The sequence below is a fragment of the Trichomycterus rosablanca genome, chromosome 20, assembly GCF_030014385.1.
Source record: "Trichomycterus rosablanca isolate fTriRos1 chromosome 20, fTriRos1.hap1, whole genome shotgun sequence".
NCBI lineage: Eukaryota > Metazoa > Chordata > Actinopteri > Siluriformes > Trichomycteridae > Trichomycterus > Trichomycterus rosablanca.
Window position 1 is genome coordinate 2580001 of NC_086007.1, and position 130000 is coordinate 2710000.

The window sequence follows — 130000 nt, forward strand, 5'->3', positions numbered from 1 at the left end:
CCCTGTTGGGCAGGCTTCCTCACCCCAGCATTTCACTTTCAATTTTTAAAAAGAATTATTTTGACTTTTATTAAGACGAGAAAAAGGGAAGGGATGTTTTTTTATCTACAATAGACCCTTGAGTTACGAACCGTTTACCATACAAACATTTTGGGTTACGAACGATGTTTTTCAACTTAACGTATGAACAAATTAGTATAAAATAGTGTTTTTTTCCTGTGTTTTCTTTATGTTTTGTAAAATTCAATATTAAAATGTCCCTAGAGAAGGTGCAGAGGAAGCGCAGTGGTGAGAAAATGAACAAATCTATTACTATTCATTGTGTTGTATAATTACTCCTGCCAGTAGGTGTCACTGTGTATCAGACAGAGGAGACAGTGAGTGAGAGAGAAGAAGGAATTTGGCTCAGTAAAGTATTCTTTCTTTAGTGCAATTACACCTACAAAATACAACACTACTGAAATAAAGAAGGAAATAATAGAGAAATATGAGAGTTATTGTTATTTCTGGTAGATACATTTTATATAAAAAGAATGAAATGTATTATGGTGTATGATACAGCACACGTACTGTACTGACATGTGATGTGTATTGATGTACTGTACAGTACTACTGTGTATTGTTGTTTATTATTGTTTATTACAGTAATGTCTATTCTATAATTTAAGATTAAGGAAAAATATACGTGTGTTTATAACAAAAAAGAGCATTTAAGACATTAGAGAGGTTAGGGGTAAGGGGGGGTTTGGGAGGTCTGGCATGGATTAATTCTGTTTACATTATTTCTTATGGGAAAAACAGGTTTAACAAACGAACATTTTGACTTAAGAACAGCCCATCAGAACCAATTACATTCGTAAGTCAGGGGTCTACTGTACGAGGGTTCTTCAAAAAGTTGTCACACTTTTTTAAACTCCATCAACAAACTCCATCACTTTTCTACATCGTCACCTTCTGATGCATTCCAGCGTCGTACCAACGTTTTAATGCCATCAGCAAAAATGTGTTTGGTTGAGCATGTAGCCACTGATGCAGCGCTGCTTTCACATCATCATCACATGAAATTCTTCTTCCACCTAAAGCTTCTCTGAGCGTCCAAAAAGGTGGAAATCAGATGGAGCTAAATCCGGACCATAAGCGTCTCTCGGTCTCTCAGATACGAGCGATTACTACTCCTACTACACCCTCACCGCTTATAACCGAAATATATCCTAAACATACTTGTACACCGTCCTGCGAAGTGTATATCGTGCACTACACATGCTTTGGATGTTCTTCAGGCGATTTAAATAATATGTTGGCATATTACTGCCCCCTGTTGGGCAGGCGTCCTCGTCTCAGCGTTTCACTTTCAAGTTTAAAAAAAACACAGCACTTTTATTAAGACGAGGAAAAGGGAAGGATGTTTTTTGCTCTACGTCCGTATTCATGTCTGGACAGAGATTTAATTCTGCAGAATAAATGAAGCATCTCTGGCTGCAGGCTGGAGTTCCAGATAAACTCGGTGCAACTATTTCTGTTTCTCAATCAACGTGAACATACTCTGGTGCTATTTCTGTCGCTAGCACATCATGTGTGTGTGTGTGTGTGTGTGTGTGTGTGTATCATACCAGTATTTTATTCTGGCACATCACAGTAGGTGTTAAATGGGAGTTTTACTGTTTTCTGAAACTGCTGTGGTGATGAATTTCAATTATCTTAAAAGCATTTTGTGTTAGATCTGGTTACCTGATCGCATTTCCCTTTCTTCTACTGCTGCAGACCTTCCACTAGTGACCGAAAAGGGTCATAACCCTGGCACACGTGCATTACCAACCTCTTCTATTCACCTACACCAGGCAGGTTTACATGGAGATGTGTATCGCGCACGCACCGATCTCTGTGCATTGCCATCGATCAGCCAGCAGAGGTCGTAACTGCAGCACTTATGCGGAATCCCTTCCAGCATTCCCACCCGAGCGCCGTCACAATCTTTTATCTGTTTATGAGTAGTAATGCATAAACTGAGGCTGTAATGACATTTCAAGGCTTTTCCTGGTAATAAAGTCGTATTTATCAACGTTTTATATTAAACCGAGGGCCCAGCACTGAACGCCACACTGGCAAAGTTCTTATTAAAGGTCTTATTTTATTTTCACATGCGGCGAAAGCCATTTAAACTCCACCTCACCTCTCGTAATAGCTTTAACCTCCAGCTCGCCTCGCTGATGGTTTCACAACCTCAGCGCAGGAACCCGAAGCCTCAAGCTGAAGAAGCTATTCGCTTAAGATCGATGGATCCGGATCAAATCCCCACATGCTGTTACAGGTGCTCTACATGGATGAATAGCTCACGTCTTTTTGAAGTCTATTAGTATGGTACAGACTGTCCACAAAACAAATCAACAAATCAGCTTAATAGAAATCATGGAGATGCGCAGACCTGGAGAGGAACAGCCAACCATCCTAAAGGCACTGAAACTACCTCAGAGCTCAGTTCAGTTCAGAATACAGAGGTGAAACTACACACACCCTGTCTAGGTCAGGCCATTTCTCTAAACATAGTCAGCTATTCTAACAATACTGACTGTACTGTCTAAGCAATTGAGGGTTAAGGGCCTTGCTTAAGGGCCCAACAGTGGCAACCTGGCAGAGATGGGGCTTGAACCAATGACCTTTTGATTACTAGTCCTGTACCCTAACCGCTAGGCTACAACACATCTTCTTGTTTGTTGACTGACTTGCAGAGGCATTGTTTATACACACACACACACATCAGGGGTTTATTTAATTAATTTTCATATTATACCACTGCTCTAGCATGGTCAGGGTCCTGGTGGGTCCGGAATCACTGAGCACAATGTAGCAACACCGATCTATCCTGAAACCTCGGGCATCCCTCCCTCTCTGTCAAAATTCTGTAAATCTTTCTTCACGTGTCGTTGATTCGTAAAGTACAGAGCGTAAAACCGACGGAGGCGTAAAATCGAATGGCTCGGCTTTGATTCAGGATCCGTGATTTCACACCATCGCAATAAACAGCTGCAGAATTAAAGGTGATATTACTGCAGGATCTACACCGTGATTCATGTTTTCATCAGGCTGTACAAATTCCAGTTGTCTTGTATCTAACGTCTTTTGTAAAGTGAATACAATATGCAGTGTGGTTCAGCAGAAGAGAAAAATAATGGTCTCTGCCGTTAAACGACGTCGGAACGGCTGTAATTACGGGCTTCCAGCCGGGACGAACCCCGTCGCTCCCAAGTCATAATTAAAACTCCGAGGCTCGTACGAGCAGAAACATTCTGGTGCTTTTGACTGGCTGTCATCTTTCTCTCTCTCTCGCTCTTCTGCAAACCCACGTCGTTATTGAGTATTTTAATAAACCGAGCCGCGGGACTCGAAAGTCATTTTCCACTGTTGTTCAAAAAACGAGAAAATTCGCAGCATGAATCTGAGCCGACATAAAACTATATGAGCTCGAGGATGTAAACACCTCGTTAAACAAGTATATAATATAAGTTATATGCTTCTAAATTTGTGGAGACGGTGAGGTCCATGAAGACAAGGGTTGATACATTTGGAAGGAACTCTCGTGGCCTGCATAGAGCTGCTCAACAGTCCGTGCTCACTGTTGACTTTTTATTATGAGCCATTTGTTTTCATTAGAAAAAGATATACTGTACAGATACAGTTGTATGTAAATGAGAAGCCAATCCATGTATAACTGTTTTCAGGTAGTGGGAGTAAATTAAAGTACCTGGAGGAAAGATCTGTAGTCAGTGACAGCCCAACTTTGCCGGGGTTGAAGATCACAGATCCTGCTGAAGGAAGCGATCCATTCACGCCGCCGTAATATCGTATGTGTTTGGAGCCGCTCTACACACAGGTCACTGTCACAGCGCCGTCATCCATCAATCTCACTTTAATTTGATCATTCAGAGAGTCGCTAACACGCATGAGGAGCTCTGAAACCCCCCCGGGATTAACCCCGCTCAGAAAGCGGCGGAGAGGTGAGGCCGATAACACGACTGAAAGTGACCAAGACGGGCAGCAGATTGCCTTCCACTCACACAAAGTCACCCTGACGCCTGCCAAACAGCCAGCACAATAACACGCCGATGGATAAACAGAAATTGAAAATTGAGAGATAGAAGTGGGATAAACTCGGACAGAATAAGAGGAGGAGAGAGGAAGGAGGAAAGAATGAAAACCCTATGAAAAGCCGAAATGTCACAAGTATAAAGAGTGAAACTGACGTCGGATGATACGCTGCGAATGGGTCACACCAGGAAGCTTAGAGATCTAAGAGATTCTGCCAGATATGCCACATTCAACTCCTGTTAATGTAAAGTGGGAACTTTTAGGAGCAATAACAGCTCGGCCATAAAGCCACACAAGTTTACTGAGCACAGTATTGAGTCTGGTGATGGAATAATTTGGGGATACCAATCAGATACCAATCAATCATGGTTTGAATGGAGAATTGATGCTAAATGCTCATCACAAGTAGGGCCATGATAGACAAGGCCCCTAACCCTCAATTGCTTAGAGTGTCTAATAAATGCCGTAAATGTAAATCTCAAACTGGATTCATGAACATAACGAGTTCAGCGCACTTCAGTCGCCTTCTCAAGCATGGTAGCTTAGTTAGGTTAAGGGACTGGAACCATGATCAGAAGGTCGCAGGTTCAAGCCCCACCTCTGTCAAGTTGCCACTGCTGGGCTCCTAAACAAGGCCCTCGAGCCTCAACGGGACAATTGAAAGTCGCTTTGGATGAACAAAGTGAGGCATCAGATATGAATCCAGTGGATCTTTGCAGATATAAAAGCTATTTTAATTTGCATAGCCCTTGGTGCCATTGTGCATACTTATCCTAATTATAGGGCAGTGCTATCTTTGTTAGGTTAAGGGACTGGAAAAAAGATCAGAAGGTCACTGGTTCAAGCCACACCTCTGCCGAGTTGCCACTGTTGGGCTCCTAAACAAGGCCCTCAACCCTCAACTGGACAATTCTTCAACAAGTCGCGCTGGATGAAAGTGTCTAATAAATCCATAAATGTAAAAAAAAAAACTGGATTCATGAACACAGTGAGTTCAGAGCACTTTAGTCGCCTTCCCAGGCGTCAGATATGAATCCAGTCGATCATCTCAGATATGAGAGGATGGAAAATGCAACTATATTAATTCACGTAGCTTAGTTAGGTTAAGGGACTAGAAAAGATAAAAGATCAGAAGGTTGCTGGTTCAAGCCCCATCTCTGCGAAGTTGCCATCGTTGGGTTCCTAAACAAGGCCTTCAACCCTCAACTGGACAACTGGAAGTCGCTTTGGATGAAAGTGTCTAGTAAATGCCAGGTTAAGGTACTAGAATAGTGATCACAAGGTTGCTGGTTCAAGCCCCATCTCTGCCAAGTTGCCACTGTTGGGCTCCTAAACAAGGCCCTCAATACTCAACTGCTCAGACTGTACACGGTCACAACTAGACAATGGGAAGGTGCTCTGGATAAAAGTGCCTTATAATTGCCATGCCGCCAGGTTCGAATCTCTGCTCTGCTACCGGTCAGCTTGGCACACTCTAGCAGGCACAGTTGGCTGACCCCTGCAGAAGACAAAATTGGCTTTCAGTCTGCTGGGTGGGAAAGACCGGACTAAAGGTGTGACTCCTGTCCAGAAAGTGGAGGAGCGCAGAGATCAGGGTACGCGAAGCCAACCTCACGCGCAAATCCACCGAAGTATGGGAGAATAAGAAGGCACTGGTGGGCTGTGCAAACGTCGGAGGGAGTGTGTCAGGCTCCTTGGATGCCGTCGGGGTCCCCAGCAGCGGATTGGCCACGCTAAATTGGGAGGAAAGGGGGTAAAATGCATAAAAAATACTAAAATAAATAAATAAATAAATAAACAAACTTATTGTGACCATCAAGCTCAGGTGTTTTAAACACCCCCATTATTAAGAGGTGTTTAAAATCATTCATATCCAAGCTTGCAGGAACAGTTCGGGTACTGACCTGTACGGAGTCCTAATCCCAACCCCAAAAAAACTAATCTGGGATTAACTGAAACGTTGATTTTGATCATAATTGCTTTTTTGATTGAATGGGCACAAATTCCCCCAGACACACTTTGAAATCGGGTGTCAAGCAACCTAAGTCAGATCTCTACATATTTTTTATAATGTAGTTATGGGCACAAATTCCCCCAGACACACTCTAAACTCTATATTAATACCCATCTTTTTGGAATGGGGTGTCGGACCAGCTAGGTCAGACCTCTACATCATTTTTATAATGTAGTTAGTTATATAATGTAGTTAATTTGTCGTATGTCAGCCCTTGATCTGCGTTTCTATTGGACGGTTAAATAATTATATCGTTATATATTCGATGGATTGATGGAATAGCGGGAGACCTGGGATTGCAGGAGGACACGAAGCTCTTTAAAGTTGCCCTTTTGTCACAGATGTAAAGAGCAAAAGATAACGCCGACCCCGAGCCCTTTTCCACTCAGCTGAGAGAGAGAGGACACGAGAGAGAGAGGACGCGAGAGAGAAAGGACGCGAGAGAGATCGAAACAGAGGTAGAGAGAGAGAGAGAGAGGAAGCACTGTGCACTATAAATTTGCCCTTTCGTCACAGATTTAAAGAGCACAGATAAAACCGAGCCTTCGTTATATACAACTCGGTGACTCGGAGAACGGACGGGAGGAATGGGCAGAGAGAGGCACGAAGCTCTACCAATTTGCCGCAAATTTAAAGAGCACAGATAACACGGGGCCATCGTTATATACAATGTCCCTGACATTTATTATCCTGCTCGTATAAATCACCGTTCATTTTTTTTCTTTTCCACGTTCACTTTCCTATAGCAGGGAGGAGTTTGCTGCTCTCTGGTTAAAAAATTACGATTATTTAAGATTAATCGATGAACTATTATCCAGTAAACTGTTTAATCGATGTTGTTTGGCTTTGTGATTCACCATTTTTGCCTTTTCGCAGCCGTTTTTACACCCTGCATCTCAAGTAAAGCACCTACATCAGCAGGCTGCATCAGGTCCAATCTGCATGATTATCTACAGCTTTAGTAAGATGAATACTAATTCCGAGCATTGGTCTACCTGCCAGTAATAAATAGCATTGAATTCGAAACACAGAGCCGAGACTGCTAGTGTGGATATCACACATTAGTCTCGTTATAATCAATACCATTTATTACTGTCAGACAGATCAACATAACTTGCGCTCCTGTTGTGCCCGGGATAAGCATTCAACTTACTAAAGCTGTAGATAATCACGCAAACTGCACCTGATTTAACAAGTCGGGGGCGACAGCAGCAAGAAAAGACTCCCTAAAACACAAGAAAAAACACTAGATAGGAACCAGACCCAACAGGAACCTCCTCTTCGGATGAACTAGAGGACTCCTGCACCCGCTCCCACTGGTGCCTGTTACACTGAATTCTGCACTTGCTTGGTGCTCTACTTAAAACTCAGGGTTTAAAAATGGTCAAAAAAAGGCAAGACTCACTAAGAGAGATTTCCTAAATTTCTAAGTATATAATATGTTTTTTGCCAAAATGAAAGGGAAAGTCTACATGACAGTAGTGAGACCTGCTTTGTTTTTTTGGATTGGAGGTGGTGGCACTGACTCAAAGACTGTAAAGGGAGCTGGCGGTGGATGCTAAGATTTTTATTTGGAATGACGAGGATGGACACGATTAGGAGCGGGTTTATTAGGGACGAGGGATGGGGCTGGTAGGACTTTTTGGAGACAAATGAGGAATTAGGAATGGGTGTGTCCACATACTTTTGTCCATAAAATGTCTTTTTAAAACAGTCCAAACTACGTGCTACAATCACGATACTTAATACTGTGTATAATCAGTATGCTATGCATTGTGTCACTACTACACTAGATTTTGGTCATGGCATCCTGTTAGAGGTGTTTTACTGCCTTGCGCACAATGATTCCAGAGAAACCAGACCCACTGCAAAGCTGACCAGAACAGATAGCATGGTTTGGTGTGGATGCATCACTGTGCAGATGCAGAGGTTTGAATCTGATTAAATAAAACAACACTGGTGCTGGTAAGTGAACCATTAAAAACGTTGAACCTGGCAACGTGGAGCTGAGACTGCCAGTACGAATATCACACAATAGGTTCCCAAAGACCTTCCGCAAAATGGAAGGATATGATTTTTAACACCTGTATTTTAAAGACAGGTAAACACTCTTAGTGAACAAGGTTGCCAGGTATGCACAAAAACAGATAGCACAGTGCTATCTGTGCAGATGCAGAGGTTTGAATCTGATTAAATAAAGCAACACTGGTGCTGGTAAGTGAACCATTAAAAACATTGAACCTGGCAACCCGATTCATGAAGCCAGCGATCGGAGGTTTACTAAAGGTCAGATAAAAACGAGGGGACGGCGATTCGGGCGACGCGGGGTGAAAAGTGGCGGCAGCGTGAACGTAGGGTTGCACAACATTTCAAACTCTTGCACCATCTGATTTATGCAGATTTATGCAAATGTTCAGTTTATACATGAATGTGCACTTAAGCCCGTGTGTGTGTGCGTGTGTGTTTGTGCGTGTGTGTGTGTGTGTGTGGCAGTAATGGGTTATTTAAATGCAGCCTACCCGACTGCGTGGCAGCAGAAGAATGAGGCAGGGCTTCAGGCCTTGGCAGGAGGACCTCTGTATTTAGAGCGCTGTACAGAAGTGAATCTGTAATAGGAAAATGTCTGGAGGTGCCGGATGATTAAAGGAAGGGACGCGGCGCTGACGGTAACGCGGACGGACAGAACGGGAGCATAAAGACAGGCGTGCAGGATGCGTGGATGTCACGCTGCACTGAAAAGGCTGCGTATAGAAACTCTGAACATATGTGAGCTGGCTGATAGCTCTGATAGCTTAAAGATCTACTCAACAATCTGATGAAAATGCGCTATACATCGATCATCCATAACATTAAAACCACCTCCTTGTTTCTACACTCACTGTCCATTTTATCAGCTCCACTTACCATATAGAAGCACTTTGTAGTTATACAATTACTGACTGTAGTCCATCTGTTTCTCTACATACCTTTTTAACCTGCTTTTACTCTGTTCTTCAATGGTCAGGACCCCCACAGGACCCCCACAGAGCAGGTATTATTTAGGTGGTGGATCATTCTCAGCACTGCAGTGACACTGACATGGTGGTGGTGTGTTAGTGTGTGTTGTGCTGGTATGAGTGGATCATTCACAGCAGTTTTTAAACACCGTGTCCACTCACTGTCCACTCTATTAGACACTCCTACCTAGTTGGTCCACCTTGTAGATGTAAAGTCAGAGACGATCGCTCATCTATTGCTGCTGTTTGAGTCGGTCATCTTCTAGACCTTCATCAGTGGTCACAGGACGCTGCCCACGGGGCGCTGTTGGCTGGATATATTTTTGGTTGGTGGACTATTCTCAGTCCAGCACTGACAGTGAGGTGTTTAAAAACTCCAGCAGCGCTGCTGTGTCTGATCCACTCATACCAGCACAACACACACTAACACACCACCACCATGTCAGTGTCACTGCAGTGCTGAGAATGATCCACCACCTAAATAATACCTGCTCTGTGGTGGTCCTGTGGTGGTCCTGTGGGGGTCTGCTAAAAAAGTTGGGACAGTGGGAGCCTAGTGGGTAGAGGTTGAGAGTTTGAATCCCAGCTCGACCACGCAGTCACTGTTGGACCCTTGAACAAGGCTCTTAACCCTCTCTGCTCCAGGGGCTGACCCTGCGCTCTGACCCCAGCTTCCAAACAAGCTGGGATATGCAAAGACAGAATTTCATTGTACTGTACATGTGTAGATGTAAATATGACAAATAAAGACATTCTATTCTATTCAATGTGTGTGTGTGTGTCTGTGTGTACGACTCAAAAGTTAACCGTTAGTTTTAGGAAATAGAATAAAATAAACATATTAATTAGCATCGTTTATGGAACAGTTGACGATTACCTGGGAATCCTTAATATCCCTAATAGTGAATCCATGTTTCATCTTTTTTTAATTTCAGCAACACGTCGTTTCCTTCTGCCGTTTCTCATCGTCTCCTGGCTGTTTTTGTGAAGTGCCATCCAAAACCTGTCGCCCTCTGGGGCTTAATTAGACATCAGGATGCATTCTTTCCACTTTTTAATTGGTTTACGGCTCTCTTTCACACACACACACACACACACACACACACACACACACACACACACACACACACACACACACATGGTATACGCTAACTGCCATGCTTTGCACCTATAATAACCCAGTTTATGAAACCTGCCATGAATGAAACATCTGGGTCCTTCAAAGCACTTGTTTTAAGGAAGCACCATCATCCTGGAATATGTGGACATTATGTGGACACCAGCTGCTAGGGTGGGCTGAGGGACGCTGTGTAAGGACCCTGATTGGCTGATAGAGGCGCCTGTGCAGAATGTATGGGTGAAAAGAAGGGATCCACTAGCACTGTGCACGTGTCGGAGGAGGCGTGAGCAGCAATATACCCTCCTCTAATGCAATCAGGGATCCCCCAGCAGCGGAAGACAAACTGACCATGCTAACATGGAACAGTGGTTTCGTGCCAAGGTTGGGTGGGGGAGTGACCAATTACACAAGCGCACCACCACGGACACCCGGGTTTGAACCTCTTCGTGCTTTCAGGCATCTATACAGACATGTGATGAGGGGAAGGGGGTATGACCAAAGCCCTGTGATAGATTGGCGCCTTGTCCAGGGTGCCCGTGGTGGTGTGCTTGTGTAATAGACCACTGTTCCATGTACAAACTACTCGTTTATATGGGCACCAGACAAAGGATTGGTGTTAAGACCATTCATGCCCTGCAACTCAACAGCTTAACAAACTCTCAGCACATGATGTTTTAATCTTTTAGGGTATAAATATGTGGGTCTTTTTAAAAAGGACACAAATCTGGTGATCGAAAACTCACGATAATAAAGCAGACGGATCTCATGGGTGGAACGTGTTGGCTCCTCAGCGAGCGTGTTGCATTATTATAGTACAACCAGCATCAGAAAGCATGAAGCATGAACTGTGAATAATTTTTGATTATTCTGTTTTATGATCTTATGGGCTGCAGCTCGTGGCATCAAGGCCTGTCCAACCAACGTAATGTGCTGAAATAAATGTGAACTATGGAGGATCTGGATTTGCTTATTTGGAGAATGTAATAAAACACAAGTGTAATATTTTTTCCACAAAACCATTTTGGAGAAACCAGAGCAAACTGGGACATTCACATTATCGTGCTTGTAGAAAATTTTTACCAGATCAACATTTTTTTACTGATACAGTATTACTGGAGTCTCTCTCCTCCTACACGATACAGAAAATAATAAAATAGTGAAGCGCTGGCATTAAGCAGCTCGTCTGATTTTAGTTTGTTTGTTTATTAGGATTTTAACGTCATGTTTTACACTTTGGTTACATTCATGACAGGAACGGTAGTTACTCATTACACAAGATTCATCAGTTCACAAGTTTATATCAAACACAGTCATGGACAATTTTGCATCTCCAATTCACCACACTTGCACGTCTTTGGACTGTGGGAGGAAACCGGAGCACCCGGAGTAAACCCACGCGGACACGGGGAGAACATGCAAACTCCACACAGAAAGGACCCGGACCGCCCCACCTGGGGATCGAACCCAGGACCTTCCTGCTGTGAGGCGACAGTGCTACCCACTGAGCCACCGTGCCACTCTCTGATTTTAGTAAACAGCCAACGGTGACTGTTTCTCCTTAAGTCATTTGGTCCCTAATTTATAGCAAATAACCAAAATAATTAACAATTTGGAATGAAATTTAAATACGGGTATACATACTGTGCAGTAGTGGTGTGCGATACTGCAAAATTTGGTATCGATCCGATACCAAGTAAATACATACTGATATCGATACCGATACCAATACTGTTTAATAATTAAGGTAGATGCATCATCAAATTGCTAAATCTGAATGAATTTTCATGACCTTTATGTGTATTACTGTAATACATACATTCATTGTAAGTAGCTGCTCTCAGTAGGGATGTAAATGAATCCAGATGTTTAAAGCGGTTCGATTTCTTGTTTCTGGTGCTTTACTTTACTTGGTCACAACGTTACCATCAAGGTGTATCGCCACCAAGCAGCTAACTCATAGTTGTGTTTGCTGGGTGAATACATTTGTATATTTTTAATAGTGACCGAATATATGTGTCCTTGTTCATTTAAAATAAAAATCGATGCTATTCTGTTTACATTTATAAGCACAAAGTCAAAAGAAAAGAGCTCTCATTCACCAAAACACACAGAATAAGAGCCTCACTAAGCATGCTCCGATTCATGTGCGTAGGGTGCGTCCATACTTTACGTAAGTATAGTTTACACTATTATTTCCATAAAATCGCCCCTATTTCTGTATCTGCAAAGTATTCAGAAACTTACAATCTTCCAATGACTACCAACGTACTGATGTCTGTTAGGATTTTAACAACGTGACGGTACCACAACAAAACACAGCAGAGCAGGAGGGGAGGAGCAAGGTGAGTATGTATAAGCGCAGTCTTGGGGCAACAGTTTGGGGATGTCCCCTTTCTCTTTTAGCACAAAGTGAGCTCTATGAAGATGTGGTTTGGTTTGACTAGTTGTATACAATGAAGCTCCAGTTGCTTTACACAGAGCCCTGGTCTCCACCCAACTCAACACTTCTGGGATGAATTCGATTTGGATTGTGAGTCAGGCCGTGTCTTCTCTTAGAACATCAATGCCTGCATGACCTCACCAACTATACTGACTGAACGGGGACAAATTCCAACAGACACACTCCAACATATTGCAGAAAGAAAGGCTGCTCAGAAGACTGGAAGAGTGGATGATATTAAAACTACAAAGGAAAGGGGGAGCAATTCAAAGGCTCAGGGTTTTGGAATGGGACGTTCAGCAAGCTCATGATCAGGTGTCCCAAAACTTTTGACTTATTGTGTATATGTATATCGACTTGATAAAATTATCCAAAGAGCTTTGGGGGGTGGTAGACAGAACCTCTTCCTTTAAAAAGTAAAGCACAAGTTAGTATCTGTAGGTCATTTTCTCCATGTTCATTTCATTTCCATCAACCACTTCACCATGGTCAGGGTCACGATGAATTACTATTATTAGTATTTTTAATACTGCGGCATGTGGCTTGGTGGGTAGCACTGTCGCCTCACAGCAAGAAGGTCCTAGGTTCGATCCTCTAGCAAGGCGGTCCGGGTCCTTTCTGTGTGGAGTTTGCATGTTCTCCCCGTGTCTGCGTGGGTTACTATCATTAGTATTATTAATAGGGCAGCACGGTGGCTCGGTGGGTAGCACTGTCGCCTCACAGCCAGAAGGTCCTGGGTTCGATCACCAGGCGGGTCGGTCCGGGTCCTTTCTGTGTGGAGTTTGCATGTTCTCCCCGTGTCTGTGTTGGTTTCCTGCGGGAGCTCCGTTTTCCTCCCACAGTCAGGTGAATTGGAGACACTGAATTGCCCTATAGGTGAATGGGTGTGTGTGTGTGTGTGTGTGTGTGCCCTGCGTTAGACTGGGTGCTTCTGTGTGTGCCTTGCGCCCATTGAAAAGCTGGGATAGGCTCCAGCACGCACAACCCAAGAAACGATCAGTCTTTGTAAAGTCATGGCAGTTCTGAGAGTTTCCTGTGTTATGAGAAATAATATAGTATAAAATAATTGATGTACATTTTGATTGTATAAGTTTGTTTATGGTTCTTTTCCAGGGTGACAGAATGAAACCGTAAGGGTGCTATGATTAAAATCAGAACATCGATGCCCACTCCACTCGCTCACTGTCTCACATGCCATGTGGGTCTGGACGCTTCAGAACTGAATCAAACGCAGCACGTTGCAAAACACACAAATCATCTAAAGGTTTGGGACAGGCTACCAGGACAAGTGTACAATCTGGAAAGCAACCCCGTTTCTGAGCTGAGGGGTAACTCGTACCCTGTTCATCCTAAATCCAGGCAGAAGGGTGAGCAGAGGGGTTCGTGTCCTACCTTTTCTGGAGAGGACGGTGGCTGCTGACAGTGCCAGTGCCGCACACATCAGACGCGCTGCGAACCTCGAGGTCTTCATCACGGTCCTTAATAAAGATCCAAACTCTGCGTAAAGGTCCCGGATTTCTGCTCCGCCACCGTCCCTTCGTCAGGGTGGTCCGAGTGGAACGTTAGAACCGATCTGGAGTCCGACAGACAGCTGGAGGAAGTGCTGGAAGCGCACAGATCTGATGGTCTGATGGTCTGATCGCGTCTCCGTGCGTGAGTGCGCGCTGCGCTTACCGAAACACGCCGGGAGTCAGAGCCCGGACTGTGACGTCACAGTGAGGGTGGAAACGGTGCGTTCGCTTTTAGGATCACAGACAACACACACACACACACACACACACACACACACACACACCTCCTTGTCTTTAGTACTATTAGATATTAGATCTATTGGACACGCCCTGCCTAATTTATTCGGATGGGTGCTACGTGCCCTCCGCCTTCATTTTTATTTATCGTTTTTATACTGTAGCAGTATGAAAGAAAGGTGGTAAAAACAGAAAAAAATTAGGCATAACATTATGACCTCCTTCCTAATATTGTGTTGGTCCCCCTGTTGATGCCAAAACAGCCCTGATCCGTCGAGGCATGGACTCCACTAGACCCCTGAAGGTCTGCTGTGGTATCTGGCACCAAGACCCCTTCCTGTAAGTTGTAAGGTGGGACCTCCATGGATCGGACTTGTTTGTCCAGCACATCCCACAGATGCTCGATTGGATTGAGAACTGGGGAATTCAGATGACACCAAAGTCAACAACTCAAACTGGTTGTTGTGCTCCTCAACCCATTCCTGAACAGACAGACAGACAGACAGACAGACAGACAGACAGACAGATAGATAGACAGGGATAGATAGACAGACAGGCAGATAGATAGATAGATAGATAGATAGATAGATAGATAGATAGATAGATAGATAGATAGATAGATAGATAGATAGACAGACACACATACAGATAGATAGATAGACAGACAGACAGACAGACAGGAATAGACAGACACACAGACAGATACTTAATTGATCGCGAAGGAATTTAAAGAATAGCAGGAGTTTCCTGACTGGGAATCGAACCCGGGCTGCAGCGATGAGAGTGCCAAATCCCAGCCACTAGACCAGCTGGGAGAACTACTGGTAGGATGGCGGTACATGCAGCCCATTCACCAATAATATAATCTATCTTTGTGGCATGGTCTCCTCATTCCTCATAATTACAACATACCAGTGCTGGGATCCTTTCTGTGCCCATGTACATAGGACTAGTCTGACTGCATCCATGAACATGTACATGAAACAAACTAAACCCTAAACTATCACCACATGCTGAGCGCAAATCAGTGCCACCAAAAAGCATAACAGTGAATGAAAAGCAGCTGGAACACAGTTGAAACTTAAAGCACAGAGGCTGCAGCTCATAAAAGAAGAAGTTTAAGCTCAGCTGAAGTTTGCTGCAGATCCAGTAATCCAGTTTCCTTCCACCTTTCAAAAGCATTCAGTCAGGTGGATTGGCTAGAATGAAATTTACCCTCGGTGCGAGTGAGTGAGTAAATATGAGTGAGTGAGTGTGTGTTGTGGAAAAACAAAAGTCCCAGACACAACCAGTGTTAATATAGTTTTAAAAACAACCAGCAGGACATGAGTCAGAGTCAGAGTCAGAGAGGTTTTATTGTCATTTCAGCTACATACAAGTACATATTGAAACGAAACAGCGTTCCTCTAGGATCACGGTGTAACACGGTACAAAAAGTGCAAGACAATACAAAACAGTGCAAATACAACAATAATACAAAAAATCCTATAATAAATAACTACAAAAGATATTCCTTATTATCCCTAATCTAAACAAGTAATTAGAACACAGGACTAAAGACAAGTGTTAGTACATGATGGTGAATAGATGGTACAATGGTTCCTGAGGTAGTGACATGTTGTACATTAGCAGCGTAAAATTGGCAATGCAGATAAGGTGCCTAAAAAGTAAATATGGTGCAAAATACAAGTAAGGTGCAGAAATTATTGTGCATTTCCAGGAGGTGTGCAAAAATGCAAGTAACATAGTCAAAAATGCAAGTAACAGTCAATACAGTTCAGTGTGTGGCAGCAGAAAATGTCCGGAGGAAATTGTTACAGTACTGAGTTTAGGAGTCTGATTGCTTGTGGGATAAAACTGTTACACAGTCTGGTTGTGTTAGTCCGGATGCTGCGGTATCGTCTCCCAGACGGGAGCAGAGTAAAAAGTCCATGTGATGGATGGGTTGGATCGTCCACAATGCTGAGAGCTTTGCGGATGCAGCGGGTGTTAAAAATGTCCGTGAGAGATGGAAGAGCGACCCCGATGATCTTTTCAGCTGTCCTCACTACTCGCTGGAGAGTCTTACGGTCCGACGCAGTACAATTTCCGAACCAGACAGTGATGCAGCCGCTCAGGATGCTCTCGATTGTTCCTCTGTAGAACGTGGTGAGAATGGGGGGTGGCAGATGAGCTTTCCTCAGTCTTCTCAAAAAGTAGAGACGCTGCTGGGCTTTCTTGGTGATGGAACTGGTGTTAAGGGTCCAGGTGAGATTCTCCTCCAGATGAACACCGAGAAATTTGGTGCTCTTGACGATCTCAACAGATGAGCCGTCGATGTGCAGTGGGGAGTGGTCCCTTAGTGTCTTTCTAAAGTCAATGACCATCTCTTTGGTTTTATCCACATTCAGAGACAGGTTGTTGACTTGGCACCAGTCCGTTAGATGTTGTACCTCCTCTCTGTACGCTGACTCATCGTTGTTGCTGATGAGTCCCACCACAGTTGTGTCGTCTGCAAACTTAACGATGGAATTCGTGCTGTGCATCGCTGTACAGTCGTGCGTAAGCAGAGTAAACAGCAGTGGACTGAGCACACAGCCTTGGGGAGCGCCGGTGCTCAGTGTGGTGGTGCTGGAGGTGGTCTTACCGATCCGGACGGACTGAGGTCTCTCAGTCAAGAAGTCCAGGATCCAGTTGCAGAGAGAGGTGTTCAGGCCCAGCGTGCTCAGCTTTCCAATTAGATGCTGAGGAATGATGGTGTTGAATGCTGAGCTAAAGTCTATAAACAGCATCCTGACGTAAGTGTTCTTTCTGTCCAGGTGTGTAGAAGCCAGGTGAAGTGTAGTGGATATGGCGTCGTCCGTTGAGCGGTTAGGACGGTACGCAAACTGCAGTGGGTCCATGGTGGGAGGCAGTAGTGTCTTAATATGCCTCATGACTAGTTTCTCGAAGCACTTCGTGATGATAGGCGTGAGTGCTACGGGACGATAGTCATTGAAGCATGACACAGATGACTTCTTTGGCACGGGTACGATGGTGGTCGTCTTGAGGCACGTTGGAACGATGGCGCTGCTCAGGGAGATGTTGAAGATGTCAGTGAATACATCTGCCAGCTGGTCTGCACATCCTTTGAGCACTCGGCCAGGAATGTTGTCTGGTCCAGAAGCCTTCCGTGGGTTGACTCTGTGCAGAGTTCTCCTCACGTCCGCTGTGGAGAGACGAAGCACCTGGTCGTCACAAGGTGGGATCGTCTTCCTCGCCAACATGTTGTTCTGCGCCTCGAACCGAGCGTAGAAGTCATTCAGCGCATCTGGAAGGGAGGCATCACTGTCACAGACGGGTGGAGTCGTCCTGTAGTTGGTGATGGCCTGGATGCCCTGCCACAAGCGCCGTGTGTCACCGCTGTTCTGGAAGTGGCTGTGGATGTTCTGGCCGTGTGCGCGCTTTGCTTCTCGGATCGCCCGGGACAGTCTGGCTCTCGCTGTTCTCAGAGCCGGCTGGTCACCTGCTTTAAAAGCGGAGTCTCGGGCCCTCAGCAGTGCACGCACCTCTGGAGTCATCCACGGCTTCTGGTTGGGTCTGGAAGTGATGGTTCTAGTGGTAGTGACGTCCTCAATGCATTTGCTGATGTAGCAGGTCACTGAAGTCGTGTACTCCTCTAGATCAGTGTAATCGCCGTATGTTGCAGCCTCCCTAAACATGTCCCAGTCAGTGCACTCAAAACAGTCCTGAAGAGCAGAGATGGATCCTTCTGGCCAGGTTTTCACCTGTTTCTGTACAGGTCTGGAGCGCCTGATGAGTGCTCTGTATGCTGGAATTAGCATTACAGAGATGTGGTCTGAGTATCCGAGGTGGGGGCGGGGCTCCGCCCGGTACGCACCGGCAATGTTCGTGTAAACATTATCCAGCGTGTTCGCTCCTCTCGTAGCAAAGTCCACATGCCGATGGAATTTAGGGAGAACAGACTTGAGATTTGCATGATTAAAATCCCCAGCGATAATAAACAGTCCGTCTGGATGAATGGTCTGTAGTTCGCTGATGGCTCTGTAGAGTTCGCTTAATGCTTCCTTCGCGTTCGCGCTGGGTGGGAGATACACCGCGACAACAAGCACGCTGGTGAATTCCCGTGGTAAATAAAAAGGTCTGCATCTAACAATAGCAAATTCCACCATCGGAGAACAGTACGCCACAACAAGCACAGAGTCCTTGCACCATTCGGTGTTAATGTAAACACAAACGCCTCCTCCTCGTGTTTTACCGGACTGAGCTGCATTTCTATCGGCGCGATACGATGCTAGCCCGTCTAGCTGAATGGCACTGTCTGGAATGTTGTCGCTAAGCCATGTTTCAGTGAAAATTAAAACACAACAGTCTCTGTACTCACATTGGGTAGTTCGCTGAAGTCTGATACAGTCCAGTTTATTCTCCAGAGAGCATGCATTTGCGAGGAATAACGATGGTAGAGCCGGCCGGCTTGGGTTAGCTTTTAGCCTAGCACGGACCCCGGCTCGCTTTCCACGCTTCTGCTTCCTCGAGCACCGCTTGCGGCGCCCCCTCCCCCGGTCACCTGCTTCAGGTAACTCCGAGGACTGCAGGCCTGGTTCGCGAAGTAGGCAGAGTTCATGCAGAGTACGCCGCAGATCATCTTGGAGGTTGGTTTCTGATTGTTTTCTCAATTGTAGCAGTGTATGGCGGTTGTAAACTGAGTCAAAAGTGGTTTCCATACGTTTATAAACAAAACTGTCCTAAACAAAACTTACAAACTTTTCTGCAAAACAACAAAAAACACCGTTTTTCGACCCCAGAGCGGCCGCTGCGTGTTAACGCGCCGCCATCTTGGTCAACAATATGATGTTCAACAGTGAGATTTAAATGTTCGTGTTATTTTATAATGAATATATGAATGAGTTTTTAATAACTTAGACAGGAACACAGTGCAGAAATAATCACTTTATTCATCACATTTTTACTCTACAATCTGATATTCCTGTATTTAAATGGACGATGCTCTTTTTATACCATGAAGAATGTGGTACACTATAGTCTCGGGGGAAGGAAGAGGGGTTAAGATTGATTGTTTGTTTATTAGGATTTTAACGTCATGTTTTACACTTTGGTTACATTCATGACAGGAACGGTAGTTACTCATTACACAAGATTCATCAGTTCACAAGGTTATATCCAACACAGTCATGGACAATTTAGTATCTTCACTTCACTTCACTTCACTTGCACATCTTTGGACTGTGGGAGGAAACCGGAGCTCCCGGAGGAATCCCATGCAGACATGGAGAGAACATGCAAACTCCACACAGAACGGACCCAGACTGCCCCACCTGGGGATCGAACCCAGGACCTTCTTGTTGTGAGGCGACAGTGCTACCCACCGAGCCACCGTGCCGCCCAGAGGTTAGGGTACTAGACTAAACCGTGAAGTGCTCCCACTCTTATACTGCCCCATTAAACATTTAAGTGGAACATTTAAGGAACTGGATTAATAATCGAAAGGTCGCTGGTTCAATCCCCACCACTGCCAGGTTGCCTCTGTTGGGCCCTTGAGCAAGGCCCTTAACCCTCAGTTGCTTAGACAATATACTATCACAGTACTGTAAGTAAATGTAAATGATTTTTCAATAACCTTAACAAAAAGGAATGAGGTTGAAGAAGTAAAACATCAGGCTTTTAAGTACAGACCAAAGGTGCCTGTACAAATTACTGCCTACTATTATTATTTTAGCTTATTAAAATCTCACAAGCTGTTTTAACTCTACTGAAACTGAGATTTGTACCTGCTTCTCTCTTTTTATTTATTCATTTTTTTTGAAAAAAAAAAAAAGTTTCCACTAAAATTTCAGTTGTGGCTAAGTGGGTTAAAATAATAGACTATGGATTAGAAGGCTAAAGGTTGAAGCCCCACCAAAGACAAAGATGTAGTTGGGCCCTTGAGCAAGGCCCCTTGCATTGTAAGACAGTTTGAATAACAGCCTCGTCGTCCAGGTGGAGCACCAGTAAAACACTCTAGCACACCAGAGCTGGGATTTCGAATACATCGTATCCGGCTGGGCTGGGCGGCTATATGAAGAACATTTGGCTGTTGTTCATACAGGGTGGGGAGCCAGATAGGGACCTCATAACTGGTGCAATTACGACCTCTGCTGGCTGATTGATGGCGTCTGCACAGAGTGGAGGAATAATGCTGATCAGGGTGTGGCTCTCTGTGCACAACTCATGCAGGCGAAAAGATGCAGTTGACTACTGCACACGTGTTGGAGGGGGCATGTGTCAGTTCGCTCTCCTCAATCAGAACGAGGGTCAGCACCAGTAGAGAGGAAGCATAACACAACTGGGTAAAAAATTGGACGTGCTAAAGATCGGGAGAATTATTACTTTTATTATTATAATTTTACTTTAGTCTATATTTGCTGCTGTTGTTTGCACTACATCTTTGATCATTCTTCATCTTTAGGTTTGTTTTTGTACTATTTCAGTACTGATTGTGTTTTGCGTTTTATTCAACTAAACACTTAATAAACAAAAATGAGACCAAATCAGCAGTGACGATCAGGTGCCTTTAATTCTGTATGTTCTAGACTTTGTCTCCCTCTGTTGGTAGAAAAGTATTACAGCAACAACAATAAGATTTGCATACAAACGTTTCAACAGCAATTAATGTTTTATTATTATTTTATTTCCAGGTAATAAGTGTCCTCTTAGAAAGATTAGAATGCTTTTAACATACGTGTTAATAATTGTTTGCATGTTAATAATGATAACATATTTATAAGTAAAGTAATGACAGTTGCAAATATGTTAAACCAGGGGTGTCAAACTCATTTTCACCAAGGGCCACATCTGCATTATGGTAGCCCTTGAAGGGCTGATTGTAACGTATATTGCTGTGATTGCAGTCTGCCTTTCGCATCTTGGACTATTTGTTGTTTTTCTTGGAGGCTAAATTCTGTTTGGTGTAAAAATGGCAAATTTATACTGTATATTTATAATGTAAATCTACATATATATATTGTTCTCCTTTACCACAGACACAGCCTCATAACACAAGAGACGCACCGGTTTCTGTTCTTGAAGCACAAACTTATGTTTACTTTCCCATCTTTCTGCTTTAATTATTTGTAAATATTTCTCAACATCACTTGTTGGAAAACCGCCTCAGTTAAACGCTGATGTGGAAACACTGCCATCTAGTGGTGGGATGCCAGTAGATCACTTTGCGGGTCACAAAATCGGCATAGATTGTGGGAGATGCAGTTTATGTACGATTTTACAGTGTATTTTAAGACAATCATATGTCTATTAAGCTCTCGCTTTGAGTTTGACACGTGTGTTAAATTGTTCTTACAGTGAAATTCTGAATGTATCCTAAACATCTTGCATTTTACAAGCCTAACATCTAATTCTGGAAGTTCTTGCCATATCTTTTCCCAAGCAGAGAAACCGAGCTTCTGCTTCAGTCACTGTAGCCAGGTACAGAGTTTGATCTCAGAGCTGAAAGCTACAAAGAGAACATGTCAGGAACTCACAGATCAAACACTGAAATCTTAAAACTAACCTCACTGTATCAGGATGTCTGCAGTACAGAATAAAATATACACAGAAATGACACAGTCTTCTGACTGTACATTCGTCCCACTGTTCATCAGAAAAGGGTTGCAAAGACATTCTAATCTTCTAGGACACCACCGAACCACGATGAGAGCCATAATAAACAAATTTAAAGATTAATCAAATAGCTCTGAGGCAAAACATCCAGGCTAAGCAAAGCAACAAGCCATTTATTTAATGATTTAATGATTATGTTTTATTAATATTATTTCTTCCTGTTTATAATATAGGGCGGTGCGGTGGCTCGGTGCAAGAAGGTCCTGGGTTCGATCCCCAGGCGGGGCGGTCCAGGTCCTTCCTGTGTGGAGTTTGCATGTTCTCCCCGTGAGAATGAATGAATGAATGAATGAGACGCATGTCAGTATGTTGTAAAGCAGTTTGCGAAGCAACCACACCTGAAATTCCACAGTGCAGGCAGTAGATCAGGATCCAAACAATGAAGTCAAGATCCTATGCACCCAAAATACACTTTACAGTTTGTATGGAGCAGGAACTGGGAACACGAGGGTTGTTAGTTTAGACACTGGGAACGTGTTTAAACACTAATGACTTGTGTAGGATTCAGGTGGTAACATCTGTACTTTGCTGCCACCTGCTGTTTAAAATACATTATTACAGAACATTAAAATCACCTCCTTGTTTCTACACTCACTGTCCATTTTATCAGCTTCACTTACCATATAGAAGCACTTTGTAGTTCTACAATTACTGACTGTAGTCCATCTGTTTCCCTACATACTTTTTTAGCCCCCTTTCACCCTGTTCTTCAATGGTCAGGACCCCCACAGGACCACCACAGAGCAGGTATTATTTAGGTGGTGGATCATTCTCAGCACTGCAGTGACACTGACATGGTGGTGGTGTGTTAGTGTGTGTTGTGCTGGTATGAGTGGATCAGACACAGCAGCGCTGCTGGAGTTTTTAAATACCGTGTCCACTCACTGTCCACTCTATTAGACACTCCTACCTGGTTGGTCCACCTTGTAGATGTAAAGTCAGAGACGATCGCTCATCTATTGCTGCTGTTTGAGTCGGTCATCTTCTAGACCTTCATCAGTGGTCACAGGACGCTACCCATGGGGCGCTGTTGGCTGGATATATTTTTGGTTGGTGGACTATTCTCAGTCCAGCAGTGACAGTGAGGTGTTTAAAAACTCCAGCAGCGCTGCTGTGTCTGATCCACTCATACCAGCACAACACACACTAACACACCACCACCATGTCAGTGTCACTGCAGTGCTGAGAATGATCCACCACCTAAATAATACCTGCTCTGTGGTGGTCCTGTGGGGGTCCTGACCATTGAAGAACAGGGTGAAAGCAGGCTAAAAAGTATGTAGAGAAACAGATGGACTACAGTCAGTAATTGTAGAACTACAAAGTGATTCTATATGGTAAGTGGAGCTGATAAAATGGACAGTGAGTGTAGAAACAAGGAGGTGGTCATAATGTTATGCCTAATCAGTGTATATTGCTGTAAAAATGTATTTTGTTTCCCTTCTATTTACCTCTGTTGTTACATATTTGACCAAAATACACAACGGAAACTTGGGTATAAAAACTTTATAAACCTTTAATATGAGGAAGGTGACCCCCCCATGTGCAAAACGACCAGCCACATTAACCTAATAATAAATGAAGCAGCTTCAGCAGCAATGAATGCTTCACACTGCAGGTTTTCAAACATGAGTTCCAAGATCAAGTTCAAGAGACTTTATTGTCATTTCAACCAAGGCCATAAGCACGTCTTTCTCAGTATTTAAATATGCTCCCTCAAAATACTCATGTCATGTCTAAAAGCTCAACTTAGAATTGAAGTACCTAGGCACACAACATAAACTTTACAGTTTGTAAAGCCTGGGAAGTTTACACATGTTTATTACACCTGTTAGCAACTGTTGTAGCCAAAACACATGAACTGAAAAATTAGGAGTGTATTAATGCGTTAAATGACTGTCCAGCTTGGTCTTATTTCCTCTTCATTAGCTGCTGTCATCACAGACACACTTCCTGATCCTGTGGTGAGGGAGGACTCAATATTTATGACCATGATTTTGGAATGGAATGTTTAAATGCTTGTGGTCAGGTGTTCACATACTTTAGGCCAGATTGTGCATTAAAGGGCAATGCAAGGAGACCCATAACTTTGTATATGGTGCAACACCTGAACCTCTGCTGCAAAACCTGAATCCCTGGTGCAAAACCTGGACTCCTGAACAATGGAATAAGCAGTATTGTCTGGTGAGACAACTTTTTAATGAAGTCTGGTAGGATCCATAATAGTAAATACGTAAAAAAAACAATAATTGGCTGATCTGAAGGCGGAAGAAACATAGAGATTCTTTATAACTGCTGCAATTACGACCTCTGCTGGCTGATCGATGACGCCTGCACAAAGACGGGGGATAATGGACATCGACATGTGACTCTCTGTGCGCTATACGGGTCTCCATTTGAATCCGCCGCATGCAGGTAAAAAGAAGTGGTCTGTAATGCACACGTGTCGGAGGGGAATAGACGTCCGCAGCGGTAGAAGTGAAATATATAATCGGGTAATTGTGAGTAAAACTGGCCAATAGTCAATATGTTGTTGAACTGTTCATAATTGTGTTTATTCTGTATTACATAACACACATGGTGTAAATCAGAGAAATAAAAAACAACTCAGATCAGGTTTTGTGGGTCATTTAGAATTTTATTAACATTTTATCGTTAAGTACAATCAGCCAAACCAGTTCAGATAACTTGCTTGTACAACGTGTCCCAATGAATTCCATTAGAAATACAGCAAACGAACAAACCTCTCAGTCACGTACGGGAACGTTTCTTTGGCGAAAAGATTGAAAAACAGCTTATTTTCAGCATCGAATCACAACTGAAGCACTTTAAAGCACTGGTTCACCAACTGTTTCAAATCAAACCAGTAGATTCTGTTGGGATTTAAACCTGGCACAAAGCATCCATCATGTCTTAATCCCTAAAATCCCTGTTATTATTATTATTATTACTATTAGTAATGCTGCTTTTCTCAAATTATCCTCACACTGGTGGTCTAATAATGCAAGTCAGCGTTCTGCCCACATCACTCCTGCATCAGATTTACTGGTTACCAGTATCCTCCAGTATCAAATTTAAATAATTCTGCTTGATTTGGAAGGCTCGCCTCAGTCTACCTCTGTATATACCGATATACCTTCATCCTTTCTGCCCCAACTGTTCTCTTAGAACCTCTGGCTCTGGACTTCTGGCAGTCCCATGTACTAGACTTGCATCTTTAACTGGCACTGCCCACAAACTTTGGAACCCTCACCTACAGTCTGTTCCTGACTGCTCTTCCACCTCTTTCTTTAAAAACAGTCAATCTCAGCTCTGCTAATGCCATTCCAGGCGCCTAATTGGTCGGTCCGACGGAGGAAAGCTATAGAGATTCCTCATAACTCTTTATTATGACCTCTGCTGGCTGATCAATGGCACCTGCACAGAGACGGGGGATAATGGAGATCGGTGCGTGACTCTCTGTGCGCAATACGGGTCTCCATATGAACCTATATGGAACTCTGAAACTCTGGAACTCTCTCATACAGTCTCTTCCTGACTGCTCTTTTATCTCTTCCTTCAAAAACAGTCGAGTTGTTTGAATCTCAGCTCTGCTAATGCCAGGCCGGGTTCCTAATCGGACTGTAGACATTCCTTATAAATGTTTCAGTTACGACCTCTGCTGGCTGATCGGGCACCTGCACAGAGACGGGGATAACAGAGATCTAAACGTAATTCTCTGTGCACGATATGGGTCTCCATATGAACCTCTATGACTTCTATGTTGTTTTCTCTCCTCCGGTACAACATCATCGTTCTCATATTATTATATTGTTATAGAATTTGAATTATTATGTAGAATGACAAAACTGGACCAGTAGTGTGTGGACAGAGTAAGAAAAGCTGCAGTTCTGTTTATAATAATAGTGATTGAGGAATATTATCTCATGACGCGCTCTCCCTTTCAAATATTAAGATACTAAATCTCAGGAACCTCAGCAAACCCAGGGAAGATGGCACGTAATCTTTTTACCAGCTTGGAAAATTGGTGAACCAATAACATGTGCATGGGAATGAAATTTAAATGCACTTGTGCTTAGTTTTATAGCCCAGTTATAACACGGCGATCAAATTTTACGGCAAGATTCGCAAACAGCACCAATTTGTTTTTAACGAGCAAACAAGCCTGACCCTAAATCCAATGAAAAGTGACTTTATAAATAAGAAATACATACAGTATCATTACATGAACAGAAGGCAACGACGCTGTCAAAGCAAATAAATCTCTATTACATTGTTTACATTTGATCAGGGTGAGGAGAAGCAGAAAGTGTCCGGACAGGAACTATACAAATCTCAGTCTGATCACTAAGAGAACACACTAGAACATTCTAGCCAAATGCTGGTAAAACGAGGGTGAGGCTTTAAGAACAGGACGCTAAATCTGAAACACATTCATGAAACAGTTCTACCAAAGCTGTGATCATTCCTTATCTCTATACAGACGATCAGACGTGGATACTATTTTCTAGGATTATTTCCAGATACAGACAGTGTCACGGTGATATCTGACTTACACACGTGTGTTTCTGTGTTTTAATGTGTGTAAAAGTGCATCAATCCTAAATGGGGTCGTGATAAAATAAAAGTACTTTTTGATTCTCATCTATGGGCCTATTTTATCCCCCAGATATCAGATTGTGATACTAATGAGATTGAACTGTACAGTCTATACAGAGACGATCGCTTGTACATCTCATAATGCAGTAAAAGCAGGTTAAAAGATGGTGCAAGAAATTGACATATGCCCACAACTTGACCTCCTGATCAATCTAGATTTTCATTTATATGTCCAGGATGTTTTAGGGAAAGCAGAACAGAACAGAAGCAGGAATCTAAACTGAATACAGTTCAACTTTAGTCATAAAGGAAGTAATGTTCACTTTATCCATAGAATAAAAACAAGGTCGTATAATTCAATTTACCAGATATGACACAATATTTTGGTAGAAAGGCCAAAGATAATGATCCTCAGTGTCATTTCAATTAATGACGATGAAAAATAATCAACCAACATTTATATATTCATAATATATTATTCAACTGAGAATATATAAGCATATTAAGTCAAACATTCTGTAGCTTGGATTTAACCATGAGGACGTGGTTTAATTCAATTTTAATTAACTGTGTTCATTTGCAAATGTGACACCACGTTGATTTCGATGTGTACATATGAATATCCAAATGAATTTAGCTTTTATAAGCTTTTATTTGGGTTTCTCAACAGGGTAAATTCCAACAAACCTTGAGGATATGCATGAATTACAAACATTCGCTCCTCCTCGAACCTCAAACCTTGTGATTTAACGTGATTGAACATGTTTATAACTTACGTTCAGATGTACAAATTCCAATTCAAACCTTTAATATCGAACAAATATCACTAGTGTGTGTAAATATTGTACAGATCATTTTAAGTACCGAGGGCAATGTGAGATGGGTTTGGAATCACAGTAAGAAGAATAAACTCTTGTGTAGAGATCTGATGTGAGACAGTGTCAAAAATGTATTAAATGCTTCTATGTAGGGTGAAATACCACTAATCCCTTGGACTCTAGTGATTGTTCTTTCTTTATTCTATATTGAATTTAAGGTTTTTCATTTTGATGTTTCAGTATCAGTCGATTATTTAGACACTAGATGGCGGTTCAATCCTAGAACAGCTAATTCTGCACGATTTACTGTCTTTAAAGCCCCGAATTTGTTTTTATTTCTTTAAAAAGATGTTACACGTTTGTGTAAAATGAAAATAAAAGTCATTGTAATGCACTTTTCAGTTAGGAACAGAGCCATGTTGCAAGCTAGTCATTGCGATGCTAGTTTTAAAAGCAGTTTATCGATGCTTTGTGTGCTAATTCCTCTCTTAACTGCTTTTCATACTTTTTATACAAATAAACTGGTGCAAATTGTTCCAAATTTGTAAGCATTACGTTGCGTTAACATTGCGAAGTAGCTATTACTTCATCATTTCATTGGCTTGTTTATTTGTCTTAAGTTCTAGCTAAGAAACGTAATTAAAAACTATTTTGAGGTTAGCTTTTACATTTACATTTTCGGAATTTAGCAGACGCTTTTATCCGAAGTGACTGAAAATGATGACTGAACACGATCCTTGAGCAATTGAGGGTTAAGGGCCTTGCTCAGGGGCCCAACAGTGGCAATTTCAGCTTTTCAGTTACGCTGCTATCACGGGAATATCAGCATCAGTACGATGCTACGCGAAGCTCGTTTAATGTCGAACGAACGACGCCAAACAGGTTCGAACGTTCATGAAATGGATCCTAAAACTATAACAGACCATTAGCCACACTCAGCGACCGTATGAAAACAGAGATCGTAGCCGAGTGTGGCTAATTTTCCACAACAAGCGCCGACGTGGGTAACACAAATAGGCGAGCAAAGTCGATGTCTACCTAACGATACATTCAGTCGAGATACGGTGTCGTCGTCTTGTGCTGGTTTATACAACAGTCCGTTTTCATTCAGCCATGTTAGGAAAGTGTTTTTATTTTTTATATTTTTTTTCTCCTTCCACGTGAGCAGCACAAAGTCACCTTTTTAAAAATTCGACATTCCACACAGTGCGGGATACAAATGAACTCAAACGGAGACGTCTATCTATGAGTGTTTTCGGTTTTTATACAGGCGTTTTTTTCATCTGACCGTGACATTTCATCAAAAAGCATTAAAAACAGGAACAACACAGGTACGTTTATAGCGTAATACACCAAATTTAGCATGCTTTACTTTACGGTAGTGCTCATCAGATCACTGCCTTTTTTTCTCTAAGAAGCAGTACAATAAATAATAATAATAATTATTTTTTTTTAAAAAGCGGATCGATTAGGTTCGTCGTATATGATTCGACTCTGTGAAACGTTTAACAGATGTGGCATGAACGATGGCTTTCGTCTACATCAAGTAACTCGAGCTTCATATATAAAAAAATGCTTTTTTTTTTTGGACGGATAGTTTATACGTCAGCAGGTGGGTTTCCTGTTTTGGGTTGCATGGATTTGGGTTTGTTTCTCTGATATTTACATGCTGAAATATAAATGACGCCACCTACATCACAGCGCAACATGAATCGACAACTGAAACGGATTCGGTGATAAAAACGCTGAATGATTTTCGGATTCCCCCTCCATAAGCTGATACTGAAACCATGGCAACAACGAACTATTTTCCCTCGGCGCTCTGCCTGATTTGCCATGGTTTCATCATCCTCCTTAACAAAAATCACTTTTTATCATTTTTACTGGAGGCATAATGTGTGTATTTATATGATTGGTATGTATATTTTGACTCCCGCGCCCGCCCCGCTCGGTATTTATGAACATTTTGAGCGTGAACCCGTGACGCGTTCGATTCTGATTGGGGTTCTCACGGTGACGTACATGTATACAGTGTCGGGGAGGAAGTGAGGGGGGTGTTGCGATGGAAACCCCCTGCTGTTAAACAGGAAGTGAGCCGACGGGGTGCGGCCGCCGTCCTTTAGTTCATCTGCTCGAAGAATTTGTAGGTGGGGTTCTCGTAGCCGTGGTTCTGCATCTTGTTGAGCTGTCGCTCCTCGGGGGTCAGCATGGGGTCAACCTGCACGGATCACACGAGAGAGAGAACAGGGTTCGAATCCTGGGCTGGGCTCACAAATACAGAACATGAATGGTATTACCTGAACTTTGCCACTGGGGGGCACTCTTCAGAGCCGGTCCCAAACCGGGGTCGGTTTTTTAGAAGGGTATGCGCATACTATTGCTGATGGGCGAGGCATTTTGCTTGTTTTATGATCAGAATAAGGGAACATTTACAGTTATTGTGCCGTAATGGTAGTGGTCCCTTCCAGGATGAATATATCCTTATCCATTTACAGAAAATAACAAAAGAACTAGAGGTAATCATAACTAAGGTAATCATAAGGTACTGAACTAGTTATCATAAGGTAATCATAAGGTACTGAACTAGTAAGCATAAGGTACTGGACTAGTAACCATAAGGTAATCATGAGGTACTGGACTAGTTATTATAAGGTACTGGACTAATAATCATAAAGTACTGGACTAGTTATTATAAGTTAATCATAAGGTACTGGACTAGTAATCATAAGGTAATCATAAGGTAATCATAAGGTACTAGACTAGTTATCATAAGATAATCATAAGGTACTGGACAAGTAATCATAAGGTACTGGACAAGTAATCATAAGGTAATCATAAGGTAATCATAAGGTACTGGACTAGTTATCATAAGGTAATCATAAGGTAATCATAAGGTACTGGACTAGTTATTATAAGGTAATCATAAGGTACTGGACTAGTAATCAAAAGGTACTGGACTAGTAATCATAAGGTAATCATAAGGTACTGGACTAGTTATCATAAGGTAATCATAAGGTACTGGACTAGTAATCATAAGGTAATCATAAGGTACTGGACTAGTAATCATAAGGTAATCATAAGGTACTGGACTAGTTATCATAAGGTAATCATAAGGTACTGGACTAGTAATCATAAGGTAATCATAAGGTACTGGACTAGTTATTATAAGGTAATCATAAGGTACTGGACTAGTAATCAAAAGGTACTGGACTAGTAATCATAAGGTAATCATAAGGTACTGGACTAGTTATTATAAGGTAATCATAAGGTACTGGACTAGTAATCAAAAGGTACTGGACTAGTAATCATAAGGTAATCATAAGGTAATCATAAGGTACTAGACTAGTTATCATAAGATAATCATAAGGTACTGGACAAGTAATCATAAGGTACTGGACAAGTAATCATAAGGTAATCATAAGGTAATCATAAGGTACTGGACTAGTTATCATAACGTAATCATAAGGCAATCATAAGGTACTGGACTAGTTATCATAAGGTAATCATAAGGTACTGGACTAGTAATCATAAGGTAATCATAAGGTACTGGACTAGTAATCATAAGGTAATCATAAGGTAATCATAAGGTAATCATAAGGTACTGGACTAGTTATTATAAGGTAATCATAAGGTACTGGACTAGTAATCAAAAGGTACTGGACTAGTAATCATAAGGTAATCATAAAGTACTGGACTAGTAATCATAAGGTAATGAACTAGTTATCATAAGGTAATCATAAGGTAATTATAGGGTACTGGACTAGTAATCATAAGGTTGCTGGTTCAAGCCTCAGTACCACCACTATTGGGCCCCTGAGCAAGGCTCTTATCCCTCAATTGTGCAAACTGTATCCAGTCATAATTCTTTAGAAAAGTCACTTTAGATAAATGCTAAACGTAATTATTCTTATTTATTTTTGGATAAATCCGGAGTGACCCTCACCTCCACGATGCCGTGGCTGATGGTGCCGTACGGCTTACGGCGCACCAGCAGCAGACTGATCACCATCACCATAGCGATGGCCACGGCCACCACCAGCAGCCCCACCATCGCGCCGTGGTTAAACGTCTCGAAAACGTCCCGCTGCTGAGGAGCAACAAAGAGCAACTTTTAATGATGAGCTTTCTCTCAACGGAGAAATATTATATTATAAGGAAATATACTGTATATATATTTGTTATAAATGGTACCAGTTCATCGCGCTGAATTCCTGGAGACTTGTAGACCACCTGCTTCAGCTCCACTGACGTGTTAAACTAGGAAATAAGAAGTGAGAAATTAAAATGCATCATTTAGATTTTTTTTACTGTTTTATTTCTACAGTTTCTCCCTTTTCTCCTAATTTTAGCATAATCTTCCACTCCTGGAGACCCTGATCACATGACACACACTCCCTCTGACCCCTTCTTATTCGCCCATACAGCGGTACCTTGTAACTCAACGTCCCCTAAACTCAACGTCTTTTAAACTTGACGTTGAGTTTCAAGGAATCGCTGTACCACTGTGAGTCTTGCGAATGTAGAGTCACACACTGATCTCCACTTCTGTACAGGAGCCTCGAGCTACTAACCAGGGACCTTAGCACAGCGGTTTTTGGTCCGGTCTTTTCTTACCTAGAAGACTTGTGGCTGATTTTGTCTTCTGCAAATACTGACGATTGTGCCCTCTAGGGGGCGCTCAGCCGACCGGTAGCAGAGCTGAGATTCAAACTCGGGGAATTTCACGCTGTGCCAACTGGGTGCCCTATCAATTTGATTTTAAACTTAGTTCACGGACCCTATCTTGCAAACCGTCCTGTCCACAATTATCGGCACCACGGTAAAAAAGAGTAAAAGGGTGATAAACAAGAAATGTACCTCATGAGAGAAGTAAAACCACATGTGGCACAACTCTTGTGCATTTAATAGCTTGAACAAGCTACCATTGCCAATACGACTGCACTAAGTCTTCTCCTATAACATCTTATAAGGCTGCAGAAGACAGAGAAGGAAATTTTAGACCGTTCCTCTGTACAGCATCACTCCAGATCGCCCAGGGTCCAGGTTCTTCCCCTCTTTAGCTCCGCCTACAGGTTTTTTTTAATGGGGTTTAGATCAGTTATTATGTTTTGGATGATTGTCCTCCTGGAAGATCCAGTGACGACCCATATTTAGTTTCAGACTGGCAGTATTTCATGGAGTCCGTGATGCCAGGTACCCTAATGAGGTTCCCAGGACCTTTGGAGGGTCAGTGAACTCTCACTGCTGGTCCAAAGCCCAGACAGAAATAGGAAATAGGAGGGTCGCGCCAAGAAGGACATTAGTGCCGGAAAAAACAGTGCCGAGTCTTGTATTCGGACCAGATCTGCTGTGGTTCAGGCGCAGCCAGAAAAAAGGGTGCCATTCATTTCTACAAGTGCCAATAATCGTGGCACATGTGGTTCTGTTTAAAATAATTATTTCTTAACGAAGGATTTTTGTTCTCTTGGAATTAATTCACTTCAATTATTATTTGTTTGATTGTTTTCAGGGAGATTAAGCTACACTGGGGCGCAGGCCGAAAACCCAGTCTGGACAGGGTGCCAGTTCAGTTCAGGTCATTACTCGCTCATTTATTTACCCACTTACAGTCATCCAGTAGCCAATCTACCTAGCGGTATGCTTCTTTGGAAGGTTGCCTACAATCCTAACCAGTATGAAGCAGTAAAAATAAACAAATCCATGAATCAGCCGTACACTGGTACAACTGGTAAAGTGAAAGCTGGACATGGAGTCAATCCTCTCGTCCAGTCACTGTCTCTGAGGAGATTGGCATGTTCTCCTCGAGTCTGCATCAGTTTCCTGAAGGAACATCGGTTCTCTATTCGATTCCAGAACTACCTCTACAAGCGAGTGATGGACTGGCAACCTTTCCAGTGCCTTGTACCATTCCTGTGCCATGTTTCCCGGTGGACCCACCCACTGCGTTCCTGACCATTGTTTTGAGGAGCAGGGATAATTCTTCGAGTTTCATCTCAGAGCTTTAAGTGAGCGGATCTCTCGCACCGCATCATCCCGGATCGATCGCCAGGCTAAATAACCCTCGCCAAGGCTTTTCCAGCGGCATCGTCTTACTCCGCCGGCGCGTCCTCACCTTCTCCTCGTACTCGTAGGTGGGCGCTCGCTCAGACGTGCTGTAATCGTACTCGTCTACCGCCGCCGCTGTGGAGACAAAATCCGATTAGCCGCAGGAGAGACAGGGCTAAATACGGAGGACTAGCATCACGCCGATGTAGCGCACTTACCTTTCTTGCTGCTCGCCGGCGGATCTGCGCGGAGAAAGAGAGGAAGAGGAAATGAGTTCACTATGCCGACATATGGACAAAAGTATCAGGACACCTTTTCTAATGACTCAAATGATCACTAACAGGTGTAATAAATCAGTTATATGAAGGGGATTATGTGCTACCGACTTTGGAGCAACAGTTTAGGGAAGGCCCTGCCCTGTTCCAGCATGATTGTGTCTCTGTGCGTACTCAACAGATTTGGAATGAACTGGAACGTCAATTGAGACTTTATTGACCGACATCGGCACCCAGACACACAAATGCTGTCATCTTTTGATTAACTGGGCACAAATTCCCACAGACTTACTTCAGAAAGACCATTGTTCTGGGTAAATACTGTACGGGTTCTTTTTAATGCCATCAGCAAATAATGTTTTGTTTTTGGTTGAGCCACTGATGCAGCGCTGCTTTCACATCATCACATGAAAATCTTCTTCCCCCTAAAGCTTCCTTGAGCGTCCAATAAGGATAAATCCAGACTATAAGCATCTCTCAGTCTCTCAGACAGGAGCGATTACTCCTCCTTCCACCCTCACCACTTCCAATCAAAATATAAAAGTGAGGAAACTTTTTGAAGATCCCTTGTAGTACCATTTGCTTTCGAATTGGGACGTCCAGCAAGCTCACGGTCATGTGTCCGAATACTTTTGAAAACACAGCCTGAGCTGACATAGATGCTTTGAAATGACTCAATTTGATTTTAGTGGGTCAGTTGTAGCCTAGAGGTTAAGGTACCGGACTAGTAATCAAAACACTGCTGGTTCAAGCCCCACCACTGCCACGTTGTCACTGTTGGGCCCTTGAGCAAGGCCCTTAACCCTCAATTGCTCAGACTGTATACTGTCACGGTACTGTAAGTCGCCTTGGATAAAATGCTGAAAATGTAAACGTAGTCGAGCACCTATTCTGGGTGGGTAGGGACGATTCTGGAAAGCTCTCTCCTCCTCCTCTTCGTCCTCCTTCTCCTCCTCGCTCTCGGCCGGCAGCAGCTCCTCGGTGGTGCGGGTCTCCGAGAACGAGGTGGTCATGAGCTCGCTGATGTCCCCCCTCTCCGTCCTCACCAGCTCCTCTGTACAGATGAAACAACCAGGAGAACATGTCAAAGACAAACTGATGTTAAAGTGTAACGAGGAGGAGGAGGAGGAGGAGGTCGTACGGATTTCGTCGTGAAGCTCCTCGGCCAGCGTGGGAACTTTATACATCAGAGCCAGACTCTGGTTCATCCTCTCCTCGATCACGTGGAGGTGAGTGTACACCTGAAATCACACAGAAAGCAATCACAGCTACTTATTTTATTTAGACATACCCAATTACCACCAGTCTTGCCCCACTAATGGACTCAGATCTCAGTTTTAGTCGTCATGTTACTAAATCAGCATTTTATCACCTTAAGAACATCAACAACTAAACCAGACCTGGAGAAACTCGGCCACGCCTTTATTTCCAGCAGGATTTGATTACCGTACTGGTCTCCTAACTGGACTCCTAAAAATACCAGTAAACAGCGTCGGCTCATTCAAACTGCATCTGCTAGAGTTTCTCACCAGCAGTAAAAGGAGACGAGACGAGAACACATCACCCTCCGTTCCTAAATCCTTATACTGGGTACCAGTTTGTTACAGAATAGGCTTTATGGCACCGTTACTGGTCTATAGATCTCTGACTGGTGTAGGACCAGTATAGAAACTAGAAACTAGTCCGTTAGTCCAGACAGAGGTAAAGACTGAAAATGAAGGAACAGCGTTTAGCTTCTGTGTCCAGTTGACGCAGAAACCAACACAAACACGGGGAGAACATGCAAATTTCACCGGGGAATCAAACCCAGAACCTTTTTGCTTCTTCTTTTCCACTTATCTTTTTAAACTTGATCTGGGGTTCAAATCTCAGCTGTGCTATCGGCTGGTCGGGCGTCTACACATTCATGATCGGCTATGTCTAAGGGGGAATGGCTGCACGACCCAGCCACCGGGAGGTGTACTTGTCAGTGCGCTCTCAGGGCCGGTCCCAAGCCCGGAAAACATAAACCGGGTTGTCTCGGTAAGGTGCTGAATCTGTGGCGTCCCCTAATAATAAAATACCCATAATATGCTGGCCAGGAAGGAAATCAGACTAGCACGCGCACCCTCAGACACCTGCAATGCCATTAGGCTCGTCTGTTCACCACTAAGCAGATTCCTACACAGAGAGGAGGAACTCATGTGGAAACACGCTATGTTTAAGTATTCCTTCACAGCCAATCGTGTCTGTAAAGCACCTGACCATGCCGTTGGCACCTCTGGGCTCAAACCCAGCTCTCAGCGCCTTGATAAGCCGTATATATGTAACGATACCTCACCTGGAACTTCATCTGCTCGGCTTTCTGTGGATCGACAGACTCGATGTGCTGGTAGTGGCGCAGTGTGTGGCGTCGGTCCTTCTGCTCCGCCGCCAGGTAACGCTTCAGGGCCTGCAGCACCTTATCCGGCTGGTACAGGGGTACAAGAGAGAGGAGAGACAACGATAAATATAATAATATCATTTTTACCATTGCTGTATCCTGGTCAGGGTCAGGATGGGGTCAGACACCCCGGACAGGGTTCCGATCCATCGTAGGGCTTCGGAAATCCCCCAGTTATCAGATAGCACATGCTGATATTTGAACCCGACGGTGGTGGGCTAGCCTAACAGACCACCATTATTATTACTATTATTACTTAGCGGTCTATTACGCTAGCTCACAATTGCTGAGATCTGGGTTCGAATGTAAGCAATGCTATCAACCTTAAGACTGGACTCATCAGAGAACACAACTTTACTCCAGTTCTCTACAGTCCAATCCTTTTGGTGTTTTGCAAACCGTAGTCTGGCTCTTCTGGTTCTTCTGTTCATAGGAACCTGTTTAAAACGCTCCTCACTGTTTACCATCCTTCTATAGGCCCTTGATGTCATCCTACGGTCGTTGAGTGGCGGTCAAACTGGTGATCATCTCAGTTGAGAGTCGTTTTCGCCCTCTGCTGGTCTGAAGCCTTGTTGTCCACAGTGTCTCCTGCTTGACATTGTTCTTATAAACCACTGTCCCAAAATTTAAAGGATGGAATTGACCAGACGCTTGGTGTATTCCTCTACCAGTAAAACCAGAATCAAACCCTTCTTCTTTTTATTTGGTCGTATTATTGAATTACCTGATGACATTTTACTTCCTGTTACTACTGCTGACTATCACACGCCCCCTCAGACACGTGTTTCTCACCCTTTCATCATTCATACAGAGATCCGTATAGCGCACAGAGCCAATAATTGTCCACATGTAACTGTAACAAAAACAGCTCATTTTGAATGACAGTTCCATTACAGTAGGTTTGTGAGGTGCTTTACCTGAGGTGGGTCGCTCTGCACGGCGCTCAGGTAACTCTCCAGCGCTAGACGGCGGTTATTGTTCAGAGTCGCTACAACACGGGCAAGATGAGTCTCCACCAAGCGCTGCCTTTCACCCGCTACCTGCTCCTCCAGGGTCTGTAACACGGCCTGGAAATGCTGCACAGATACAGAAAACGGGGGATTCGAACCCATTTAGCTCAATAAAAATCGGGTCACCTGAGGTGTATTATGACTACAGGGTTTCGTTAAATACGCTATATTGCTATAAGTATGTGGACACCCCTTTGAATCATTAAGTTTAGGTCTTTCAGCCACACCTACTGCTCTGAAAAAGGGACGTCACGCCACCTCTGGGGCAATCTGATCTCCCAGGACGGCTACACGGTGGGGCCCAAAACCTCTCAACACAGAGGCGAGTTTCCAGAAAGCTAAAAAATGCTAGTAACACACACTAGTGAAACACCAGATTGCACCGAGGCGCTTCAGAGATAAAGGGATAAACCGTGATATATACAAAAACCTTCCACCTGGAGCAAGTTAATGCCATTTATTTGCCATTTTTGGCCAGCAGAGCGGGCACGGAGGCACAGATGATTGATGACTGACAATCATCAGACGTGCACCCCCATGCCCCCTTTGCAGGCCATAAATAGCAACGCAGAAGTACACAACTCATCCAGCTGCCTCGTACAGATATAAATCGTACAGCAATATTAGCGATAATTCTGCGTAATCGATTCCACCCACCGTCTCCACGAGCTTAAGGCTGCTGTGTTGGACTCCTCCCTTTTAATCATTAAGTTTAGGTGTTTCAGCCACACCTACTGCTAATAGGTCTGAACGTAGGGTTAGACATGACCTTAAAATCCTAAAAATAAATAAATACTTAAAAAACTTAAAAAATAAGTTTTTAATGCTTCATATTTTCAGAATTGAAATCCTTTACCTCATTCAGTGCTTGGCGGTCGGACTTTGGCAGGTTCTTGGACTGGTTATCGGCCTCGGCCCACTCCTTCATGATCTGACGGACACCAAAACACTTTATTTTAGCGCTACACAGATCCGAACTTTCGGTGAATGTTCGATTTTAACGGTCACGCTCTTTACCTCATTGATGCGCTTCATCCGCCGCTCCTCCAGATCCATCTTAGCGCGGAGGAAGTTGGCGTGCTCGCTGTCTTCACTGGGCATCTCGAAATAGACGTCCACTCCGTCGGTAGGGCGCGCAGTGGGCACTGTCATTGCAGGAGAACCGAGATTAACGGATCCATACATCCAAAAATTTATTATTTATATCAAGGACTCAATGATTTCTGCAACAAACTTCCTTTGTAAATCTTCTGTTTATTAGGGTGCAGCCAGGCACCTGGTCTAATATAGAGCTACATGGAACAGTGGTCTCTTATCAAGGTGAATTAGAAGCTTGTTATCAGCTATTATGCCTAGGCTAATGTACAGATTAAGATTTAGAAGCCGACATTTGTAGGACTTCATAGCTGCGCTCCCCAACCTTTTTTGCACCACGGACCGGTTTCATATAAGATATAATTTCACGGACCGGCGGGGGCGGGAGGATTTAAAATAGAATAACTATAGAATGGAAAATCAGTGTGAATCTTGAGCTTTTTTCAGTGCAATGTGACGCTGCTCCCACCTATGGCAATGACACCCGAAAAGTGTTGGAAATTTAATTGCTCTTGTAGCATCTCTAATTATTTATTCTTTCTGTGCGGCCTGGTAATAAATGACCCATGGACCGGACTCGTTTCGTGCACAGGGGCACATTTATGCCTGAACAGGAAGGGGCCTTCCCTAACCTGAATTATAAATAATTTCCTTTATATTTAAAATTTTTTTTTTCACATCTTTGTCTTACTGTGCTTGCTACTGAAGCGCTAGGCAAGGTAGAACAACACCGGGGCTAAAAAGCCCCTAAAAAAGGGATAAATAAGTGGACAAAATAACATCAGCAGCCCACAATGGAGAAAGTTGACAGGACAGGACAGGGATAGCGCAGAACTGGTGGTCACAGTATGACAACGGCAACCCAGGCAACACATCAAACTTATCACAGCATCAAATTCATCAACACAAAACACAAAAAGATAGTTGATTAATAAAAATAGTGGCAATCTGGTCCCACTGAGGTTTACAAGATCTAACGTAAAGCATCCACAAGGGGGCGTCTTTGCACAAGTTTATTTTTATGCACCTGTAAAAATCCATTTATTTATTATTAGAAATGAAAGGGAACGTTCAGAACCTGTCGGTTCAGCCATGCACCCCACCGACTGGCGCACCCTATACACAATCTGCTCCAAAAAAGGGACGTCACGCCACCTCTGTGTGGAGTTTGCAATCTGATCTCCTAGGATGGCTACACGGTGGGGCCCAAAACTTCTCAACACAGAGGCGAGCTCCCAGAAAGCTAAAAAATGCTGGTAACACAGACCAGTGGAACACCAGATTGCACCAAGAAGCTTCAGAGATAAAGGGATGACCCGTGATATATAGAAAAACCTTCCACCTGGAGCGAGTTAATGCATTTTTTTGCCATTTTTGGCCAGCTGAGGGTTGCACGGAGGCACAGATGATTGATGTGTCAGCCTCTCTCAACTTAGAATCATCAGTCGTGCACCCCCGTGCCCCCTTTGCAGGCCATAAATAGCAACGCAGAAGTGCATGACCCATCCAGCAGCTGCTTCGTTACAGATATAAATCGTACAGTAATATTAGTGATGTCATAATTCGCTGTAATCGATCCCACCCACCGTCTCCACGAGCTTGAGGCTGCTGTGTTGGACTCTTCCCTCCCTGCGAGTTCTTCTCATAGTAAAAGTTCTCCATGTAGTCAGCGGTCTGATCGCGTCCGGAGTCGATGGGGTACTCGTACTCCTCCGGATCCTTCACCGTCGTGGCCGCCGCATCTTCGTCGTCCTCGTCGTCTTCGTCGTCTTCGACGTCCTCCTCCTCCACGGCCTCCTCTTCCTCCTCGTCCAAGTCGTCCTCCTCTACGTCGGTTTCGGGAGGAGGGCTGGACGTGGGTGGTGTTACCTTCACACTAAGAGTGAAATTAAGGAAGTCATGAACAGGAAAAAGACAAAGCCAGAAATTAACGTTACCTCACAGTTACACAATGTGGCCAAAGGTATGTGGACACCTGGCCATGAGCTTGCTGGACATCACATTACTATACTAAAAGCATTCTTGTAAAAGCCTCCAGTTTTAGGGAGCTTTTTTGGAGTGTGTCTGTGGGAGTTCATGACCACAGAGTCAAAAGAGCTGGGCGCTGGGCAGTCATGTGTGGTCAATAGGGTTAAGGACAGGGCTAGTGGAAAACCAGACAGGGCCAAACATTCAGAGAATGACAGTGAGAAGCCGTGAAATATATACAGAAACTTTCACCTGGAGCGTATCAACACTCATCAGGTTCATACGATCCATGAGATCACACACACAATACTGCGCCTCCATGCCCCACCTGCCGGTCAAACTAGGTCGTGAAGAGGGACACAACTCCGAGTGTAGAGCAGCTCTTGAACGGCTGCCACCCTGTTTGAAGGAACCAGGATGGAGTTAATGGATAGTGGTTCCTACCTGGTGGCCTCTTTGTCACCAGCTAGTGACACTAGTGGCGGAGTTGCACCCTGGGTACTGTCCCCACCCTCAGCTTCACCACGTCCGCTCGCCCCGACCCTTCCTGGACAGCAGACGTACTCGACCCCCCGGAAACGGTCACCACATGGGAGCAGCATCCCGTAACTGTGAAGCTCCAAACCGTCTACTGTGCACGCCTGAAAAGAGAGAGAGAGAGATGATGATGATGCGACAAAGCGTCCATTTAATAATCTGTCGTGTTCCTTTAGCAATAACTCTTGTGGATTTCCAGACCAATATATACAATACGGCCAAAAGTATTTGGACACCTGACCATGAGCTTGTTGGACTTCCCATTTAAGTCCCATTCAAGTTTGATGGACAATTTTGTATCTCCAATTCACCTCACCTGCACATCTTTGTACTGTGGGAGGAAACCGGAGCTCCTGGAGTAAACCCACATAGACACGGGGAGAACATGCAAACTCCACACAGAAAGGACCCAGACTGCTCTACCTGTGAATCGAACCCAGGACCTTCTTGCTGTGAGGCAACAGTGCTACCCACCGAGCCACCGTGCCGCCCCAAATGCTATGAAAATTAAGTGACCTCTGTGTGATCTTTTCAGCTATAACAACAGCTGCATTTCTGTGGGAATTTGTGCTTATTTGTGTGGCTGGGCACTGATGTTGGTGAAGAAAGCCTCAGTTGATGTTCCGGTTCATTCCAGAGCTGTTCGGTGGGGCTGAGGTCAGGACTCTGTGCAGGACGCTGGAGTTTCTTTAAATCGAGCTTTTCTTCATGTCTTTATAGAGCTTGATTTGCTGGAATGGGAAAGAGCCTTCCCTAAACTGTTGCTGCAAAGTTGGAAGCATTTAATTTTCTTTATATAATTAATTTATTACATTATTTTCCACTGTTTTCCTCTTTTTCATGAAAGGAAAAATGCTAGCATCGTTTTCTGTTGTGACTACGCTTGGGTGAGTTCATCAGCCCGATGCTAATGCAAACATGAATTGATACATAAATAAATGAAATTAATAAAAAAATAAAACGAACAGGAATTTGGAAATCTGAAGAGCGTAAATAGCAGTAAAGAGTTAAAACGAGGACAGAGGAAGAAGAAGGAGCAGGATGGAGAACACAGTGACAGGAACAGGACTGAAGTTTATTCTACAGGGTGTCGGAGGGAATGTTATGACATTAAAACGTTCTGGTGCTTTTATACGAGACTTTCCACATTAATGTCTCACGGCTGAAGTCCGATCTTTTTATACAGGATTAAATAGTGGTGAGATTTTAATGCAGCCGTTCTGCAGCCGGAAATGTTCTGGTATCTATGAAAACTATGGTTAAAAATAATAAATACCAGTTTTTATAAACATAATTCTGATTCTAACATGGTTGGTGGTTGTGTTTTGGGTGAAGGAACCACTTACTTTTAGGGATGTAACGATACACTCTACCCACGATGCGATGCGATTCACGATACTGGGTTCACGATACGATTTTTTTCCTGATTTTTTAAACAAAATTAAATTGAAGACAAATTATGACAAAGTTTCCTTTTATTATTTCTCTTTAAAAATATGAAATAAAATAAAATACTGTATTTGTGCTCATCTTTTATTTATCTAAATAATAAATGTCCTTTTATTTCTGAGGTAGGTACAAACTATGTAAAACAATGCTGCACGTTTCCCTTTTTGTCTAAAAAAAAAACTGAAATGAAATAAATCCAACATTAAATAAATAAATGAATAATACAAATGAAGAAATAAATGTGGTTGGAAAATTCCAAACCTGGCAACCCTGTAGTGACGTCAACCAGGCGAGGTGAATAGCGCTGGCGCCCTCTGCTGTTTAAAGTGAATATCGATTCATTATACATGTAAACAGATTTGAATCATTACACGTCTTGTGGTGCATCGTTACATCCCTACTTACTATATAGCTTCATTATTAGTTTTTGTATTGGTATTAAAATAAAATGACCTTTATTTTTCTATTCATTTCTGCATTTTCACTCGTTTTTCTCCCGATTTTTAAGTAGTCAATCTGTCTTCCGCTGCTGGTGGATCCCTAATTGTGTTTGAGGAGGGTATATTACTGCTCACGCCTCCTCCGACACCCGAGGAGTTCTGAATCTCTGCGCTGGTGTGCTGGCTGAATATCGAGCTGCGCCACCTGGGCGCTTGTATAATCTTTAAAGCATAACAACAAACGCTCTTCTGAGAAGGCTTCTCACAAGTTTTTGAAGAGTATCTGTGGGAACTTGTGCCCATTCAGTCAAAAGAGCATTTGTATGTTCCAGTTCTTTCCAGAGCTGTTGAATTGGGCTGAAGTCAGGACACTGTGCAGGACACTGGAGTTTCTTTAAACTGAGCTTGTCTTCATGCTGGAACAGGAGTGGACCTTCCCTAAACTGTTGCTGCACAGTTGGAAGCATCTAATGTCCTTATTATAACTGATCTATTACACATTTAAGCATAAATGTAGCTGAAACACATGAATTTAAAATACGTCTTGCTCTAAATGTGCGAGTGTGTGTGTGTGTGTGTGTGTGTCTGCCCCGTGATGGGGTGCTGATTCAGACCCACAGCGACCCTGACCAGGATAGAAGTGAATACATGTTTGTATGAGTGGACTTATTCATAAGTATAAAGACGTTAGGAGTGTAAATGTGAAGTGAATATGTGCTCGGGAAGTTTATTAAATAACAAAATAACAAAAACGCTCCTCAGTCCGGGACGGACGAGTCGGAATAAATAAATTATAAACCCATCACCACCCTCAACATCCAAACGAGTGCGGAGCGGTAAAGTAGTCCCTAATGAGTCGTTCTCCGCACTCCCGACTTCCCATGCTAACATAATATGGAAATAATAGCAGCGCTCCTGTATAATGTTGCAGCGCCTCATTAGCACTATATTAGAGTTTGGAAAAGCAGTTCTGCTCCGACGAATGCAGATTTACTCCTCACCGTACGTTCTAACGCTTTCAACAAATACAAACAACTGTGTCTGTGTGCAGAATGCTGAATCTAGAATGTCTGAATGCTTAATATGTTCAGTTTTGTGCATTTTACTGAGTACAGTTACAGAAATACGAGCATCCACAGTTAGCATGTCATTAAGATCCTGCAGAAATTTCAATTGCTTGGATTTTGGTGTGGATCAGCTCAAATACCCGCATTCTCCACTGGAGCTCTATTTTCAGAATATGCAGATTATCATAAAAGCTGTTTTATATAAATCAGAAATAAACTGAATCCCTGATCTGCGCCGTGGCTAAATGCCGCAAATGTAAACGTAAATTAAAACGTTAACTAATAGGCTAATGCAACCCTGACGCGATTTTCAGAAAAGATTTGAAAGCATTTTTATAAATCTCTTATCAGTCCTGTGTCTCGCTGCGTGGGTTTCCTCTGGGAGCTCTGGTTTCCTCCCACAGTCCAAAGACGTGCAAGTGAGATAAACTGGAGATACAAAATGTGTGTGTGTATGTGTGTGTGTTTGCTCTGTGATGGACTGGTGACCTGTCCAGGGTGTTTCCACTTTTCGCCAAATTAATTATACCCACCACGACCCTGACCAGGATAAAGCAGTGGTAAAACAGACAATGAATGAATGAATGAAGCTCAAAGAGGGTACTGGAAAAGCTGAGTCTTCCACAGCCAACCATCGCAAGTCATGACAGCATAATGACATGAATAATAATAACAATAGTAATAGTAATAATAATAATAATAATAATATTAACAATAATAATGGTAATAATAATAATAATAATAATAGCAATATTAATAATAATAATAATAGTAATAATAATATTAATAATAGTAATATTAGTAATAATAATAGTAATAATCATATCAATAATAATACTAGTAATATTAATAATATTAATAATAATAGTAATAATCATATCAATAATAATACTAGTAATATTAATAATATTAATAATAGTAATAATAACAGTAATAATAATAACAATGTTAATAATAATAACATTAATAATAACAACATTAATAATAATAATAATAATATTAATAATAATAATAATGATAATAATAATAATAATAATAATAATAATTATTATTATTATAACAATAATAATAATAATAATAATAATATTAATAATAATAATAATGATAATAATAATAATAATAATAATAGTAATAATAATAATTATAACAATAATAATAATAATAATAATAATATTAATAATAATAATAATGATAATAATAATAATAATAATAATAATAGTAATAATAATAATTATAACAATAATAATAATAATAATGTCTGCTTGTAGCTGCTCTGAATTATATGTGATGATTTGGCGACTACATGTCAACATTTTCAAGCTGTTTAAAGACAAATTTGTTTATTTTTTGAAATATAAAGTATTTGCCCGTCTTTACCAAAACCTACTGATAATTCTGGAGCTGTGTAGATGTAAAACTGGTGAAGTATAAATACGGTAAATTACTGTGGTACAAAAACCACTCAGTACCTCTTTGGCGATGTTGTGCCAGTACACGTAGCTCTCGCAGGAATCCATCTTCTCCTGGTGCAGGAAACGACAACGGTCAGGAACCAGCAGAGCCTCGCTAACGTACTCACCACCTGCAGGGGGCAGCGAAACACGGCGTCACATACAGTGTTTTATCTAATATATGTTTAGTGTAAATATCCACTTCACATGCACACATGGTGTCTTTAAATGTGTAAATATAAACAACATACAGTGTATCACAAAAGTGAGTACACCCCTCACATTTCTGCAAATATTTGATTATATCTTTTCATGGGACAACACTATAGACATGAAACTTGGATATAACTTAGAGTAGTCAGTGTACAGCTTGTATAGCAGTGCAGATTTACTGTCTTCTGAAAATAACTCAACACACAGCCATTAATGTCTAAATAGCTGCAACATAAGTGAGTACACCCCACAGTGAACATGTCCAAATTGTGCCCAAATGTGTCGTTGTCCCTCCCTGGTGTCATGTGTCAAGGTCCCAGGTGTAAATGGGGAGCAGGGCTGTTAAATTTGGTGTTTTGGGTACAATTCTCTCATACTGGCCACTGGATATTCAACATGGCACCTCATGGCAAAGAACTCTCTGAGGATGTGAGAAATAGAATTGTTGCTCTCCACAAAGATGGCCTGGGCTATAAGAAGATTGCTAACACCCTGAAACTGAGCTACAGCATGGTGGCCAAGGTCATACAGCGGTTTTCCAGGACAGGTTCCACTCGGAACAGGCTTCGCCAGGGTCGACCAAAGAAGTCGAGTCCACGTGTTCGGCGTCATATCCAGAGGTTGGCTTTAAAAAATAGACACATGAGTGCTGCCAGCATTGCTGCAGAGGTTGAAGACGTGGGAGGTCAGCCTGTCAGTGCTCAGACCATACGCCGCACACTGCATCAACTCGGTCTGCATGGTCGTCATCCCAGAAGGAAGCTGACGCACAAGAAAGCCCGCAAACAGTTTGCTGAAGACAAGCAGTCCAAGAACATGGATTACTGGAATGCCCTGTGGTCTGACGAGACCAAGATAAACTTGTTTGGCTCAGATGGTGTCCAGCATATGTGGCAGCGCCCTGGTGAGAAGTACCAAGACAACTGTATCTTGCCTACAGTCAAGCATGGTGGTGGTAGCATCATGGTCTTGGGCTGCATGAGTGTTGCTGGCACTGGGGAGCTGCAGTTCATTGAGGGAAACATGAATTCCAACATGTACTGTGACATTCTGAAACAGAGCATGATCCCTCCCTTCGAAAACTGGGCCTCATGGCAGTTTTCCAACAGGATAACGACCCCAAACACAACCTCCAAGATGACAACTGCCTTGCTGAGGAAGCTGAAGGTAAAGGTGATGGACTAAACCCAATTAAGCACCTGTGGCGCATCCTCAAGTGGAAGGTGGAGGAGTTCAAGGTGTCTAACATCCACCAGCTCCGTGATGTCATCATGGAGGAGTGGAAGAGGATTCCAGTAGCAACCTGTGCAGCTCTGGTGAATTCCATGCCCAGGAGGGTTAAGGCAGTGCTGGATAATAATGGTGGTCACACAAAATATTGACACTTTGGGCACAATTTGGACATGTTCACTGTGGGGTGTACTCACTTATGTTGCCAGCCATTTAGACATTAATGGCTGTGTGTTGAGTTATTTTCAGAAGACAGTAAATCTACACTGCTATACAAGTTGTACACTGACTACTCTAAGTTATATCCAAGTTTTATTTCTATAGTGTTGTCCCATGAAAAGATATAATGAAATATTTGCAGAAATGTGAGGGGTGTACTCACTTTTGTGATACACTGTATACTGCATGTCATTATAAGTAAAGCTAATGATCAGGGCGCTCGAGTGGCACAGCAGTCTGATACGCCAGGTCTCAGCCAGGTCCGGCGATCTATAGAAACAACAGGTCTGTACAGGTAGAAGCAATAATTAAAGACAGGATATTAGACTCACCCAGACAGCGATACGGGACGACGATGAAAGGTCGAATCTGGCAGTGACCCCAGCCCTTCTTACACCAGGTCGTGATGGTCACCGGGGTGGACGCCTCTTCCACATGAGAGATCTGCAAGCCTGGGTACATCTGTAACACACACAGGTACGAATATGGGCACAGAGGGACGGGAGTCAGGTTCAGGTAGTTCAGAGTGTAGTGATGTGATGATGATTAAAGTCTTTTACCTTGACGTTGACGCTCCTATTTTGCACATAAAAATCCCTATGAATTATTTATCAAAGGCAGTTGGACTTTTATTACCCTGATACTGCTCATGAATACAAAATACCTCATAAAAAAGCAGAATTCCAGGTTTAACTTTACCTGGGGGGGGGTTAAAATTTGCCCCCTAGCACTCTTACAGAAGGTTGTTTGGTCTACAGAAAACCACACTACGCTCTAGGTGTTCCTCCACCACTCGTGCCGGTGCCTTGACCAAACAACAAGAGTCTCTGTCACTATTTTGTGTGTGTTAGTGATAGAGGGAATTAGCCACGTCCAAATAATATATAGAGAAATCTGACCGCTTGTATTAGATACATTTTGTTGGATTGCTGCTGTCCTGTGTAACGTCCCAACCTGTCATAACCTCGCTAACCTGGTGAACATCCTGGAAACGCAGTCCTAGTATTCTCTACTGCTCTCGCTAGCTCACTTTCTAGCATTCTTAGTCCCTTGATCCCTTCTGGAAACTCAGTCGAGTAACAATAGTGGCTCTTCAGTGTCTGCAGCTGCCATGGGCACACATTTGTTTCCCCGTGGGTGGCATGACAGAAAAAAAGCACTGGCAGGAACTTGAGAACCTTCTTCTTCTGGTGAGCGTGTGGATGGTGGATTGAGTAGCTGGCTGAGTAGCTGGCGGAGCAGCGGACATGCACTCTTTTGTTTCCCCACTGAAGTTGTGATAGAAAAGTAGTAGTACCAGAAACTTCAGAACCTTCAGAAGGTTCTTCTGGTGAGCGTGTGGGTGGTGGATTGAGTAGCTGGTGGAGCAGTGCACAAGCACTCTATTTTTTCTTCCAAATCCGTCCATTTCTTTCCCATGTTGACTGCTGATTGCGTCCGGTCTGGTGCAGTGTTACTGCTCCCATAATGCGATCACCGTCCACTTCAAGATGTGGATTTTTATTAATTTTCTTGTCTTTCTAAGTCTTTCGCAGCATTATTTGAGTATTTATTATGTTTTAGTTTAATATTACAAGTACAAGGTTACGCAAAGAGCTCACCCAACCCCTGACAGGCCTGAATTAAGCTTGTTTAAACACCGACCCCCCAACATCACAACCAGTTTAACATTATTAACCAATTGAAGACCAATAAAATAGACATACGTTTTTTATATATATTTTACCTATGCATTTTCTCCCCTTTTTCTCCCTTTTAGTTCGTCCAATTGCCAGATTGCGTCACGCTTCCTCTCCACCGATGCCGATCCCTGCTCTGACTCCGAGAACGAAGCTAACACACGCCCCCTCTGACACGTGTGCAGCATGCCGCATGCATCTTATCACCTACACTTTGATGAGTGCAGTGCAGCTCAGCACTGTGTGCGGAGAGACACACCCTGAGAGCACTCTCTTCCTGTCTCTGTGCAGGCGCCATCAATCAGCCAGCAGAGGTAGTAATTGCATTAGTTAAAAGGGAGATCCTATCCGCTTAATCCCGCCCATTTCTGAACAACAGGCCAATCGTTGTTCATGTGGCTGCCCAGCCCAGCCGGCAGGCAGAGTCGAGACTCGAAACGATGTATTCGAGATCCCAGCTCTGGTTCCAAAGCGTGTTTTTACCGCTGCGCCACCTGAGCTGACACGATTTTTAATCTAGTTGAGCTTAAATGATTAAATCTTTATTAAATCAAAACCTTTAATGTTGCTGTGATGATACACGAGCTAAAACATCTCTGCGGATCCCTGTACGGACTCCAGGACCCCGAGAACACAGAGATGCGTGTAAAATTCCCTCAGTGCTGGTCCATATGGCGCGATGATCATCCCGCTGGCACCGCCTTCGCTCTCGGCTGGTGCGCCGCCCGCTACACGGCCCGGAAGGAAATGACATGTTCTCTTTCTTTTGTTTTGCTTCATTAAGTCATGTGATCGCTCTCGAAGGGGGCAGAGCGCTCATGCCAACCAAGTGTGTACGGAAAGGCGGAGTGTGCCAGCACACCAGACACCAGCGCATTAGCAGTGTTTGCTTTAGTTCCCGAGCCTGGCGTGGTTACAGGAGCCGGAGATGCAGCGGCAGTGCTGCAGTGCAGAGATGCTGAACACTGTGTTTGCTCATTCTGCACTTACAGCGATATACAGGGGTTGGACAAAATAACTGAAACACCTGGTTTTAGACCACAATAATTTATTAGTATGGTGTAGGGCCTCCTTTTGCGGCCAATACAGCGTCAATTCGTCTTGGAAATGACATATACAAGTCCTGCACAGTGGTCAGAGGGATTTTAAGCCATTCTTCTTGCAGGATAGTGACCAGGTCACTACGTGATGCTGGTGGAGGAAAACGTTTCCTGACTCGCTTCTCCAAAACACCCCAAAGTGGCTCAATAATATTTAGATCTGGTGACTGTGCAGGCCATGGGAGATGTTCAACTTCACTTTCATGTTCATCAAACCAATCTTTCACCAGTCTTGCTGTGTGTATTGGTGCATTGTCATCCTGGTACACGGCACCGCCATTGGATGCACATGGTCCTCCAGAATGGTTCGGTAGTCCTTGGCAGTGACGCGCCCATCTAGCACAAGTATTGGGCCAAGGGAATGCCATGATATGGCAGCCCAAACCATCACTGATCCACCCCCATGCTTCACTCTGGGCATGCAACAGTCTGGGTGGTACGCTTCTTTGGGGCTTCTCCACACCGTAACTCTCCCGGATGTGGGGAAAACAGTAAAGCTGGACTCATCAGAGAACAATACATGTTTCACATTGTCCACAGCCCAAGATTTGCGCTCCTTGCACCATTGAAACCGACGTTTGGCATTGGCACGAGTGACCAAAGGTTTGGCTATAGCAGCCCGGCCGTGTATATCGACCCTGTGGAGCGCCCGACGGACAGTTCTGGTGGAAACAGGAGAGTTGAGGTGCACATTTAATTCTGCCGTGATTTGGGCAGCCGTGGTTTTATGTTTTTTGGATACAATCCGGGTTAGCACCCGAACATCCCTTTCAGACAGCTTCCTCTTGCGTCCACAGTTAATCCTGTTGGATGTGGTCTGTCCTTCTTGGTGGTATGCTGACATTACCCTGGATACCGTGTCTCTTGATACATCACAAAGACTTGCTGTCTTGGTCACAGATGCGCCAGCAAGACGTGCACCAACAATTTGTCCTCTTTTGAACTCTGGTATGTCACCCATAATGTTGTGTGCATTGCAATATTTTGAGCAAAACTGTGCTCTTACCCTGCTAATTGAACCTTCACACTCTGCTCTCACTGGTGCAATGTGCAATTAATGAAGATTGGCCACCAGACTGGTCCAATTTAGCCATGAAACCTCCCACACAAAAATGACAGGTGTTTCAGTTATTTTGTCCAACCCCTGTATATATATACATATATACATACAGTGTATCACAAAAGTGAGTACACCCCTCACATTTCTGCAAATATTTTATTATATCTTTTCATGGGACAACACTATAGAACTAAAACTTGGATATAACTTAGAGTAGTCAATGTACAACTTGTATAGCAGTGTAGATTTACTGTCTTCTGAAAATAACTCAACACACAGCCATTAATGTCTAAATAGCTGGCAACATAAGTGAGTACACCCCACAGTGAACATGTCCAAATTGTGCCCAAAGTGTCAATATTTTGTGTGACCACCATTATTATCCAGCACTGCCTTAACCCTCCTGGGCATGGAATTCACCAGAGCTGCACAGGTTGCTACTGGAATACTCTTCCACTCCTCCATGATGACTTCACGGAGCTGGTGGATGTTAGACACCTTGAACTCCTCCACCTTCCACTTGAGGATGCGCCACAGGTGCTCAATTGGGTTTAGTCCATCACCTTTACCTTCAGCTTCCTCAGCAAGGCAGTTGTCATCTTGGAGGTTGTGTTTGGGGTCGTTATCCTGTTGGAAAACTGCCATGAGGCCCAGTTTTCGAAGGGAGGGGATCATGCTCTGTTTCAGAATGTCACAGTACATGTTGGAATTCATGTTTCCCTCAATGAACTGCAGCTCCCCAGTGCCAGCAACACTCATGCAGCCCAAGACCATGATGTTACCACCACCATGCTTGACTGTAGGCAAGATACAGTTGTCTTGGTACTTCTCACCAGGGCGCCGCCACACATGCTGGACACCATCTGAGCCAAACAAGTTTATCTTGGTCTCGTCAGACCACAGGGCATTCCAGTAATCCATGTTCTTGGACTGCTTGTCTTCAGCAAACTGTTTGCGGGCTTTCTTGTGCGTCAGCTTCCTTCTGGGATGACGACCATGCAGACCGAGTTGATGCAGTGTGCGGCGTATGGTCTGAGCACTGACAGGCTGACCTCCCACGTCTTCAACCTCTGCAGCAATGCTGGCAGCACTCATGTGTCCATTTTTTAAAGCCAACCTCTGGATATGACGCCGAACACGTGGACTCAACTTCTTTGGTCGACCCTGGCGAAGCCTGTTCCGAGTGGAACCTGTCCTGGAAAACCGCTGTATGACCTTGGCCACCATGCTGTAGCTCAGTTTCAGGGTGTTAGCAATCTTCTTATAGCCCAGGCCATCTTTGTGGAGAGCAACAATTCTATTTCTCACATCCTCAGAGAGTTCTTTGCCATGAGGTACCATGTTGAATATCCAGTGGCCAGTATGAGAGAATTGTACCCAAAACACCAAATTTAACAGCCCTGCTCCCCATTTACACCTGGGACCTTGACACATGACACCAGGGAGGGACAACGACACATTTGGGCACAATTTGGACATGTTCACTGTGGGGTGTACTCACTTATGTTGCCAGCTATTTAGACATTAATGGCTGTGTGTTGAGTTATTTTCAGAAGACAGTAAATCTACACTGCTATACAAGCTGTACACTGACTACTCTAAGTTATATCCAAGTTTCATGTCTATAGTGTTGTCCCATGAAAAGATATAATAAAATATTTGCAGAAATGTGAGGGGTGTACTCACTTTTGTGATACACTGTACATACATATATACTGTATATATATACAGGTCCTTCTCAAAAAATTAGCATATTGTGATAAAGTTCATTATTTTCCATAATGTAATGATAAAAATTAAACTTTCATATATTTTAGATTCATTGCACACCAACTGAAATATTTCAGGTCTTTTATTGTTTTAATACTGATGATTTTGGCATACAGCTCATGAAAACCCAAAATTCCTATCTCAAAAAATTAGCATATTTCATCCGACCAATAAAAGAAAAGTGTTTTTAATACAAAAAAAGTCAACCTTCAAATAATTATGTTCAGTTATGCACTCAATACTTGGTCGGGAATCCTTTTGCAGAAATGACTGCTTCAATGCGGCGTGGCATGGAGGCAATCAGCCTGTGGCACTGCTGAGGTGTTATGGAGGCCCAGGATGCTTCGATAGCGGCCTTAAGCTCATCCAGAGTGTTGGGTCTTGTGTCTCTCAACTTTCTCTTCACAATATCCCACAGATTCTCTATGGGGTTCAGGTCAGGAGAGTTGGCAGGCCAATTGAGCACAGTAATACCATGGTCAGTAAACCATTCACCAGTGGTTTTGGCACTGTGAGCAGGTGCCAGGTCGTGCCAAAAAATGAAATCTTCATCTCCATAAAGCTTTTCAGCAGATGGAAGCATGAAGTGCTCCAAAATCTCCTGATAGCTAGCTGCATTGACCCTGCCCTTGATAAAACACAGTGGACCAACACCAGCAGCTGACATGGCACCCCAGACCATCACTGACTGTGGGTACTTGACACTGGACTTCAGGCATTTTGGCATTTCCTTCTCCCCAGTCTTCCTCCAGACTCTGGCACCTTGATTTCCGAATGACATGCAAAATTTGCTTTAATCCGAAAACAGTACTTTGGACCACTGAGCAACAGTCCAGTGCTGCTTCTCTGTAGCCCAGGTCAGGCGCTTCTGCCGCTGTTTCTGGTTCAAAAGTGGCTTGACCTGGGGAATGCGGCACCTGTAGCCCATTTCCTGCACACGCCTGTGCACGGTGGCTCTGGATGTTTCTACTCCAGACTCAGTCCACTGCTTCCGCAGGTCCCCCAAGGTCTGGAATCGGCCCTTCTCCACAATCTTCCTCAGGGTCCGGTCACCTCTTCTCGTTGTGCAGTGTTTTCTGCCACACTTTTTCCTTCCCACAGACTTCCCACTGAGGTGCCTTGATACAGCACTCTGGGAACAGCCTATTCGTTCAGAAATTTCTTTCTGTGTCTTACCCTCTTGCTTGAGGGTGTCAATGATGGCCTTCTGGACAGCAGTCAGGTCGGCAGTCTTACCCATGATTGCAGTTTTGAGTAATGAACCAGGCTGGGAGTTTTTAAAAGCCTCAGGAATCTTTTGCAGGTGTTTAGAGTTAATTCGTTGATTCAGATGATTAGGTTAATAGCTCGTTTAGAGAACCTTTTCATGATATGCTAATTTTTTGAGATAGGAATTTTGGGTTTTCATGAGCTGTATGCCAAAATCATCAGTATTAAAACAATAAAAGACCTGAAATATTTCAGTTGGTGTGCAATGAATCTAAAATATATGAAAGTTTAATTTTTATCATTACATTATGGAAAATAATGAACTTTATCACAATATGCTAATTTTTTGAGAAGGACCTGTATATACTCAAAATTATTGGAACACCTCTATTATTATGTTCATGTGTTACAGCCACAACAATCGCTAACTACGTATATAATTATAACTATATATATAATTATAACTATATATATATACATATATATATATATATATATATATATATATATGTAGTCAAAAGTATTGGGACACCTCTTCTAGGAATGCCCTTTCCTGTTCCAGCATGTCTGCGCCCATGTGCACAAAGCGAGCTCTATAAGGAAAATAAGAAAAGATGAATGAGCACAAATTCAGGGGTTTCAACCAGCAACCTTCTGATTACTGGTACAGTATCTCGTTTTGTATAAATAACATCATGAAGGAACACAGCAGTCTATTCCGCTAGCCCAACACCGCTAACAGTGGCTGTCCGGGCTTCTACACAGACCTGATTGGCTGTGTCTGAGGGGGAGGTGGTCGAAGCCCTGAGATGGATCACCCGCCCGTCCAAGGCTTTCCTGCCCACTGCCGATGCACCAGAACACGAACGATACACACGACCGTAAGGAGAAGATAAAACAAGCCCCATCACTCCCTAATTCCACAATACGAGATCAGGCCAGAGCACAAATCTGATTAAAGGGTAGAAAACGCTGCAGCGGAACAATATGCCGCCCCCCGAGGGGCGCACGGCAAACACATCCCGCCCGCTGATTGATGGCGAAAATCATCCCCATTTTATTGCTCGGCTAATTCTGCACCAGAACGAGAAATACGCTCTGTGCTGAAAGGCCAAACACTCTCAGATATTGAAGTACCTTCTCTCTCATCTCTCTCGCTCTCCTTTTTCGGTTGCATTTATCCCCTTTTGCTCCCGAATTAGTCGTATCCAATTCCCAACTGTAATTCCTTTGCCGCTTGCACCACCTCCTTTTAGGCCGGGGAGAGTCCCAGACCTGCGTGCTGATAGAAACGATGTGAATTCCTCACCACTCAGGCAGGCGCCCCGAAGAGAAACCTTCACTCGTGTCTGTGGGACACCCGACCAGGTCGGTAGCACCACTGAGATCTGAATCGGAGAGCCTGAACGCTCCACAGTGGTGAGCTTACATAGTAAAGCACTGGCAGCTTCAAGACTCGGTCTGTCTGGTCTGTCGTACATCGGATTTTAAATGCTTCAGCCAAACACGTTGCTTAGAAATGCATAAAATCGACAGTATAATATGTCCATAATGTGTGGCAACAGTTTAGGGAAGGCCCTTTTATTGTTGAGCATGTATATGTACACACTAATCAGTCATAACATTATAACCTCCACCTTGTTTCTACACTCACTGTCCCGTTTATCAGCTCCACTTACCATATAGAAGCACTTTGTAGTTCTACAATTACTGACTGTAGTCCATCTGTTTCTCTGCATGCTTTGTTAACCCCCTTTCATGCTGTTCTTCAATGGTCAGGACCCCCACAGGACCACCACAGAGCAGGTATTATTTAGGTGGTGGATCATTCTCAGCACTGCAGTGACACTGACATGGTGATGGTGTGTTGGTGTGTGTTGTGCTGGTATGAGTGGATCAGACACAGCAGCGCTGCTGGACTGAGAATAGTCCACCAACCGAAAATATCCAGCCAACAGCGCCCCGTGGGCAGCGTCCTGTGACCACTGATGAAGGTCTAGAAGATGACCGACTCAAACAGCAGCAATAGATGAGCGATCGTCTCTGACTTTACATCTACAAGGTGGAGCAACTAGGTAGGAGTGTCTAGTAGAGTGGACAGTGAGTGGACACGGTATTTACGCCCCTGACTTGAAGACATGATTCAATGTGTGTGATAGACAAATAAACTCCAGGGACGTGCACAGAGCCCCAACATTAACACCAATGAGCACTGGAAGGATGACTGTGAGACAGACGTACTTGTATAACCTGACCCCACCCAGCATTTTAAGGGATCTAAGAATTTAGACGTACCCTCTTCTCGCGAGTGTAGGATGAAGTAAAATGCGTCTATATAGAGAGATCACTGGGTTTTTAGACACACCCTGTGTGTGTGTGTGAGTGTGTGTGAGTGTGTGTGTGTGTGTGTGTGTGAGAGTGTGTGTGTGTGTGACCTTACCTCTTGGCAGTAGGACAGAATCTTGCTGGGTTGGGTGAAACATCCCTGACGACCTTGCGGATCCGGTTCCCACTGAGCCGTGCCGGTGTTCAGGTGCAGAAGCTGGCGACCGCAGAACATGGCGATCTGAGGTTCCACCACCAGGGGGCCTCCCGCCGGCCCGTTCACCTCGGTCATAGCCGAACCCTGAGAAACACACACACACACACACACACGTGTACGTCAATAAAAATGCAATTTATTATACAGAGCAATTCATTACGTACTCCTACACTAGGGTCAAAAGTATTCGGACACCTGACCATGACCTGGCTGGATGACCCATTTCATCCCAAATGCAACTGAAACAGACCCAGCCCCAGTTGATGTTCCGGTTCATTCCAAAGCTGTACAGTGGGGATCGAGGAGCCCGTAGCAGCCGTTGTCCCTCCCCCTAAGAGAAAACAGCCAATCGTGTGTCTGTATGGGGGCCCGGCTGGCTGATAGCAGGGTTGAGATTCAAACTCATGAGCTCAAGATCTCAGTACTGGTGGGTTGGCGTGTTTTACCGCTGCGTCATTTAGCAGATACTTTTGATTATACACAGCGACTTACAGTTATGACTGAATATTACTTGAGCAATTAAGGGTTAAAGGCTTTGCTCAGGGGTCCAACAGTGGCAATTTGAACCAGCAACCATCTGCCTGATCATTCTTCTATGTATCTACAACCCCAATTCCAATGAAGTTGGGACGTTGTGTAAAACATAAATAAAAACAGAATACGATGATTTGCAAATCATTTTCAACCCATATTCAATTGAATACACTACAAAGACGAGATATTTAATGTTCACACGGATAAACTTTATTGTTTTTTTGCAAATATTCACTCATTTTGAATTTGATGCCTGCAACACATTCCAAAGAAGTTGGGACAGGGGCAATAAAAGATTGGAAAAGTTGAGGAATGCACAAAAAACACCTGTTTGGAACATTCCACAGGTGAACAGGTTAATTGAAAACAGGTAAATGTCATGATTGGGTATAAAGGGAGCCTCCCCGAAAGGCTCAGTCGTTCACAAGCAAGGGTCACCACTTTTTGAACAACTGCGTGAGCAAATAGTCCAACAGTTTAAGAACAACGTTTCTCAAAGTGCAATTGCAAGGAATTTAGGGATTTCCTCATCTACAGTCCATAATATCATCAAAAGATTCAGAGAATCTGGAGAAATCTGTGCGAGTAAGCGGCAAGGCCAAAAACCAACATTGAATGCCCGTGACCTTCGATCCCTCAGGCGGCACTGCATTAAAAACCCACATCATTCTGTAATGGATATTACCACATGGGCTCAGGAACACTTCAGAAAACCATCGTCAGTGAACACAGTTCGTCGCTCCATCTACAAGTGCAAGTTAAAACTCCACCATGCAAAGCAAAAGCCATATATCAACAACACCCAGAAACGCCGCCAGCTTCTCTGGGCCCGAGCTCATCTGAGATGGACCGACGCAAAGTGGAAAAGTGTCCTGTGGTCTGACGAGTCCACATTTTAAATTGTTTTTGGAAATCATGGACGTCGTGTCCTCCGGGTCAAAGAGGAAAAGGACTGTCCGGATTGTTACATTTACATTTTCAGCATTTAGCAGACGCTTTTTATCCAAAGCGACTTACACAAAGAGCTCAACACGATGAGCAATTGAGGGTTAAGGGCCTTGCTCAGGGACCCAACAGTGGCAACTTGGTGGTGGAGGGGCTTTAACCGGCAACCTTCTGTTTACTAGTCCAGTACCTTAACCACTGAGCTATCACTGGATCCCGCGTTGTTATCAGCGCAAAGTTCAAAAGCCAGCATCTCTGATGGTATGGGGGTGTGTTAGTGCCCATGGCATGGGTAACTTGCACATCTGTGAAGGCACCATTAATGCTGAAAGGTACATACAGGTTTTGGAGCAACATATGCTGACATCCAAGCAACGTCTTTTTCAGGGACGTCCCTGCTTATTTCAGCAAGACGATGCCAAGCCACCTTCTGCACGTGTTACAACAGCGTGGCTTCGTAGTAAACGAGTGCGGGTACTAGACTGGCCTCCCATTGAAAATGTGTGGCGCATTATGAAGCGCAAAATACGACAACGGAGACCCCGGACTGTTGAGCAACTGAAGTTGTACATCAAGCAAGAATGGGAAAAAATTCCACCTACAAAGCTTCAACAATTAGTGTCCTCAGGTCCCAAACGCTTACTGAGTGTTGTTAAAAGGAAAGGTGATGTAACACAGTGGTAAACATGCCCCTGTCCCAACTTCTTTGGAACGTGCTGCAGGCATCAAATTCAAAATGAGTGAATATTTGCAAAAAACAATAAAGTTTATCCGTGTGAACATTAAATATCTTGTCTTTGCAGTGTATTCAATTGAATATGGGTTGAAAAGGATTTGCAAATCATCCTATTCTGTTTTTATTTATGTTTTACACAACGTCCCAACTTCATTGGAATTGGGGTTGTAAATGCCTCCCTTTAATATCACTGGTTCCACTTGTTATTTATTTATTTACATATTTTATTATTGTGGCTGTATTCTTTGTCTTGCTGCTTCTCCTCCCCCCTCTTGTCTGTAGGAAGGCGGTATCGATCTGGGACGCGTTCCTCGCCCCCGAGCGAGCGCTCATGGGACTACGGCCCAGCAGGAAGTGAACAGTGAACAGTGAACAGTGAGCCTAAGCTGCAGTCAGGTGTTAATTAATACACACTAATAAAGAAGAATAAAAGAGAGCAGAGACTAAAGACCTGGTGTTAATTGATTAGTTCTGTCTGATCTGTTGGGTCTGACTCCCCGGTTTTGAACACGAGGTCTGATCGATTATTGTGGCTGAACTGTTAGCTGTTTACTTGGCTAGGGTAAAATTTTCAGTTGGGTTAAATGGTTAGTGATTAATTAAGCTTGACTAGTTAGCACTGTTTGATTAGTTTGCTCTGACCGAAGTTCACAGGAGTGAAATATTTGTAACATAAAGAGATGGAGTGTGTTTGTAGTGTGTATGCAATGTTTACGACTTGAGTATGCAACACGAACGCAGTGTGTATATGGAATCTTCATGTGCTGTGTACACAATGGGTATGTAGTGTGTATGTAGTGTATATGTAATATGTATGAAGTGTGTATGTAGTGTTTATGTTTTGTATGTATTGTTTATGCAATGTTTAGGCATTGTACATGCAGTGTGTATGTAGTAATTATGTAACATGTACAGTGTATCACAAAAGTGAGTACACCCCTCACATTTCTGCAGATATTTAAGTATATCTTTTCATGGGACAACACTGACAAAATGACACTTTGACACAATGAAAAGTAGTCTGTGTGCAGCTTATATAACAGTGTAAATTTATTCTTACCTCAAAATAACTCAATATACAGCCATTAATGTCTAAACAGCCGGCAACAAAAGTGAGTACACCCCTAAGAGACTACACCCCTAAATGTCCAAATTGAGCACTGCTTGTCATTTTCCCTCCAAAATGTCATGTGATTTGTTAGTGTTACTAGGTCTCAGGTGTGCATAGGGAGCAGGTGTGTTCAATTTAGTAGTACAGCTCTCACACTCTCTCATACTGGTCACTGAAAGTTCCAACATGGCACCTCATGGCAAAAAACTCTCTGAGGATCTTAAAAGACGAATTGTTGTGCTACATGAAGATGGCCAAGGCTACAAGAAGATTGCCAACACCCTGAAACTGAGCTGCAGCACAGTGGCCAAGATCATCCAGCGTTTTAAAAGAGCAGGGTCCACTCAAAACAGACCTCGCGTTGGTTGTCCAAAGAAGCTGAGTGCACGTGCTCAGCATCACATCCAACTGCTGTCTTTGAAAGATAGGCGCAAGAGTGCTGTCAGCATTGCTGCAGAGATTGAAAAGGTGGGGGGTCAGCCTGTCAGTGCTCAGACCATACGCCGCACACTACATCAAATTGGTCTGCATGGCTATCACCCCAGAAGGAAGCCTCTTCTGAAGTCTCTACACAAAAAAGCCCGCAAACAGTTTGCTGAAGACATGTCAACAAAGGACATGGATTACTGGAACCATGTCCTATGGTCTGATGAGACCAAGATTAATTTATTTGGTTCAGATGGTCTCAAGCATGTGTGGCGGCAATCAGGTGAGGAGTACAAAGATAAGTGTGTCATGCCTACAGTCAAGCATGGTGGTGGGAATGCCATGGTCTGGGGCTGCATGAGTGCAGCAGGTGTTGGGGAGTTACATTTCATTGAGGGACACATGAACTCCGATATGTACTGTGAAATACTGAAGCAGAGCATGATCCCCTCCCTCCGGAAACTGGGTCGCAGGGCAGTGTTCCAGCATGATAATGACCCCAAACACACCTCTAAGACGACCACTGCTTTATTGAAGAGGCTGAGGGTAAAGGTGATGGACTGGCCAAGCATGTCTCCAGACCTAAACCCAATAGAACATCTTTGGGGCATCCTCAAGCGGAAGGTGGAGGAGCGCAAAGTCTCGAATATCCGCCAGCTCCGTGATGTCGTCATGGAGGAGTGGAAAAGCATTCCAGTGGCAACCTGTGAAGCTCTGGTAAACTCCATGCCCAGGAGAGTTAAGGCAGTTCTGGGAAATAATGGTGGCCACACAAAATATTGACACTTCAGGAACTTTCACTAAGGGGTGTACTCACTTTTGTTGCCGGTGGTTTAGACATTAATGGCTGTATATTGAGTTATTTTGAGGGAAGAATAAATTTACACTGTTATATAAGCTGCACACAGACTACTTTTCATTGTGTCAAAGTGTCATTTTGTCAGTGTTGTCCCATGAAAAGATATACTTAAATATCTGCAGAAATGTGAGGGGTGTACTCACTTTTGTGATACACTGTATGTGGTGTGTAAGCACTATGTATGTAGTGTTTATGTAGTGTGTATGTAGTGTTTATGCAATGTTAAAGGCATTGTGCATGCAGTGTGTATGTAGTGTATATGTAATATCTATGCAGTGTGTACGTAGTGTATATGTGATATTCATGTGGTGTGTATGCAACATGTATATAATGTTTATGTAGTGTTTATGTATTGTTTATGCAATGTTTAGGCCTTGTGCATGCAGTGTGTACGTAGTGTATATGTGATATTCATGTGGTGTGTATGCAACATGTATATAATGTTTATGTAGTGTTTATGTATTGTTTATGCAATGTTTAGGCCTTGTGCATGTAGTGTGTATGTAGTGTGTATGTAATATGCATGCAGTGTGTACGTAGTGTATATGTAATCTGCATAGGGTGTATATGCAACATGTATGCAGTGTGTATGCATAGTTTATGTAGTGTTTATGTAATGTTTAGGCCTTGTGCATGCAGTGTGTATGTAGTGTGTATGTAATATGCATGCAGTGTGTACATAGTGTATATGTAATCTGCATGTGGTGTGTATGCAACATGTATGTAATGTTTATGTATTGTTTATGCAATGTTTAGGCATTGTGCATGCAGTAATCTGCATGCAGTGTATATGTATGCAATGTGTACACAGTGTGTATGCAATGTTTATGTGGTGTGCTTGTAGTGTGCATGCCAAGTGTATAAGGTAGTGTGTACGCAATTTGCATGCAGTATGTAAGCAATGTGTGTGCAGTGTGTGTGTAAGAGTGTGTTACTGACACACCCAGGTGACAAGGTTTTGTACAGTTCAGATAGTAAGCTGACAGCTGACTGATCCGGAAGCCTCGGTAGTCCAGACTTTCCTAAAGCGCCGAGTCAGTGTTTGTATAGGATGATTTCCCATGATGCACTGAGGGATGAGGTGTAAAGACAAGCACAAGAAGGCCCAGACAGGAATCCTCTAAAGGTATTAAGTTCAGCCTCCATTTGTAGGTTTATGAGGCATGCCCCACCGCCGCCGCTCGCTACTCTGAGGAGTAAACGCTGCCGTTACTGTAGGTCCGGACACGACGGCCTGAGATACAGAACTGATTACGTTCAAGATGCTGCATTGTCATTTCAGCTTTATACAAGTACATACTGAAGCAAAACAACGTTCCTCCAGGAATAAATACAAGAGAAATAGGGGGGAAGGGACTAAAAACAAGAGCAGTGTTGGCCAGTACATAGTATTGAGTAAAGGGAGGTAAAAAACATATTGTGATATACAGTTAGCAGTGTAATTAGCGACAATGCTGTTAAGAATTACTTTAATTACCTTTAATTACTATAAAGTAATTCAACAAAACAGTCACGCTTCGTTTTCTTTCTATCATTATCAGGCTCATATAGACCAACAGTCAGAGTGCAAGAACCATTAAATCAGGCGCTGAAGGACCACGAATCACACTGTCCACAGTTAAGCAAGCTTTACAGCACTAACACACTCACACACATCTAAGAGCAATTTCTTGCATCTCCAATTAAACTGACTGCATGTCTTTGGACTGTGGGAGGACACTGGAGTGCCCAGAGAGACACGGGGAGAACATGCAAACAGCACAGAAAGGACCCGGACCGCTCCACTTGAGGATCGCTGTGAGGCGACCCAATTCAATTCAATTCAAAGGTAGTTTTTATTGGCATGACAAATATGGACATTTTTCCTGCCAAAGCTTAGTTACAGATATATATATATATATATACAGTATATACTGTATATAGTGCAACAATAAAAATACTGACAGTGCCAAAAAAATATATAATATATATAAGCAGTAGTATTATATGTTTTATAATAAAATAAAATGAAAAGTAAATTATAAAATTATATAAACTTTAAAATACTCACTTTCTTAACCGTGAATCCAATCAGGGCCTATCCTAGCTTTTCAATGGGCGCAAGGCACACAGCAACACCCTGGACGGGGCGCCAGTCCATCTCAGGCAGACACACACACACACACATTCACCTACAGGGCAATTCAGTGTCTCCAATTAACCTGACTGCCTGAATGTTTTTGGACTGTGGGAGGAAACCGGAGCTTCCGGAAGAAACCCACACAGACACGGGAGAACATGCAAACTCCGCACAGAAAGGAGCCAGGACCTTCTTGCTGTGAGGTGACAGTGCTACCCACCGAGCCACCAAGCCGCCCTGGCATGACAAATATGGACAAATAGTAACAACAATAAAAAATAGAGAAAAATTATTATTATAATATAAGTATTAAATGTTTTATAATATTGTTCTATTATTCTATTATTATTCTATTATTATTATAGATTATCAATGATATTTTAAAATTATATAACGCAATGAAAATATAATTATATAGTATCATTATATTTATAATGTTATATTTATTATAGTTTATGCTTTAGTACTATACTACTACTATATTACTATATTTTTTATGAAACTATATATTATAGAACTATTAAAATATATATTATTAAAGAATAATGATTATATATTTAAAAATTGTAAAAAAACTTAAGATATATTATAAAATCATTAGATATAATTATATAATGTAATATTAAACATATTATTACATAACATTATTAACAGCAGTAATATTATAATATTAGATGCAAGTACACGTACGGTGTATGTTAATAAACGGAAGGTCCAGCACATCCCGGGGTTGATTTGTTTTAGATAATGCGCCGGTGTGATCTCGAGGGAGCCGGGCTAACATCACGCTACTCAGGCTAATCAAGCGTATCTAGTTGCTCAGCTAATGGCTAAATGGACGGCTTCTTTTCTTTTTTTATACAGAAGGAAAGTCGATGCTGCAGAGCCGACTTCCGGACATCTGAGAAGATAAATCTGCTCACCACCCACCCACCCCCGGTCCAAAGATTCCCCTCCACACACACACACACAGGGCAGGTCAATAATCAGGCTTGCTGCTGTATGCCAGCGTTTCTGATATCGATCGCTGTACATTAGGAGCCCTGAGGTCTGCCTTAATCATCACATGTGCACATGGAAGAAACACACACACACACACACACACACACACTGTTTCATATTACACAGGGTCAAGCACACAGATGTAACATGCAGTGCTTTTTATTCCCTTGTCACGCTGTACAATTCTGAACTTCGGCACAATACTATTACGGTCGATTACGTTTGCCAATCACCACTGAGAGCCGGGATCGAGTCTCAGCTGTGCTATCGGCCGGCTGGGCATCTCCACAGACATGAATAGCTGTGTCTAAGAGGAGTGATGCGCGAAAACCATGTGACAGATTGGCGCCGTCAAAGGTATTCCTGCTCTTCAAGATTGAGCGTTAAAATAAATACATATTTAAAGATGCTTTATTGTTGTAAGACCTGGATTAATTTGTATAATTGTAATATTTCTATATTTAAATACGTTTGAAATCACCACGTGACGCACGGCATCTTCTGCAGTGGTTCCACTCAGTGGTGGCTCGGTGGTTACCACACTGTACTACTGATCAGAAGGCTGAGGGTTCCAACACTAAGCTTAGACTGTCGGGTCACTAAGCAGGGTCATAAATCCTCATCCGACTGGACAGGATTCCGTTTCATTTAGATAAAAGCGTCTGCCAAACTTCTGAAGCACACCATCGCTGGACTGTGAGAGGTACAGTAGAAGCACACTGTGTGTATCTGACGCTGTATTACTACTGGTTGCTGGTTCAATCCCAGTTACTGCCAAGTTACCACTGTTGGACCCCTGAGCAAGACCCTTAACTCTCAATTGCTTGCATGGTATTCAGGCAAGACTGTAAGTCGCTTCGGATAATATAAATATTGACCTGTTTTTATTTCATGTTTACCAGGTGAACACCCCCTGTGCAAATCTGTAAAGCATGGTGAAGGATGTGGTTTGGTCTACATTTAAATTTTCAGCATTTAGCAGACGCCTTCATCCAAAGCGATATACACTACTGTGACAGTACACAGTCTAAGCAACTGAGGGTTAAGGGCCTTGCTCAAGGGCCCGACAACAGCAACCTGACAGTGGTGGGGCTTGAACCAGCTACCTTCTGATTACTGGTCTAGTACTTTAACCACTAGGCTACACCTGCCTACAACATTTTAGTTTATTCATTCATCCTGATGTCTGTTTTACCACGGCTTTGTTCTGGTCAGGGTCGTGATGACCCTGGACTGATTGCCAGTCCACCACTGGGCAGACACACACACACACACACACACACACACACATAAACAGGGCAATTTCCAGTAGTATGCAAAGAACATGCAAACTCCAGGCTGTCCGGCCAGGGAATCGAACCCAGAACCTTCTTACTGTGGGTCGATAGCACTACCCACTGCGCCCAGTTTAGCAATTTGGAAGGGAAATATTACTGCTACACCATATAACAGTGACAGTGGGATGGTGGGAGCCTAGTGGGTAGAGCTTTGGGCTATCAATCAGAAGATTATCGGTTCACATCCAGGCTCTGCTATGCAGCCACGCCACTGTTGGGTCCTTGAGCAAGGTCCTTAAACCGGTGTGCTCAACACTTGTACACTTGTACTGGATTAATCAGTTGGTCCTGGTCTTTACATTTACATTTTCAGCATTTAGCAGACGCTTTATCCAAAGCCACTACAGTATACAGTATACCCTTAATTGAGGGTTAAGGGCCTTGCTCAAGGGCCCAACTGTGGTAACCTGGCAGTGGTGGGGTTTAAACCAACGACCTTCTACTTACTAGTCCAGTACCTTAACCGCTACCCTACAACTGCCCTTTAAACTGTCTTTAAACTGCTGATAGGTGGAATCAGGTGAAGCTCCTGCCTGATTTGTATAAAAACCATCACATTTGAGCTGAATCAGAATGCTGACTGTGAGTCAAGCCTGTCCTGCATTTCTAGAATAATCTGTATCTGTATCTGCATTCGTTCCAAGTCTAATTCCATCGTTACAGGTCACGTAATTACATTTTACACAAACAATAACGCTAGTCATCTCATTTTTATCTAACGCAGTAATAAAAACGATCGATCTGATGAGCTCTGTGAATCAGGAACAACATGTTCCCCCCGCCACGTGCAGTCACACAATAATATTATATTATTATATTATTTTGAACATCAGCACACATAATAAACTATTCGAATAATATCATCAGCCGGCCTATTTTACGCCTCATTGCCTACACGTTAGCAATTTTAATCAATGGATCTGATTTTCATTTTCAAAGTGTTGAACATACACCGATCAGCCATAACATTAAAACCCCCTCTTTGTTTACTCACTGTCCATTTTATCAGCTTGTTGTAGTTCTACAATTACTGACTGTAGTCCATCTGTTTATTGCTTTGTTGGACCCCTATCACCCCGTTCTTCAATGGTCAGGACCCCCACAGGACCACCACAGAGCAGGTATTATTTAGGTGGTGGATCATTCTCAGCACTGCAGTGACACTGACATGGTGGTGGTGTGTTAGTGGGTGTTGTGCTGGTATGAGTGGATCAGACACAGCAGCGTTGCTGGAGTTTTTAAACACCTCACTGTCACTGCTGGACTGAGAATAGTCCACCAACCAAAAATATCCAGCCAGCAGCGCCCCGTGGGCAGCGTCCTGTGACCACTGATGAAGGTCTAGAAGATGACCGACTCAAACAGCAGCAATAGATGAGCGATCGTCTCTGACTTTACATCTACAAAGTGGACCAACTAGGTAGGAGTGTCTGATAGAGTGGACAGTGAGTGGACACGGTATTTAAAAACTCCAGCAGCGCTGCTGCTAAATAATACCTGCTCTGTGGTGGTCCTGTGGGGGTCCTGACCATTGAGGAACAGCATGAAAGGGGGCTAACAAAGCATGCAGAGAAACAGATGGACTACAGTCAGTAATTGTAGAACTACAAAGTGCTTCTATATGGTAAGTGGAGCTGATAAAATGGACAGTGAGTGTAGAAACAAGGAGGTGGTTTTAATGTTATGGCTGATCGGTGTACAACTTTGTTCCTATTTAACTGGATATTTTACTGCAGCATTTCTTCCTTCTCTGCAGAGTGAAATTGATTATTTCTGTCGCTCAGCACGGAGAAATTAATTCTAAGCCGTCTGACTTTTGGACACGACGATCCTCGTATTCTCATGCAGAGGGACAAAGAGTCGCTCAGCAATCTGTTCGCCACCGTCCGTCTGTCCTCCTCCTCCAGATCTGCTTGGTTTACCATGTAGAACACGCTGTATCCTCCCCACGGGCGCCGGTGAGAATGAAATCCTAACGCTTATATAGCGATGACGCATGTTCCATTGTGCAGAGATATGCAGAAAAACATCGGCCGCACGTCCAGCCCGACAGAAGACACCTTCATCATCATCACCCCTAAACCAAGGTCATGATGTAGTGAATCATCAAATCTGAAGTTTCTGAACTTCATTGATGAGGACGTAATGATCCTCGCCTCCAGCATCGGTCTGTCCACTGGTGTACACTTAGGTTTCTCCCAATCTAGACCTATTCTACGTCCTGATCGCATTTCACCCGCAGGAGAGCCGTAACTAACACGTGACCACTTCTTTTCACCTGCAAGAGGCAGGAGATTTGTACATGGAGATCCGTATCGCGCACGGAGAGTTATCGTCCACTATTAGCTAGAGGAGATCGTAACTGCAGTGGTCGTGAGGAATCGCTCCGACCCTCCCTCCCTTGGACAAGCCGAGTACTGTCTGTATAATCATTTTCCAACAGCAGATTTTCTTCCTGACCTTGGCAAAAACCCAAACAATTGAACATTTGTTCCATGTACTTTGTATCTCAGAACTAGAAGCTTAGAAGTAGCTTTACCCACCTACATTCTTTCCGGTTAGATGAAGACCCACCCACCCACACATAGCCCGGTCCCCACCCTGCAGATACGGTGGCCAATTTGTATCTGCTGCAGGCACTGCCAATTATGCCCTCCAGATGGCGTCCAGCCGTCCGGTGGCAACACCGAGCCTCGAACCCGGGAGTTCAGAAACTCGGCGCTGGTGCGTCAGCGGAATATCCCGCTGCGCCACCTGGGCGCAGATAAATCTGTGATCTTTGAAAAATGAGTATTAATTAATTATAAATGAAGCCCATTTACCCATGAATTTAGTACGGCCCGAGATATGAAGCATGAGTGCAGCTGTATAATAACAAACGCAGGCGACACGGTGGCTCGGTGGTATTAATGCAGCATGGCTGAACATCCGTGTAAATAATCCATATTATGAACAAGCCAGAATAATTGGATCGATAGACTTCTTTAAGTTTTGAGTACAGTGTAAAACACTGAGCTTTATCAGTTGTATGAACCAACCTTCGAGTCTGATCGTACAGTCCATAAAATGTTGAAAAATGTAGTTATTTACTATAAGAAGTATTAAGGAATGCCAGTCGTAACACCCACACGCGGCCGCACCAGTGCGTCACGGTCACCGCCTGGCCTCGACTGTACACGCCTCATTATGCATTCAGCACTAGAACTCACCCCCTTCTGTCGTCCTGTTGCAGGATGAGCTCATGCCCCGATGACGTAACCGCGGATCCCTGCCGAGTAAGCAAGCGAGGGCGAGGGGGGTGACGTTATCCTGTCATGTGTCACAAATCTCTGGACCCATCCAGCCCTTTTTAATCAGGACCCCCGCTAATAAATAATACAACCCTTGTGTGTGTGTGTGTGTGTGTGTGTGTGTGTGTGTGTACACTTCAGTCCACCTTCGTTCGGTACAGAGATGATCTCATGCACCGTGTGTCATTACAGACAGGCGCTGTCAGTGCTGAACATGCTGAAATACCATCCAGCGTCCCAACAAACCCGAGGAGACAGCCCTGACTTATTAGTTCCCAGACCTTGTCCCATTAGGCACATATTCGGATATACTCAATTCCCCCTGCACCTTTGCTTCCTCTGACACCTCCGTTCCAGTATATTCTTCATTGGGGACAGTGCTGGGACAGTGGTAGCCTAGTCGGTAGAGCTTTGGACTATTAATTGATAGGTTGAGAGTTTGAATCCCAGCTTTTCCATGCAGCCACTGTTGGGCCCTTGAGCAAGGCCCTTAACCCTCTCTGCTCCAGGGGTGCCATACAATGGCTGACCCTGCACTTCTGCAAAGAAAGAATTTCATTGTACTGTACACCTTTATATATAAATAAATATCTCTCCTAAATTCTTCCAACGCTCGTGCTGGTGCCTCGACCAATTCTGCCCCCTTTGCATCAGACTCGGCCAATCGTAGTCCACGGGACGGCTAAGGGCGTCAGATCGCTGTACTGTTCACACTACATGACTTGATCTCCTGTAAACGAGAGTCTAAAAGACTGATCAGGGCTTTGGGTGCACCATCTTACACCATTTTTCACCAGGAGGAATCACAGACGAGTCCTTTTGGTCTCCGAAATACGTACTGTGACAAGATACCATAAGTAAAATGTGAGGGTTTTTTTCTCTTTAGGAAATAATCCGTGTTGTTTGTGTGCTGATATGCAGCGAAAACAAAACAAAACAAGGGGAACAAAGAAAAGAATTATGGGTGAAGAAGTGGAGACAGTCTGAGGCGAATAAATATTTTTGGAATTAAATCGCAGGTATCATGGCTTGGTGGACGATAAATTCACAGCCATGAAAATCGCATCACGGACCGTGAAACGTCTCACGTTTACCGGTTAATCTGCACTATGAGGCGTCCTAGCAATCCTACGGCAATTCAGTTAGCAATCGATTAGTCAAGACGTCCAAGATGTCGAAGTAAAGCAGCTAAAAACACGACTCAAGTAACTGACTCTGGAAAACTAACAACCAATTCTGTGGACGCAGAGAGGGGTCAAAATACGGATGAGAATTTTTGTCTTTGAGTCAGAACATGAAGCCTCGCACCGTCGCTGGATGTTCTGGGTTTACGCTCATCTATTAAGGTAGCTGTGCTGTGTATCGTAGCTTCTATTTATTCTATCATAATGCATTCTGGTTTATGCTTGTTGATGTTTAGAAGCTCATCCCCCTGGTTTCCCATCACTCACTATCTTGCGTTTCCATTGGCTGGAGCTCGATGCCACACTCACTGCCAGTGAGGCGCTGACAGGTCCGGATATTTAGCACGCTGGATATTTGTCGGCGAGGCTCTTGGATCGTGTATTTAAACAGTACGGCCAATTTTCCGGCAAGCAGAAAATCAGTGTGAACCAGGCATAATGCAGCTGAGAAATTCAATGTAGTTTTTAACGGGCGGGGTCAAACCAGCCGCGCCGTCAATCGTAACTACCAATACCAGTTTATGAGGCCATCCTACAAAGTTAGATCCCAATACGACATTTTCAACACCATTAAAATAATAATCCAAGCTGCTGTATGTATATTTTTGACCTGGCAGATTTCAAATTCACAAAACGTCGCCTATAACACCGGCAGGGGCGTAACCATTCGCCGAAATGGTTGTGCGTTCATGTTTGTAGCACAGATGGTCTGACAGTGGGTGGCTGCCCAGTTCTCCTCACCCTCAACCTTCCTGCTCGCTCTCTCTCCTTTCCGAATTTCATTCTTCCCTCCTGGTTCTCAATCTGTGTCCCTCACGCTCCCTCTTTCACACCCTCCCTCCCCCGCTCCCCGCCCCCGAGTGCTGACGGCGCTGCGGAGACCGCCTCGCATCTATCATCGTAATCACATCAATTAATTATTCAGCGCTCGGCTTCGTTTGCCTGCCGGGCCTCGATTAAAAGCTGCAGCGGGGCCCGATGAAAGGGATCGGAGCTGGGGTTCGGTCCGCCCCCTCGGCGCCCCCCTGTTAATTACTCACCGTGCGTTAATTGCACTTTCTAATTAGAGCTAACGTAAGAGCCGCCGGCGAGACATCGGTTCCAGTTCCTGCGCACTCATAAGAGCTCGTGTGTACTCGTCACAACATGTTCAGAGACTCGGAGTATTGACCCGGTCAGGGTCAGAAAGCTTTGTGAGGCTACTCTCAATCCTATCAGATCACATGAGCCCGACCGGCTGGATGGACGGGGCAGCAGATTGCGGATGACTCCCATGTGACAGCACCTGGACTCCAGAAAACCTCGTGATCTCTCTACACAGACGCATTTTACGTCATCCTACACTCCCAAGAAGAAGGCATTAAAATGCTCCCACTGAGATGCCTTTTTTCTAAGTGTTAATCTGACTGAACAATCTGATAATCTTTCCTGGGCTAAAGGAGCAGCATTGGACTGGGACTGGGATTGTAAATTGGTGCATTGGTGGATTGAGTAGCTGGCGTGCTAAGTAAGGTTGCAGTTCTATCCACCACTCTTCTTTATTAACAGAGCCATAAACTTCGTATTTAGTGTTTACTCCTGGGTTTGATTCCCAGGTAGAGCGATCTGGGTCCTTTCTGAGTGGAGTTTGCATGTTCGCCCAGTGTCTGTGTGAGCACCCCTTTGTGGAAGCTTTACGTTACACCTAGTAAACCACAGCGGGACCAGATTGCCACCGTTTTTATTAAATAATTATATTTCCTTTGACATCGTTTGTGCTGCCTGGGTCGCGTGGACAAAATGTGGGTCACTTTTTACAGACCCTGTTTATCGTCCAAGGGTGCAATCGCGTTCTTAGAAACATGTCCATATACTTTTGGCCACACAGTGTGTCTTGTATATGCCTAAATATTACAGAAATGCATTTTAGCCTCTGTATAACCGCACACTGCTGCGAATTCCATCCTTATTTAGTGTTGGTTAAGTCATTTTCCTTCCCAATAGCCCAAAGGTACTGATTATAGACTGGGAAGGCCAGGCTTGACATTCCAATTCATCCCAAAGGTGTTCATAGACCTGAAATACTACTAATTACTAACTAGAAGACCATACTGTCTATTTATTTAGAGCTAAAGGAGCAGCACCAGAGTGTGACTGTAAGTTGGTGCAATGGTGGATAGAGTAGCTGGTGTGCCGAGTGTGATTGGGGTTCTACCTAGCGCTCTCCCTTATTAAAATAGCCACAGACTCTCTGTTTTGTGCCAGTTAGGTCATTTTTCTTCCCAATAGCCCAAAGGTACTGATTATAGACTGGGAAAAAACAGCTTGGCATTCCAATTCATCCCAAAGTTGTTCATAGACCTGTTAGTAATGAGTGTGGCTGAAATACTACTAAATACTAATCAGAATACAGCATTTTCAGCCATATGTTTTATGTTTTTGCCTGGGTAAATCACCTCAACAATTCACCGTGTAGCTGCTGCTAGCGATAGCGCATCACACGCCGTGGATGCGTCAGCAGCGTAGGAGAGAGCAGAGCTCGATCGCAGTGCAGAGGAGGAATGAGTTTGCTAAAACAGGAAGTGTGAGAGCAGCAATGTGGGAGAATCCAGACTCGTGATACGCTAAGAAAAATGAGAATGCGCTGGTGACTACCTGCAGAAATATACGCAGTGGTGAGGAAGGTAATTTCCTCCATGGTTGCTCAGTCCTCAATCTAAAACCATCTCACCATCAAAGTCAAGCAGTCACCTTTAAGTTTCAATAGAAACACTATGCATCAGGGACTGGGCGCCCCCTAGTGAGCACAATCGGCAGTGCCTGCAGCAGACAAAACTGGCCACTAGTCTGCTGGGTGGGAAAATATCGGACTAAAAAAGGGGGCGGGGTCTTCGACACCGTGTTAGAACCCTGGTTAGTAACCTGAGGTGCCGGTACAGAAGTACTGTAGAGTAATGTGGAGATCAGTGCGTGACTCTCCATGCGCAAGACCGGTCTCACACAAGAAACCACCGAAGTACAGGCGAATAAGAAGGGGTCGAAGGGAACGTGTGCCAGGCAAATATACCCCCCTCAGACGCGATCAGGGTCCCCAACAGCGAAAGGCGATCACATTGTTTAAAAAGTTGTTTAAATACATACTAAAAAGCCAAAAGTATGTGGACACCCTTTCCAGTTATTGAGCCCACGTTTCAACAACGCCAACAACACCCAACGCTTGTAGCAACAGTCTGAAAAGGCTGTTTCCTTTGTACAGATTCGTAAAGATGACGATGAGATGACGTGGCGAGTCTGCTGAAAAGACCTCCCGAATTCCCCGACTTGGATACAGCATGGGGATACGAACCCCCGCACACCTGCCACGCCCGTTTTTTTGCCCCATTCACTTCCATTCATTTTTGAAATTTCGAGATATCAACGCCGTTCCAGCTCTAAACTGTACCGCCCATTAAAGACACCACGACTTGGAAACAGCATTTGGATACGCACCCCCGGCCACCCGCTGCACTGCAAACACACTCGCATTTTCTCCAGGAAATGCACATCTCTGGTTATTTGATACTGTTTGTTGGGTTATTTGTTCCCACTCGTTTGAAAGCGCTTCGTGAAGTCCGGCGCTGATGTTAAACGAAAAGGTCAAAGGTGTCGAATGGGGTTGAAGTCGGGGCGTGGTGGCATGGTGGGTAGCACTGTCGCCTCACAGTAAGAAGCTCCTGGGTTTGATTACCAGGTAGAGCGGTCTCTGTGTGAAGTTTGCATGTTCTCCCCATGTCTGTGTGAGCTCCCCCTTGTGGAGGCTTTACGTATAACAAAGTGGAAGCGATTGGGAACGACAGCAACTCGAAGTGGTACCACGTAAAATGACGAGCGGGGTCGGCGGATGCTGAGGCACATAGTTACAGACCTCCAAACTTCATGTGGCCTTCAGATTAGCTCAAGAACAGTGTGTAGAGCTTCATGGAATGGGTTTCCATGGCCGAGCAGCTGCATCCAAGCCTTTCATCACCAAGCGCAATGCAAAGCGTCAGATGCGGTGATGTAAAGCACGCCGCCACTGGACTCTACAGCAGTGGAGACGTGTTCTCTGGAGTGACGAATCACGCTTCTCCGTCTGGCGATCCGATGGATGAGTCTGGGTTTGGCGGTTGCCAGGAGAACGGTACCTGTCTGACCGTATTGTGCCGAGTGTAAAGTGTGGTGGAGGGGGGATTATGGTGTGGGGTTGTTTTTCAGGAGTTGGGCTCGGCCCCTTAGTTCCAGTGAAAGGAACTCTTAATGCTTCAGCATACCAACAGATTCTGGACAATTTCACGCTCCTAACTTTGTAGAAACAGTTTGGGGATGGGCCCTTCCTGTTCCAACATGACTGCGCACCAGTGCACAAAGCACAAGGACCATAAAGACGTGGATGAGCGAGTTTGGTGTGGAAGAACTTGACTGGCCTGCACAGAGTCCTGACCTTAACCTGATAGAACACCTTTGGGATGAATTAGAGTGGACACTGTGAGCCAGGCCTTCTCGTCCAACATCAGTGCCTGACCTCACAAATGCACTTCTGGAAGAATGGTCAAAAATTCCCATAAACACACTCCTAAACCTTGTGGAAAGCCTTCCCAGAAGAGTTGAAGCTGTTATAGCTGCAAAGGGTGAGCCCACATCATATTAAACCCTGTGGATTAAGAATGGGAGTCACTCAAGTTCATATGTGTGAGAAGGCAGACGAGCGAATACTTTTGGCCACGCCGCGTGTCCTGTATACGCGTGAATAATAAACGAATGCATTTCCAGCCTCTGTATAACCCAACACTGCGGCGAATTCCATCCGTAACACCTTACAATCGCCCGTCCTCGTTCCCAGATTGCCTCTCCGCCGCTCAATCCTGTCCATTCATTTCTGCTCCCCAAACGCGATCCGCTTCCTTTTTATAGACATAATTACGAACACATAAAGGACGGCGGCGGCGGCGCCTCTTTCCCCCGTCTTTCTCTTTCCGTGGACGCACAAAGGGCCTTTTTCATTTTCCAAATTCAATTACTTCTATTCAGATTGAGGCATGGTTTGTGTCTTCACCCGCTTGATTAGACGCTCGGGCTGCAGCATCCGAGCTCTCGACGCTGGATCAGAATGTCAACCGGAGCCTCAATCAGGCGCCACAGATGGTACAACAAGTTCAGCCGAGCCTGGGGCCCCACACAGACCAGTTCATGGGTTCATCCGTGTGAAAGGCTTTCATATTTCATATTAGACTAATGATTGAATTCATGATTGATAACAGAGCAGTTATACTGTATAAAAGAAATGCAGCAACAGTTTAGGGACGGCTCCTTTTTTAATCCAGCATGACTCTATAAAGACATGAAGAAAACCTTGAGGGGGTAGCACTGTCGCCTCACAGCAAGAAGGTCCTGGGTTCGATCCCCAGGTGGAGCGGTCTGGGTCCTTTCTGTGTGGAGTTTGCATGTTCTCCCCGTGTCCATGTGGGTTTTCTCCGGGAGCTCCGGTTTCCTCCCACAGTCCAAAGACGTCCAAGTGTGGTGAAGTGGAGACACTAAACTGTCCATGACTGTGGTGAACTGATACCTGTCCTGTCATGAATGGAACCAAAGTGTGTAAAAACATGACGTTAAAATCCTAATAAACAAAACAGAGCTTCGGAATGAAACGGAACACCAAACGCTGTTGTCTTTTGTCCGAATACTTTTGGCCATGCAAACGCCACTAAAAACATGGATAAATGAATAACTTATCAAAAACTAACATTATTTTTTGGCTTAACGAAAAAGCAAGCAGCAAATTGTCCTTTCTGCTCTCTTCCACAGAGAATATCTGGTCATCAGTCTGAGATATAAAGCTCAAAAGCAACTGAGTTCTGTAACAAGACAACGATCCGATGCACAAACCGTCCCGTGTAGCTAAAGTGGACGAGAAGAGTGGACAAATAGATTCTTCTTAGTCATGGGACTAAGAGATTCAGAACTCCTCGGTTCAAAACTCGGCGTTGCCACCGGTCAGGCATAATTGGCAATTCCTGCAGCAGACATGATTCTGCTAGGGCGGGATGACCGGACTATGTGTGTGGGGTCTTCAAACGCTGTATAAGGACACTGATTAGCAGATAGACGCGCCTGTGAAGAGTGCATGGGTGAAAAAGGGTTCCGCTAAGGGCTGCATGCGGGTCGGAGGAGGCGTGAACAGCGATATACCCACCTCGACCGCAATCAGGGATCCACCAGCAGCGGAAGACAGATTGACTACGATAAAATGAGGGAAATGCATCAATAAAATAGAAAAAAAAAGAAAGAAATGACAGCGTGGTTCATCACCTGCTCCTCTCTCGCCGTGACAGCGTGAACATGTGACTCACTAAAATTCATCACGTACAAGGCGGGCACGAAATCCGCCCGCTGTTTCTGACGTCCACCTTGTTTTCTGACCTTTGTCGCTCACCCACACTTCTGAACAAACAGAAATAAGTCATCTGAAGTTTCTCATCAGTGTTGTTCTGCCAGCCTAGTACTGGTAACACCGGTTTTCACTGGTTCTATATCATACAGTCAGTGCATTTTATGGAGTCCGACGGGCGAAACGCCAACAAAAGCTGCCACGGTGTTTTGCAAAGCACTGGCATGAGCAATGAGTTTAGATTTTTTGATTATTTGTATTGTTTTCTACACAAATATCAACCAGTCGCTCCTGGTGGCCACTCGGGGTGGCGGTCCAAAGAACTAACACTGCAGTATGAACACAAGAATCAGTGGACTACTAACAATTTGGCTACGAGCGTCAAGTCAAGTCAAATTTATTGGTATAGTGTTTTTTTACAATGGACATCGTCTCAAACAACTTTACAGAATCCGGGACCGACGGACCAAAAACCTCCTGTTGAGCAAGCCGAGGGCGACAGCGGCAAGAAAAAACTCACTCACTCACGTTCTTAACCGCTTATCTAATCAGGGTCGCTGGGGGGTGCTGGAGCCTATCCCAGCTTTTCAATGGGCACAAGGCACACAGTAACACCCTGGACGGGGCACCCTGGACACACACACTCACATTCATCTATAGGGCAATTTAGTGTCTCCAATAAACCTGACTGGATGTTTTTGGACTGTGGGAGGAAACCGGAGCTCCCCGGACCGCCCCGCCCGGGGATCGAACCCAGTACCTTCTTGCTGTGAGACGGCAGTGCTACCCAAAAACTCCCTTATAATTACAGGAAGAACTCTTGAGAGGAACCAGACTCCTTGGTGACTTGTCGCCTGCTAGCATGAATTCCGCTCGTGTTTGCTGTGCGGTGGGTAAACATCGCTAAGTGAGTTTAGCGCTCCGTCGTTATGTAAACCCTGATCGGGCATGCTCGTTACATGACAGGTACCTCAGTCTGTGTGTGTTTTCAGTCTGTGTGATATCCCATAATCCCTCTCACAATGTTTATAAAGAAACCTCTTTCAGTTCAATTCATTCCCTAATATGGCCGCTGTCAGGTTCCACCTTTAGCGGCGGGTTTTGTAGACAGGTACTGAATGGAAGATTTACGGCTCGAGTTCCGTGCGAGTGCAGGAGTCGTTTATATCATCGACGTTTTACCGTGGTTCATTTGTTTGCTTATTTGTGTGAGCGCTAATCTTTCCGCACACAGATTTAGACACAACGCTGGTGCTTTAAACCCCGTTCAGGCGGAAAAGTCTAGATCCAGTCCTATGTCTTCTGTATCACCCGGTTTCATGGACGTTTACTGCTGCCAGACCACTTTAGTACGAGCGTATTACTTCATCCGGCTATTGACTAAATCCTGCTGAATTACCGTATTGATTTCTTAATGCTTAGCCGGGGTGGTCGTAGGTCCGGCACCACACGGAAACACCCGCGTCCACTCGCTCGCTCGCTCACTCACTCACTCACTCACTCACTCACTCGCCGCTGCGGCTAATTTCTGTTTTTAATATTTTGTTTATCCATTTTCTCCCGACCTCTCCACTGATGCCGAGCCCCGCTCCGATTGAGGAGAGCGAGACTGACACACTTACTCCGACACGTGTGCAGTAGCCGACTGCACCTTTTCACCTGCACTAGGTGAGTTCATATGCGGATCAGCTTTGTGTACGGAGAGCCACACCCTGATCAACGCACTCTTTCCCCGTCCCCGTGCATGTGGCATCAATCTGCCAGCAGAGGTCGTAACTGCATCAGACACGAGAGAGTCCCTATCCGGCTCTCCCACCCTGTATAATTGCCGTTGTTCGAACCGACATGTTTTACCACTGCACCAACTGAGCACCCACATAGCTGGGTGTACAATTACTGACTGTAGCCCACCTGTTACTGAGTACACTTACCCCCCTTTATCAATAAAAAGGGACACCCATAGGACCCACACGAACCACCGTCGATGATGCATCCTCGGCTCCTAAATACTGACGGAAACGTTTCTAAGCAGTATCTACACTTCTAGTGTAATTCTCTCACATAGCTGGGTGTACAATTACTGACTGTAGCCCGCCTGTTACTGAGTACACATACCCCCCTTTATCAGTAAAAAGGGATCCCCATAGGACTCACACGAACCACAGGATGTCCGACCTCGGATCATTTCCGGGACTGCACTGACACTTAAATGGTTGTGCTGCAGTAGTATAAGTGTATTAGGTGCAGCAGTGTTGTTGGGATTTTTTAAACAGCTTATTGTTGGTACTGTTTACCTCTGTTTTGCCACGCCCACCGTCGATGATGCATCCTCGGTTTTTTAAAAAGCACCAAAGTTCTAAGAAGCCTGGAACCAGTTCAAGAACCAGAGTACTAATAAAGAGACCAATAGATTACATGTATTAAACATCCCACCAACACTGCTGTACCTGCTACACTTATACCAGTACAGCACATTACCATGTAATTACCATGTTAGTCTCATTGCAGTGTTGAGAACGGTCCACAACCCAAACATCATCAGGTCAGCTGGGGTCCCAGAGTGTACAGAGCAAGAAATGCACTACAGTCAGTGATTGTATAACCAAAATGTCAATCTGTATGGTAAATGTAGCTTATAAAACAGTCCATGAATGTGCTTACCAGAGAGGTGTGAACACATTTACGGCAATTAGCAGACACCTTTATCCAAAGCGAGAATTAAGGGCCTTGCTCAAGGGCCCAACAGTGGCAACCTGGCAGTGACGGGGCTTGAACCAGCGACCTTCTGATTACTAGTGCAGTACCTTAACCACTAGGCTACAACGTCCCATGCTTTAATAATAAAGAACACGTTGTGTCAGAAGCATGTTTGGCTACGTCTCAGAATGTGCCAAGTGCCAAATCAGGCATGAGGACCAGAATGGTCTGGTGTCGCGACCCCTAAATACTGTAGCATAACAGTCACACCACCCATTTATGACATTCATGTTTTTATTTGGTCATTTAGAAAGTCAATAGATAAACAAATAGCTTCACCCTGACGCTTTAGCTCACTCTGCTAACTGCTAACGGCGGTTATTATTACACCTAGAGGAGCTCATCTGCACATAAATGATAACGTCTCTTCTAACAATAGACGACAGGCGAGCGCACGACTAGCTGCCGGATTTTACGCCCCGCTAGTTTTAATTCCGCTCTAGCCACATTAGCCATGTGTTTTTTGGCAGAGCGGAGACTTAACATTGGCGTCGCGCGTCTTCATTCCCGTTATTTTTATTCCCCGCGTCACAGATCGGCGTCCCCGACGGCGGCCGAGCCCATATGCGCGTTCCGGCCCGTCGGATCTCTAATCCTGGCGCGGATCCGCCTCCCGTTCCTGGCAGGATTTTCCAGATTAGAGCTCTCCGTGAGATCGGATTGGCGAAGATTAAAATCTGCGCGGCGCATTTTTTTGTTTCCATCGCGAGATGTGTCGGCTGAGGATTACTCGCTTTTTAATTTTATGAGCGCTAAGCATCCGGGAAATCGTTTTTAACGTTTGTGTTCGGGTTCGTTCAGCACAATCTGGGGTCCTGGGTTCTATCCTAAACATACAGGTAGCAGAAAGACCCCCGTCCTGAGACGTAGCCAAACACGTTTCTAACACAATGTGTTATTTATTTTTATTTAAGGCACGGATGTTGTAGCCTAGTGGTTAATTTACTGGACTAGTAATCAGAAGGCTACTGGTTCAAGCCCCACTACTGCTTGCTGCTGTTGCGCCCTTGAGCAAGGCCCTTAACCCTCAATTGCTTAGACTGTATACTGTCACAGATAAACGTATCTATCTATAATATACTGTCACTACGTAGACGCATGAGAAGAGGGCGTGTCTAAATTCTTAGCTCCCTTAAAATGCTCCTACTGAGGCGCCTTAATTCTGAGTGATGCCGCTCAGGTGGCGCAGCGATAAAAAAACACGCTGGACCCAGAGATGGGATCTCGAATACATCATATTGAATCTTGGCTCTGCCTGCCGGCTGAGGCTGAGCGGCCACATGAACAACGATTGGCCTGTTGTTCAGATATGGGCGGGACTAAGCCAGATAGGGACTCTCTCATAACTGGTGCAAGTAAGACCTCTGCTGGCTGATTGATGGCGCCTGCACAGAGACGGGAAAAGAGTGCTGTCAGGGTGTGTCCCTCCGTACACAACGCTGAGCTGCACTGCACTCGTCAAAGTGTAGGTGATAAGATGCATACGGCATGCTGCACACGTGTCGGAGGCGGGGGTTGGCTTCGTTCTCCTCAATCAGAGCGAGGATCGGCATTGGTGGAGAGGAAGCGTGACGCAATCGGCCAACTGGACGTGCTAAAAGGGAGAAAATGCATAAAAAACAAATAAAAAATTCTGAGTGATAATCTGACTGAATAACGAGGGAGCGTTCGACGCCTCCTCAGCGCTGAGGGCAATCCCAGCATTCGTGCAGCACGACTTTTCTCGCACAAAACAACAAATACTGTATGGCGGATTAATGCGAAGCAACCAACAGAATTCCTTTTAAATGTTCAAATGTAAATAAATTCTGATTGATGTTTAATCTATATAAAGGTGCACAAGTGTCGATTATTTGTAAATTCTGGCTCGTCAGGGACGGTTTATCCGTTTACGGGACACGGAGGGAGACGCTGGTAGCGGGTTGTGCCGCCTCAGCCTGTCGGCTTGAATCTTAGTAAGCTAAAACTGCAGTGGCGTAGAAGTAGAGCGTCTAAATAATCTGCCTCATGAGCTCCATGTCTGATTAGAATCCTCTCTACTGAGGCAGCTGATCAGGTAGGCAGCAGGCAGCGAGGCAGCTCAGACAGGATGAATCAGTTACCGCATAGAAATGAACAAAATGTTCGACTCGGCCGCACAAACTTTCCTCCCTCTGCGCATTTCCGCTCGGTTGGCATCGATCTTCATTTGGGATCGTGCAAGGTGGCATTTGCCAGCATCGTGAGTTCTCGTACTTATTTTCGCCGAGCGTGTAGGTGGATATTACCCCCCCCCCCCGAGATGCTTCACAGACGGCATAAGAAACTCCGTCTAATTTCTGTTCGTCTCCCCTAGTTATGCTTTCTCAACATTTTAATATCAGAAAATGTCAGAACTGCTCTTGTGAATTGATCTCGCACCACAGCAGGAGGTCAGAAACCCAGAACGTATCGTCCACTGGTTCTAAAAATGATATATACACCGATCTGCCATAACATTAAAACCACCTCCTTGTTTCTACACTCACTGTTCATTTTATCAGCTCCACTTACCATATAGAAGCACTTTGTAGTTCTACAATTACTGACTGTAGACCATCTGTTTCTCTGCATGCTTTGTTAGCCACCTTTTATTCTGTTCTTCAATGGTCAGGACCCCCACAGAGCAGGTATTATTTAGGTGGTGGATCATTCTCAGCACTGCAGTGACACTGACATGGTGGTGGTGTGTTAGTGTGTGTTGTGCTGGTATGAGTGGATCAGACACCGCAGCACTGTCACTGCTGGACTGAGAATAGTCCACCAACCAAAAATATCCAGCCAACAGCGCCCCGTGGGCAGCGTCCTGTGACCACTGATAAAAGTCTTGAAGATGACCGACTCAAACAGCAGCAATAGATGAGCGATCGTCTCTGACTTTACATCTACAAGGTGGACCAACTAGGTAGGAGTGTCTAATAGAGTGGACAGTGAGTGGACGCGGTATTTAAAAACTCCAGCAGCGCTGCTGTGTCTGATCCACTCATACCAGCACAACACACACTAACACACCACCACCATGTCAGTGTCACTGCAGTGCTGAGAATGATCCACTACCTAAATAATCCTGACCATTGAAGAACAGGGTGAAAGGGGGCTAACAAAGTATGCAGAGAAACAGATGGACTACAGTCAGTAATTGTAGAACTACAAAGTGCTTCTATATGGTAAGTGGAGCTGATAAAATGGACAGTGAGTGTAGAAACAAGGAGGTGGTTTTAATGTTATGGCTGTTCAGTGTGTATATATATAATTAAAATAAAAAAAAATACAAATATATAAATATAAACGAATATTTATATTTATTTCGATTTTTAATATAAAATACACGGTGGTGCTTAAACCGGCAACCTTCTGATTACTAGTCCAGTACCTTAACCGCTAGGCTACAACTGTTTTCAAGCTTGGAGGTCACACCTGAGGTCAGAAACGTCCACAGGAGGCGGAGGATTGGCGAGTCGGTCGATGTAAGTAGAAACGTGTGCATGCCCGAGTGTGTCCAGATAGGTTTCCCCGCCCCCCGTCCCACTCGACGCCCCTCGCTTTGTTCCCCGAACCCTCCGTGACGCCTAATTACGGCCCTCCGCGTCACGACGGGCGCGATGACACGCGTGTGTTTTCCCTCAGATCTTTCATCTCTCTCCGTCCGTCCACCCCCCACCGGCACCTTCCCACTCTCCCACTCACTCGAACGCTTATGCATTCACTTCACGCCCCTCTCCATCCCCTCCACCATCCCACTAACATCGCTCCTGCGCAGCATCAATCGGCCACAGAGGCCGGTTGCTGTGGCAACACCTCCCTCTGGAGACGGCTACCTTCCCTGTTGCTGTAGCAACCGGTTCCCTGCAGGATTTCGAATGAGCCATCTCGCTTTCTCTATCTCTCTCATTCTCTCTTTCATTCTCTCTCGCTCTTATTTTCTATCTCTCTTTCTCGTTTTCTCTCTCATATTCTCTCTCTCATTCTCTCTCTCTTGCTTTCTCTCTCATTCTCTCTCTCGCTTTCTCTCTCTCCCAATTTCTTTCTCTCTTTTATTTTCACTCGTGCTTTCATTCTATCTCCCTCTTTCTCTTGTGCTTTCATTCTCTCTCTCTCTCATTTTCACCCTCTCACTCTTCGTTTACAGGCTGGACGACACACCTTTTACCCTGTTTTACATGCAGTAGGTCAGTGATGTGCCTCATTTAGCGGTCAGATGGGAATCCACCACCTTCCGGGCTTCATTTACATATAAAATCACCGACAGTCTCTGAATCAGGAGCCGTGAATTACAGGGAACACTTCTCCGTTCTGTTCGGCCGTCTTGCGAACTACAGACTCTTGCACTTTTGGTCTGTGATTTTCAGTCCAAAAATGGGCCGTTTCTCAGTTTCGGTTCAGTTACTGTCAGAAAATCAAATAACAAATAACAAACAGATTTAAAAAGTTGGATATTCTGCTAGCTCTCTGAATTCGAATCTCAGCTCTGCTCCCGGTCGGCTGGGCGACTCCTAGCAGGCACGACCGGCAGTGTCTGCAGCAGACAAACCTGGTCCTAGTCTGCTGGGTGGCAAAAGACCAGACTAAAAAAGAGGGCGGGTCTTCGATGCTGTGTAAGGATGTTGTTCAGTAACCCGAGGCACCTGTTCAGAAGTGGAGGGACGTGGAGATCAGCGTGTGACTCTCCATGTGCGAGACCGACCTCATGTGCAAATCCACCGAAGTACGGGCAAATAAGAAGGCGTCGGTGCATCACATGCGTCAGAGGGAGCATGTGTCAGGCAAATTTACCCATCAGGGTCTCCAGCAGTGAAAGACTAATTGGCTACAGTAAAATTGGGGAAAAAGGGAAGAAAATGCAGAAATAAATAAATCAAAACAAGACGATTGTCCAGTGTGAGAATCCCGTCCTCATATCGTTCTTAAATGCACATCAAATAGGCAGTTGTAGCCTAGTGGTTAAAACACCGGACTAGTAATCTAAATGTCACTGGTTCAAACCCCACCACTGCCAGGTTGCCACTGTTGGGCCCTTGAGCAAGGTCCTTAACCCTCAATTGCTCAGACTGTATACTGTTGCACTACTGTAAGTCGCTTTGGATTAAGGGCGTCTGCTAAATGTACACACCACTGTATCAGAACATCAGGGGATGCGTCATCATGTCCTTATTATTATTTATTTATTCTAATTTCCCAACACTGCCTGTTTTGACCTGGTTTATCATTTTTTTAACCATCACTTGTATGTAATAAGCCTGGATTCACACGTGCACGATGCATGATTATATCCGGCTAAAGTGAAAGTTATTACCAGCAATACCTGCATTTTATTCTACAATAACAAGAAAACAAAAACAAGGACCCCCTGTTTCCAAAAAAAATCAAAACTAGCAAACTGGTTGCCAGCTTTAACTGCTGGCTTGGTGGGTAGCACTGTCACCTCCCAGTGAGAAGGTCCTGGATTCCATTCCCAGGTGGAGCGGTCCTTTCTGTGTGGAGTTTGCATGTTCTCCCCGTGTCTGTGTGGGGTTCCTCCCAAAGAATTTTAGGGAAATTTAAAATTTGGGGAAATAAAATACAATCCTTTATTACATGTGTGTTCTTGTGTTTGTTTTTTAATTGTATAATCAGTTTGTGAAACTCTAAACCGAAGATGGAACTGGACCTGCTGCGACCCTGACCAGGACAAAGCGGTTGATGAAAATTTGAATAAAATTCCAGAGAATTTAAAATACTGTAGATAAAGATCTCAGACTATATGTGTGCATTTCAATCTCATATCAATTTTTAATAGATGATGTTCCAGCACACGCGGGCCGTGTTACATGGACCGCGTGGGTGTCGGAGGTCCTCGTGCATTCGGCAGCTCTGATCCACCCGTCGTCTCAGCACGACCCCGAACGTGACACGAATACAAATCATCCCGCGATTCAGGTGCCGGCCTGCAACACCCGAGAAGCCGCCGCCCTCTATTTTCTGATCGATACGCACCTAATGGCGCTGTGGCTTCATCGCTCTGTCGTGTAATGGATATCGGTTTTTAAAATCTTTCCATTTTACAATCGGCCGCCGACTCCGCCGAGAAGAGGCGATGCATTTTCCGGCGACGGCTCCCAAACGAAGCCCAAACGACTTCACAAACAAACCACCGCAATCCTCCTCCACCGCGCCTCTCTGAGTCTGAGGGACGCGGCCCGACAGCTCTGAGCATCGCCGAGAACGGCATTAATAAATCATAGAACAAACATCCGTCTTTAAATAGTAACGTAAAAATCAACAGAGCTAGATGTGATTCTGAATCCACAACATCACTGATAGTTTACCTTTAAACACACAATATACACCGATCAGCCATAACATTAAAACCACCTCCTTGTTTCTACACTCACTGTTCATGTTATCAGCTCCACTTACCATATAGAAGCACTTTGTAGTTCTACAATTACTGACTGTAGTCCATCTGTTTCTCTACATACTTGTGGATCATTCTCAGCACTGCAGTGACACTGACATGGTGGTGGTGTGTTAGTGTGTGTTGTGCTGGTATGAGTGGATCAGACACAGCAGCGCTGCTGGAGTTTTTAAACACCTCACTGTCACTGCTGGACTGAGAATAGTCCACCAACCGAAAATATCCAGCCAACAGCGCCCCGTGGGCAGCGTCCTGTGACCACTGATGAAGGTCTAGAAGATGACCGACTCAAACAGCAGCAATAGATGAGCGATCGTCTCTGACTTTACATCTACAAGGTGGACCAACTAGGTAGGAGTGTCTAATAGAGTGGACAGTCAGTGGACATGGTATTTAAAAACTCCAGCAGCGCTGCTGTGTCTGATCCACTCATACCAGCACAACACACACTAACACACCACCACCATGTCAGTGTCACTGCAGTGCTGAGAATGATCCACCACCTAAATAATACCTGCTCTGTGGTGGTCCTGTGGGGGTCCTGACCATTGAAGAACAGGGTGAAAGGGGGCTAACAAAGCATGCAGAGAAACAGATGGACTACAGTCAGTAATTGTAGAACTACAAAGTGCTTTTATATGGTAAGTGGAGCTGATAAAACGACAGTGAGTGTAGAAACAAGGAGGTGGTTTTAATGTTATGGCTGGGCACTGATGTTGGTCAAGAAAGCCTGAGTTGAGGTTCCAGTTCATTCCAGAGCTGGTCAGTGGGGTTTTTCTTCATGTCTTTATAGAGCTCGCTTTGTTGGAAGCATTTAGGGTACACTATATGGACAAAAGTATCAGGACACCCCTTCGAATGACTGAATTCATGTGTTTCAGCCACAACAGTTGTAGGTTTTTACAATTACAGGTGTAATAAATCAATTATATAAAGGAAATAATATGCTTCTGACATGCAGCAACAGTTTAGGGAAGACCTGTTCCGGCATGATTGTGTCCCTGTGCATAAATCCTGAACTCAACAGCTTTGGAATGAACTGGAACATCAACTGAGGCTTCATTGACCAACATCAGCACCCAGCCATACAAACAGGCACAAATTCCCACAGACAAATTGGCTGTTGTTGTTCTAGCTGAAAAGATCACACAGAGGTCACTCTATTTTATTACCATGTGCTTTTTGAAATGGGACGTCCAACAAGCTCATGGTCAGGTGTTTACACAGGTACAGAAACTCAAGATTTAATAATAATAATAATAATAATAATGATAATAAATATAATAACAATAATAATAATTTCCCTGTCACCTGTGTCAGTGTGGTAAATCCCCGGCAGGAAAGTAAACCGAGAGCTTTTAAAGATGCTCCAAGCGAAGCAGCACTTTGACCGAATCGATGGGTGATCAATGCCAGTCTGAGCGAGAACGTTCCATTCTGCACTGATAATGAAGATGATGCAGGAACACGACTCGTGGTCGATACGCTTGTTTGCCGGTATGGATGTTTGCCTGAAACTATTACGCTGCTCTTTGTATCTGTTGGATGTATCTCCGCTATTGGCGTCGGCGCTGACCGGGTGACGTTTGTGTCAGAGCAGAAAATGCCGGAACGAACTCTGTGAACTGGACGGTCATTATAAGAACGACAAGAAGTAAAAAATTAACAGAAGTGATGATGTGAAGCCAGGTCATAAATGTCATTAAAAAAAGGACGGTAACGAGGCTGGACGAGCTCACACACTTACAAGAAATAAAATAGGACCCAATTGCAGACAAAATTGGCCACTAGTCTGCTGGGTGGGAAAAGAAGGATTAAAAAAGAGGCTAGGGTCTTCGATGCTGTGTCAGGACCCTGGTTAGTAGCCTGAGGTGCCTGTACAGAAGTGGAGGAACGTGGAGATCAGAATAATGCGTAGATCTATTGAAGAACGGGTGAATAAGAAGGGTCGATGGACTGTGTATGCAGCAAAGGAAGGAAGTGTCAGTAATATACCCTCCTCAGATGTGATGAAAGTCTCCAGCAGCGAAAGACTAATCGGGACACTTACAAATAAACAAGCAGCAAAATTATCAGAAACTGCTGCAACCCGCAAAGGAGAAAGTGGACAGAAAAGGGACTGGGCAGAAATGAGAACCTGATGTCGCAGTATAAGGTACTCTGACCGTTCCTGACAAGCCTGCCCTTGGAAACAGGAAAGACAGAACTGTCCGAACCTGCTGGTGGATCCCCTATCACGCCAACTCCTGCTCCCTGGTGCATACTGGTGGTTTATGGGCAAACCCAACCCTAAAAGCCACCCTAAAACCCGGCCCTAAAAGCTGCGACACCAGGGCAAGTTCCCAGAATCGTAGGTGCAGAAAGAACCGAGGAGAGAAGCTGTGACATGTAGGAAAACCTTCCACCTGGATCGAATTGTCAATCAAGAGAGACTGACTGATCACACACTGCTGGCGCCTCAGTGCCCCATCTGCCATCAAACTAGGCAGCGCAGAGGGACTCGACTCCTAACGTGGTGCAGCTCTTGATGGCTACTGTCATGTTACATCCACAGTTAATCCACAAATCGGTCCTTAAATGAACAAACAACGGCTTTAAAACCAGTCTAACCTTCACTTCCGTAAAGTGCTGTACTTTTTTTTTGCACCGCTACTCCTTAGAGATTTTTTGCTGAATGCTGAAGCACAGTCTGCAGTTTATTAGTCTGCAGCGTTCTACCTCCAAGGCAGCAACCCAAACGGCATCTGATGTCCTGAAGTGCGCTGATTAAACAAACTAGTTAGTACAGAGGTGTTATTTGGGACACTGCCTCTTCTAATATTGCCCTAACCTTGGGCTTTTAGCATGCATAGATTGGTTTATGGTGGAGTTTGATCCACCGTAATGAGTCTTAGTTCCTCCCCATCTTTAAGCCAAAATCAACCAGACCTTCTTCTAGTCTCTCGACTTCGATCTTGTAATTTTGGAACCTGTTATTAGGGGTAAACTAGGAACACTTAAATTAGGGTCACTGCATACAAAACGTGTGGTAGAATATAACTAATGAGGAGTAAAGTGGTGGTAACTCTGTGGTTAAGGTACTGGGTCTAGTAATGATAAAACTGCCGGATCTGATGTGGTCTTCGAGTGCCGAACTACTCAACAGGGACCGGCTGTCAGGACGGCTAAAAGAGGCTGCAGAAAAATGCGTTTTTAGGGAGGTGGACGGATCGTACTTTCAATAGCTGGCACGCTGTGCCACGTTATGATGGCCTAGAAATAATCAGGCTGGAAGATGCTTGATTACATAATTAAACCCATTGTTCCACCAGCTGGTTTGGACTGGTCTCCATTCTACGATTTGATGTGTGTGTGTGTGTGTGTGTGTTTGTGTCCTGTGATGGATTGGCGCACTGTCCAGGGAGACACCAGACCCACCGCAACCCTGACCAGGATAAAGCCCCTTTTAAGTGTGCAGTGGGTTCATACGGAGATCTCGCACCGATCCCCGTTCTCCTCCGTCTCTGTGCAGGCGCCATCGATCAGCCAGCAGAGGTCGTAACATAAATGATAACACTGCGGGTTCAAGCCCCACTCTTGGGCTCCTGAGCAAGGCCTTCTTTAACCCTCAATCGCTTGGATTGCATTCTAAGCAAATGTAAACGTAAACGAAGCAATAGCGGTATAGAAAATATAAAACCGGTGGGTTAATGGAAGGCAGAAAAGGAAAAGATACGACCGAGAGATCAGACAGATTCATATTTCATAAGACATCCAAGCAGGATCATAAAAAATTGAAGGATGAAGTGACGGGAGAGTCACAGGAAGAAAGATCCCACACACGAAGCCTGGAGACGAGGGGCGAGGAAGAAAAATGGACCCGAGATGAAGGGTGAAGGGGCTACCAAAGACAAATGATGGAGAAATAAATGAGGGGTGCTGGTACTGAGAGCTTTCGGAAATAAGGGTGTCGGAAGGAATGAGGTTGATTGTACAAGGGATGCTGGAATTTCTGCATGGCCAAAAGTAAGTGGACACTGGACATCCGTCTTGATTACTGAGTTCTGGTGTTTTTGCCGTCCCTTACGCTAACAGGTGTATACAAACATTCATTCATTCATTCTTTGTCTATTTCACCACCACTTTGTCCTGGTCAGGGTCACTGTGGGTCTGATTCACTGGGCGAAATCCAGGAAACACCCTGGGCAGGTCGCCAGTCCATCACAGACCAAACACATACATAGAACTTTATAGTAAGAGCAATTATAGTATCTCCAATTAACCTGACTGCACGTCTTTGGACTTGTGTGAGGAAACCGGAACACCCGGAGGAAACCCGCATGGACACAGGGAGAACATGCAAACTCCACACTTAAAGAAAGGAATCAAACCCAGGTCCTCTTTGTTGTGAGGCAACTGTGCTACCCAGTGCAATACTGTGCTACTTCTCGTATTCAAAATAAATGATATGCTTTAAATACTGAGATAACATTTTAGGGAAGGTCCTTTCCCGTCCCAACATGATTGCACCCCCTGTGTACAAGGTCTGGTCCATAACAACATGTTTTGACAGTCTGGTCAGGAGAAACAAGCTCTTTTGACTCTTGATGCTGCGTTGACTGCACGGGCACAAATTCCCACACACACTGGACACCAGTTATAACTTCTTGTGTACGTTTGGTTTATTCGAATGACTCTCCAGGCCATCTGAGGAGGACCGAGGTCCATGCTGAGTCTGGTTCCTGGAATTTTAAGGGAGTTAAAAATTTTCGCCCTTGGCTTGCTCAAAGGGTGTTCTTGGTCTGACAGTCCTGGATTCAGCAAAGCTGCTTTGAGACGATGTCTATTGTAAAAAACGCTATATAAATAAATCTGACTTACAGTACTGTGACTGTATACTGTATAACAATTGAGGGTTAAGGGCCTTGCTTAAGGGCCCAACAGCGGCAACCTGGCAGTGGTGGGGCTCGAACCAGCGACCTTTTGGGTACTAGTCCAGTACCTTAATCCTTAGGCTACAACTGACCTATGTCCGCGGTTTAAGTTCAGTGGTTAAAGCACAGGACTTGTGACTGGAAGGTCGCTAGTTCAAGCCCTACATCTGCCAGGTTGCCACTGTTGGACCCCTGAGCAAAGCCGTTAACTCTCAGTTGCTCATGTATGTATATATATATAACACGTTCACAGTCAAGGTGTCCACATACTTTTGATAACATGAGGTTTTAATTAAGGACGATATAAAGTGGGTTTGAAAGATGATACTGACGAGCGTTCTTAGAATAATAGGATGGTAAAAAATTGGACGCTCCTTTAAAAGAAGGAGCACAGGGGGAAGCGAGGGGTGCATGAAGGATTTCGGAGGGGAAGGACTCCGACACGAGCAGCCAAACGGATCTGACAAGTGAAAGTCCGGTCCTTTCCGAAGTCTTGAATTATTAATGAAGGTGCGGCGACTTGTCGTCTGTTTTTAAGCCGCTCTGTCTGTACGAGTCACGCCCATAAGCGCCGCACCGCCACTCGTGATGCCGCCGAATTCAGGTTCGCTCACAGGAATCGCTTCTTTTTTTATCTCTTCAACATCTGGCTACCCAGAATCCCCTGCAGGACCTCATTACCAGGCTCGGAGTCATAAAGCCGGATCCGACATGGGACCTGCTGTCAGAGCGGCTTAAGAGGCTGCAGAAAAATGCATTTGTAGAGCGATGGACGAATCGCACTTGCAATAGCTGGCACGCTGGCCGAGGGGATGCCCATGCGCCCACTCTGTGCCACGTTATGATGGCCTAGAAATAATCAGGCTGGAAGATGCTTGATTACATAATTAAACCCATTGTTCCACCAGCTAGCTTGGACTGGTTTTCATTCTACGATTTGATGTGTGTGTGTGTGTGTTTGTGTCCTGTGACTGGTGCACTGTCCAGTGATAAACCAGACCCACCGCAACCCTGACCAGGATAAAGCGCCTTTTAAGAATGGATCACTCAGACACGTGTGCAGGGGGCTCATACGGAGATCCGTATCGTGCACAGAGTGTCTCACACCGATCCCTGTTATCCCCCGTCTTTGTGTAGGCCCCACTGGTTTCCACGCTACGATTTGATGTGTGTGTTTGTGTCCTGTGATGGACTGGCACCCTTTCCAGGGAGAAACCAGACCCACAGCAACCCTGACCAGGATAAAGCGCCTTTAAAGAATGGATCACTCAGACACGTGTGCAGGGGGCTCATACGGAGATCCGAATCGCGCACCGAGAGTCTCGCACCAATCTGTCTCTGTGCAGGCGCCATCAATCAGCCAGCAGAGGTCGTAACTGCAGGAGCAATTAGGAACCCCATTCGTCCCTGCCTCCCTCGGACAAGCCGATTATGGTCCGTATAGGAGACCGGCCGGCCGACAGCACAGCTGAGATTCTGAACCCATGGCAGCATTGATGGGTCAGCTTTGGAATGAACCGGAACATCAACCTGATGCACAAATTCCCACAGACATACTTCAAAGTCTCATAAGAAGCCTTCACATAGAGGTCACACTATCTCAGTACTCCCAACACCTAGGTTGTTATAGCCAGTTATGTCTGTGTAGATGCCTGACCGGTCGATAGCACAGCTGAGATTCGAATTCCAGATCTCAGCAATAGTGACAGTGTGCTCGTATTTGAAAACTCTGCCGCCTAAGCGCCCACGATTGATTATCCTGTACTGGTGTTGTGATTCCAGCAGCTCAGGAATACAAATTGCACAATCACGAGTGAAATCTGGCTGAAACAATTAGACCTCACCACGACGTCTAAATAACGCAGCGCTGTGTTTTCCTGCCTGCAGCGCTGATAATTAAGGTGTGAAGTCAGCATCCAGAACGCGACACGGACAAGCATGAAATTAATAAGCTCCCCGAATAACCAGAGGGAGAAATGGAAAACTGTCTGAACTTCAGGAGCCGGTGAACAAAGCCCGACATGAAGGAGATTAAAATCCACGTCTATATTTTTGTAAAGAATTGAGTGTAGTTTTAATAGACAAGCAGAACTGATGGTGCTTTAATAGATCAGGTTCATGCCCTGGACCTCATTGCTTAGATCTTTGATTATGATACAACCTTAAGTCTTTCAAATCATCTTAACTAACCTACACAGATACAGAGAGAAAAAATCCTCTCCCAAAAAGTTTTGGGTTTTCAGTTTTGGGTTTTCAGCCTATTGTCAGGTCACTGGTGTTCCTCCTTATCAAATTTGACAAACCGTGTCATTATGGACGTCTTGCTGGAAAAGCAAAGATTGCCGTGTAATGACAGGGGGACTAAACTGGACTGACAACATCACGGCGTGGATCACATTATCAGGAGCTGGTCTGCTACAAGCGACATGAAACAGCCAACCATCGCAAAACCATGACAGCGTGGTGACATGACGTCTATATACTTTTGGTAAGTAGTTTTTTCTACGGTGTGACGTCACGTTACACCAAAATAAAAATAACATGTAATAATCATTTTCTTGGCCGCTCAGGTGGCGCAGCGGTAAAAACACATGCTGGAACCAGAGCTGGATCTCGAATATATCGTATCGAATCTCGGCTCTGCCTGTCTAAGGCTGAGCGGCCACATGAACAACGATTGGCTTCTTGTTCTCTCCCATGTCTGCTGGCTGATTGATGGAGCCTGCACAGAGATGAGAAGTGAGTGCTCTCAGGGTGTGTCTCTCCGTACACAACGCTGAGCTGCACTGCACTCGTCAAAGTGTAGGTGATAAGATGCATACGGCTGCTGCCCACATGTCGGAGGGGGCGTGGGTTAGCTTCGTTCTCCTCAATCAGAGCGGGGATCGGCATTGGTGGAGAGGAAGAGTGACGCAATCGGGCAATTGGACGCGCTAAAAAGGAGAAAATGGGAGAAAAATATATATAAATTTGCATTTTCTCCCATTTTATCGTAGTCAATTTGTCTTTCGCTACTGGTGGATCCCTGATTGCAGTCGAGGTGGGTATATTGCTGCTCACGCCTCCTCCGACCTGCGCGCAGCCCTTAGCGGAACCATTTTTCACCCATGCACTCTGCACAGGCGCCTCTCTATCTCCTTACTCGGCGTTTGAAGACCCCACCCACATAGTCCGGTCACCCCGCCCTAGCAGAACCGTGTCTGCTGCAGGCACTGATATTAAGCCCGACCGGTGGCAATGCCGAGTTTCGAACCGAAGAGCTCAGAATCTCGCCGCTGGTGTGCTAGCGGAATATCCCGCTGCGCCACCTGGGCGGTATGTAATAATAATTTTAATCATTTTAAACATAGATCACTTGGAAATAAAGTTTAAGGCTCTGTTTATGCAAATGATAATAAATATTTTATACATGTTTATTATTGAGTTCCATTCCACATGTAACAGAAAAAACAGTTCTAGGTGGTACTAAATTATTTTATAAACGTCTCACTGCAGGAGATTTGGCATGTTCACCTTACAATAAGAAAAACTAATAAACATGTAAAAGCGGTACCATTCTTCATCACTAACACATGTTTTTTGGAGAAAATAACACATCTTCAATCAGGAGTCATGCCACCCACCCTTTTCCACCCGAACGTCCTGCCCTTCATAAGAGCCATCGCTCACCCACTGATAACTAAACTCATACACAAATCCCACCACACTCACATTTGCATAGTAATGTTCGTGATGCTTCCTGAAGGCAAATGGTTCATGGTTTGGAAAGAGGCTGATGAGCCGTACACGTTCATCTCTCAGCTCCATTACACACTGGTATTTATCTTACACTCCACATTTTCATTCGGTAATAGGTACCGCGGTACTGCCCCAAGTCAGTCCACCAACTCCACAATCCATCATTCTCACACTGCACGCTGGATACGATCCTGCTCGGATTCAATCCGATTCACCAGCAGACTAATCAGCTAAATCATCGTTTAGGTGGAAATGATTTGGCCGTTACTGCTAATGGACATCATTTTAATTAGAAAAATTAAATTAAAAAAAAGGAAAAACATATTTTAAATGTATTAATTTTATTTATTTATGGCGATTCCGTATTTATTTATTTTTTATTTATTTACTGCAATTATTTATTTATTTACAGCTAATTTTTTTATTTATTTACTGCGATTATTTATTTATTTATTGCAATTCTGAATGTATTTATTTATTATTTATTTACTGCTATTATTTATTTATTTATTTACTACAATTATTTATTTATTTACTGCAATTCTGTATTTATTTATTTATTGCAATTATTTATTTATTTACTGCAATTATTTATTTATTTATTTATTTACTGCAATTATGTATTTATTTATTTACTGCAATTCTGTATTTATTTACTTGTTTATTTACTGCAATTACTTATTTATTTACTGCAATTCTGTATTTATTTGCTGCAATTCTGTATTTATTTATTTACTGCAATTACTTATTTATTTACTGCAATTCTGTATTTATTTGCTGCAATTATGTATTTATTTATTTACTGCAATTATTTATTTATTTATTTATTGCAATTATTTATTTATTTATTTACTGCAATTATTTATTTATTTATTTATTTACTGCAATTATTTATTTATTTATTTACTGCAATTATTTCGATCAGCCAGTAAAGGTCGTAACTGCAGGAGTTATGAGGAATCGCTTCGGCCCTCGCTCCCTCGGACAAGCCAATAATTGTCCGTGTAGGAGCCCGGCGAGCCGACAGCACAGCTGAGATTCTGAACCCACGAGTTCGACATGTCAGCACTAGCGTGTTAGGATTAGGAGCTTAGACATACAAATCAGAATGATGTCCACTGTTGTGGACCATGAAGGAAACAGACAAAGCAAATCCAGGGACCTGCTGGACGGATTATATCTCACAGCTGACCTAGAAACGTCTGTGGATCAGGCAAAAGAATCTGGACTCGGCGGTCGTATACGAAGAAGACCGGGAGAAGTGGATGGATGAATGAGACGAGATGAGATGAGACGAGACGGGCTGAGACGTTTATTACAGAAGTGCTTGATCTAATTGTAGTGCCAGGGTGGTAAATGTTCCACTCGGCCTCAATCACGAGAGCAATGTGTAACGCTATAGCTGCTGTAATCCAACCGGGTTACCCAGGCTGCACATCTCCAGACACTTCACATCACCCCACATCACCCCCCACCCACCAACCCCGCCAGCTCCAAACCCCCCTCCGCCGCTCCCAGCACAGAGAGCGTACAGTCGTCTCTGACAGTGATGAAACGAGCCACATTTCCAGCCTCGGGCCTCGGGGCTTAGTGTTTCTCTAATGATCCTGCTCCTGCCCCCTGTTTCCCCCCTGCCCTCACAGCTCTTCTGGGCTCCATCCTTCACCATCGTTCACACAAACCTTCTGTTTCTGACTTTTGAAATCACGTCCCAACTCTGGAACCTTGTTTCCAAGGTGCGCAGCATGAACAATGCAGTTTACTATCTCTGTTTTGCTCTGTACAATCTGGCCCCACTGTGGTTTACAAAGTGTAACGTAGAGCTACACAAGGGGACGTTCATGTACAAGTTCATATTGTGTTCATGTGCATGTTAAAATTCTGCGTTTTTTTATTGTTATTATTTTTTGGCTCGTGACCTAATAAGAGACCACTGCTTCATCTACGCTATATAACCGAAAGTATTTGGACGCCTGACCATGAGCTTGTTGGACGTCCCATTTCCAAAACAAATGGTATTAAAATAGAGTGTCTTCTGTTACTGTCTGTGGAAATTTGTGCCCATTTAGACAAAAGAGCGTTTGTACGGCTGGGCACTCACTTTGGTCAAGAAAGCCTCAAAGTCGTTCACAGGGGCTGTGGTCAGGGCTCTGTCCCGGCCACTAGAGTTTCTTTAAACGAACGTCTTTATAGAGCTTGCTTAGTGCACAGTCATGCTGGAACAGGAAAGGGGCCTTCCCTAAACTGTTGCTGCAAAGTTGGAAGCATTTACTAAACTATATAAATGATTTATTACACCTTCAAACAGTTGTTGTGGCTGAACCACAGAAGAGGTGTCCCAATGGACACTATATACTGATCAGCCATAACATTAAAACCACCACCTTGTTTCTACAGCTCCACTTACCATATAGAAGCACTTTGTAGTTCTACAATTACTGACTGTAGTCCATCTGTTTCTCTACATACTTATTTAACCTGCTTTCATGCTGTTCTTCAATGGTCAGGACCCCCACAGGACCACCACAGAGCAGGTATTATTTAGGTGGTGAATCATTCTCAGCACTGCAGTGACACTGACATGGTGATGGTGTGTTAGTGTGTGTTGTGCTGGTATGAGTGGATCAGACACAGCAGCGCTGCTGGAGGTTTTAAATACCGTGTCCACTCACTGTCCACTCTATTAGACACTCCTACCTAGTTGGTCCACCTTGTAGATGTAAAGTCAGAGACGATCGCTCATCTATTGCTGCTGTTTGAGTCGGTCATCTTCTAGACCTTCATCAGTGGTCACAGGACACTGCCCACGGGGCGCTGTTGGCTGGATATTTTCGGTTGGTGGACTATTCTCAGTCCAGCAGTGACGGTGAGGTGTTTAAAAACTCCAGCAGCGCTGCTGTGTCTGATCCACTCATACCACCACAACACACACTAACACACCACCACCATGTCAGTGTCACTGCAGTGCTGAGAATGATCCACCACCTAAATAATACCTGCTCTGTGGTGGTCCTGACCACTGAAGAACAGAATAAAAGGTGGCTAACAAAGCATGCAGAGAAACAGATGGACTACAGTCAGTAATTGTAGAACTACAAAGTGCTTCTATATGGTAAGTGGAGCTGATAAAATGGACAGTGAGTGTAGAAACAAGGAGGTGTTTTCTAGGAGGGTTGAGGTCAGGGTTCTGTGCAGGCCACTACAGTTGCTTTTATAATTGGACAGGAAAGGGCCTTCCCTAAACTGCTTTCACTTGGTAGCGCATTATTTGGGTGTTTGCTAAAAAACCTTTTGGCTAGAACTGTAGGTACAGCAAAGCACCTATGAATATCGTACACAGTGACAAAAGGGTGAAATTTGAATCATGTCACATGACCTCGCTCGGACCCGCGCTGTACGGTGCGTATATAACGTGGACCGACGGATTTACCAGTCAAATGTGAGACCAGGCGGGTGGGCAGGCAGGCAGGCAGGCGGGAGCTTCGGGCACTGTGTGTATTCATTTATCTTATCTGTACGGTTTGTATCAGGTACCGAACGCTCGGAGGGGCGAGGCGCACCACACGAGGCGGAATTCAGCGGTGCGCGATGGGGCGGATTAAACCGGATTGGCGGCGGTTCCTCCTCTGACTTTGTGAAGCCCAGGGGCCGAAAACCGAGCAGCATCTCAAAGGTTTGATCTCCCACCAGAGGGGCGGGTGGAGAGCCTGTGGGAGTTCTGCAATCACTAGATAACAACCGTATGGAGCAGAGAGAGAGAGAGAGAGAGAGAGAGAGAGAGAGAGAGAGAGAGAGAGAGACAGGAAGAGGATATGAAAGAAAAGAAAAGCCGACCCTAGAAAGAATTCATTTAATCAGTCGAGTGATTTGATTAGACATTATTTTATTTTATTTATTTAACCTTTAATTTAACCAGGCAAGTCATTAAGAACAAATTCTTATTTACAATGTGTTTAAAGCGTTGAAAGAAACTCCAGTGGCCGAAACTCTTTTGACTAAATGGGCATAAATTCCCACAGACAATAATAGACGAGCGGCTGTTGTTATATCTGAGATCAGGTAGAGGTCACTCTGTTTTAATAGCATTTGTTTTGGAAATGGGACGTCCAACAAGCTCATGGACGGGCGTCCAAATACTTTCGGTCATAGACATGGACGCGTGTGGAGGCTTTAGTTTACAATATGTAAACCACAGTGGGACCAGATTGTACAGAGCAAGTCAGAGATAGTACACTGTGTTGTTCGTGTTGCCTGGGTCACAAAAAAAGGCATAAAAACCCTAAAATTGACCCTAAAAATCCTAAACTCAGTGTTACATCATCATTATTGTCCTATTTTACCACTTTTTTATTATGGACAGGGTCCCTCAGACATAGCCAATCATGGCTGTATATAGACGCTTAACCGACTGACAGCGTCCTTGGGGATTCCAACCCTAGATCCTAGATCCTAGCGTAATTTACATCTCCGCACTCCGTCCCAGTATGTTTAATGTTTAAAATCTATATTGAATATATATACATGTTAAATGCTATATACATATTCCTTTTTCGCCACAGCTTATCTGGTCCTCATATTAGACTTGGTACAGTTTTTACTTTGGATGCCCTTCCTGACGCAACCCTCCTGTTTCTATCCGGGCTTGGGACCTGCACTGAGAAGTGCACCTCCCAATGGCTTGGCTGTTTTAGCCACCCTCCTGGGAAACACTACGGTAGCTCAAAAATCAACAACTGGAATCTGAGTGGTCACACAGCGTCGGGGTCTGCAGCAGTCACACACTCACAGAAACTGGAAGATTAGACGTTAAACAATACAGACATGATTGGCTGTGTCTGAGGGAGGGAGGGCCAAAGCAATTCATCATTGCTGCTGCCTTTGCTGGCTGGTCGAAGATGCCTGCACAGAGGTGGTAAATATTGAAGAGCAGTGTGTGACATTCCGTAAGCAATACTGATCCCTGTGTAAACCTAAACCTGCATTGGCTAGGTGAAAAGAAGCGGTTGGCTACAACACACGTGTTAGGTACTGTCGTCCTCGGTCAGCATCAGGGTCTGCAGCAGTCACACACAGAAACTGGACGGAAAGCATTATAGACATGAGTGGCTGTGTCTGATGGAGGGAGGGCCGAAGTAATTCATCACTGCTGCTGCCTCTGCTGGCTGGTTAAAGACACCTACACATAGACGGTAAATAACAGAGAGCAGTGCGTGACTCTCCATAAGCGATACTGATCCAGTATCAAGGTGAAAAGAAGCGGTTGGCTACAACACACGTTAGGTACGGCCGTCCTCGGTCAGCGTCAGGGTCTGCAGCAGTCGCACACAGAAACTGGAAGATTAGATGGGATTCAGAGATGAACAGAGATGGTGAATAACGGAGAGCAGTGTGTGACTCTCCGTAAGCGATACTGATCCCTGTGTGAACCTGAACTCGCCTCGGGTAGGTGAAAAGAAGCGGTTGGCTACAACACACGTGTCGAAGGGGGCGGTAGAGCAGTAGAGGAGATACAATTGGGTAATTGGATATGACTAGATTGGGAGAAAACGAGAAAATGCATAAACAGAACAAAAAAGCCGCCTCCATAAAGATGGTGGGGTCAGAATTTGGCATAAACGGTATAAATCCAAGAACCAAAGCTGTATTTTGTGAACAGTATATATTGCATATATTGTAAAACCAATGTTCAGTGTGCTTTAATGGCCTCCCCGGTCACCAGATCTGAATCCAGAACAGTTTTATTGTGTTTCGTATTCGGTATTGTACTTTACTAGTTAAAATTTTAGTTGGCATCTTTAGCTGATGCTATTTCGAAGGATCTACGCTTAAATGATCACAGATATAAATCTTTTTATTTATTTTTTGCACACGCAGTGGCATCAGGTACGACCTTTACATTCCCGACCCTCGTCCTCATTAATAATGTCAGACAGATCAGCTGTGCTGTGAGGACCCGAGTTAACGAGTCTCCACCGCCGCTCCTTTTCTTCCAAATGAACACAAACGAGCACCGTCACCACCAGCGGCCGCGACTCTCCGTACCGAAACAGGAGAGAGAAAAATGAGGAGACGCGGCCAGCCGAGTCGGAGCGTCTCGTGCCCGCCGGCTCCCGCGCATGGCAGAGCGGAGCGCGTTGGAAAACATTAGCAGAAACCTGATTATCCCCCCGGCTCGGAAATTAATTAAACTAGAGAGCGGAGATCTGGTGGGGCTGCTGCTCGTCTATCTGTTTCAACAGATCCTCCGGGTTCCAGATACGCCCGCCGCCGGGGTCGACAAACTCCCGGGCATGTATAGCACACGTACCGCTATTTAGCACGTTAACCCTTCAGCTACTGCTGATCACCGAGCTATTAGCACGATTGATGGTTCCAGGTACGACGTCTAGACCTGAGCTAGCGTTCCTGTAAAGCCTCAGTCCTGCTGATTCTGTCTGTTTTTAGTGCTGCGTGTCGATTTAGCTTTTCAGGCATCAAGGTTATTCAGTTGTGTTCCAGCAGAAAGTTAAAGAGCCTCTACAGCCCTCGATATACCTATACAACACCCAGGAACTGTCTGAGAACCTGGTGATCTCTCTACATAGATGTCTAAATTCTTAAATTCCTTATCAAACAGTTCATCTCATTGGAGGCGCTTTAAAAAGATGTCTTCTCCTGGGAAATAAATGGCGCCACTTTTAATCAGGTGGAGCCGGTTGCTTGCACTACCTCCGCTCTGGCCAAGGAGTGCTGTAGACCATCATGTACCCCTCCAGCCACTTCTTATCACCTGCCAGTGTTGGGTTCCTACACAGAACCATATCTTCATGCTCCACTTGACCCCCTACCTCCCCAATCGCACAGGCACCCGGACCAGTCCCGGCATTGAGAGACCCCATCTGACCTTCCCTCCCTCAAACACGGCCAGTCGTGTCCGCGACCCTGACCCTAAGCTCACAAACCACTGACAGCCAAAGAAAATCCTCATTTCTGATTGGCTGGAACATGTTCATTAACATCTTGATGGATGGAAGCTTGAGGCTGATAATCTTCTTAACCGGGCATCCATACATTTTACATTTTTGGCATTTAGCGGACGCTTTTTATCCAAAGTGACTTACAGTACTGTGACAGTATATTGTCTGAGCAATTGAGGGTTAGGGGCCTCGCTCAAGGGTCCAACAGTGGCAACCTGTCACTTGTGGGGCTTGAACCAGTGACCTTTTGATTACTAGTCCTGTACCCTAACCACTAGGCTACAACCTCGCTGATAATCAGGCTGATAATCTTCTTAGCCAGGCGTCCACATGAACACAGTTGGCCGTGCTTGAGGGAGGGGAGGTCGGATGGGGTCTCCTGATGTGCCTGTACGATTAGGGAGAGAGGAGAGACCCCATTTCACCTCCCCTCCCTCAAGCATGGCCAGGTTGGTTGCTAAAGAGAATCCTCATTTCTGATTGGCTAAAACATAAGCATTAACATCCCCAAGGCTGCAGTGAAGGTTACCAGCCTCCAGCTCCCATCTATCAAAAACCTGTATTCCTCTAGAGCAAGAGCCTGGAAGATTTGAGTTATGAGCCACAAACCCTGGACCAACAGAGCACCCGGAGCTACCAACCTGGCCAGGCGTCCATACGAACACAGTTGGCCGTGCTTGAGGGAGGGCAGGTCGGATGGGGTCTCTTATGGCCTTGGAGATGTGTTGAGTTAACATGGCCAGAGTTAACGCTCATGTTTCAGCCAGAAGTGAGGATTTTATTTAGCCACCAACCTGTCTGGGCATCCAGGGAAGGAGGTCGTATGGGGTCTGCGTTTGTATGGACGCCCGGACAGGTTGGCGGCTAAAGAAAATTCCCTGTGCCACCCTGCACCACCCGAGCACCTGGAGCTAGAAAACAATGTTTAGTCTCCCAGGACACTTTGTTCTTTCAACAGTAATCCCACTAATGCTCTTAAAATTTCTGACTAACGACCCCATGCGGCCCCTGCTGCTCAAATAAATAAATAAAACAACAATAATAATGATCATAAACGTTATAATCATCTTAGAATTTAGCACAGCGCGACTATTTCTGCGCCCACTTTTCAACTGACATTTGGAATCAGGATTTGCACTTGATCCTGATTATGCAGCGATCACGAGAACACTGCAAGGTGACTTAGTGAAATCTCAGCTCAGTCTAATCCGTTCAGCACTTCAGCCGACGTTTCAGAGAGCTGCTGCAGACAACAACGACCCCCGCCTCTTCCGTGTTTCAGTAAAGCTCAGGAGCCAGATTTTGTGCTGCTCGGTGATTGCGCACTAGGTTTTGTTCTTCTTCTCTAAGCAGACGGGGTAAATCTCTTACGTAACCGGTTCAGTCTATTAAAAAAATCTATTATCGCTTCAGCACAGTGAGTCTTTTTACTGGTGTGATGTTTTACTGAGTCATTATAAAGCTAATATCAAAATCCCCTCGTCTGACGTCTCTCGGAGGACGGCTTCTCCACCTGAGTCAGGATTTCTTCTGTATTTTCTCTGCCACAGTTGCTGTATTAGATCTGTATTAGACTTTATTTTATATTTCTGCTGATTTTACATTTTTGCTCAGTCTGCGATACATCCTGGACATTCTGTACTGCACACGTCCCCGAAAGTTTCACCAGACACTCACATTTTTTGCAACCCTATTGTTTCTGGTTCGTGCCTCGTCTGCAGTATGTAACCCATCCTATATTTCATATAGATCTGCTAAGAAAGGACGGGTCTATCTTAGCGCATTACAAAACCTACAGCTGAATAAGGGTGGCTAATTCATGTTTTAATATATAATAATACTATATAAATCAGAATTGTATCTTTCTGCTCATCTTATGTCAACAATTTATCCTGGTCTTTATCCTGGTACCCTGGGTCAGGAGGGGTCAGGAACATGACCATACAGAAAAGTGGCGTCGCCAAGACTTGTACCCAAAGTGATGGGCAACTGTATTTCACAGGAATACCCTGGACAGGGCGCCAATCCATCGCAGGGCTTCGGCCACCCCAAGACACCAGTCACGTCCGTCGATTGGTGGGTTAGCGTAACTGACCTCTGCATTACCCAAGTGCCTAAAAACAGCAATTGGTTCATGAACTATTTCTTTCTTGCTTTTTAAAACTTCCAGATCATCTTCCTTGATCTAAAATGGGATGAAGATCAGAGTATGGTGTTCATGAGATAAAGAAATAAGGTTCAGGATGGATTTACAGCATCTTCCTGTACTTCAGGAACCATCGTCCTGCTTTATACAGCAGAGCTTCATTGTTATCTCTCAGCTCCAGCCTCATGCCAGCTTGTTATTATTCTGCTCTTCCAGACGGACCAGGATCCCCACACTCCTCTCGTCATCCGCCCACTCTCATCAGACGGACAGAGAGCAGGCGGCGGAGGCCGAGCGGACGCCATCGCCCAGCGGGAGACGGACCGAATCTGCCTCGCGTTCGCTGGTTTTATTGTCTCTCTCGGTGTGACGTCTCCGTGCTGCTCTACCGTGCGACGTGTCTGGTGGAGGATGGCACGCCGGAAAACAATTCTCCCCCTCTCTGTCTTCAAGTCTTTCATTTGATGCCAGTCAACGTGACATGCACCCGGGCGTGAGCTCTGACTAGTTTAACAATAAACTGAAATATGACGCACAATCGTAGTCATTTTAACTAAATATCCCACCTGACCGTATATTTATGAAATGAATTCTGGGTGAGCTGGACCTCGATTATTTTAGCCACGTGAGCCTCAGAGCTCCAGACTGGCCGATCGACCACGTCTCAGCTAACAGGAGGACTGTAAAAACGCTGAACTGTTCCTTTAAGACTTGCTGATGCACCAGCACGCGGCCTTGTGTTCCAGCGCACTGCAGATTTTCGGCTTTTCTCTGCTCTCGCACACCTGATTCAGCTCAGCACCTCATTATCGAGCCCCGGGATGTGTTAAGTAGGAGGAAAGTGCAACGTGTGAGGGTTCTGGCAATGAGACCCTATAATCGTCTATAACCTGCAAGATTTATTTTAAATGTGTTTAATTCAGTGATCACAGTGATCCAGTGATTTATAAAGCACAAATAACTCAACACTGATTGCTGTGCCTGCATGATCCTGCATTTCCTGACCTGAATCTCATTTAAAATGATTGTGTCCATCAAAGGGTGATTTGTAACTTTGGAAAATGGAGGCTATTTGCTAAAGCTATGGTTAAAACTTGAACCACAGTGCTGCATAAAGCTTATAACTTCTTACCATCAATGTCACATAGCCGTAGCTGCCAACAATCTACTGGTATTATTTAAATATTCCATTTCTGGTGTTTAAATACTGCCCCCTTTTAGTTCATGCTAATACACACTCACTCGTTCATACAAGGGTCATTTCTCATCATCGAAAATTCAAAAAATTAAAAATGTTCATTGGCCGCTCAGGGGGCGCAGTGGTAAAACATGCTGGGCAACTACTGACAAGATCGGGCATCTAAACAGACATGATTCATGATTGGCTATGCCTGAGGGAGGTGCATCTGTCAGTTTGCTAATATATATATATATATATACTGTATATTTTGCTTATATGTACAGTATATATACAGTGTATCACAAAAGTGAGTACACCCCTCACATTTCTGCAAATATTTCATTATATCTTTTCATGGGACAACACTATAGACATGAAACTTGGATATAACTTAGAGTAGTCAGTGTACAGCTTGTATAGCAGTGTAGATTTACTGTCTTCTGAAAATAACTCAACACACAGCCATTAATGTCTAAATAGCTGGCAACATAAGTGAGTACACCCCACAGTGAACATGTCCAAATTGTGCCCAAATGTGTCGTTGTCCCTCCCTGGTGTCATGTGTCAAGGTCCCAGGTGTAAATGGGGAGCAGGGCTGTTAAATTTGGTGTTTTGGGTACAATTCTCTCATACTGGCCACTGGATATTCAACATGGCACCTCATGGCAAAGAACTCTCTGAGGATGTGAGAAATAGAATTGTTGCTCTCCACAAAGATGGCCTGGGCTATAAGAAGATTACTAACACCCTGAAACTGAGCTACAGCATGGTGGCCAAGGTCATACAGCGGTTTTCCAGGACAGGTTCCACTCGGAACAGGCTTCGCCAGGGTCGACCAAAGAAGTTGAGTCCACGTGTTCGGCGTCATATCCAGAGGTTGGCTTTAAAAAATAGACACATGAGTGCTGCCAGCATTGCTGCAGAGGTTGAAGACGTGGGAGGTCAGCCTGTCAGTGCTCAGACCATACGCCGCACACTGCATCAACTCGGTCTGCATGGTCGTCATCCCAGAAGGAAGCTGACACACAAGAAAGCCCGCAAACAGTTTGCTGAAGACAAGCAGTCCAAGAACATGGATTACTGGAATGCCCTGTGGTCTGACGAGACCAAGATAAACTTGTTTGGCTCAGATGGTGTCCAGCATGTGTGGTGGCGCCCTGGTGAGAAGTACCAAGACAACTGTATCTTGCCTACAGTCAAGCATGGTGGTGGTAGCATCATGGTCTTGGGCTGCATGAGTGTTGCTGGCACTGGGGAGCTGCAGTTCATTGAGGGAAACATGAATTCCAACATGTACTGTGACATTCTGAAACAGAGCATGATCCCCTCCCTTCGAAAACTGGGCTTCATGGCAGTTTTCCAACAGGATAACGACCCCAAACACAACCTCCAAGATGACAACTGCCTTGCTGAGGAAGCTGAAGGTAAAGGTGATGGACTAAACCCAATTGAGCACCTGTGGCGCATCCTCAAGTGGAAGGTGGAGGAGTTCAATGTGTCTAACATCCACCAGCTCCGTGATGTCATCATGGAGGAGTGGAAGAGGATTCCAGTAGCAACCTGTGCAGCTCTGGTGAATTCCATGCCCAGGAGGGTTAAGGCAGTGCTGGATAATAATGGTGGTCACACAAAATATTGACACTTTGGGTACAATTTGGACATGTTCACTGTGGGGTGTACTCACTTATGTTGCAGCTATTTAGACATTAATGGCTGTGTGTTGAGTTATTTTTAGAAGACAGTAAATCTACACTGCTATACAAGCTGTACACTGACTACTCTAAGTTATATCCAAGTTTTATTTCTATAGTGTTGTCCCATGAAAAGATATAATAAAATATTTGCAGAAATGTGAGGGGTGTACTCACTTTTGTGATACACTGTATATATATATATATAGTATACAGTATATATGTGTGTGTGTGTTTATATACTGTACATACTGTTTACAGTATGTGTGTGTGTCTAGTATATATGTGTATATACAGTATATACTGTATATGTGTGTGTATGTCAAATGTGTAATGTGTAAATACTGTACATACTGTGTCCAATATATTTGTTTGTGTAGTATACTGTATATATATATATATATATATATATATATGTGTGTGTGTGTGTGTGTGTGTGTGTCTAGTATATGTGTGTGTGTAGTGTGTAGGTGTATATACTGTATATGTGTGTGTCTACTGTATGTGTGTACATTGTATATATGTGTGTGTCTAGTGTGTATGTGTATGTAGTGTATATATATGTGTGTGTGTGTGTGTGTGATTGCAGGTATATATATATCAACACACTAGAGCAGTCTAGGTCTAATACTCAAACTCAAACTCAAAAGAAGCTTTATTGGCATGACAAATAAGGACATTCGTATTGCCAAAGCAAGTTACAGGGAAATATAAAAATAAAAATAAGAAAAAACAAAAATATACAGAACAGTTACATGTGCAAAAAATATTATAAAATAGAATAAAATATTAATAAAAACAGTGCAAAAATAATAACAATAAAAATTATAATATTTACATTAATGAGGTAGAAAAACGATCAGTTTGTGCGTGTGTGTGTGTGTGTGTATGTGTGTATGAGACATGATCACCCACTGTCCCTCACCTGGTGGCAGGTGTGTGTATAGAGTGCTGCTAGTGTGCAGCTCTCTCTGTGCTCCCCCAGTAGGTGGGGCAGTTTGTCGGGGTCTGGGAGGGAGGTAAAGTTGGGGATGATGTTATTAAATTTAGGGAAGAATTGGGAGCGGACGTGGTGGTACTTGGTACACTGGGTGAGGAAGTGCAGCTCCGTCTCTACTGTACTGAGAGTGCAGTGCTGACACAACCTCTCCTCCCGGGGCAGCCAGGACCGGGTGTGTCGCCCCGTCTCCACGGCCAGGTCGTGTGCGCTCAGTCTGTACCTCGTCAGGGTGTTTCTTAATTTAGGGTCGGATACTGTGCTGAGATAATCTGCTGCACTGTAGTGTCTGTTTAGGGCCAAATAACAAATAACAAATAATAACAAATAACAAATAATAAATAACTGCATTTTACTTTGAGATTTAGTTTCAGTTTCCCAATAATTCAGATATTTAGTTCTGAGTTTTTGTGTAATTTGGTTTATTCTAATTGGGTTTACAGATTTCTCTTGTTCCTGAGTCTTTATTGTGTTAGTGTGTGTTATTAGTGTGTCGGCGTGTGTTATTACAGTGTCTGTGTGTGTTATTAGTGTGTCTGTGTGTGTTAGTGGTGTATCGGTGTGTGTTATTAGTGTGTTTGTGTGTGTTATTAGGGTATCTGTGTGTGTTAGTGGTGTATCTGTGTGTGTTAGAGTGTCTGTGTGTGTTATTAGTGTGTCGGTGTGTGTTAGTGGTGTATGGGTGCAGTGACTCAGGACCAGTTGGATTAGGGGACTGGTATGTTTGCTCAGCTCTTGGTGTTTCAGGGCTTTATAATGATAAGATTGGGGGTCGCTCTCATTTAGATGGTTCCAGAAGTTGATTGCTCTTCTCTGTATGTTGATAATTAGTGGAAATCGGCCTAATTCTGCCCTGCACGCATTGTTCGTGGTGTGTCTGTGCACCTTTAGGATGCTTTTACAGAACTCTGTGTGCAGGGTCTCTAATGGATGTTTGTCCCAATTATGGAATTATTATAATAACTAATACACCAACCCACCACCGCTAAGATCTGTGTTAGAATCTCAGCAGTGCTATCAGCCGGCCGAGCATCTACACAGACATGACTATCTATATACTATGTGTATGTATGTATGTGACTATCTACAGTGTTGTATTATCTTTATCTTATCTATGTCTGAGGAAGAGTGATTGAATTTCTTCAACTGATTGGCTCCCGGTCCAGGGTGTTCCACCCGAAACCAAACATTGGAAACTTTGCCGAACTCACAGCATCTTAAGCATCGGTAGCAGCGAAGCAGAGCCAAAACCACACACACACACACACACCGTAAAACATGCAGTAAATATGAACGCCAACACCACAAAATACAGACGCGGTACGATACACACCAGAAGCTGTGGGTTTGAAGAGCACTGCAGCTGTGTGGGGTATTTATAGGTTCATACAGATGAAGGACCATCAGTGAGCTCTTTAATGCTGTGTAGATCCACCTCAGCATCACACACACACACACACACAACCCCTGAAAATCCTATATTACACACACATACACTATATGATCAAATGCATGTGCACAAAGCAAGCTCCATATAGACATGATGAACATCTGAGAACATCTGCACTGGACATTTTCCTCCAACAGAACATTAATATTACTGGTTTTAATCTTTCCTATGTGAGGCACCAGTACACCACGTCAAATCCCTTGTATTCTGATTCAGATTCCGATTCTGATTTGGCCGGTTTGGTGCGGAGGAATACTTAAGTGGGCCGCAGGAGCATTCGTTGTGAGCCAGGCCTTCTAATCAGACCTCACAGATGCTCTTTTTATTCTATTTTACTGAAACAGTTCCCACAGACGTACTGCAAGAACATGCAGATAAAACGTGAGTGGAGCTGCTCACACCCACAAACATGTACAGTTTTAGAACAGGGTGTCCAACAAGCTCATGCATGGTCAGGTTGTCCATATATTTAAAGCCACTTTTCAAACATGAATCCAGTTCCATTAACAAAGACAAACAGCTCCATTTTTTTGACAGAGGAAACCGGCAGGCCACGCCCTGAGAAACGAACGCGTATATCTATCTGTATGCATTTATTAAAGCTTCGTAGCAGATGTGATCTTCTCTCGTCTCGTCTCGTTTCTCGTTCTCCTTCCATTCTCATCTTACACTCAGAGAAAATGTGTTCCGTAACGATTATCTGGATGATATATTTTTATTTATTAAGGTTCATGGAACCATTTTAAAGGAGCTGCAGGTTCCTAGAGAACCTTCGTTATACGGGGATGGACTAAACCTAGGACTCGGCTCTGTGGGTGGCTGGTTGACGGTTCTAGTAAATCCTAAAGACCCTTGGACAGATAAAAGTTCTTTGCTTACCAAACACGATTCCTACATTGATTAAGCCATGAAAAACATTTAAGGTGGTACGACTAGCTTCATTTATTCCACAGCACTAGGAATGTTCCATGCAAACCATCTGAACGACACAGTATGAGAACATTTTCATCTTTTATTGTTTATTACAAGCCAAAATGGTTTCCTAAAGGGATTCTATTGGGTAGATTTTCAATACATGACCATTTAACCACTGATTAGGGTTCATTAGTGGAACTGGGAACCTTCTTTGTTGCAGAAGAACCTCAACACAAACCTTTAACCTCCTCCCACAATGGGACAAACAAAGGAACCCACTGGGGAACATCTAAACTGAACCATTTCTACATAAACAACCCTTTAAACCCTCGAAAGGCGTATTCACACTTCAAAACGGTTCCTTTAGATCCCAAAAGGGTTTATGAGGCCTTCCAACTATTTACAGGGGTCTGATACTAACACCTCTAACCTCATTTTCATTCCCTCTCCTCCACTCTTCCTCCTCTAGTTCTTCTTCCTCTTTGTCTATGCCACCTTTCTGGCCTGGTAATCTAGCAAATCATTTCGTTTATTTATTTTTTCTTTTCTTATTTTTATATTATTTATGCTGTTTTTAGAGATGTACTCCATTTATTGTAAGTCGCTTTGGACAAAAGCGTCGGCTAAATGTAAATGTAATGTAATGTAAATGTAATTTAGGGTTATCAACACAACCCGTACAAATTCTTAATGAAGGACAAACCAAAGAACGTCTTTGCTAAGACTAATGCTCATGAGATAAGGGTTCCTTATGGGTTCCTTTAAGGTTAGCTGGTATAGGTAGAACTATTTCTATTAAAATAACCCTTTTTGTGGGCTTCTACATTAAAACAACCTCATTCCAGTAAAGAACTCACCAGTGTGCTAGATATATGTTCCACAGAACACACTATTAAGGTTCTTGATGGTTCCTTAAACGGTTCTTCTATGTATTCCTATTAAAATGGCTTTTAGGAGGTCCCACTGCAGACATTTGCTGTTTTTAAGTTCCTCCAGAGGGCCACATTAAAAAAGAACCTTGTATGGGGGCCTCTAGTCATAACACACTCTTCGAATTAAGGTTTCTAAATGGTTCTAAAGGGTTCTTTGGGTTGTACAGGGTTAAAACTAGAACCTCTTCTAGTTTTAGGAACGGTTTAAGGTTCCTAACAAACCCCTCTGTTTAGGTTTCTATACTGCACCTTCTCAATGACCTACTCAAAAGGACAAACCATTTGAAGAACTACCTGGAACCGTAAGAGTGTATAGAACCAATTGTCCCTTTAAACACCCCCAGAAGAACCGTTCCTTTGTGGTTCTTTAGGGTTCTAGTTAGGATATTGCTATTTAAAGTGTGCAATACGCCAATTTCTCCTTTCTTCGTAATAGGTCCTTGTAAACTGTCCAAAATTTTGAAGGTGTCTTCTGTGGTTCCATGGTTCGGTTCCAGGTCCAATAACAAAATCATTTTCGTGTTCCAGGAACGTTCCCAGTAAATCAGAACGCGTTCCGCAGTGAGTGTGTGTGTGTGTGTGTGTGTGTGTGTGCGGACACTTGAATAGAAACAGCGTTTTGACAGTAGAAGGAATGATGCGCCTCACCTGCACTGCTGCTCCCGCACAGACCAACAGCGTCATGAACATCAAAGCTCCTTTAGATCCCATCCTGCAGATCCTCCACCTTCTTCTTCACCTCCTCACACCTGGTCTCTGAGTTCTCTTAGATTCCTGATGAAGAACCTACAGTCGGGTGTACGGAGATGTGTGTACGCTGTGGAATCGTGATGCTGGTAGGTGGGTTGGTATGTGATGCCAGTCTCTTCAGTGTCTATCCCCAGTGACGCGCCCCTCCTTCCTCCCCCCTCCTCCTCCCTATTTGTGCGCAAACAGAACGCAGGGTTGCCAGATCACATATAAACACACTCCATTGTCCTCTGCTCCTAGATAATTGCATAGCAGTATGTGGAGCAAGCCTGTACAAAATACCATTCATTCATTCATTCGTTCGTTCATTGTCCGTTTTACCACCGCTTTATCCTGGTCAGGGCCACGGAGGGTGCGATTCACTAGGCAGGGAACACACTGGGCAGGTCGACACTTCATCACAGAAAGGACCCGGACCACTCCACCTGGGAATCGAACCCAGGACCTTCTTGCTGCCCCACACTTACATTTAAGACAATTTTGTATCTACAGTTAGCCTGACTGCATGTCTTTGGACTTTGAAAACCAGCGCACCCGGAGGAAACCCACTCGGACAAAAGGAGAACATGCTGTGAGGCAACAGTGCTACCCACCGAGCTACCGTGCCGCCCTGTAAAATACATGTTTGTCTAAATAAGATTACATTCTATATACATTATATATATTTTTCTGGTTATTCCTTGTTGCAGTTTGATATTATTTCTGCAAATTAATTAATTAATTTTACAATAAAGTACAAACAAATAGAATCCATCACAAAGAAACACACACACACACGGCCAATTCACCCTCTGCATGTTTTGGAGGAGAGATAAAACCGGAATACCTGGAGGAAAGGTAACCTACAGACACAAGAAGAAAATGTCTAACTCCTTACACTAATGGAGATACTGAAACCCAGGTACTCAGAACCCATGTTTCTGTATTATTCAACAATATTATTGCTGGGGGCGGCACAGTGGCTCGGTGGGTAGCACTGTCGCCTCACAGCAAGAAGGTCCTGGGTTTGATCCCTAGGATCCCAGGTCCTTTCTGTGTGGAGTTTGCATGTTCTCCCCGTGTCAGTGTGGGTTTCCTCCGGGAGCTGTGGGTTTAGTCCAGAAGACATTCAGTCAGGGTAATAATGAATGATGAATCTTGTGTAATGTAACTACAGATTCTGTCATGAATGTAAAGTGTGTAAAACATGATGTTAAAATCCTAATAAATAAATAAATATTATTGTTGTGATTATTTTTATTGTTGCTGTTGTTATTGGAACACGTGGGCATTGTTGTAATAAGAACTGTAGATGCCACCACATTCAGCTAAAATTAATACATTATATTTAATACATAATAATGCATGTTAAATCTTACGTAAAGTGGTAAGGAGGGATTATTCTATTCAATCTGGCAACCCTGCTCACCAGTACTCTTCAGTCTTTTTGTTGCGTAAGAGAGCCGCCTATTGGACAAACTGAGCCTGCGCGTACGTGTAAAATAAACACATCTTACACTATATGGCCAAAAGTATTTGGACACCTGATCATGAGCTTGTTGGACGTCCCATTGCAAAACAAATGCTATTTAAATGAATGTTTACGTGATGTTTTCAGACGAATGGAGCCATGGACGAGTAATGGACTGTCCAACAAGATAATGGTCAGGTGTCTACATACAGTGTATCACAAAAGTGAGTACACCCCTCACATTTCTGCAGATATTTAAGTATATCTTTTCATGGGACAACACTGACAAAATGACACTTTGACACAATGAAAAGTAGTCTGTGTGCAGCTTATATAACAGTGTAAATTTATTCTTCCCTCAAAATAACTCAATATACAGCCATTAATGTCTAAACCACCGGCAACAAAAGTGAGTACACCCCTTAGTGAAAGTTCCTGAAGTGTCAATATTTTGTGTGGCCACCATTATTTCCCAGAACTGCCTTAACTCTCCTGGGCATGGAGTTTACCAGAGCTTCACAGGTTGCCACTGGAATGCTTTTCCACTCCTCCATGACGACATCACGGAGCTGGCGGATATTCGAGACTTTGTGCTCCTCCACCTTCCGCTTGAGGATGCCCCAAAGATGTTCTATTGGGTTTAGGTCTGGAGACATGCTTGGCCAGTCCATCACCTTTACCCTCAGCCTCTTCAATAAAGCAGTGGTCGTCTTAGAGGTGTGTTTGGGGTCATTATCATGCTGGAACACTGCCCTGCGACCCAGTTTCCGGAGGGATGGGATCATGCTCTGCTTCAGTATTTCACAGTACATATTGGAGTTCATGTGTCCCTCAATGAAATGTAACTCCCCAACACCTGCTGCACTCATGCAGCCCCAGACCATGGCATTCCCACCACCATGCTTGACTGTAGGCATGACACACTTATCTTTGTACTCCTCACCTGATTGCCGCCACACATGCTTGAGACCATCTGAACCAAACAAATTAATCTTGGTCTCATCAGACCATAGGACATGGTTCCAGTAATCCATGTCCTTTGTTGACATGTCTTCAGCAAACTGTTTGCGGGCTTTCTTGTGTAGAGACTTCAGAAGAGGCTTCCTTCTGGGGTGACAGCCATGCAGACCAATTTGATGTAGTGTGCGGCGTATGGTCTGAGCACTGACAGGCTGACCCCCCACCTTTTCAATCTCTGCAGCAATGCTGACAGCACTCCTGCGCCTATCTTTCAAAGACAGCAGTTGGATGTGATGCTGAGCACGTGCACTCAGCTTCTTTGGACGACCAACGCGAGGTCTGTTCTGAGTGGGCCCTGCTCTTTTAAAACGCTGGATGATCTTGGCCACTGTGCTGCAGCTCAGTTTCAGGGTGTTGGCAATCTTCTTGTAGCCTTGGCCATCTTCATGTAGCGCAACAATTCGTCTTTTAAGATCCTCAGAGAGTTCTTTGCCATGAGGTGCCATGTTGGAACTTTCAGTGACCAGTATGAGAGAGTGTGAGAGCTGTACTACTAAATTGAACACACCTGCTCCCTATGCACACCTGAGACCTAGTAACACTAACAAATCACATGACATTTTGGAGGGAAAATGACAAGCAGTGCTCAATTTGGACATTTAGGGGTGTAGTCTCTTAGGGGTGTACTCACTTTTGTTGCCGGTGGTTTAGACATTAATGGCTGTATATTGAGTTATTTTGAGGGAAGAATAAATTTACACTGTTATATAAGCTGCACACAGACTACTTTTCATTGTGTCAAAGTGTCATTTTGTCAGTGTTGTCCCATGAAAAGATATACTTAAATATCTGCAGAAATGTGAGGGGTGTACTCACTTCTGTGATACACTGTACATTTGGCCATATAGTGTGTGTGTGTGTGTGTGTGTGTGTGTGTTCTTTACAGAACTGATGGAAGAATATACGTAGAGAGCATAGCGTGTTCCTCCGATCATTTTAAAGTTCTTTGTTTCAATTGGCTTCACACATGTTTGGAAGAAACAAATAAATTATGTGTATTTGATTAGCAAAATTATGTTTTCTATTCATATATTTCTTTAAGGACAACGTTTTAAAATATCATTATTATTATTATTAATACATTCATCAAAATAACCAAAGACAAATAATTTGCTATAAAACACTTGATTGTGCTTTAATTTAGGAGTAAATCCATGGGTACTCAAAGCGACTGACCTTAATACACTACAACACTATACATTGCATGTTCTCCCTGTGTCTGTGTGGGTTTCCTCCGGGTGCTCCGGTTTCCTCTCACAGTCCAAAAACATGCAGTCAGGGTAACTGGAGCGACTAGAGACTGCACTAAGTGTGTGTGTTTGACCTGTGATGGACTGGTGACCTGTCTGGGGTGTTTCCTGCCTATCGCCCAGTGAATCGTACCCACGGCGACCCTGACCAACACAAAACGGTGGTATTATAGTGATAGCTATGTTTGTGAGCATGGACTAGAGAAGCAGTTCCTTACAACACAGCTGAAGTCCACAAGGGGGCAGTAAAGACATGTAAATAATATACAGTCTATATGGGGAGTGTATATTCCCCTCACACACTCTCTCTCTCTTTTACACACACACACACACACACACACACACACACACACACACACACATATTACATTTACATTTTCGGCATTTAGCAGACGCTTTTATACAAAGCAACTTACAGTATACAGTCTAAGCAATTTAGGGTTAAGGGCCTTGCTCAAGGGCCCAACAGTGGTAACCTGGCAGCAGTTGGGTTTGAACCAGCAACCTTCTGGTTACTAGTCCAGCACCTTAACAGCTAGGCTACAGCCACACACACACACACACACACACACACACACACTAACCACAGGACCTTTCTGTTCTGCTTTTAGCATCAATTTCACATACCGCAGATTATCTCCCATACCATAGTAGGTTAATATTAGTTGCTAGAGTCGATATCAACAACTTAACACACACAGTAGCTCAGACCCTGGACGATGTTCTCACTCTTTGGACGCCATCCTTTGCTCTTTATAAAAATGCCGCCTTCTAAATAAAACTCAGATCAGTTTTGAATCTTTTGTCTGTCTCATTGTTGATCTTCTGCACAGAACCCGAGTCAGTATACCTGGTCTAGAAGAACCAAACAACAAGTCCTTTCCTCATTGCAGTTGTAGCCTAGTGGTTAAAGTACTGGACTGGTAATCAAAAGGTCACTGCCATGTTGTCACTGTTGGGCCCTTAAGCAAGACCCTTAACCTTCAATTGCTTAGACAGTATACTGTCACAGTACTGTAAGTCACTTTGAATATAACTGTCTGCTAAATGCCAAAAATGTAAATGCTACCCAGTCATCTGGTCTATTAACACAGCCCAACATGCATTCAAGCATTCCTGAAGAATATAAATCTTACTTACGCTTGAGCCTTGACATTAAAGACCAGCAGTTGCCTTAAAGTTTCTACAGAAACACTATACCACAGTATAAAACAAATTACCGATCTATTAGTCTAAAAAAAGCCATTTCTAAGGCTCTTGGACTGCACTGTACAAACACACACACTGTACACCCCCTCCGGTTTCCTCACACAGTCCAAAGACGTTCAGGCAGGTGTGTGTGTGTGTGTGTGTGTGTGAAAGAGAGAGAGAGAAAGAGAGAGTATTTGTCCTGTGACGGACTGGCTCTACTTTTCAGCCAGTGATTTGTACCCACCGTGACCCTGACCAGGATAAAGCGGTGGTAAAACAGACAATAAAGGAATGAATGTCGAGCTCTGTGCAGGCCAGTGAACATTTTCTACACCGAACTGGTCGAACCATCCTCGGTACCTCGCTTCATGCACAGAGGCACCATCATGTTTTAACAAGGGAGGACCTTCCCTAAACTGTCGCTACATCTAGTATCAGTGGGTGTGGCCAAACACAAACTTAATATTTAAGAGGAATATCCACATACTTGTAGCCATGTCGTGTATTACTCACTCTCGGTTTCTACCTGTCAGTTTCACAATGTATATGATGGCGTCACGCAGAAGCAGCAGCCCAACCTTCCTGAGCCGAACAGCCCATACTTCTGTACTACATAGTATGCAAAGACTGGCAGAGAGACACCATTTGCATGGCACCATACTGGTTAGCACAACTTTTAATGGACACTAGTACATGCCTGCGTCCAAACCCGCGCACCCCTGCATGGCAAACGCCGACTTTCACCCCCCCCCCCCCCCCCCCCCCCCCCTTTATTAAACAACAAATATATTAAATAAAATGACATCATATCACAGCAAACATATAAAATACAGAATGTAATAAACAACCCCAAATCAGAAAAAGTTGGGACAGGATGGAAAATGCAAATAATAAAAAACATCCACAGTGGAGACAGGATGAGCCTGAGATATTTCATGTTTTGTAAGGTCATTTTAATTTCCTTTAATGAAACAAAAACGTTGGGACAGTAAAGCATTTACCACTTTGTAATGTTGCCATTCCTTTTCACCACACTTAAAGGACATTTTGGCACTGAGGAGACCAAGTGATTTAATGTTTCAGCTTTTATTTTGTCTCGTTCTTTCTGCAAACACGTCTTAATATGTGCAGCAGTATGGGGTCGTCGGTGTCGCATTTCTTGCTTCAAAGTTCTCCACACGTTCTCTATTGTGGACAGGTCAGGACTGCAGGCAGGCCTTTGTTTATTTGTTTGTTTATTAGGATTTTAATGTCATGTTTTACACTTTGGTTACATTCATGACAGGAACGGTCGTTACTCATTACACAAGATTCATCAGTTCACAAGGTTATATCGATCACAGTCATGGACAATTTTGTGTCTCCAATTCACCTCACTTCAACGTCTTTGGGAGGAAACCCGGAGCACTCGGAGGAAAACCACTCGGACACATGGAGAACTCCACACAGAAAGGCCCCGGACTGCCCCACACGGGGATCGAACCCAGGACCTTCCTGCTGTGAGGCGACAGTGCTACCCACTTAGCCACCGTGCCGCCCGGCAGGTCTTGTAATGTGTGCAGCATGTGGTTTTGCATTGTCTTGTTGAAAAATGCATGGACATCTTTGGAAAAGATGAGGCAGCACATGTTGCTCTAAGATCTCAATGTACTTTTCTGCATTAATGCTGCCATCACAGAAGTGTAAATAATTATAAACATTACTGTATTAATATAGGATGTAAAGGATGCCTTAAAATTTTAAAATCTGGTCTATTATTCATGAATTTACAACAATGAATGTGATATTTGGATAATATTAAGAGAAGGTTGACAATATAAATATATCACTTTTAAATATCCCAAAGAGAATAAATTCCATTTTTAATGTGAAATTAGGGTTAATGCCAACTTCCATACAGTATGGAACACCGACTTCCATACTGTTTAGTACACTAGTATACGTTTTGACGTAGAATTTACCTGTAATACGGAAGTCTTTACTTTTCGCAGATCTACACACCATGTCCTAGATCTGGTAGCTCCATGATGAGCTGTAGATGAGCTGTAGATCTTCACTACTTCCTTCCAACCTGCGCCCTGTCCTGTACAACCTCCGCGCTCTTCAACACTTCAACTTCTGTACATATGGATTCTTAAACTTCGTTTTAATGGGATTAATGTTTTAACAAACTAGCAAGCGGGATCGTTTTCTGTCTTTGTGAGCTGTTGGGAGGTCGGAATTGGAATTAGAGTCGGATTCGGATTCGTTTGCTGGAGTTGTACACCACTGTCTGCACACAGGACGCAGTCATGAGTTCTGCTGCTTATACAAACGTGAGATCATGTTATTCATTTATTTATTCATTCGTGTTTTGTTCTTGAATGGTGCTTGGCTGTGGGTACAAATGTCTAAAAATAGCCCTCAGTTCTTGTTGAACATTAGATAAGTGTGCTGTTGGAAGATCTTTAAGCAAGCAGGACAGGGACCTTCTAAACATGACAAGTTTAGGATGAACCACAAACGTTTAGGATTCCTGAGGGACAGACGAGTGGACACCTGAGCAGGAACCTTCTTCTGGAATGGCTTTCCACAAGAGCACTTGTAAGGTCAGCACTCAGCAGGCACTGGTGTTAGTCGACGAGGCGTGGCTCGCAGTCAGTGTTGTAATTCATAACAAAGGTGTTTAGTGGGGTTGAGCAGGTCACTGGGGTTCCTCCAGATTAAACTGGAGGTCAAATGATGTCTTCATGGACCTTGCTTTGTGCACTTTGTGCATTTCAAATAAACAATGTATAATCCAATCAGCCATAACATTAAAAACCACCTCCTTGTTTCTACACTCACTGTCCATTTTATCAGCCCCACTTACCATATAGAAGCACTATGTAGTTCTACAATTACTGACTGTAGTCCATCCTTTTCTCTACATACTTTGTTAGCCCTCTTTCACCCTGTTCTTCAATGGTCAGGACCCTCACAGGACCACCACAGAGCAGGTATTATTTAGGTGGTGGATGATTCTCAGCACTGCAGTGACACTGACATGGTGGTGGTGTGTTAGTGTGTGTTGTGCTGGTATGAGTGGATCAGACACAGCAGCGCTGCTGGAGTTTTTAAATACCGTGTCCACTCACTGTCCACTCTATTAGACACTCCTACCTAGTTGGTCCACCTTATAGATGTAAAGTCAGAGACGATCGCTCATCTATTGCTGCTGTTTGAGTCGGTCATCTTCTAGACCTTCATCAGTGGTCACAGGACGCTGCCCACGGGGCGCTGTTGGCTGAATATATTTGTTTGGTGGACTATTCTCAGTCCAGCAGTGACAGTGAGGTATTTAAAAACTCCATCAGCGCTGCTGTGTCTGATCCACTCATACCAGCACAACACACACTAACACACCACCACCATGTCAGTGTCACTGCAGTGCTGAGAATGATCCACCACCTAAATAATACCTGCTCTGTGGTGGTCCTGTGGGGGTCCTGACCATTGAGGAACAGGGTGAAAGAAGGCTAACAAAGCATGCAGAGAAACAGATGGACTTCAGTCAGTAATTGTAGAACTACAAAGTGCTTCTATATGGTAAGTGGAGCTGATAAAATGGACAGTGAGTGTAGAAACAAGGAGGTGGTCATGATTTTATGCCTGATCGGTAGTGTTTACAATCCAGAAATAGCAGATGTAGCCCAGAGGTTAAGATACTGGTCTAGTAATCAAATGGTCGCTAGCTCAAGCCCGACCACTGCCCAATTGTCACTGTTGGGCCTTTGCGCAAGGCACTTAACCCTAATTGTCTAGACAGAATACTGTCACAGTACTGTACGTTATTTTGGATAAAAGCGTCTCCTAAATGCTGAGATCCTAAATGTAGAGAATTATCTGGACATAAAGCTCAAGTCAATTTTATTTGTATTGCGCTTTTTACAATAGACATTGTCTCAAAGCAACTTTACAGAATCCAGGACCAACAGACTAAAAACCTCCTGTTGAGCAAGCCGAGGGCGACAGTGGCAAGGAAAAACTCCCGTAAGATTACAGGAAGAAACCTTGAGAGGAACCAGACTCAGCAGGGACCTCCATCCTACTTGGGTGGCCTGGAGGAGAATTTGAAGAAGTAGGATGGTAGGGGGGTCATGTGGTGTTAAAGTGTCCAAAAGCTTGGTGAAGCTCAAGTCTGGGAACCAGTAATGAAAGCATTAGATCTATCAGATGGCACTACTTCAGAAAATACTGACATAAGTATAATAAATATAACCACATGGGGTTAGAAATACTTCTGAAAACCGTTGTACTTAAACGCAGGTAGTGGCTGCATTTACACATGCAAGTTTGCGTTTTTAGCATACAGTAATGTGACAGTATACTGTCTAAGCAGTTGAGTGTTAAGGTGGCAGCCTGGCTTGAACCGGTGACCTTTCGATTACTAGTCCAGTTCCTTAACCATTAGGCTACATCTGCCCAATAACAATAATACGTTTAATTTATAATGCACTTCTCCCAAGCTCAAGGACACTTTACAGTCAAGAGAGAGAGGTTTTATTGTCATTTCAGCTATATACGAGTACATATTGAAACGAAACAACGTTCCTCCAGGACCAGGGTGCAACATAGAATGAAAAGTGCAAGACAATACAGTACAGTACAGTGCAGGTAGACAACAGTACAATAAATACAAGAATGCCTAAAATAAATACAGAAAGACATTCATAGTCTAAAGACTAATTAAGGAAGATAAGACTAGAGGCAAGTGTTGGTCAGTACATGGTACTGAGTAAATAATGGGTGAGGTAGATAAACATATTCTGATATGCAAAAGTAAATGTTTCAAGTATTATTCCGGGATATGACATTTCAGTTTAGAATTAGAATAGTTTTATAATGTCCAGATGTGCAGGTATTGTACGGCATAAGTCATGTGTATCAGTCAAGTCAGGTCAGACTCATTTATATAACGCTTCTTACAATAGACATTGTCTCAAAGCAACTTTACAGAATCCAGGACCAACAGACTAAAAACCTCCTGTTGAGCAAGCCGAGGGCGACAGTGGCGAGGAAAAACTCCCTTAAAAATTACAGGAGGAACCAGACTCAGCAGGGACCTCCATCCTTCTTGGGTGGCCTGGAGGAGTTCTTTATTGTTCAATCCAGTTTTTGAAGAAGACCTGGACATTATATGTTCTGGACATTTTTTGGTGCAACATGCCAGGTTCCCATCCCATCTAGTAGGGGCACTCCAGGTTACAAGAGTTAGCACAAGCAAATTCATGAAGGAAAAACCCTACATAAGAGCAAAACTAGAAGAATAGGATTAAGTAATGAAGTAAAGTAGGTTTTTAGCTGCAATTTGAAAGACTAGGATGTTGTGATGTTACGTAGGTTTTGTGGTAGTTAGTTTCACAGTTTAAGAGCCCTCTCTGAGATTTTAGTACAGGTAGAATGCCGTGGTTTAAGGATCTAACAGAACATCCTGTACTGTAGGGATGGAGTAATTCAGACTAGTAATGAGGGGTAAGATTATGAGCTTTGTAGGTGAGCAGTAGTGTTTTGTACTGAATGCAGACTGATCGAGGGTGATTATGGGAATGTTTCTTGGTGTAGGTACCCTAACTGCTCAGTGTTGAATGTAAAACTTTACTATGCAAAGCAGAAAACATAAATTATGAAAATTTGGAAACGCTGGAGGCTCTGATGCATGTGGAGATACACTGTATGCATAAAAGTATTGGGACACCCCGTCTAACTTTGAATTCATGTGTTTCAGCCACAACAGTTCCTAACAGGTGTAATAAATCAGTTATATAAAGGAAATCACACGCTTCCAACTTTGCAGAAACAGTTTAGGGAAGGCCTTAGCTGTTCCAGCATGTCTGTACCCCTGTGCATAAAGGAACTCCTGCACAGCCCTGGAATGAACCGGAACATCAACTGAGGCGTTCTTGACCAACATCAGTTCCCAGAAATATAAAAGCGGTCATCTTTTAAGTGAACGGGCACAAATTCCTACAGGCATACTCACAAGTCTTGTGAGAAGTCTTCTCAGAAGATCACACAGAGGTCGCTCTATTTTAATAGGGACGGTAGAGGCCTAATGGGTAGAGCTTTGGGCTATCAACTGAAAGGTTGAGAGTTCGAATCCCAGCTCTACCATGCAGCCACTGTTGTGCTCTTGAGCAAGGCTCTTAACCCGCTCTGCTCCAGGGGCGCCGTACGATGGCTGACCCTGCGCTCTGACCCCAGCTTCCAAACAAGCTGATATGCGAAGACAGAATTTTGTTGTACTGTACGTCTGTATATGTATAAATGACAAATAAAGGCGTTCTATTCTATTCTATTCTATTGTAATACTACATATCGAACAAGCTCATGGTCAGGTGTCCTAATACTTTTGGCCATATAGTGTATGTTTACCTTTTATTACGATACATAAATAACTAAGTAATCCATACATTAACGCCAGTGTGAGCTTCGTTTCGACCAGTACTGAGGCTGAGCTAATAGGAAGGATCTGCTGCTATAAAACAATATAGTTCATTCATTCATTCATTCATATAATAAACAAAATGCTGCTTGTTTACTACCTGCGTCATGAAGCATCAGATATAAACAAAGCTGCAGCCTGTTTTCAACCTTAACCAGCCACAAATCCTCCCCAGTTAAGGTTGTAAGAACCTGATTTGGGACACAACCCAGCAGACATTTATGATTTGTGCGTTTTTCTGAAGCCAGGTGGAACAACATTCTTCCTCTTTCTGCTCTGCGCTCACCGTTCGGACGAGCTGTGACCTGTTTGGGCTGTTTCCATTTTAGGTTCATCCCCGAACAATGCAAGAACAGATAAAGGCGTGAGTCACGTCTTTCTCGCCTAGGTGTGTGAGCCAGCGCTGTGTCGTGTGCCGAAAGTGTAAAGGGCACGAGCCGCGACCTTATTTATTCGACTTCAAAAGAGTAGGTCGATACAGAGCGTCCAAATACTTTTGGTCATATAGTGTGTGTAATACAGTACATCTAAGCATGCATGTTTGTTGAGTGTGTGTGTGTGTGTGTGTGTGTGTGTGAGAGAGAGCAAACAGGATGTGTTCTGTAGATCCAGATTTTCTAGTCTGTAGTAGAGGTAGCAGGCGGTCTGATTGCAAATATCTGCTCAGGTGGTGTGTATGTCTGAACAGGCACAAATTCCCACAGAGATGCTTCAGAATCTTGTAATAAACCCTCACAGAGGATTAAAGGTTATTTCAATCATTCATACATTTTTACTACCCAAGTCAGGGCGACACACTCACACATCCACTCACACCTAGGTACAATTCAAAGCAGCCAATCCACCTGCTGCATGTTTTTGGAAAGTCTGAGTAAACTGGATGACCTGAACTTCTTTACAGTCAGGTACCAGATGTGATATATTACAAACACACATTAGCAACTCTGCATGATAAAAATTCCACAAAGAAAGAACCCAGATCACTCCATCTGGGAACTGAACCAAGAACCTTCTTGCTGTGAGGCGACAGTGCTTCCCACCGTGCCGCCCAGCAACTCCATATTAATGCCCAATGACAGCAGGAGGAGCCTGGGTTTGATTCCTTTCTGTGTGGAGTTTGCATGTTCTCCCTGTGTCTGTTTGGGTTTCCTCCGGGTGCTCCGGTTTCCTCCAAAAGACAAGTCCAAAGATGTGCAGTCAGGTCAATTGGAGCTATTAAAATGACCTCAAGTGTCTGTGTGTGTTTGTCCTGTGATGGACTGGTAACCTTACTAGGGTGTTTCTGGATTTTTGTCCAATGAATCAGACCCACAGTGACCCTGACCAGGATAAAGTGATAGTAAAACAGACTTAATGTTTTGGAATGAGATGTCCAGGTCAGGCGGCACGGTGGCTTAGTGGGTAGCACTGTCGCCTCAAAGCAAGAAGGTCCTGGAGTTTGCATGTTCTCCCCGTGTCTGTGTGGGTTTCCTCCGGGTGCTCCGGTTTCCTCCCACAGTCCAAATACATGCAGTCAGTTTAACTGGAGACACTGAATTGCTCTGTAGGTGAATGTGTGTGCATGTGTGTGTATGCCCAGAGATGGACTGGCGCCCCGTCCAAGGTGTTACTGTGTGCCTTGCGTCCATTGAAAAGCTGGGATATGCTCCAGCACCTCCTTGCGACCCTGATTGGATAAGCGGATAATGAATGAATGAATGAATGAATGAATGAATGAATGAATGTCCAGGTCAAGTCAGGTCCTTTATTTCAGTACCGGAGACCCTTTACATTGTGCTGCACGCTCTCTAATTACAGGATCTGATTGTTGGATCATTCAGACCTCAGTGAATCGGTGTAACTCGACCCTCTTTATTAGCTTTGTGCTCTTTTTGCGGAAGGGCGAATATTTCAGTTCAGTTCTGCTTTCAGCCCAGACGGTTCCTGTACAGAACGTAGGTACGATTTTATTTTTATTCTTAACTGGGAATGTAGGAGAATGTAAATGTTTAAATAAAACATGAATGGATCTGGTTCTGGTTCTTTGCTGAAAATCAGGTTCACATTATGATCATCTATTGTTGAACTGCCGTAGATCTGTAGATCTCTGTATCCGAGTGTCGGCTTTGCTCTGCTGGGGGTCGTTTTTTGTACTAAAATCACATAGAAATATAAATATACATTTAATCGAATCGTACGTTTCTTTGTGATGCTTATTTTTTGAAAACGATGTCTCGGTGGGTGATTGTTACTCGGTTAGTCACAATGTACACTCCATTGTATCTCCAATTAACCTGACTGCATGTTTTTGTACTGTGGGAGCAAACCGGAGCACCCGGAGGAAACCCACGCAGATACGGGGAGAGTGAAGTAACAGATTATTTTTTATATTTATTTATTTCGCATAGGGGGGCGGCACGGTGGCTCGGTGGGTAGCACTGTCGTTTCACAGCAAGAAGGTCCTGTGTTCGATCCACAGGCGGGGCGGTCCGGGTCCTTTCTGTAGGGGTTTGCATGTTCTCCACATGTCTGTGTGGGTTTCCTCCGACAGTCCCAAGACGTGCAAGTGAGGTGAATTGGAGATACAAAATTGTCCATGACTGTGTTTGATATTAAATTTGAACTGATGAATCTTGTGTAAGCAGTAACTACCGTTCCTGTCATGAATGGAACCAAAGTTGAAAACATTTACATCTTTTTATCAGCATCATCTGACAGTGGCGTTGTTTCTTTACAAGCTTTATCATTAGTCTAGTGTTCATAACCTCACAAAAACACACATCTCAGTCCTAACTGAACACCAAACCGATGAATCAGACAGAATAAATCCACCCTCGGTGTGAATGACCTTTAGCTCAACTCACTTCCCCGTATGGTCAAGTATAAACACTGGCCTGCCGTCTTGTGAAGGCTAAACAAAGCTGTGCGATGTAGTCCTAAAAAACACTTCAGCATCTCAACCTCCTTGTTTCTACACTCACTGTCCATTTTATCAGCTCCACTTACCATATAGAAGCACTTTGTAGTTCTACAATTACTGACTGTAGTCCATCTGTTTCTCTACATACTGGTGGATCATTCTCAGCACTGCAGTGACACTGACATGGTGCTGGTGTGTTAGTGTGTGTTGTGCTGATATGAGTGGATCAGACACAGCAGCTCTGATGGAGTTTTTAAACACCTCACTGTCACTGCTGGACTGAGAATAGTCCACCAACCAAATATATCCAGCCAACAGCGCCCCGTGGGCAGCGTCCTGTGACCACTGATGAAGGTCTAGAAGACGACCGACTCAAACAGCAGCAATAGATGAGCGATCGTCTCTGACTTTACATCTACAAGGTGGACCAACTAGGTAGGAGTGTCTAATGGAGTGGACAGTGAGTGGACACGGTATTTAAAAACTCCAGCAGCGCTGCTGTGTCTGATCCAGTCATACCAGCACAACACACACTAACACACCACCACCATGTCAGTGTCACTGCAGTGCTGAGAATGATCCACCACCTAAATAATACCTGCTCTGTGGGGGTCCTGACCATTGAAGAACAGACTGAAAGGGGGCTAACATGTACCTCATATGTGCTGTTAATCCATTTTCCTCTGAATGTATTATTATTAATTTTTTTTGGAAGCCTGTTGAGCCGGCTCGTCTACGCCCGGCTTCATTTCACCTACATCACACTTTAATTCTGACAGCCACGCCCTGTGTGCCAATTTACCGCCCTTGACTTTGTAATGTTTACAACTCCGCGTGGTTACGAGTCGACCCACGTCTACATTTATCAGCCACGTTTAATCACAGTGAGGTTTGTGAGTGTCGTCGCTCCTCAGAACCTCTCGCTGCTCCTGAACCCTCCATGTTTGTTCAGCGCTCTGGTTTTGGGGATGACAGCGCTGAACGTAGCATAGCGCTAATTACCCGGTACCTGGAATGCTAGATATTCCACTCGTAGGTCTGCAGCTCACGGCGGTGTTTACAAAACAGGTTGCACCAGATTAGATTACCGTGTCGTAGCTTGTTCTGTCATTAAAACTAACAGCAGGACGGATTTATTAGGTCAAAAGTATTGGGACGCCCTCAGCCATAACAGTTGCTAACAGGTGTAATAAATCAATAGTATCAAGGAAATGATGTGCTATTATAAACATGCATGCTTATATATATTATATACACTATATAATCAAATGTATTTGGACGCCTGATCGTGAGTTTGTTGGATGTCCCATTTGGACCGTCTTAGCTAGAACAACAGCCGCTCTTCTGAGACGGCTTCTCACAAGACTTGGAAGTATGTCTGTGGGAATTTGTGCCCCTGATGTCGTTCAATAAAGCCTTAATTGATGCTCCAGTTAATTCCAAAGCTGTTCTTGTGTTTCGGTCACAGGAGGTGCTAACAGGTGTATTAAATAAATTATATAAAGGAGATTATATGCTTCCAACTGTGCAGCAACAGTTTAGGGAAGGCCCTTACCTGTTCCAGCATGAAGCAAGCCCTACAGAGCCCTGACCACAGAGCTCTTGACCAACCTTAGTGCACAGCCATACAAATGCTGTCAGCCTTTGACTGAATGGGCACAGATTCCCACAGACATACTTCAAATTCTTGTGAGGAGCCTTCTCATAGGAGTGGCTGTTCTTACAGCTGATAGATCACACAGAGGTCAGTCTATTTTAATAGCATTTGTATTTGAAATGGGACGTCCAACAAGCTCATGGTCAGGCGTCCAGATACTTTTGCTCTGCTGACTTTCCTTTTTTTCCCCCTCCAGGGTCCGAACGCCAATGAAAATGTCACTTTCCTGACCGACAAAAAGAAGATGCCGGCAAAGCGGAATAAGACTTTGCTGGTGGTGGGATTAGTGTTGGCGTCGCTGGTGCTGGCGGCCATCACTGGAGTGCTCATCTGGCTGTTTGCTGGTACATTCAGGTTCAGATCTGAACCTCGGGGGGCCACACCTACATGAGGGCCACACCTACATTTTACTGTACCGAGACTAAACAGGCAGGACCCTGCGCTCCGTAATGGATTGGCATCCTGAACAGTGTGTAACTAAAATGGTGGTAAAACATAAAAATTTATCCTCCGCTTTACCTGGTAAGGGTCGCAGTGGGTCCTCTTAATTGGGTAAAAGGTGGGAAACACCCCAAACAGGTTGCCAGTCCATCACACACACACACACTTAATGCAGTTTCTTGTCGCTTAAATTAACCTGACTGCACGTCTTTGGACTGTGGCAGGAAATCGGAGCACCCGGAGGAAACCCACTCGGACACAGTGAGAACAGGGAATCAAACCCAGTACCTTCTTGCTGTGAAGCGACAGTGCTACCCACCAAGCCACCGTGCCGCCCCCCAGAGGAATACAGTCGCCTCAAAGCAAGAAGGTACAGGTGGAGCAGTTCAGGTCCTTTCTGTGTACAGTTTTCATGTTCTCCCCAGGTCTGTGTGGGTTTCCTCCAGGTGCTCCGGTTTCCTCCCACAGTACAAAAACATGCAGTCAGGTTAATGTGTGTGTTTGACCTGTGATGGACTGGCAACCTCTCCGGGGTGTTTCCTGCCTTTCACCCAATGATCGGGACAGAGCTGTGGTAAACAGACAAGCCAATGCCCCTCCCTTCCCAAGACATAGCCGATCATGTCTGTATGTAGATGTCTGACCGGTTGATAGCACCACTAAGGAAAAATGACACATGTGAATGTGTCTGGCTAGGCTCCAGCACCCCTTGCAACCCTGATCAGGATCAGACTGGGGCCCCCAGACCCTCATTTCTCAGACAGAACAGAGCTCAAAATCTGCTTCCACTCACTGCTGAACATACCAGTTCCAGAATAAAGTACAAGTGTGTGTGTGTGTACGATTCCCTACAATAAGCACCCTGACCAAGAAACATGTCTTCCATGCAGACATACAGTCAACCGTATTCGTTTAAATATTGTTTAGGGGCGGCACGGTGGCTCAGTGGGTAGCACTGTTGCCTCACAGCAAGAAGGTCCTGGATTCGATCCCCAGGTGGGGCGGTCCGGGTCCTTTCTGTGTGGAGTTTGCATGTTCTCCCCGTGTCTGCGTGGGTTTCCACTGGGTGCTCCGGTTTCCTCCCACAGTCCAACGACGTGCAAATGAAGTGAAATGGAGATACAAAATTGTCCATGACTGTGTTTGACATTAAACTTGTGTAATGAGTGACTATCGTTTCTGTGATGAACGTAACCAAAGTGTAAATAAATAAATAAATAAATATTGTTAAAAATGATGTTTTTACAGTGAATAATGCACCTCAAAAATCATTCCTTTTCTAGTTAAACCCGGAATGCAGCGGCTACAGAAGCCCTCGCTCGAGGCTCTCAGAAGTTTGGGGACGCGGGTCTTCAGTGGACAGATCATGCTGCTCGACACCCAGTACAGCCCCGTGTTGGAGGACCCCACCAGCACCGAATTTGTCGAAAAGGCCGAAGCCCTGCAGGACATCGTGAGTCTGGGTTTGATTTCTGCACCTGTATTTTTCTTGTCCGAAAAATAGTGGGACAAAATAATGTCCTTTACAAGTGACCGCCGTGCCTCTTCTCTCCCAATTTATCAGAGCCAATTACTTTTCCGCTGCTGGGGACCCCGATGGCGCCTGAGGAGGGTATATTTGGGTATATATTTATTCTCTGTTTTGGGAATTTACTTGAAATGGCAGGTCACAGCTTGTGACCGGAGTTCACTTTGTTGTTGATTCTGTTTGTCATGTCATGTCACTATGCCCTCGTTGTTGCTTTGTGATGGTTGGCTAAACAGATGGGTCAGCTTTCTCCACTGCCCTCTGTCTCGTGTCGCTTGTAGCAGACCAGCCCCTGATGTTGCCATCTACCTCATGATGTTGTCAATCAGCTTATTTTTAGTCCTCCTTGTCTTTTTTTCTATTTTATTTCTGCATTTTCCCCCCGATTTAGTGTAGTCAATTTGTCTTCCGCTGCTGGTGGATCCCTGATTGCATTTGAGGAGGGTATGTTGCTCTGACACGTGCGCAGTCCTAGCAGACCCCTTCTTTTCGCCCATGCATTCTGCACAGGCGCCTCTATCTGCTAATCAAGGTCCTTACACAGCTTTTAAAGACCAGACGCACATAGTCCAGTCATCCCGCCTCCTAGCAGACACCTGGCCAATCAGTGTCTGCTGCAGGTACTGCCAATTATGCCCACTAGATGGCGTCCAGGCGACCGGTGGCAATGCTGAGTTTCGAACCGAGGTGCCCAGAATCTCGACGCTGGTGTGCTAGTGGAATATCCCGCTGCGCCACCCGAGCGCCCGGTCCTCCTCGTCTTTTGAGTACTTCCACACGTCCGATCATAACGTGGTGCCCCATCACACTTTTAAAGTAACATAACCTGCAGAAATGTAGTTCAGTAGCTCCTTTTTTCTGTTCTGGCCTTCTCGTACACCTACTCAGTGGTCATCATCTTCCTCCATGAGATTTTCAGCTTGAACGTGTCTTTCGTCCTCTTTCTTCAGTGTCCAGGCTTTACACCCATACGTGGCTACTGGCCAGACTGAGGCTTTCATCAACTATAGCTTAGTGATGGTTCTAATTGACTTGATTTGTCAACATCCTTGTCAATTTGACCCTCACCTCCATTCCCACTGCC

The 130000-nt window shown here is 44.2% G+C and overlaps 3 protein-coding genes across 3 annotated transcripts in view; 1 reads left to right on the forward strand and 2 right to left on the reverse strand.

Annotated features, from left to right (window-relative positions):
- Nucleotides 1-14204, reverse strand: part of clstn2b (calsyntenin 2b) — a 198502-nt gene extending 184298 nt beyond the window's left edge. The window contains exon 1 of the mRNA XM_063016464.1: nucleotides 14046-14204. Within this exon, the coding sequence (XP_062872534.1) occupies nucleotides 14046-14124 (79 nt within the window). The 5' untranslated portion in view covers nucleotides 14125-14204. The remainder of the gene's footprint in view (nucleotides 1-14045) is intronic.
- A 12929-nt stretch (nucleotides 14205-27133) lies between these two features.
- On the reverse strand, nucleotides 27134-111124 carry aplp1 (amyloid beta (A4) precursor-like protein 1). The gene is made up of 17 exons (XM_063016216.1): nucleotides 110916-111124; nucleotides 56154-56339; nucleotides 47228-47357; nucleotides 45252-45364; nucleotides 40734-40930; nucleotides 39908-40197; nucleotides 38244-38371; nucleotides 38083-38157; nucleotides 37134-37292; nucleotides 36115-36243; nucleotides 34936-35035; nucleotides 34681-34848; nucleotides 33738-33761; nucleotides 33587-33654; nucleotides 31666-31731; nucleotides 31418-31561; nucleotides 27134-29692 (listed from the first exon to the last, which is right to left on the reverse strand). The coding sequence occupies exons 1-17, from the start codon at nucleotides 110976-110978 to the stop codon at nucleotides 29594-29596; spliced, it is 2139 nt and encodes a 712-aa protein (XP_062872286.1). The 5' UTR covers nucleotides 110979-111124; the 3' UTR covers nucleotides 27134-29593.
- Nucleotides 111125-118197: 7073 nt separating this feature from the next.
- st14 (ST14 transmembrane serine protease matriptase) overlaps nucleotides 118198-130000 on the forward strand; it is a 46003-nt gene continuing 34200 nt past the window's right edge. Inside the window, exons 1-3 of the mRNA XM_063016611.1 lie at nucleotides 118198-118243; nucleotides 127144-127291; nucleotides 128672-128841. Of these exons, the coding sequence (XP_062872681.1) occupies nucleotides 118220-118243; nucleotides 127144-127291; nucleotides 128672-128841 (342 nt within the window). The 5' untranslated portion in view covers nucleotides 118198-118219. The remainder of the gene's footprint in view (nucleotides 118244-127143; nucleotides 127292-128671; nucleotides 128842-130000) is intronic.

Excerpts from the sequence above, each read along its gene's own strand:
- aplp1 (XM_063016216.1), bottom strand. The coding sequence starts at position 110,978 with ATGGGATCTAAAGGAGCTTTGATGTTCATGACGCTGTTGGTCTGTGCG. Across the intron at positions 34,849-34,935 it reads GGAGCTTCACGACGAAATCC|AGGAGCTGGTGAGGACGGAG; the intron begins GTACGACCTCCT and ends TCATCTGTACAG. Across the intron at positions 33,762-34,680 it reads TCCCTACCCACCCAGAATAG|ATCCGCCGGCGAGCAGCAAG; the intron begins GTGCTCGACTAC and ends TTCTCCGCGCAG.